We start from the raw sequence: 121,896 nt of genomic DNA on the forward strand, positions 1-121,896 counted from the left end.
AGTTTCCTAATCCATTTAAACAAGCCTGGTTTAAACTCAAGTAAGAGTATCCATCCATTGTTCTGCAGCAGTTTTGACTAATTTGGTTTAAAAAGAAAAAAACCCACACATTTAGTTAAATTGGTGCCACCTTCTCATGTAGACAAGCCCTGGGATAGTTTGAAGATAGGAGACATGGTTAGCACCAAGCTGCTCCCTCTTCCAGTTTTCACTACTTGGTTTTGAACTGATGTAAGTCTCTGAAGGCAGTACAGGAATATACTCAGCCTGGGGATCCATAGTTCCATCACTATTCTGGCTAGTTTTGCTATTTTTCAGCTACATGGTTTCTCCCAGCTATCCCACAATGCTGAAAGATATACATTTTAAATACATGTTAAACATGCAAGATTGTATTACCCTTTGCAGTGTACAGCTACTAGGGGTTAATTTTTAAATGTTCATTCTCCCTTAGTGTTATTTCATCTCTGTTATTTGTCTTTGGAATTTAACTGTCATATCCTCTTACACTGTACTTCAGAGAGGGCTGCAGAAAGATACCTCCAAAAGGATAAACATTAGGGATGAAATCCCCAGCCCAGTGAAGTCATTAACAAAAGTCCAGTGGAGTCAGGATTTCACCCTAGAACTAGAAGCTTAGGTTTTGGTATGAGAGTAGCAAACATGTTATATTGTTTACACTTTGGTAAACTTGCGTATTACTTAAACTCTGTGCGGGTAGCACAGGGAAGGAGATGTAGCAAGAAAAATGACTAACAGGAGAGTGTAAGAAAGTGAGTTACTTTTTCTTGCTGTAATATTGTCCTTTCATGCCCCACAGCATACAAGATACCCCAATTTACTGAGATTTAGTTTACACCACCATATAAATCACCTCTGAATTTGTCCCTATTTGTCAAAATAGACTGTAAGCTCTTTGGGGAATAGACCATGTATTTGAGAATGTTTTTACTACATCTACTACAGTGGGGTACCACTCTTGCCTAGGGTCTATGGCACTACTACAATACAAAAGTTAATAAGCAGAATGGGGATTTTTCAAATCAAAATGTGGCCCAATAACATGGTCAAGTAACACTATTAAAATGGTTATGCATAAATTACATTACCCATTGGTACCACATGCAAGTAGCATATTAGAAAATTGTATATTTATTACAAAATGAATGCAAGGACTTGCAAGAAAAGGTGTCTATTTGTCTGTAGGAGATGTAAAGTAGTGTAGCCAAGAGGCATGCAATATCACATGCTGAGAGGTAAGAGAACACACGCAAATTCACTGCTGCTAAAACTGTTGAAAACAGAAGAGTTACAGCAGAAATGAATCTGAGCCTTTGTGCAGGAGCTAGGATACTGTTTTGTTACAGTCGGCTCAATGGATGAACACTGGTAAATGCACAAAAGGGAATAATCCTGCATTGGCAAAGAGATGGACTAGATGACCTAATCGGTCTTTTTCATCTCTAACTTCTATCATATGATTAGCCTCGGATTTAGTGCCACCCTGGAAGGACACAAAGGAAAATGTTAACTTGCCTTTCAATCACCGAGCACAAAGTGTGCACGATTTAATACAATTCTTTTCAAAAAGTTCCCCCTTTCCCAATGAAACATTAACAGGAATTGAACAGCGTTTCTCTCATGTACAAATCTTGACTGGTTTTATTATTTAGCCCCTATAGCTCTTACTGACCTCAGAGCTGTGGGGAGTCAGTATTTTTGAAGCACTTTGTGATCCCTTTAATATTTCTATACTGACTTGCATAAAGACACACGGTCAATTTGTTACATTTCAGAATGAACTTTTTACCTAATATTTTTGCAAGGAACCTCTGAGATTTCTATAAATGAAAAAGATTTGAGGGGAAAATATTTCTCTTTTTTCTTTGCTTGTGCTGTACATTTGATAGCCCTGTGTGTACAGTTTCCACTGAATTTCCCGTTTGCGTGGGTCTTTCAAACATCAACAAAGGAGAAAAAAACAGTTCAAAGCATAGGAAAGTGTAATGGTAAAGATTTGGCTGGGGGACTCGAGGACTAAAACTATTTAAAAACTGGCTATGCTCTATTAATTTTATTACTGTAGTTTCTCTCCTGGACTCCAGCACCTTTCAAGTCCAGGTGTTCGGTAGCACTTACAACTATGCAATGCATCTTTCTCTCTCCTTCACCACTTCTCATCACCTTTCTCCACTATTGACATTTTATGGACGTTTCTTTGATCCAACTCCCCTCCAGGACTAACGAGCTCTTGAAATAATCTCCAGCAATGACACTTATCGCGTGTTAACCGTCTCTCTCTTTTACCGGCCAAGAGTTGCTGGATTCGTTTGTGCCGGCCCCAGCCCGCCGAGTAAGGTGTGGGGAGCCGGCAGTCAGGCATGCCCGGTTATCAAACACGTGGTATTGCCGAAAGTAAGTGTACGGTTCGGCTCTGTCCCGGAGTAACAGAACCCCGGGGCGATTTATTTTAGGCTGGTGCTTTGACAGGCTAGGCACAGAATAAAAGCAGGGCTGGTGGCTTTCCCGGTTGCTTTAACAAAGCAGATCATGTTGTTCCTTGACCGAAATGCCAAATGCTTTTGCTCACCGCCGGAAAGAGGCTCTTGTCCCAGCAACGTTTTGAAATGCCACCGTGCCTACAGGAGCTTTGCAAAGCATGTGCCCGGGGATTAACCCTGCCTGGCCCAGGCGGCAGCAGCGCCCAGGCGTGCCCCGCACGAGGCAGCGCCAGTGAAAGTGTCAAATGCCAGGGTCAGCTTGTGCCACGGGAAGGCGCCTTTCCCCGGTACCTGCTGGCGGCGGTGGGACACGAGCTCCATCGGCGGCACCACCCCGACTGGAGGCCGTTTAGATCTGTGGAGGGAGGGAGCCCCCGGCCCACGCACAGTCACATCCCCGGGGGAGGCTGTCAGCGGGGGACACCGGGTGCAGCTGTTCGCCCGCGCACCAGCCCCCGGCCATCGCCCACCCCCGGCCGCAGCCCTCCCTCTCGCTCTGCCCGCCCCCCCCCCAGCTGTGGCTGCGCATCCTCCCCGTGGAGGTCGGACTCCAGCGGCATATTGGGGCCGCTCACACGGGCGGGCGCCTGCCAAGCTCACCCGTGCCTGGTGCCCCTCTCCTGTCCCAGCCACAGCCCGACGCGGCTCCTGCCGCCGACAGGCAACCTCCTACCCGCAACTTTCTTCTTCAGCTTAGCTACCGGTGCAGAACAGCGACACCTCCCTCCCGCCCAGGAGATCGGCGCGGGCTGCTGCTTTGTGTGCACGGGAGCTGCCAGCCACCTGGAGACGGCGCGGCTGCGGCAGCGGGGCGCTTAACTGCATCCCTGGTTCCCCGCACCATGAACCTCCCCGTGACTCCCACTGGCCGGAGAGCTGCTCTTCTGCCGCTTTGTCTGCTCGTCCTAAAGACCTGGGTGCCAGTGCACAGCTACCTCTACAACAACCGCTATGCCGGGTAAGTCCGCTTCTAGCTCTCCTTGCACTGCTGTTTGCACTGGGATGGATGAGCTCCTGGACTTGTCCTTAAAGGTTAGGGTGGTCGGTTAAACACCCCTACTTACTAAAACCACCACCGCCACCCACAAAATACTCAGATCGCCTTCTTCTTTCTCCCCTGAGATCCAGCTATGCTAGCGGTAGGAACCTGGCTATTCCCCTCTTCCCTCCTCCCCCCCCCCGCATTAACTTTTTGGCTTACACTGGGTCTTAAATGCATTATGCTCTAGTTCTCTCTTTGGTAATAACACACACACACACACAGTAATACTTAAATATGAAGGATGCTACCTCCAAAGCAGTAGGATTGCACAAATATGACCAGTCTATTTAGAAACAAGAACTTTCCTTTTACACAAAGGATTTAAAAAAGGAGGCTGCATTTTTATTCTAAACCAATGGAAGTTTGCATTTCTTGTAAAAGTGAATATAGATGTTTTCTGAAACTCATTGAAATGGTTAGGAGAAAGTTAAATAATCTTACTGAATGCAAAAAAATATCAAATCCAAAACATCCAGGGAAAATGATTAATTTTTCTATAACAGATTTTGGTGATATTTTTACATTATTTAATATTAGATCTTTGCTCATTTAAGAGTAATCTCTGTGTTAGAAAGGGGACAGTATGGTCTACATATCAGTGAAAGACTGTATAACATCATTGGGCCCTGGGTGTTCTTACTATGCTAGACTTTTCAGTAAGGGGATAGATAGATAGACAGACAGACAGACTTTTTGTAGAATAGATCTTTATTAAGTATTTAACCAAAATAATGTTATCATCAATAGATATGGTAACATCATCCATTTCTATCCAAAGACAGGGTGATTGCTAAACATAGGAACCACTAGAAGCAAAATGGTGTATTTTCAACAGATAGTATAAAATTCATTAAAACTGATCTGCAAATTTCTTAATCAGCACAAGTAACCCTGGAAGTAAGAACTGTATTACCACTTTTATTTTATTAAAACAGTCAGATTAGGCACATTAATTCCACTGCTGAAACCACATTCACTGAAGTTTAAAAGCTGTACCCTAGACTCCAGGGAATGGCTGGCTATGGGAACTGGTAATGTGATATGAAGCCTTTCACCTCTAGGTCACCAGTAGTGACAGAAAGTACTTAACATGTGACAGCTGTTTTGCTGTCTCAGGCCAATTGTCCCTGGGGTACAGGCATCAAAAAACAAGCATTCTTGTTGGCAGTATCGAGAGGGATGGACAGGGAGACGGAATTCCCCTCTGACACCAGGATCCTACAATAAGCTGTGTGTGGGTGCCGGGTTCCACCCACATGGAGCTCACTGAAGGATTTATGGCTCTCTGTGGCCTCAGCCATAGAGGTGATTGTCTTTACATTATGGCTGTACTGCATTTGTTTGAAGATAACTAGAGAGGAGCTCAGTTTCCCAGTGCTGTGAATGTGGCACCTTTCATGAGCACCAGTTGCATATATTATAATATATTGAAAATGTCTGTCTATATCTTCTAGGCTTAAATGAGACAGTCAAGTTGAAACTTAGTCAATTAAAAGAGAAAGTTGTAGTTTCAGGCAAGCAAGTCAATTGATAAGTCAAATAATGTCAATTAGCTTTCTATTATTTCTTTATCATAATCAAATATTGTCAGATATTCCAGCGAGAATGCCCTCATGTAGGCAGTGCGCCTTTCTGAGTATATCATGGCACCATTCTTTCATTTTTTAGAAGTTAAAAAAATGTGAAAAACAAAAAAATGGAGTTAAAATAATTCAGTTAAGTAAGTTGTGTTTTTCAATTAGGCATAAGTATCTCCCTAAGCTAAGCCTATTGAAGACCACAAGTCTTATTGTTATTGTTCAAATAAATTAGTGCTTTAAACTATTTGACCATTTTTACATTACTTGATGAATATTTGACTGGTCAGTTAACCAAATATTTTTGGAATGGTGAGATGCCCAACCCTAGCTCCCTCTGCTAATTGTTGTGGTTTCACAAGCACATTTTCTTAAGTGTTTTTTTTCCCCTTTTTTACTTCTTCTCCTGGTGCTTTCTGAAAGACTCACACAAACAACTATCTGCATCATATGGCCCCTATGCTGCAAACTACTTTACACAGCAAGACCCAGGAATATGGTGCTTCATACAGAAGTCAGCCCAATACTGATAAGCTTGCAGGATCTGGGTGTACGCAACAAACACTGTGAAATTTCCTAGTCACAAAGTGCTGTCAAATGCACAGGCAAAACAAACTAGAAAAATCATTTTCCCCCTCTTTCATTTATACTAGTCATAGGTGTTACTTGTGACAATAGTAAGTTTAAAAAAAAAGTCAGACAAATACGATTTTTCAAATTGAAAAGATCCCTTCAAGATGCCAGGTATCTCTTGCACTTCTGAAGCCTGTCTCAACAGGTCTTGGTCCTGGGCAGAATCGCTTTATTTCACTATAATCTGGAGTTCAGAAAAGATCAAACAGCTATACAGAATTGCAACAATTGAGCAAGTGTGACTATCATTACTGAACTTGTTGGCAGACAGAGAAAACAAGAGGCCAGGGAGTAGTGAAGTGCTCTTAAGAACAACAATCAAGAAAGGGACACAGTTTTTCTCTGATCACTGTAAAAAGAGATGCTGCCACCCCCAGCACCTCACTTTCTTTTAAAGAAATTTATCAATCTAAAGTATTCAGGCACCTATAGTATCCTGTCGTCATTGCAGTATCTAGGTGATAGGCACAGCTTTAAATGTAACAAATCCATAATTGGGGCTTGAGGATAAAAACCCTCTTTTTAAAAATAAAAAGACTTAGTTTGAGGCAGGAGCACTGGTGCTGCTCTGGGGATGGCTGTAACAGAACTCAAAGCAGCACCAAGAGGCAGGAAGGCAATTGCAGATGTTCAAGTGGGACTCTGACCTATAGCTGCTGATATGCTCATGTGCTCCTTTTCCTAACACCTTCAAAGATGTCAGGGGAAACAGGCAGGGAGGGAACAGAATGGAGTTGCAGACAGGTGTAGGAGAGAAGCAGCTGTTGCTGCCAAAGAACAGAAGGACGTTCTAATAGCCACTGCCACTTGGGAAAAGAATCAGCTCCTGTCAGTGGGTAACCCCCCATACACATTTTTTTCCTCTTTCCTTTTCAATTATCCTATAATTTTTCCCTATCAATATTGATTTTCATTCAGAAAGCAATTTTCAGGGAATCCTACATCCTTTTATTTCGCACCAAAGAAGCCTACAGTTGCCAAAGTGAGAGCAGACACCTGTATGAGCACACATCAGAACCTGTCCTGAAATCCTACTGCAGGCAAAACTCCCACTGAAATCAGTGGGAGTTTTCCTGGTCTCAGTTCTGCAGGAGCAGGCCTGTAATGAACAGAATTCTGAAGACAGTTAAGCCTGGTCCTGCAATCCTCATTCTGGCAAATTTATTCTTGACTTCAGTAGGAGTTTTGCCAAAGTAAAGGGTTTCACTCAGCATAACTGAGTGCAAGGGTCTGAGTTTGATCTCACATTGGTGTTACACTAGTGTGACTCCATTGATTTCAATGGAGTTCCTCCTAATTTATCCTGGTGCAAATCAGATCAGAAGCAGGGCTTAAGTATGCAGAGTTCTCAAAGGAAGCATCACCAAAGACGACTCTATAAGTACTTTGTCCCTCACTCCAAAGATCCCAAAGCACCTGAGGAGATGTGAGCTTTAGGACTCAAAATGAAAAGCACCTCAGATCAGGCAGCAGAGCTCACTAAAATGGAGGGGGGATAATATGTTCCATTCATTCTAATATATACACCTTCTGAGTTTGCCAAACAAGGAGGAAGGCAGGCAACCTTGCTGCATTTTGTTAAACTGAAAACCAGACATTTTGCGCCATCTGACAGCAACAAAATTGCCTGAGCAGTTGGGGTGGGGTATGGCCGAGGCTGACATACAGTAGCAGGCATGGTGGAAACACGTGATGCTCGTTTCTGAAGCATAAGTAAGGGGCCACTGCTGAACACATTGCTTTTGCCAGTGTCTTCCCTCAACACATTGAATGATTTGAGGAACCAGGATCCTCTGGAGGGCATAGTGAGAAACTGACCCCAGTAGTACATTTATTTAAAGGAATATTGTATTGTGAAGTTATTCAGCACTACTGCATACTGTTGCACTGCGTTGCACTTCCAAAGAAGAATAGCACATGTGCTGATAATGTCTTCCAGTATTGTTTTTCTAAAGCTTCTAGAACACTTGAAGGACTAATGTCACTTTTAATGGAGGCATGACAAAAATAGAATAATCTGTCACATCAAAACATTTTTCTTCTGTGTACTATATCCTAAAAATGGCTTTACAAAGTGAAATATTGACATAAAAGCTAAGGCTTGCACACTGTACATATGGTTTGTAATAGTAAAGTTATTCTGCAGCAGCAGCGTTTGCAGTTTGCTATACCAAAACTTCGAGACATTACAAACAGCTCACAGCACTTTAATAATACAGTCAGCGGTGCCACACAAATGTCTCAGAAAGAAGGGCAAACTAGTGTGTCTTCGGCTTTGATTTAGAGGAGAATTGGACAGCACTAATGACCAGAGTGGTCCCTGGGTGTTAAACGGCTGAAGTAACAACTAGGTAGCAGGGCACATTTCAGATACAAGACAATACAACAGTTTAGTACAGAGCAGGGGTAGATAACCTATGGCACAGGTGCCAAAGGCGGCACACGAGCTGATTTTCAGTGGCACTCACACTGCCTGGGTCCTGGCCACCAGTCCGGGGGGCTCTGCATTTTAATTTAATTTTAAATAAAGTGTCTTAAACATTTTAAAAACCTTATTTACTTTACATACAACAATAGTTTAGTTATATATTATAGACTTAGAGAAAGAGACCTCCTAAAAATGTTAAAATGTATTACTGGCATGCGGAACCTTAAATTAGAGTGAATAAATGAAGACTTGGCACACCACTTCTGAAAGGTTGCCGACCCCTGGTACAGAGGAAGTCTTTGTGTTGTGCACACATTGTGTGGAGTAGGTAGAGTGCCTACTAAAATTGTGTACCAGAGATGGGATTTCAAATGTATACATCATGGCTACTTCATTTTTCTCCCCCAAAGCATTAAAGACACAAATCTACTTTAAAAACAAAACAAATAAACTATTCCCCTCCCACTTAAGTTAACAGAAGAGTCCCATCTTTTCCATAAGAATAGGATAGAGCCCTAACCTCCGTATACAAGAGGGGAGGAATACTGGAGATGCAGGTGAGAAACATCCACTTTTTAGAAGCCCTGATGACCAAATGTCATTTATTGATTTACTAGAATGGACAAACACCTATGAAACTTGCCACCAGGCACTAGTGTAATACGAGAAGAATGTGCAAGATCATAACCCTAGAAAAGTTACTCCTGTGTAGGAATGGGGGAGTCCAGGACAACACCCAAGCCTGCTTTACACTTAATCCATAGCTCTGAGCACCGTAGGAATGCTAACCCCCTATGTAAACACAGCTAAGTCGATAGGATAATGCTTCCATCAACCTAGCTATCGTCGCTCGAGCAGGCAGTGTTCCTACAGTGATGGAAAAATCCCTTCCATCTGGGTAGGCTGCATCTGTACAATGGGATTATGTCAGCTTTACCACAGCATTGTAGCTATGCCAGGAAAGTCCCCATAGTCTAGACAGGATCACAGTCCAGATGTGTGGGATTCTTGGGTAAGAGGAGGTAGGTAGGGCTTGCAGTAGGAAACAACTGCAGGGGGCACACTGCACAGCTAGTGTCTGCCCTTCTCTTGCCCTTACATTACAGAGACCAAGCGCTCTGACCTTAGAGGAGCAGATTTTTATATAGATTGAGTGCCTTGTCCGAGTTCTCTCTGAGGCTGGGAAAGGCAGAAGTGATTGCCTGTGGACACCATTTTGGATCATGCAAGGAAGAGGGAGAGTGCTCCTAACTATCACCTCACAGAGAACCCCCTGGTGTTTGGAATGCAGCTTTGTAGATTACAATCAATAGAAACCCAGTAATAAGGACATGTTTAAACTACAGGCGCTATAATGGTATAGCTACAGCACCATAGCTATGCCATTGGAACCCCATAGAGTAGACACAGACTACAGCGACAGAAGAGCTTCTTCTGTTTCAGTAGGAATTCCACCTCACCAAGCTATGGTAGCTGGGACAACGGAAGCATTCTTCCATCAATCTAGCTGCTGTATCTACACCAGGGGCTAGGGCAGCAAAGCTTCAGTGCTCAGGGGTGTGGATTTTTCACAGCCCTAAGCACTAAAGCTACATTGACCTAAGTTTTAAAGTGTAAACCAGGCCTAATTAGTACCAGTACTACTACTGCACCTTTACATGCTAGGAGTCTTTCTAGCAGTTTACAGATAGGGACGCAGTGCTGTGAAATAATTCAAGATGGAGGATCATAAAGAATGAGAAACTAACTCTGTGCTCTCTCTAACTCTGTGACACATTTGTTCTTTGACATTTTTCCTAATCTAAAGACAGTTATCTATGCTGAAAGTACGTTAGCTTCTGTGTATGAAAAAATAGTTCTTTGAATCTGACACACATTGCTCACATGAATGGCACCAGTTCAGATGGCCAGAATATGCTCGGGTTTCCAATCAAAAACAAAACATGAGACAAAAACATATTCTTGTAAGCCTGACTAGGTAAGGCCCTGACAACTAGTCCCAGTTTTCAAGGATAAATTGTCACATTATATGTGATCAAGGCAAGCAAGATTCAGCATTTTAAATGGTTCATCCTATTAGTGATAACATCTACCAGCTTTCAGGTTTATCTAAAGTTACTGAAATATTGGTAGATAAATTGCTAAATGATCAGAGTCTGTTAAAAAAGGACAAAGAATTGTACGAACTGGGGGGAGTACAGGCATGTTACCAGGATGACCCACTTTGGCAGCACCACTGCAGAAGAAATAATTATCAAGATATACGCTGTGATTAATAGTTCATCCATCCTGTTTGGAAACATGACTTGTTCAGAGACAAAAAACAGCTCAAGCTTCAGAGAAACAAGGAAAGAATTTTTAAAATTCACTGTTGTAAAAAGGACTTTACTGCTTGCAAAGATACCTAAATAAATGGCCACACTAAAAGAGGGTAGTTTTTAAAACTTATCAAATTGCAAGTATGGTATTTATCTTTAGACTATGTGCAGTAAAGTACCAGATGTTACACAAGGAATGTCAGAGCAAGACAGGTCCATAATGCCCAAGAGGAACAGTCAAATGCTCACTTTTAGTAGAGTTTTCTTGCTTGTAAAAACAAGAAACTTTGCATTAAATACAATAAACACCAGCAGATACATTCAAGACTTGCTTTCCTATAGCCTGTGGGGTTTTTAGTTCTTTGAAGCTTTCTTTTCATTATTGCTAACATTGCATAGAGAAAAAAAATGTCTGAGAAAGAGTTTGTGATGGAACCTTTAAAAATTGTCAGCATTCTTAGCTTTTAATAGCCCCAACTGACAGGAGTGTGGCCCATTGGATAGAGTACTGGACTGGGAGTTAAGAAACCAGAGTTCTCTTCCTAGCTATACCACTAATTTGTGTGAACCTGGTCAAGTCACTTCACTTTCCATTTTGGAAATGGAAGCACAGGGAACAGTACACTTTTCCTTTAACGTGGAAAGCTGAAAAAACATCACTGTATAAAAGCTAATGTTATCACTACATAATTGGGTTGTTTTTATGCATACTGTAGTTTTTTTGACAGTTTATATATCTGATGCATCCAACGAAGTGGGTATTCACCCACGAAAGCTCATGCTCCAATACGTCTGTTAGTCTATAAGGTGCCACAGGACTCTTTGCTGCTTTTACAGATCCAGACTAACACGGCTACCCCTCTGATACTTTATATATCTGGAGTATCTAGAAGGTAAAGTCTGTTTTTCCTTGAAATTTTGAATCAGGGTAATTTGTTTAGGGACATAATAGGGAAGAAGGTCCTTTGACAGAAGACTGGACTAGACCGTTTAATAGATCTCTGCAGCTCTAATTTTTGTACTTCAGTGCAATCCCAGATCATACAACCATTAACAATTTGTACCAATCCTACCAAACGTACACTAGTGTATGCATGTTATCTGGGCCTCTGCACTTTTATGTATTGAAATGATTGCACATGGAAATAAATTCATGGGCCTATGTTAACTGGCCATTCAAATAAATTCATGGAGTTTATTATTAATAGAATTTTGCTTTAGCACCTAACCTAATAATGAAAATAAGCACCACTGCTTTATGCCTGGTTTTGACATTGTGTAATGTATTGCTACATGTTATTCTTTAGTGGAAAGTCATCTACTGCACACTTTCTCCCAAATATTCACTTTATAGTTTTCTAAATCATTCCTTTAGCCATGTGGGAGGCAGCTGTCCTCCGATGGGACAAATTCTGCAGCAACCTTCAAGTTTAATATTAATCACAGCTTTGTGTAATATAAATACTATAAGAGAACCTGAACAATTGTCTTTGTGTGAAATGTCCTCCCCCTCTTAAGGTTTAGACAAGTCAAATATGGCCAAATAAGATTTAACCCAGTTTACCATAAATCCACACACCATATACACACTGCATCATTTCATGTTAGGCAGGGAACAAACACATGGAAGGTGCTATTTGTAAGATCAGCTAGGAAACCGGCAACAGTGGTAGTGAAACTGAACATGCTGCTTGAGGACAGATCTTTTGGCAAATAACATCTCATTGATGGAATGTAGTTTCCCTCATAGTGATTTGCATCAATAATTATTTCACAGAAAGCTTCTGCTCATTTTCTCAGTTGTCATTTTCAAAGGACCTTGCTCTCAGTTTAGTGGCTAGGCAGGTGGTAAGCTGAGATTACAGCCTGCCGTGAAAAAGATGCTCATTTTATTGTTACCCATTCAGTCAGTCACCACCCCATTTGTTTGCCTCATCCATCTCCCATCTTGTTGTAAACTTAAATTGTAAGTCTCTTTGGCATATTTCTGTATTACTACTATGTGTTTGATCAGAGTATTGCACTACTGGGATTCGTTCCTTTATGTCCCCTACAAATAAAAGTAAATCATATTCAACCCTAATGATGGTTATTTTGGACAAAAGAGGTAGGCCGATTAATGACAATGTTTTGCCTAAGACGACAAACTTATTAATACCAATTATTTCAATTTTGGATTTTGTTTTTAAAGTGGGATGGAAGACAACAAATACTATGCAAAAATCTCTTTATAATTGTCTAATCAGTTTGTTTAAAGACCCAGCAGCCATCTCTACAAGGACCTTACTACAAGAGAGGGAGAGAGAGAGAAACCAAACTGTATCTGAAATAAGTTAGTGGTTTCCATCCTGTGGCTAGTAGACTAATATTTGCACTGAGCTTGGTAGTCTTAGCAGAGATACTAAGATGATTTGAATGGACATGGATGGGATTCAAACAGCTGGGATGTGATTACACTTTGTGCTGGCACCTCTCTGAAGCTACAGTATCAGTCTCCAGAATCTCGGCTTTCTTTTGCACAAAAAGTAGGTCTTTAGCTGTTATGGTTGTGAAGAAAATGTGTACCAAGTGTAACCGATGCAGAGGTGAATCAGCAGAGAGCCAGGAACAATAGCGCTGAGAGCAGTAAAATGCCTGTTCATCTCAAGGAAGTGTTAGCTCAGATGCCCAGTGCTGTTAGTTAACAAATGTTGACATTTAACTTATTTCAATACCCATGAGAAAGGGGGTCACTGATCTACACAATCTACTGTGAACAAGGTCTCATTTTGGTGCTACAAATGGATGGTGTTAAGAGGATATTGCCATTTAATTTTGGGGAGGGAAAAGAACCTGGCCCCAGAAAAGTAGTAGAGCCATCGGCTTATTTCAAGCCCCACTGAAGGGGAGCCAAGCCATACACGTGATCATATTTTAAATGACTGTACTTTGAGGGGTATTTTGTTTTGGCACCTCACATGTGCGGGCTTTATTTTGTGGACAGAGCTTAGAAGAGCTCCATCGCCTTCTCTCCCCTCCCCACAAATCTGCCCCTTTAGACATGGAAACTGAATTACTTCTAAACCAAGTCAGGGTTTTGGCATAGTGGCAGAAGTGTGGGAGAAAGTAGTTCTATCGTTGCCTACACTGGACTTGCTCTATGGATCACCGAAGACATCAGGTACGAAGATAATGAATCTAGCACCACCTCAGAGGGTGTGTGTATATGTGGATTTTTGTCATAAGAGGGTATATTTTAAACCTTCCAAATTGTAAGCTAAAACATATCCAAGAGCAACTTGCATACAGAAAGTTAAAATGTATAGCTGTTAGGAACTGGGACATAGGCGGTCTGGCCTAGTGGTCTGAGCAGGAATCAGGTCTAGGGGGCAAAGCATGCATCCAGGTCAGGGAAGGGGTCAGAGCCAGAGTCAACTGCCAAATACTAGAGCCAGGGAGTACAGCCAGAGTCAGGATCAGGAATTGAAGCTGAGGATCAGAGGTGGGGTCAGATACCAAATGCCAGAGCCAAAGGTGGAGCTGGAGTCGGAGGCAGAAATCGGAGGCAGGGATCAGAGCCAGTATTGGTAGACGATGGTCAGGAGCAAGGTGAAAGGGAAGGAACTGGAGGAAGGTGAAGATCAGGAGCAAGGTGGGAGCTAGGAGTGAGGAGCTGGCCAGGAGTGAAGCAGGAACAAGGTTGGATAAGGATTGCAGAAGGCAGGCAAGAACTAGGTCCAATGTGGCAGTAGCAGGAAGTTTGCACAGTTGTTTGAACACCACTTCTGTGTACTCTCCTCACTGTCTGCTGTGCCTGCTGACTGGCTCCAGAAGAGCCAGCCTCTGACATCTATGACTTCCATCCCTCTGAGTTTTTGGAACCCCCTTTCAGTCCTAATCTCAACTTTAATTTTCAAAATACAAATATATTGTTTCACCAGCTGGAATACTAGTAGGACAACCTGGGCACAATGCAGATATGGAAGGGGAGCTTTACCAGTGAAATCAGAATCAGGCCCTACATGTAGAAAATTTCTTAGTAATTTCTTTAAGTAAACTCATGAATATCACATCTGCTTAAACTCAGACTATTATCGCTTGACACTGCAAGTACTTTTGTCTTATGAAAAGGTTTAAAACAAAAAACAACGACCGGCCATTATGATCTGGCTGCTTGTTTGTTTGGTTTGGGTTCTTTTAAAGTGAAAGACTAAGGACATGTATTATGTTGTAACTTTCCAACACCTATTAGATGCAGTCCTACAGTCCTCACTCCAATAAAACACTATTGAATACATGGACTTTTTCTTGTGTAAGACCCACAGAGCTAGTTTGTGCAAGTTCTTTTCATGTAGGATATCCATTGACATAAATGGGAATTCATGCAGAACCCCTACAGAATCAGGGTCAAAGACAACAAAGCTTCCAGAAATGGATTACGGCTAAAAAGAGTAAAGGACATCTAGAACCTAGTGTTTTAGTCTTATTCTCAGAAGAGTTTTTTAAAAGTTATTTTCCCTTCAAGCTTCTAATTTTGCTGTTTATTCAGGTAGAATGAAAAGCTTTATTGACTTATTCTTTGTTTCTTGCCACTTCTGGAAAAAACCACAGAAATATTGTTTTTCTAGTAGAGAAAATGCAGATATGGATTCAAAAATGTGAATTACTTAGAGGCACACTAGCTCAGCAAATTCAGGATCTGTCAGTTGGCCATAATCATGAATGTCCATCCAAAGGCTATAAAATTCTCCAGTCAATGGGACTGGTATGCATTTTAATTTAGCCTGTGACCATGGTTACTCACCCTCACCACATAGCTATATGAATATAAAAAATCTGGCCACAGCGGCAAACTTTATTAGACCAAATCAGAAAATTTCACAGATACCATGCTGCAAATAACTCCCTATAAATTAAGCAATACTGGTAATAGACATCAATCCACTGAAGCCCAGACACCATTTGAAGTAGAATGTGTGTCACTTCAGAGCATTTTTCATTTTACCCAAAAAAAAAAAAATCAAGGATTTTTGCAACCTTAAGTATACACGTTTAAAAAAAATTAGATCAGAAACATTTTGATGAACATGGTAGCACACAAACTGTGGCAAGTTGTTAATGCCTCAGTGTATTACATTCCTTTTCCTCCCTGGGAGAAGAATTAGAGAACTCAGAAGCAAAGATTCAGTACGTGGCAGAGAGTCTTACAGCCGTAAGACATCTGGTTCTTTGGCAGCCTTCACAGGCTTTTGTCTTGTCAGCTCTAAATTAGCCGTTTGAATCTGCCATATGCTTTAATTGCTGATGGGCCCTCTGGACTGCCATGTGCTGCTGGTTGCCATTGCTTTAAACATTTACCTATTAGTCTTATCCAAAATGAGAGAGGTTTTCTGCAAAGGCAGAGTCATATCTTCTGGCCAGAACATTTCCTGCTTCCCCCCGCTCCCCACAAAACATAATAACCAGAGATGGGCAAGTTAAATGGTAAATAATTATGATCCAGAATACTGTATTTCCAAATATCAATGAAAAAGTATTAATCTTGCAGATATTTGAGCAGAGCTTTCAAAACAATGGTTAGAGGGAAATTTCACAAATGCACAAGAGCATTCTAGCCAGTCAGATACTGAATTTAACTTCTCAGTCACATGGCTCACTTAGGCCAAAATTTGTCTCTAATTTTACATGTCCAGCTTGATTTTGAGGAGTACTGAATTATCTGAAGCCATCTGGTGCTCAGCAACTCTGAAAATTAGGCCCTAAGTGTCAAGCTGGGCCACCAAAAACCAGAGACCACTTTTAAATATTTTGACCCAAGTCATTCTGCAGTAGTTCTTTACTTGTTTGGGGGGTAGATAGAAACAAGTTGGTGTGTTTAGAGGGGGGGGGAAATCGCATAATTTCTTCCCTGATATCTTTATATTATCGATTACACACAAACAAAAAATGCATTATCCTGTAGTCTTTTACCTGACTGAATGTTTCCAGCCATCATTAGAATACCAGCTCCTCTGAATACAAATATCCAAACACAGTTATTCACCCATCCACAAGAGCCACTGACCTTGTATTTTCTTTTGTTGCACTTCATCTTCATCTGAAGATGGATCTTCAGAATTAAAGTGCACAGGCTGAGGCACAAATGAGTCTCCAGACCACAGCTGCCAATTTTCACGCAGTAAATAAGCACCCTGACTTTCACATTAAGCCAAAAATCAAGCTAATCCCATTTCAAAACAAGGCAATCCCTAAGAACCCCAACACTCTATGTGACTAGATCCTCCTAGCGCGTACTCTGGGACTGTGGTGGGCCTGCTGTGCACCCCTGACTCTCTCCCCTCTTTGCCCCAGCTTGTCCCTGGCCTCTGCTTCCCCCCACCCCCGTCCCTGCTTGCAGGAGCCGATCAAAATAAAGAAGCAACAAGAGACAACAAGCTACAAGCCAAACAAGCAACAAGCCAAAAACTAGCCAACAAGCAACTCACAAGCCAATTAAGCCAAAAACAAATCCAATTTCTGTGGTTTTTTCCCACAGGTTTGGCATGTCTGCTCCAGACTCTACAAAGTCATTCAGTGCAATCCCAGTCATTTTAGCTCAATCACAACTACATACTAATATAATGCTGACATTTAAAATTAAACGTATGTGTGACTCAGATATAACCAACACAAGTCCCAACAAATGAAAAGAATCATACTAGAAGGGACAGAATCATTGAAAAACTCTTCAGTTTTTTAATTGTTAAATACTTAACTAAAACAAAAAACAAAAAATTAGGGACACAGAAGGTTAAACTAAAAATCTACATCCTTAACTATAGGGAATTTTCTTTTCTCTTAGAGATCCTTATAAGTTATATTCTGTACTAGTCATCTCATTAAAATATTTTGAGATGTTAAAGGAAAATACTCCATCAGATTCATTGGCATTCACTCCGAACTGTAACAATTCACATACGATTTTAATGTAAAGCTGACAACGCATATTTCATTCATTTGAGTATGTTCAGACTTTCTTAGCATTCAGATTTCACCACTTCTATTTGTTAACCCAGTTCTCTATGAACAAAACAGCTGCCAACTAGAACTCATCAAAAACTTGCACTCAAAATTTTAGGAAAAATGTCTTTCCCACAAAATGGAACTTTCTGTGAGGAGATTTTATCAGTTTTCCATTCAGAAAAGAATTCAGTTTTCAAAAGCTGAAGAGATTACAAATATTTAAAAACAAATAAAAAAACCACAAAAGAACAACAAATATTGACAAAACATTTTTTTTGTTTTCACTGAAAATAAAATACATTTCCTGACTAGTTATAAGACAAACCAGAGTGTGCCTCAATTATGAGGTAAAACTGTACTTCCCTGAAAATAGGAAGACTGTTTGTAGGTTGTGCTTGTCAGGAATCAGTGAGAAAATAGCTTTTCACAAACAATTCCAGATAGAGTATCTTTAGATAGAGACTGGCTAACCTAATGAGGCAGGCTTTAAACTAGATTTGACAGGGGCAGGAGACAAAAGCCCATAGGTAAGTAAAAAACAGAGACCCGAAGGGCAGAATCTGGGGGTGCATGGGCAATCATAGCAGAGACAAAGGAGAGACAAGAGAAACTATAGAGGGGAAAGCAAATCATTATCTTAGAGTCTATACTAATGCAAGAAGTATGGGGAATAAACAGGAAGAACTAGAAATACTAGTGAATATACAAAACTGTGACATAGTTGGCTCAGAGATTTGGTGGGATAATACACATAACTGGAATATTGGTATAGAAGGGTACAGCTTGCTTAGGAAGGCCAAGCAGGGAAAAAGGGGAGGAGGTGTTGCCTTGTATATCAAAGATTTATATACTTGGACTGAGGTTGAGATGGAAATAGGAGGCAGACCAGTTGAAAGTTTCTGGGTAAGGATAAAAGGGGTAAAAAGGTAATGTCATGGTAGGGGTCTATTGTAGACCACCAGGAAGAAGAGGTGGATGTGGCTTTTTTTTAAAAGCAACTAATAAAAGCATCAAAAGCACAGTACTAGCTGGTGATGGTGGACTTCCACTACCCAGACATCTGTTGGGAAAATAATACAGCAGAGCACAGATTTTCCAACAATGGAATGTATTGGAGACAAATTTTTATTTCAGAAGGCAGCTAGGAGTGAGGTTGTTCTAGATTTGATTTTGACAAATACGGAGAAACTGGTTGAGAATTTGAAAGTGGAAGGCAGCTTGTGTGAAAGTGATATGAAATGATGAGTTCATGATTCTAAGGAATGGTAGGAGGGAAAACAGCAGAATAATGATAATGGATTTCAAGAAGGCAGACTTTAGCAAACTCAGGGAATTGGTAGGTAAGATCCCATGGAAACAAGTCTAAGGAGAAAAACAGTTTGAGAGAGTTGGCAGTTTTTCACAAAGAGACATTATTAAGGGCACAAGAGCAAAATATCTCACTGCATATGAAAGATAGGAAGTATGGCAAGAGACCACTGTATCTTAACCAGGAGATCTTCAACAACCTGGAACTCAAAAAGTGTCATACAAAAATGGAAAGTAGATCAAATTATGAAGAATGAATATAAAAAACAAACACAAGCACGTAGGGACAAAATTAGAAAGGCCAAGGCACAAAACAAGATTAACTAGCTAAAGACATAAAGGGTAACAAGAAAACATTTTACAAATACATTAGAAGCAAGAGGAAGACTATGGAGAGGATAGGCCCATTACTCAATCGGGGGGAAAGGCAATAACAGAAAATATGGAAATGGCAGAAGTGCTAAATGCCATTTTTGCTTCAGTTTTCACCAAAAAGGTTAGTAGAGCTCAGACATCTAACATAGTGAATGCCAGTGAAAATGAGGTAGGATCAGAGACTAAAATAGGGAAAGAACACATTAAAAATTATTTAGATAAGTTAGCTGCCTTCAAGTCACCATGGCCTGATGAAATGAATCCTAGAATACTCAAGGAACTGACTGAGGAGATATCTGAGTCATTCACGATTATCTTTGAAAACTTATAGAGGATGGGAGAGATTCCAGAGGACTGGAAGAGGGGAAATATAGTGCCAATCTATAAAAAGGAGAGTAAGGACAACCGAGGGAATAATAGACCAGTCAGCTTAACTTCAGTACCAGGAAAGATAATGAAGCATATAATCAAGCAATCAATTTGCAAGCACCTAGGACAGGGATCGGCAACCTTCAGCATGTGGCACACCAGGGTAAGCCCCCTGGTGGGCCGGGCCTGTTTGTTTACCTACTGCATCTGCAAGTTCAGCTGATCGCGGCTCCCACTGGCTGCAGTTCACCACTCCAGGCCAATGGGGGCTGCGGGAAGCGGTGCAGGCCGCGGGATGTGCCGTGGCTTCTCACAGCCCCCATTGGCCTGGAGTGGCAAACCACAGCCAGTAGGAGCTGCAATTGGCCAAACCTGCAGATGCAGCAGGTAAACAAACTGGCCTGGCCCACCAGGGGGTTTACCCTGCCGGGCTGCATGCCAAAGGTTGCCAATCCCTGACCTAGGAGATAAAAAGATAAGTAACAATCAATATGGGTTTGTCAAGAACAAATCATGTCAAACATACCTAATAACTTTCTTTGACAGAGTAACAAGCCTTGTGGATAGCAGGGAAGCGGTAGATGTGGTATATCCTGACTTTAGTAAGGCTTTTGATACTGTCCCACATGACCTTCTCAGAAACAAATTAAGGAAATACAACCTAAATGGAGCTACTATAAGGTGGGTGCATAACTGGTTAGAAAATCGTTCCCAGAAAGTAGTTACCAGTGGTTCACAGTTAAGCTGGAAAGGTGTATCAAGTGGGGTCTGACAGCGATTGGTCATGGGTCTGGTTCTGTTCAATATCTTCATAAGTGATTTAGATAATGGCATAGGAAGTACACTTATAAAGTTTGCAGATGATACCTCAAAGCTGGGAGGTGCTTACAAGTGCTTTGGAGGATAGGATTAAAATTCAAAATCATCTGAACAAACTGGAGAAATTGTCTGTATAGGATGAAATTCAATAAGGACAAATGCAAAGTACTCCACTTAGGAAGGAACAATCAGTTGCACACATACAAAATGGGAACTGACTACCTAGGACGGAGTACTGCAGAAGGGGATCTGGGGGTCATAGTGGATCATAAGCTAAATCTGAGTCAACAGTGTAACACTGTTGAAAAAAAAAAACCCACAAACCACCAAATATCATTCTGGGATGTATTAGCAGGACTGTTGTAAGCAAAACATGAGAAGTAATTCTTCCACTCTACTCTGCACTGATAAGGCCTCAGTTGGAGTATTGTGTCCAGTTCTGGGTGCCACCTTTCAGGAAAGATGTGGCCAAATTGGAGAAAATCCAGAGAAAAGCAACAAAAATGATTAAAGGTTTAGAAAGCATGAGCTATGAGGAAAGATTGAAAAAATTGGATTTGTTTAGTCTGGAGAAGAGAAGACTGAGGAGGGACATGATAACAGTTTTTAAATACATAAAAGGTTGTTACAAAGAGGAGGGTGAAAAATTGTTCTCCTTAACCTTTTAGGCTAGGACAACAAGCAATGGGCTTAAAGTGCAGCATGGGAGGTTTAGGTTGGACATGAGGAAAAACTTCCTAACTGTCAGGGTAGTTAAGCACTGGAACAAATTGCCTAGGGAGGTTGTGGAATCTTTATCATTGGAGGTTTTCAAGAACAGGTTAGACAAACACCTGTCAGGAATGGTCCAGTTCAGGCCTGCACAACTCGTAAAGCGGCAGGGGCCACATTACTCCAAAGAAAACAGCCGAGGGCTGAAATCTCCCGGCCCCACAGAAACACCCCGCCCCAGGGCCGTCCAGCCCTGCAGAAACAAACCCTCCTTCCCCAGCGCCGCCCCACCAAAACAGCTGTGGGCCAAAAAGGAAGGTTGGGGGTGGGGAGGTGATACTTTATTTTAAATCAAGATACCAGCTGAAGAGGTAGCTGGGAGCCCTCAGGGGCAAATTAAAGGGCTCGGGGCTCCGGTGGCTGGGGGAACCCGGCAGGGCCGGCTCTAGGTTTTTTGCTGCCCCAAGCAAAAAAAAATTTGGCTGCCCCCCGTCCCAGCCCTGGGATCCCCCCTGTACCCCCCCTGCTGCCCCAATCCTGGGCTCTCCCCCCACTGACCCACACCCCCTGCCACCCCAGCGCTGGGCTTCCCCCTTTCCTCCCCACCAGTGCCCTCCCCCCACCCTGCTGCTGCCCCAGCCCTGGGCTACCCCCCCACCACCAGTGCCTCCCACACACACACACACCTCCTGCCTCCCCAGCCCTGGGTCACTGGTAACGCTCCCAGGGCAGGTCATTCAGCAGGAATTTTGGATGTGCACAAAACACAGACAGGATTGGTTCCCATATGGTTACAGAGCTGCAGTAAAGTGGAACAATTTTCAGCTTGTGTGATTGGAGGATATCTGGATGCATAAATGAGGAAAAGTTGAGGTGCCTTTATTATTCTTTTGTTCCACTCTTTCTTTCTATGAGGAATTTGCCAATGCAATATCACTGTCTTCCCAAAATTTAAACAAACAAAAAGGCAATGGCTGTTGAAAATAGCAATTCCAGTGCTAATAAGCATTTCTTGCTCAATTTTATCCTGCTTTTTTCTACAGCAAGTTACAGTGGATCAGTATATTAGATTTGGGAGAAATGAAGTAACAGCTGCCCAAACTGAGCTTGAGCACTCCTGAATTTTGAGGTGTTCAAATCTGGAAGGCAGGTGCTGGGGGGCGGGCCTGTGGGCTCCACAGGGGAGCATGGCAGCAATGTGTCTGGAGCTGCATGGAGCCAGACACGCTGGTCTGAGTGGCACGGTAAGGGGGCTGGGGGTGGGAGAAGGGGTAGGGGATTCCAGGGGGCAGTCAAGGGACAGGGAGCAGGGGTGGTTGGATGGGGCAGAGGTTCAGGGGGGCAGTCAGGGGACAGGCAGCAGTAGGACAGGCATGGGAGTCCCAGGGGTTTATCAGGGGACAGGTAAGGGGTGGGATCCTGGGGGAAAGTTGGGGGGGTCTCAGGAGGGGGCAGTTGGGGACAAGAAGAAGGGAGGCTTAGATAGGGGCTGGGGTTCCAAGGGGCAGTTGGGGCAGGGGTCTTGGGAGGGGGCAATCGGGGGATAAGGAGCAGCAGCATTTAGGTAGGGGGTGAGGTTCTGGGGGGGCAGTTAGGGGCAGGAGTCCCAGGAGAGGGGTATCAGGGGACAAGGACCAGCGGTGTTAGATAGGGGGTGGGGATCCTGGGGGGCAGTTGGGGCAGGGGTCCGGGGAGGGGGCAAACAGCGGCCGTGTGCCGGGGTTCAAACGGCTCTGGGCTGCCCGCAGCCGCCAGAAGCCCTGAGCCCTTTAAATCCCAGCCACGGCTGGGAATCTCTGCGGGCACCCCAGAGCCCTTTGTCTCCCGGCCGCGGCTGTGATTTAAAGGGCTCAGGGCTCCCCGCGGCTGCGGGCAACCCAGAGCCTTTTGATTCCCGGCCGCGGCTGGGATTTAAAGGGCTCTGCGCTCCCCGCGGCTGTGGGCAACCCAGAGTCTTTTGATTCCCGGCCGCGGCCGGGATTCAAAGGGCTCTGGGGTGCCTGCAGAGCACCGTGTGCGGGGGATTTAGAATCCCCTCGTGGGCCGCACAGTGAGGGTCCACGGGCCGCATGTGGCCCGCGGGCCGCATGTTGTGCAGGCCTGGTCTAGTTATTACTTAGCTCTGCCTTGAGTGCAGGGAACTGGACTAGATGATCTACTGAGGTCCCTAGGGCCAGATTTAGGGGCAGGTGACCCAGGCAACTGCCTGCAGTACTGGGCTTGGAGGGCAGTGGACTCAGGGTGCTGGTATGAATAAATACAGATTTGCATATCTTAGCATATAAATATACATCTTATATGACAGGGATAAATCATGGATGCAAATCGTGCATCAAAGTCATGAAATGGGCTACAAATGCACTAAAAATAAAGGTATTGAAAAGTTTAACAAATGGAGGTGGTGGGACACCAAAGACGGTCCTCACCTGGATCGCCATTTGGTCTAGGGTTGGCCCTGGAGGGCCCTTCCAGTCCTACACTTCTACAATTCTATCTACACAGCTTTAGAGGTTTGAGAGATTCTCCACAAGGAAACATGTTCTTTGGAATTTGTATTATAACAATTTTAAAACAGTATTAGAAAGAGAAAACGCTTAAGGAACATATGAGATCAGGAATTACAGTGTTGGATCAAATCAGTAGTCCATCTAGTCCAGTATCCTATCTTCCACAGTAGCCAATACCAACTACTTCAGAGTAACATGCATGAAAGCCTGCAGTGATGGAATAATCTGCCCATAGGGAAAGTTTCTTCCTAACTTCCAACAATTAGTGCCTGGTTTCTGCCTTGAATCATGAGAATTGATATACCTACCAGGCTTCTTTGGAGTGGTGTAAAACCCTTTCTATTGTGATAAGGTGTTTTTGTTATCAGTATAAATATTAAATCAATCAGTGATGCCTACTAACCTCTTGGCTTACCTGAGGCCAATCTAACTTGTTGCAGGGACCAAGACAGCTTCTCTGGCAGCTCTGGGCATCAGAGGAGTACAAAGTACTAATAAAGTCTTCAAAAGTGGAGGTTAAGTGGTGCTTAACCCTTACACTGTCCCACTGCACATGGGTAAGTTTCACCCATCGTACGCTTATTTATTTAAACCTGCAACCACTGAAATGAATGGAGAGCTATGTAATTCAGCATGCACATGTGCAGCCATACTCATACTTGGGTGCACATTAAGGGCCTCATCTAGCAAAGATTTACACTTGTGCTTAATTCTGAACATGTGAGTAGTTCTATTAAACTCAGTGGGACTACTCGTGCTTAATTTCAAGCACATGTAAATATTTGCATAATCAAGGCTATAATTTGGAGGACCATACCAATACATTGATTTTAAGCATGCTGATTTCATTAGGAGTAACACAGATTACAGTAGTTTCTAATTGAAATATTTTCAAGTTTAGCAAAGCACACATTCTTCAGTGAGGATTACAGACATGCCATATTTTAAAGCTGAGCTGTTTTCAAGTTACCCACGTGTGTGGAGAAGTGAAGGAAAAGAGAGAGAGAGAGAGAGAGAGAGAGAGAGAGAGAGAGAGAGACACCTTTTCTTTCTTCAATCTGTCCAAAAAGACCCAGACCACTGACGGGAGTAGTTAATTCCAAATGTAAATTTTAAAGAAAGCTATAGGCAACTAGTAAAGAGATTCTAGTGTCATCCTTCAAAAAGTAACCAGGATGGTGGATGCCAGGATAAGGGCATTGTGCTGTGAGCAGACAGCTGGTGTCAGGGCTCTGAGCCAAAGCTGCACAGCACAGAAGTACCCAGGGTTACAGGGCAGGCAGTGACACAAGCCCTTACTGGCCTGGGTGAACCCCCAAAGGGTCACAATGGTCTTCTCCCCTTGTCCCAAGAATCTCTAAGTTCTAAAGTCAGCCGCACAGGAATAAATCCAAACTATATGTCAGAAAGCATCTTTTCCCACTACTCTGTTAAGCAAGATACCAGGCTGGATTGCAAAGGCAAAAGAATGAGGTCATTAGAGAAACAGTTGGATAGGCTGCTGGGGGAATGTCATACCAAAAATAACATAGATATTGATGGGCCTTCAGTGATCTAAGATTTCCCTTTTTGTTGTTCAGACAGTTTCTAACAGCTTTACCCGACTACTGGTCCACCAACTACAAAGGCTGCACCCTCTTCCAAAAGGGGCTTAAGTCACCCCACGTCCCCTACTGAAAGTGACTGTGCAGTGTCTAAAGTGAGGTGGTAGTGTTAAAGGAGCTGTGTGGCCTAATGTGGATGTTTCATGTTAGAGCTCTGTTATGAAGCTCAATTAGGGAATAGCAATGGGACCAGGGATCCCTTCAAACCACATACAGATGGAAATGGATTTAGAGCCCTCCCTTCCTTCACTCAGGATCTCCATACTACCACTTTCTCTTGTGAATAAGGGTGAAGACCCTCTGCACCATAAAAGCCTATCTAGAGTAAGGAATATATTTATACTGGCAAGACTTTTTCCTCTCCCATAACTTGGTGGGAGTAGTAACACTCCGCTTGAGTTGGGGGTGGCGGGGGGGCAGGGGGGGAGTATGTAATCCTGTACAGAGAGCTAGGATGCCAACTATCCAGCAGCATTAAGTTCCTATTTTTATTTTTGGTCTTGGAGAGTCTTTTGGTCTTTGCTCTGGGTAGGTTAGCTTACTGCATAGCCAGCAAACACAGCCTCCTTGAGATTATCTGGCCCAAAGCATAGTGGCCCCTATTTTCCACTGCCTTGCACCTTGTGTAGCCATTTACAGTTGTGTAAAATGTTACCACTGGTGTGAGTGGATAGGTTCATTTGCACAGATGTATATGTCTACACAAGGCAAAGGAGAATCAGGCCCGGTGTATTATTTTAGCTGGGTATGACCACATGCTTCTATGGTACCCATTATTTAAAAAAAAAAATCACACTTAGTATTTAGTGCAATATTGTTTGTCTTGCATTCACTTACACTAGATCTCTTTTTCATCTCTCCCTTTTAAAAAACAAACAAACCCAAACAAGCCTCTAGAAGTTGTATCTGAGTCACAGTTGAGAGCAATGTGGTGGGGGTATTCTTCTCCCCCATAACAAGAGTAGTCTATGCCAGGTTTTAACTTTTGAAGTCACTATAACTGGAATCAAGTTACCACCAATGAGCTAAAGAAATTTAAAGACATGTTCCAGCAGTCCTAAAAAATTATTGAAATTGGGCTGAAGATTTAAGAAAAGAGACAGACTTGCCTGAGCTTGGCAGCTTCACATTTATAAACCGAGCACAACTGTTCACAGCTTCTTGTCTGGGAGTGGAGGGTCAGAAATCCCCAACCACACACTATTCAATGTTCTTATTCAAGCTACTTCAGTTGCCACTTTTACATCGCATGCATTTTTTCTAGGATTTCATAGGCAAAGAGGACAGATTTTAGATTTCCTCTTCACCAGTCTGAAAACTACTAAAAAAACCATCATACTAGTTTATTGTTGGAGTTGTCACAGACGGAGAATTCCCTATCCATGGCACTGGGTTCAGGAGTGACATTGAAACTCTTATGTTCAGCGCCAAGACTAAGCATAATACACTGGCAAAGTGTGGGTGACGTCACTCTTTAGTGACTGGTCCACTAGAGAAAGATGGCCTATTACTGTTAGCAGCCAATGAAGTTTCTTATTTTGCTCAAGGAATAGTGGGCCATGCTTTGGCTCAGTAGGGCCCAACTTCAAACCCTGCATAAGGGGATAGGAAAAGGGAGCAGGGGGACTCATTACATTAGCACATTACTGCAAGGACAAGATTTGTCTCATGCACAAAGCCAGCCTTTGTGCTCCTGCAGTTCCTTTTCAAGTAGGCAAATTCAATTTCTTTACTTTGACTTAATAATTAGCCAACATATATCAAGCATCACATAGGTAAACCTACATTTGAAGAGCATGTGTGTTACAATAGTCTGGCCAGCATCATGGGGGAAGAGGGATAGCTCAGTGGTTTGAGCATTGGCCTGCTAAACCCAGGTTTGTAAATTCAATCCATGAGGGGGCCATTTAGGGAACTGGGGTAAAAATCTGTCTGGGGATTGGGCCTGCTTTGAGCAGGGGGTTGGACTAGATGACTTTCAGAGGTCCCTTCCAACCCTAATCTTCTATGATCACATGGGAAGATCTATTTCATAGCCAATTACAGAGTCCTACTCTCATGGGTTTCAGTCCAGTGCTGTGGTCACAAGAGGACTTCCTTGTTCTTTTTACAACCCTCTGCCTTGTTCACTGTCCACCCTGTGCACGGTTTGAGGGAAATCCCATAATGATGGGCAACACATGTTATTTAGTAAGACTTGGCAATCTAATCATAGGTCTCTTATGACCCTTTCTTAGATGGGGGTACGCAGCAGACTACATTATTTGGAAAAGGGTACCCAACTAAGAAGTTTGAAAACCACTGCTCTAGAACAAACAGTATGGGATTATGTAATAAATGATGGTGTCATAATGCATGGATCCATTATAACTCCTTCAGGGGTCACAGTTGCTACTACATTCCTCAGGCTATAGTAGTGGCTGTGCAGATGTTACATACATTGTCACCGTGTGTATGTCTGTATTCTGTTATCCCAACTGCGCTGTAGGTCCCAGATGCAAGCCCCCCCCCCCCATCATTGTGGTTTCATGCAGGCAACCTTGGCCCATAGCACCTTTCATCTGAGGGTCTCAAAGTAATTTTTACATACACTATAAATTAAGTCTTGTAACTCTCTTGCGAGGAAGGCAAGTATTTATTGCACTGACTTTCCAGATGAGTGTGCTTGCTCACACAGCAAGGCCATGGCCTGAGTTAGGAACAGAACATAGGCCTTTGACTTGCAGTCCCAATAAGTAGGGATATCATAAAACTGATGCTTTACTAGTGCAACCGTTAATATATAGATGTTTCAGCATTTGATGGTAGATTTACAGCATTTTATCTCTCCATTTAAAAACACTTAGCTTTCACTATTTTTTCTGAATGTTCAGCATTATTAGCATTTTTTCCCAAAAAAGTACTGTAAAGTGTAAATTTATAAAAAACAGAGCTAAAAACCTTCAGGAGTTCTCTTTTGCAAAATCACCTTAATCTTTCTCTTTTTATGCTCTTGTTCCTTCCCATTTATTTGAAGTTTCTTCTTCTTTTACTGAGGCTGGATTCATTTTACATTTAACAAACTCAACTTGCGTTTGCCATCCTTTGGAGTGGCCACTTTAATTTCCATCACTGACTGCATCATTCCCTCTCACTATCAGCTATTTCTCCCAATTTAGTGACATCTGCAAACATGGAGATCTGACTTTTAATACTCTCAGCTTTTATGGACGTGAGCTAGCTAACAAGAAGTGTGGGATCTAACATTTCTTTATGCAATACCTTTCCAGTAATTCCTTTATAGCTTGAAAAGGGTTGTGTTATTGTTTTTTAAATCAAAGACTAGATAGGCTTTTTACCATTTTTACAAGGACAAAAGAGGCATAAAAGGATTAGACTTTTAAATTTTTGTACATGGGATACTGCTGATCAGCTTCACTATAGCATTCCTCTCAAACAGTTCTTCACAGTATTAACATACAATGTAAAGGTGACATTCATAACTGCCATATAAAGCCCAAACAACTGGACGTTGTGTGGCTCTATAAGGGACAAGGGCACAAAATCTTTTAAGCCAACCCAGCATAGGGTGAGCAGACAGCAAGTGTGAAAAATCAGGACGGGGGGTGGGGAGTAATAGGAGCCTATATAAGAAAAAGACCCAAAAATTGGGACTGTACCTATAAAATCGGGACATCTGGTCACCCTAACCCAACAGCTACAGGGCAACCCCTCCATGTTTACTATTCCTGCTGCAGCCTCTGTGTGCCTACCCCCTGGATTCACATAATCACTAATACAGTCCCCTCTCTAATTATTTATATTGTAGCACCAAGGAACTTCACACTCAGACCATTGTGTGAGGCACTGTACAATCTAGAGCTGTCCAGAGGAGGACAATTTCATTTTGTGGTAACCTTTGAGGTTTCAACGTTTGTTTTCATTCTGCATTGGAACAAACCCAAAATCTTTCAAATGTCTATGAAAACCAAATTGTACCCAAAAGTCCATTTTAAAATCAAATCCTGAGCGTTTCCATTACCAAAGGTGTTTGGGTCCAGGGCTTTCTGATCACTTCTGATCAGAAAGAGAGAGAGATTAGGTCACTGGTCTGCAACACAGGAGACCCAGCTTCAAGTCCCTGCTTTGCTTCATTCAGAGCAAAATTTTTCATCCCAGATCCCTTCAAGTCAGGCAGAGCAGCCAGCAGGGACTAGAACCTGGTCTCCCACATCCCAGATCAGTGGCCTAAACATCAGATGTCAATCAGTCCATCACACACATTCCCACTCCCTCTGCTTCTCCCCAGAGAGCCCTGGACCCAAAAAGCCTTTGATGAAAACTTTGTTGAAACTGACCTGTTACCACAAAATACATCAGCTTCAATTAAACATATTTCAACACCATGAAATTCAACTGAAAATGTTCTAACCAACTCTAACATACACATCATAAAGGAAGACATGGCCCCTGCCTGAAAGTGCTTTTACAAACTAAACCACCAATCCTGCAAATGCCTCCAAAGGTAATTAACTGTAGTTAAATAAGTAAAGTTAAATATGCATATATGTTTGCAGGATTGGGCCTAATTTAAGCAAAGGCACAAGTGTAACAAACAAAAGGAGGGAAGAGTGAGGAAAGATCCCTACTTTGAATAAACATTTTTTGTTTAGGGGAACTGATCTTGCGTTTTAAAGGATGGTTTTGTTCCATTTATTTGATTGAGGAGTAGCTGAGTATTAGCGTCACTAAGGATGGGTACCAGTGCTGAAGCCCCACACCACACAGTAACAGAGGTCAGCAATATTGTCATAACACTGTTCTGCACATACACCATCATTCCTGTATCCCTTCATCCAATGATCCTAACATTCACTTCTACTATCACAGTAAGCACCAAACTTGTAGTCACTTCCTAATCCTCTATGTCCAATATTTACCCCAAATCAGGATTTTAGAACAGAAAAAGCCAACAGTCATGCATCATGGTTAGTAATGCTACCGCTACTGCTGTACTCCAGAGAGATTTATTTTCCTATGAATGGTTGAGTAAATGTTAAATACATACCAGTAAGAGACTACAGGGCAATAAACATTCAGCATTAACATCTGCACATCAGTTGTCGGCAGGCATAAAAACCTAAAGGCCAGATTCTCACTTTCTGTAACAGAAATAACTCAGTTGACTTGAAGGAAGCCAGGGGAATTTACACCAGCTAAGAATCTAGTTCTAAATCCATATAGAACATAAAAGTTTAAAAACAAATTATGATGTCAATATGCAACATGAATCTTTTACCATTAACTAACAACAATGGATTGTGATTACCAAAAGGTAAGTCAGCCTTATAGTTGTGCTGTTAGTAGAAACTATGTTTCTTTCATATCTGTGGCAAGAGATATCATTCAGACTGGCCAATTAATTTATTACCTGGTAATCTTATCTCTGTTCATCATCATTATATATTTTTAAAATATAAACTATATAAAATATAATCTAATGATGGATAGGAATAAAAATCATTCTCAACTAATTCAGAGAAACATACTAAAATGCACAACATTAGTGCAAAGCCCAACAGCAAGTAGCTCTGGACTCATAAAACCGGAAGTTTGGTTCTCATAACAGGCAAAAAAGCCAATAAAACAAATATCCCAGAAGTAAAGCTGACAGACAACAGGAATATGTAACAGCCTATGCACAGTTTGTGGTACAATGAATTTGTCTTCCTGAGAACAAGCTTTCAGCAGACCCTCTGGTGAGTATATAGTGATCACAGTAGCTCTGAAAATCCCTTTCCACAGAAATATCCTTGGGAGGAGAAGAAATGCAACATCTCCTCAGTTAAACAAGGACAGCCACCTCACAGCAGGAAACAGGGCCACTTTCCCCATGTAGCCACAGCAAGTTTGGGCCCAAGCTAGTTATGGCATTCCCTCTCTGCCCTCCAGCATGGCTGGCTCCTGTGCTGCCATTGCCCCTAGCACACCCTCGTGGCTGCCCATTCCAGACCCCTGCTGCAACAGGAGTCAATACTATTCGGAGGATGGGGAGTTTTACTAGTTCTACCACCATTAAAGTCCACAGCAAATTGTCAGACTTTTTTTGGCTGTCTTCTCAGCAGAGTGGACCATGTACTGCCTGGCCTTTACCCCCTAAAACTAGCCAGCTATATACTCCCCACAAGCATCTTACACCTGTAAAGCCCCCAGGACATATTGCTAAAGAGGCTCTGCCCAGGGCTAAGCCACCAGGTTCCAACACATGTAAGTACTGCTCCCATTCATGAAGGCTGCACTTCTCTGCACTTTAAGAGTTAAAATATAAAAGGTGCATGCAAAATTATTCCAGTCTTTCCTGTTCTAAAACACCATCCCCCTAAATTGAAGGTGAAGAGCTGGAGGTAAATTGCTACTTAGGCCGCATCCTTCAAAGACTCATGCACATGCCACCAGTTCTACCAACTATTCACGTGCATAAAAACTTTGGAAGTCGGAGCCTAAGCCTGCCCCAGTGTGGGGAGAATTAAACATTATGACACTGGTCCTGCTAACAGTTAAATGGGTGTAACTTTATTCATGTGAGTCATCCCATTTTAAAATAATAATAATAATAAATAATAATAATAATAATTCTTGTATACAGTGCTTTTCATCTGTAGGTCTCAAAGCACTTTACAGAGACATCAGTATTATTTTCCCTTTTTATAACTCAGGTACAGACAGGAGAAGTGAGCTGCCCACTGAAATCAGCGAGAGTACTCCAGGCAACTGCTCCTGAGAGTGAAGTTATGTACATGCTTAAGTATTTGCATGACCAGGGCCCACCTTCATAAAGAAAAATTCTGGCATGCAGAATAATACACAACACATTCCAATGCCAATTGTTTTCCATCAGATTAAGTCAGTCATTTATAAATCCAATACTGAAAATATAAGTCAAATATTATTTAACAAGTGAAAGAGAATCTGTATAACCAATTAAAAATCCACATACCATAAAACAGCAGTATCAGAGAGGAACAATTAATTACTTTTACATAGCAAATGAAGTCTACATTCAGAACTAGTGGTAGAGAGGATGCCAACAAATGGAACACCCAAGCATTCAGAAACAGTTCTCAGGGAAGGAAGAAGGTGGCTGGTGGCCAATAAAAATCTGCTGAGGTTGTTTTACACACACACACACACACACACACACACACACACACACACACACAAAAAAGCCTTGTAAAAACAAACTGCACACACTAACTGATTCACACATGTAGTGAAAAGGAGTGTCAAATCTGACAATATATTTTCAAATATGAAAATTGTTTTGGTCTGTTTTTCTGACTTTATGATGCATTCCCATAGATCTCTGATAAAGTCAATGGGAATGCCACATGCTGGATAGCTGTAGCATTCGGCTGTTTTTAGGCAATCAAGCTATATTTAAGACATACATCATTGTAAGGGAGTGGACTCACCCCTGCAGCGCCTCCTGCTGATCGTCCATGGGAATTAGCTCTTCCAGCATCCTGGAGCGCCCCCTGCAGGTTGGTGATCTGCCTTACTGCTGGCCCCCGCATCCCTCCCGGACCCAGTGCCCTGTTATCTGGGGCACTGCCCCCTGGCAGTAACCCCTCAGTCTTAGGGTCTCCCCTCCTCAGCGAACCCCCACCCACTATCCCCACCTTGCCTCAGTATACAGCTACTGCCAGTCATTATCTAGCCTCACTCCCTGTGGCAGACTGCAGTATACGCCACTCATCACAGGCAAGGTTGGGTTGGACCTGCTGCCTCTCTCTATAGCTGGGTTGCCCCTCTGCTGCCCCGGTACTGGTCTTCGGCCCTCAGCCTGGGGCCTTCCCAGGCCAGAGCTCCCCAGCTCCTCTCTCCTTCTCCCAGCCCTGCTCCATTCCCAGTACCCTACTCAGCTCCCTGGCAGCCAGGCCCTTCTCTCTCTACAAGCAGAGAGAAAGTCTCAAGCTCCTGGCTCCCAGCATTTTTATACAGGCCAGTTGTGGCCTGATTGGGGCGTGGCCCAGCTGCGGCTGCTTCCCCAATCAGCCCAGCTTTTAGAGCTGCAGCCCTCTCCAGGGCTGCTTTCCAGCCCTCCTAGGCAGGAGTGGGTATCCACCCTGCTACAATCATAAATTCAGAAAAACAGACCAAAACACTCTCACCTGGAAGAGCTTTTGTTTATAACGCCATTTATTGTCAGGACATCTGACAAAACCAAGACGCTTACGAGTGACCCCACTAATATCACCCAAATTACGGTTGACAACAAAAGAGTAAAACCCAAGCCCCAGCCTTGCTAAGTGCACTCCCCATAGATACAGTTATTACCCTAGGCCAGATAATGATTTTTAACAAATCAGATATATACAGAGGTGAACCTAGATGACCCAACAGGTCATCCCCATCTCTAAATTGTGCAATCTACCATCTACTCATGACCCACTTTTGCCATTATACCTGGCAACATCAGCCAGACTAATGAGGTCTAGACACACACACACACACACACACACACACACACCCCTATAAATTCAAAGAATCCGGGCCCATCAAGTTATGCTCAGCAAGTTATGCTCAGTGTAACTTTGTGATCTTATTACTGTTACTGTCTTTTTCCCTCCCACTTCCTTTCCTAGCTATCGTTTTATACACTCATTTGTGGCACCTTGTTTGAAGCTAGTCCTCAAGCTTACAAACCCTTACAGTTTAGCTTTTAGCATGTATGTAGCCCCATTGATGTCAGTTTGATTCACACGTGCTTAAGAGTTTGCAAGGTCGATGCTTTAGACTGTATGCTCTTTTGAATTGGGATCCTGTCTTGTTGTGTGTCTGTTCAACACCTAGGTACTACCACAATATGAATAATAGTAATAAAAATATATTTCCCTGCTAAGTAACAGCAAGACAGCAACACCACAAGACCAGAACTCCCTTGGCTCACCTTTTCATTTAACATGGAGCCTCCACCGCTAGCCCTTCCACTGGAAGACTTCCATTTCACCTCCCTATAGCAAGCTGTCCAATTCCTTACTTTTAGCACAGAAAAACAAAACAAGTGTGGATCCAGTTGACTGAAGGGCAGATTACGGCCCTAAAACTGCAAAGGAATTGGCCTGCACAAACTTCCATGTCAGTCACCAGGATTCGGTATGAACAGAAGGTTCTGCACATGGGGATCCTTTTGCAGGATCAAAAAAACCTGAATCTGCTGCTCTAAACATATAAGGGCTTGACAACATGAAGTATCCTGCTGGGCAAGATAAACGCAAAAGCTACTCAGGCCCTGCTGGAGCCAATGTTAATGAACTCCATCTGCAGCAAAATAAGCAATGTTTCTTCCACACTCCTACTGTTAAATACAGCTGACCTTACAAGTTCCATCTAGGGTGCAATCCTCAACCTCATCTTTGGGCAATACTAAAAGGCTTAAAAAGGAACAGCATGTTCAAAATGGAGCGCTATCAAAGCAAATACTTGGTTGGAGTAACTATTGTACTGACTTTCAGACCCTATTAAAAATATAATGAAGAAAATATTTAAAGGGACACAACTTAAAAGTCACTCTTCTGTGTGAATTTTTTTAAACCTATTATTATTACAATTAACATCTAATGCCCAGATACTGCAAGTGCTTATGCTTAACTTTAATCATATGGATGAAGTTACATGTGTGTATATTTACAGCACTGGGGCCTAAGCTTGCTCTACCTGAAAGTTTAAAACATATGATCTATATTTATTCAGTACTTTGTGCATCTGAGAGCACACTGGCCCTACAAACACTCACACAAATAACTACGTACAAGTGAGCAGTCCCGCTGAACTCAATAGAGAGGGTTACTTACACACAGAAGTGTTTGTAGGATCAGGTCCTTTGTGACTAGTCAGTTCCTCTCTTTATGTGGGATTTCACACAGCATTGGTAAAGATATTTACACGCACAACTGTAAAGCCACAAAAACTGGCAGGAAAACTAAGGGTATTTCTCAGCTCAAGGAGGCACACCCATGATAGCTTGTATAAAATATAGAGTGTGGCCTGGCAATCATGCCTAGCATCTTAGGCAGGTACTGACCAGGGCAACTAGCCCCCTCCTGCCACTCGCACTGCATCAGCTACCCTAGGGTGCTATCCTTAGCACACTAACTTGATCAGAACTAACCTGAGTATGTCTCCTCAAGCTGCAAGTTACATGTCCAGCTTGAAGGGTAGACATACCCTAAGTGAAAGTTATAGTACCTGAAACTAGTTTAAACTTATCGGTAGTCAATGGGACTATTCTTATGCTGAAAGTTAAGTACCTGTATAAGTGTTTGCTAGATCAGGGGCTTCAAGTTTAAAAAATCCCATTCCTGGAAGGACTTTAAAATGTATGTCCATAAATTCAGCACATGAAACAGCTCTTAAAAGGGTAGACATTTCATTAGTCATGAAGGGTTTCTCTTTGAAATACATCAGACCCCAATAAAATTGTTTTGAATTAGATACTTTAAGAAAAAGTATCTTCCAATCCTATCTGTATAACTTGAAAAATTTCAATATTAAAAACATGCTATAATTAGTATCTTAGGCCCTGATCCTGGAAACACTTACACATGTGCTTAATCCTATCACCATGAGTAGTTTCATTGATTTCCATGGGACTACTCATGGCAGAAGAGTTAAGCACAGAGTATTAGAATTAAGCATATGAGTAAGCGTTTGCAGGATTGGAGTCATACTTTACGCTTCTAGTGACCTCCATCTCAGGCTTTCTGCAACATAGTTGGTCACCATTTTTTTTTAACAAAATGTTATCACACATCAAAAGATGTCCTTTTTCACAAAAATATTAAATTCTCATTAAAAATTGTTTATCATTTTCCATACAAAATTTCTGATTTTGAAAAAAATATATTTTAAATATTGAAGAGGGTTTTTTTTAAGTCCCACCATGTAACTAAACTGGCCACAAAAAAAGTTTAAATATTTCATTTTGCAAAAAAACCTAAAACACTAAATGAAAAATTTTGATTGCGATAGCCATAACAAAAACTGGACAATAAACTGAAATTGACAATGTTTTTTATTTTGTTTTTCACCATCTCTACATTGCAAATATTAAAGCCCTAATCCTGAAAGATTTATGCATGTGGTTAACTTTCACACTGTAAGTAGGGTTGCCAACCCTCCCGGATAGGCCAGGAGTCTCCCAGAATCGGACCCAATCTCCTGGTGACTATTAAAGACAATCCGGGAGATTTTAATAGGCCAAAGTCCAGTTAGCGGTGCAGTGGGGCTCTGGCAGGCTCCCTATCTGCCCTGGCTCCACACCGGAAGCGCCCCCCCCCCACACACACACACACCCCAACTGCCTGCCCCAGCCTGGTGAAAGTGAGTGAGGATGGGGGAGAGCAAGTGACAGAGGGAGGGGGGGATGGAGTGAGGGGGCAGGGCCTCAGAGAAGGCAGGGGCAGGGCCTCAGGGCAGGGGTGGGGCAAGGGTGTTTAGGTTTGTGCAATTAGACAATTGGCAACCCTAACTGTAAGTAATCCCACTGAAGTCAATGACTGATAAGTTGAAGTCATAGAATCACAGAAGATTAGGGTTGGAAGGGACCTCAGAAGGTCATAAGTCAATGACTTCAACTTGACTACTCACAGTGCATAAAGTTAAGCATGCTTGTAAGTCTTTGCAGGATCAAGGCCTCACAAAACCCATGTGAAATACACCTTATTTCCAGTCTACAGATGAAGAAACTGAGGTACAGAGAATTAAAGGCCCAGTCTTGCAAACACTATCGAGCATAGGCCCCTGTGCTGCAAGCTGATCTGCATGGGCAGAACTGCGTGTCTGTGCAGAAGAGCCCACTGCAGTCAGCGTGGATCCACTTGGGTGCAGAGGTCTCCCCACCCATATCAGCTTACAGAAGTGAGGGCCAAATAACAAAAGTGACTGCTGTGCCCACGTGGAGCCTCACTGAAATCAGTGGGGCACTGCATAGGTGTGGCAATGCACTGATCAGTCACTGGACTGGGACCTTAGTGATTCCTATCATGAGTGGTCCATTCAGGAGTAAGTCCTTGCAGGGAGACCTACAGTTTCTTCCTCAAGATCACATCATTAGTAGACAAGTCACTTAACCCACTTGTGTCTCAGTTTGCCCCATCTGTAACAGGGGGTAATTCCTCCCTATCTCATTCTCCTGTCATGCAACTAAAATAAAGGGGCCTCATGTGTTTCCTTAACATTAACAAGATTGAGGAGTAACGTCTGAAATCAATGGCATCACACCAGGGTGTTAAATTCACATGTCAGAGTATAATTGGGCTCTAGGTTTTCCATACTCAAGTCTTAAACTAGGTTTGCTGTATAAAGTGCTGTGATGCAATTCACCTGCTTTGAAACTCATGATTCCTGTCCTCTGGCAAAACTGAAAAGGCAAATGTCTTGTTTTTCCTTTATCCATAGAATGTATCATGCTTTGTAGTGAGTCACTGAGATAAAAGCCACAAAATCATCCTGACGAAGCAGACAGTAAATTGGACATGACAGGATAGTTTGCTTAGCTTAGCACATCTCACAGAGCTTGATACAAATGATGTTTCATAACATTTTGCTTTATTCCACTGCAAAGTCTCAACTACCGTGCTGAAATTTGTGATTTTTTTTCCAACTGACATTAACGATCACTCTTAGGTTCAAACTAAAGTGAAACCAATGACATTTACTTTCTTTTAATGTGTCTGACACAATTCCTTCCACACCTTCCCCCTCCCCCCACATTCACACATACTTGCCAGTGATTTATATTTCTGTGCCAAGTACTGTGACTAATACAGACTCTTTGGTCCCAGTCCTGCACGTGAGTATTCACTTTCTCAGCTGAACTACTCACATGCATAAGAGCTTGCAAGACTGGGGCCTTAAGTTGGAGCTCAATGACCTGTCAGGCAGAAGCAACTAGTTACCTCTAAGATTTGTCACATTTGCCCTAAGAATTTCCCAGCTGTTTCACTCTCCAACCTCTCTGCCTTGAATTGGGCAGACATCATCCTCAAGGACTATAGTGAAAACATTGAAAGAGGCTTTATTTTACCAAGCAGATCAAATCATTCAGAGTAAAAATTTACTAACTGTACAAACTAGTAATACAGAAACAGAAGGGGACAATTTCAAGTGACTATCCTGTGACTGCTCTTCCTGGAAAACATACAGTACAATATGGTATTGAAGGGTTTAGGGGATGCCATGTCCAATCTTCCACAGAGGGTGGGAGATTAAGACTTTTTAAATACACTATTGCTGCATTTATTGACTCTAAAAATAGAACCCAACTTGGCAATCTCTGCCAAAGAAGAAGCTGTCTGGGCTTTAAAGGGATATCACATGTTGGGCTGCCCCAGACCCTGAATGACCTGGAGTCTCCAAATAGGGAGCCCAGGCTCCAAGTAGGCAGGAAACCAGGCATGTGTGTGCTGGAATTTCATCGAAATCGGACTGTCTCAGCAAAAAAAAAAATGATTTTTAAGACTTGGCAAATCCAAAAAAAAAAAAAAAAGGTTTAATTTGAATTTTTCCAACCAGCTTTTCTCCTTATTTTTTCCTTTATGTATTTATCTCAACTTGGACAATGAAAAAGATTAATCAAGGCATTTTCACTTTCAGATTTTCAGAGCTGCAGGTTGGGGAGCAAGCCCTGTAATGGAATACATGTAACTGTTTCCAATGGAATTTTTAAAAAATGAAAAAAGAAAAGAAAAAGTTGTAAATGCAGTAGGCAGAATGTGCAACTGTTCCCTCTTTGTTTTCTGGTTCTGACCCTGACCAACCTCACTTTCCCCCTCTGAGAAAATAGGTTAAGATTTTCAAAGACACCTAGGGGATTTAGACACCCAATTCACATTCACTTTAATAGCAAGTAAGCTTCTAAATCCTTTCAGTAGTTTTGAAAACTTCTGCCTATGGGACAGTTTTACAGACCAGTACTGCAGCTTTAAAAGCATTATGTACTCCAAAAATAGTTTTAAAAAATCAAGCAGACAAATAATTAGTTAAATTAGAGAAGATGGGGATTAGTACAAGAATTGTAAGGAGGATAAGGAACTGGCTAAAGAGGAGAAGGCAATGGATTGGACTGAAAGGTGAACTATTGGACTTGAGGGAGATCCTGATGGAGTTCCTCAAGGATCAGTCTTCGGATAATCTTATTCTATATTTTTGTTAATGAGCTTAGCACAAAAAGTAGGAGTGCGCTAAAGAAATTTGCTGGTGATTCAAAGTTGGGAGGCATCGCCAGCATATGATCCAGAATATGATACAAGAAGATCTGGATGACCTTGAAGACTGGAGTGACAGAAATGGAATAAAATTCAATAGTACAAAGTGCAAGTCATGCACTTAGTGTTTAATAATAAGAATTTCTGCTACAAACTAGGGAAGCAGCAGTTGGCAGCAACAGAGGCAGAGAGACACATAGGTATGTTGGTTGATCACAGGATGACTATGAGCCACTAACGTGATGAAGCAATGAAAAAGGCAAATGCGACCCTAGGATGTATCAAGGCAAGGCATTTTGAGTAGAGATAGAGAAGTAATAATGCCATTGTACAAGGCACTGGTAAGACCCTCATCTGGAATACTGTGTATAATTCTGGTGACCCATGTTCAAGAAAGATGAATTCAAACTGGAACAGGTACAGAGAAGAGCTACTAGGATGATCAGGGGAATGGAGGGCCTACCTTATAAGAGGAGACTGGAAGAGCTTGGCTTCTTTAGCCTAGCAAAAAGAAGGCTGAGAGAGGATATGATTGCTCTCCATAAATGCATCAAGAGATAAACACCAGGGAGTGTGAAGAGCTATTTCAGCTAAAGGACAAATGATGGCACAAGAACAAATGGGTATAAACTGACCATGAACAAATTCAGACTGGAAATTAGAAGAAGGTTTCTAACCATCAGAGGAGTGACATTCTGGACCAGCACTCCAATACGATTGTGGGGGCAAACAACTTAATTAGTTTTAAGAGCGAGCTGAACAAATTTACTAATATGATTTTATGGTGGGGTTGCTTGTGATGGTAGAAGGAAGGGCTCAGCAACCCTAGGGCTTACTTCTAGTTTATATCTTATGTTCCTAAAAGCTCATGGCTCAAGGCTTCAGTCGGCCACATGCAGGGGCCAGGAGGGATTTCTTCCTCTCTCTCCCCAAGTATCTGGTTTGTGGGTTTGTGTGTGTGTGTGTGTCTTTCCTATGAATATCAGAGATGGCCATGGCGGGAGATGGGACAGTGGATAGGATGAGCCAGTGCTCTGAGGTGGCACCGAGCATGCTCTCTGATATTTGGCTGGCTAGTGTTTGCTCACATGCTCAGGGTCTAGCTGATTCTCATATGTGGCATCAGGAAAGAATTTTCCCCCAGGTCACAGTCACAGAGCCCTTGGGCCTTTGGCCTTCCTCTGCAGTGTGTCACATTCCAGGATTATCTGGGTATATCTCACTTAATCATTTCCCTGCCATTGCAGGGCCCTCAAGCATTGGTGCACCTCAGTCTCTCCTATGGCACATAACACTAGTCTCCTGCGGGCTGTAATACTTTGGTTTAATTTTAGCTGGATTTAGTGTGAGGGTGCCGGGTGGTACCTGTATCCTGTGATACACAAGAGGTCAGATTAGATCATCTGGTAGTCCCTTCTGTCCTTAAACCCTATGACGCTAATCCAGCAAATTAGTATTGATCATGCACCTGTGATAGACTGTATTCCTATATTCATCCCTTGCAAACTCTTGTAATAATCTGTACAAAGTATGCTTTGTGAGGTATCATTTGAAAACTCATTATTTGTTGGTCATTATTGTCCTGTGTGGCAACATTGTAAAAGTTATAAATATTCCAAGATTTCAAGACATATGTTCCAAGTGTGCGGAGTGGGCCAAACCAGTTCCTCAGAGACAAAGGGCAAACTTACTCCTCAGCCAGTTGTAAACAAGGCCAATGGCCATTCTTTGGCAGGAAAGGGGGCATAGGTGAAAAATCTACATTTTAGCAAATAAACAGCATGGAGTTCCCGTCCACACTTTCACAATAAGCCAAAAATCAAGCTAATCCCATTTCAAAACAAGGCCAAAACAAGCCAATCCCTAAGAATCCCAACACTCTATCTGACTAAATCCCCCCGGTGTGCAGTCTGGGACTATGGTGGGCCCGCTGTGTGCCCCTGAATCTCTCCCCCCTTTGCCCCTGCTTGCCGGGAGCCGATCAAAAAAAAAGAAGCAACAAGCAAGCCAAAAACTAACCAACAAACAACTCACAAGCCAATTAAGCCAAAACTAAGCCCAATTTCTGCGTTTTTTGGCATGTCTGCTCTAGGGCCTCTTGCTTTGCCTTACAGACAAGATTCATTTCATGGGCAAAATTCCACTCAGGAGCCTCCCAGGGATTATTTCTGATCAACGGACCCCATCACCATCAGATCAAGAAATTAGCAATTGCATATTTTGTAAAGAAGCCTCTAAACCGGTAGAGTAGCTCATCAGGGAAAATTCTTTATACATAAAGTCACATTAGTGGTTTACTTGGGCCACTCCATATCACAGACATCCACCTAAAGGGAAGGGATGTTTACTTAGGAAAACAACTTCCTGAAGGAAAATTAGTAACTCCAATACATGGTCCCCCCCGCCCCCCAGCAAATCTATATTCAGCTCCCAGATCTCTCATGCTGAATGAAGTATACTATTGCAAGGAAATGAAAGACAATCCCAGATATTAGTAGTTTTGGTGGTAGCAGGTGTAGGAAACAGCTGGTATGGAACAAATGATCATCTTTTTCCATGAAAGGACCAGTCACTTAGGTCTAATTTGGGGCCAATGTTTTGGTTATTGTTGCTAGCCTGACCTTCCAGCAGGGACAAGGTTGTGTCTGATTAGATACACTTGGCTCAGCTGTGGTTATCGCTAGACCAGATATTTCATTCAGATGGGAAGTCAGTGTAAGTTGAGCCAAATTGATTAGGCATTTAAAATGAGCTCTGGCCATTTGTCCTATTTTTTCCTTCTCATTTTGCCTTGTATTTAAAGTTGTACCTTGTCATAATATCATCTGGTAATAAACATTTTAGTATTACAGTGTAAAAGTTTCACTGATACACAAGAACTGACATGTCAGTTCTTGGAGGTTTGAGCTGCCTGCCTGGCTTTATGTCCTTCAAACAACTAGTGACATGATGCTAACCTTTAGTTGTCAGACAACTCATATGTAGTTTAGACACACAAGGCATCCCACAGAACCAAGTTCTATGGGAACTGATGCTGCAACATTGCTGGATAGCAGAAACAACCCAGAGCTGCCAATAGTGTGGGGGGGGGGGAGTGAGGGCAGCAGCTTCAACAGATGTTACTGAGCATGGTCTGTCCGTGTGAGAATGTTCAATACAAGCCAAACTGCAACTCGGGGGGGGGGGGGAGGGCAAGTGATTCACGCGCCCCCTCCCCACACATCACTTCAGCTGGCTGGAGACCAGGGCCAGCTCTACCATTTTTGCCGCTCCTTAGCATGTGCCACCCCAGGCACGTGCTTCCTCCGCTGGTGCCTGGAGCTGGCCCTGCTGGAGACACATCTTGCCCAAATTAGGGTATGAAAAGTTCTGCCCCAGTTTATGTCTCTAAGGCAGTGGTTCCCAAAATTGTTCCACCACTTGTGCAGGGAAAGCCCCTGGCGGGCCGGGCCGGTTTGTGTACCCGCCGCATCCGCAGGTTCGGCCAAGCGCGGCTCCCACTGGCCGCAGTTCGCTGCTCCGGGCCAATGGGAACTGCTGGAAGTGGCGCGGGCAGGTACACAAACCGGCCCAGCCCGCCACGGGCTTTCTCTGCACAAGGGGCAGAACAAGTTTGGGAATCACTGCTCTAAGGACACCGCTATCTGCAGAGACAGTCAGCTATTTTGGGTTGAGTTTAATACAACCCCTTCTGAGTTAACAGGGACCCTTTATGTTCTTATGGAGATTTTATTTTTGCTCTAAAAGAAAAGTAATTAAGATTTAAGGGTGTATGCGCTCTGTGTATGCAAAAACAACACAAATTAAGCTATTGTCCAGTGTGAGAAAGGGTATCAGAATCTGACCAATGGTGTTTTTGAAAGACACAGATGTTGGGAGCCAACTGGTCCTTGAGGAAAAGTGAGCAAGGCAGATACATTTTATACTATAGTAGGGTAGTGGCACATAATTTACAAATTTTCAGACTAAAAAGGTCCCATCTTCAGATGTTTGCAGTTCATACAAAAACCTTGCATCATATAAATTGAAGGCAACATAGCTCATCCTCTATAAACCAAGATTTTTGTACAAACCGCCAATACTTAAAAAAACATTTTGGCCCCAGAACTCATGTATTATACAGCTTGGTCTCATAGAACATATCATAAGTACCTTACCTGATTAGAATTTAAGATACTTTTTAATGTAGGCACCTTTTAAAGAAACATACTACGGTAAATCAATTACATGGGTAATTGGCAATGGCAACTCTTTCAATTTTATCATGTTTAGCAATATTTTATGTTTTTCTTGAAGCCCCAACTCCTAGAGTGATGGGATTACAGGAGAATTTCAATTTCCATTTAGAAAAGAATGCTTTTAAATTTTATCTTACGGGAGCAATGAAGGAACCAAACAACAGAACTCTGTACCTGAAATGTTGTAAGGCAGGAGACACCTATCTCCTTTTTAATACTTTCAAAACTACTGGCAACCCATGATACCTGGAAAATATCAATTTCCAGGCTGTACGCATCTAGAACACCCAGTAGAAAAGAAGCACAGCATTCAAAAGTTTTCTAATGAGCTGTCAAAACTGTAGGCCCTCTTCCACCTCTTGAGATCACTTTGCGTACATGAAGCTTCAGAGGATGTATAACATTACATGGATTCAGAGTAGCAGCCATGTTAGTCTGTATCCATAAAAAGAACAGGAGTACTTGTGGCACCTTAGAGACTAACAAATTTATTTGAGCATAAGCTTTCGTGGGCTACAGCCCACTTCATCAGATGCATAGACTGGAACATATAGTAAGGAGATATATATACAAATATATGTATATGCTGTAGCCCACGAAAGCTTATGCTCAAATAAATTTGTTAGTCTCTAAGGTGCCACGAGTACTCCTATTCATTATATGGATTATGCTTCAGGAAAACAATCCAAAGTAATTTTGTGCAACTTCTTTATAACCTCTGAAGATTCGTTTATGAGAACTGAGCTCAAGAGGTGGACAATCTTAAAGTGTTTGGAATAAGTGATTATAAATCTTTGCAAAAAATATAATTAATCCCTTAATATAAACTCTCCTTACATCATTATATATTTGTCAGATAAATATAAATGTGATTGTTTTATACAATATTAAGTGTACTAAGTTATATTCTGTCAACAGATTTGGCTTGATTTTAGGTCCCAAGGAAATATACTAAGAAAGCCAAGATGGCCGTAGGGCAGGGTGGTAACTTCATTTTACTACAGGCAAAATTGACAAGAAAGTTAAGGCTCCAAAGTAGTCATATTTTTTAGGTGGCCAGTTTGAAACACTAATCCAGCAGAGCCTCATTTTCCCTACATACAGTATAGGAGCCCTGATATTTGCCTTCTTCTTAAAGGCATTGTGGGGCCTAACTGAGCAATGGCTGTGAATCACCACTGCCCAAGTCCACTTTTACACCAGTGTAATACTACTGAAAACTGTAGAAGGAGAGATTATGTTACAGCAAAAAACGCTCCTCTGCCTCTTTTTTTGTGGCGACAGCAAAAGCAGGTAACATTTACATTTCTATAGCATTTTACCAAGAGGCAGTGGCAAACCTGGCCCTGATGTTTCAAACCAAGGTGAACTGCACTGGTACAAGCCACAATTTGCCCTGGTGCGGTTACATCAATGTAGCTCTTTCAGCAACAAATAACCCCACTGTAGACATGACCTAAGTCTTGCCAGAAAGTCTGAAGTCCTTACAAGCTTAAAGAATGAGCTAAAGTCCTCCACAGCACCCCACCAATATTTGTAGCACCTTTGAAGTGAACAGCAAGGTCTACTGTGCACACGCACACAGCATTCCAAGGATTAGTCAAGAAAAGAAACATAATAGAAAATCCTACCATGCATGCTGTGATGGTACCTCCCATAAGGCTTTATGGAAATATGCTTAGAATGTGTTTTAAGCTACATATGCCATGTAACATATTTCCATAAAGGTTATGATCTACTGAATGTATTAATCCTATTTGTATGCATGTATCATTATTCAAAGTTATGAATGTTATGAATGTTGGCTGTGTACTGGCTTGATTTCTAAATAACCTTAGCAGAGCATTTGGTCAGTTCCTAAATTGAGTACCTAATCAAGAAACACTTAAAGGACAATGGATCTTGGAATGCTCCACTCCACAGAAGAAGTCTACTTGAGGACATTCAAGGTAGCATGTAAACAGTGGATGCTACCTGTAAAAACTTTGAGTCATGCATGGACATGTGACTTGCCCAGGTGACTCCTAAACTCTATCTTGGAGCTGGACCCCCTCCTCCTTCCTATGCAAAGTCCTGAAGCACTGGTTCTGCAGCTCCCATTGGCCGGGAACTGTGGCCTATGAGAGCTGCAGGGGCGGCGCCTGCAGATAGGGCAGCACGCACAGCCACCTGGCCTCACCTCTGTGTAGGAGCCAGAGGGGGGACATGCTGCTGCTTCTGGGAGCTGCTTGAGGTAAGCGCCACCCAGAGTGTGCACCCCAACCCCCTCCTGTGCTCCAACTCCCTGCCCCCAGCCCTGATCCCCCTCCCACCCTCCAAACCCCACATCTCTACCACTACCCCCAGTCTGGAGCACCGTCCTACACCTCAAACCCCTCTTCCCCAGCCCCACCCCAGAGTCAGCACCCCCAGCCAGACCCTCACCCCCCTCCCGCATCCCAACCACCTGCCTCAGTCCAGAGCCCTCTCCCACACTCTGAACCCCTTATTTCTGGCCCCACTCTGGAGCCCGCACCCCCAGCTGGAGTCCTCACCCCTTCCCTCACCCCAACTCCCTGAGCCAGCCCAGTGAAAATAAGCAAGTGAGTGAGGGTGGAGAGAGCGAGCGACAGAGGGAGGGGGAATGGAGTGAACAGGGGCAGGGATGGGGTAGGGGCATGGCCTCAGAGGAGAGGTGGGGTAGGGGCGGGGCAAGAGTGTTCGGTTTTGTGCAAGTAGAAAGTTGGCAACCCAACACAAGGTTGGTCTGAATGCCACAAAAAGAGAGTAGGTTGGGCTGGCAGGCTGAACCCCTCACCACCACATACATGTAAGCAGCTCCTGTGACTAGCTTTATTGGGACAACCTAATGCAGGAGAAGGGAGAGTTGGCCTTTAAGGGACTGCTTGCTGCTTTACACACAGCCACAGACACATGTTCAAAGAGGAAGGCAGGGCATATCTGGGCCCTGATGTTTCCAACTCCTCTGTCCTGTTTCCAGCTGCACTAATCTGGCACGCTCCTCCATGCACACATAGCAACTGGGAAATGCTGGGCAACTGGCATACACATTCACGTTGCAGAGAAGTCATCTCTGCTACGTTAATAAACATCACGCAATCACATCTTTGCCTCCTCAGCATTCCTCCCACATGCCAGCCAAGCAAATAATTTTCATTCAAAATTATGGATGAGTGAGGTCTTTGTAGCAAGATAAAAATAAGTTTTGCTCCCTTTATAAATAACTTACATCACAAACAGAGAGTATACACGCTGTTACCAAGACAACACCGCTCACTGTCTCATCTTTATTTGGGACAGCATCTGCCCCTATTGGGAAACTACCCAAAAAGGGTCAGAAAGGGTTAGTCCTCCTGCCCTACCAACATTATAAGTCATTGCTCATGCCACTTAACAAGGGCACTACACTGACCTTATTAAGTGGAGTACAGAAAATACTGAATTAGAAGTGGGGGAAGTTAAAGGCCAATATCTGCTCCACTTAACTGGAGTAGTGTTGCATCGCAAGAGTAGGAACGAAGTCCAAGCAGAGAGAGAGTGTGTGTGTATGCAGCCATCTTTATTCATTCCCAGCATGCTCTTATATACAACATGATAAGCAATCACAATTGCTAATTAGTTAATTAAACCCACACAGCCGCAGCTGTAACTCATAGGGTAATTATCATTCTACACACCTGTCTACCTATTCACAATTAGCTGGCCAATGAGAACAAGCCCAAAGCCAGCCCTTCACACACAATTCTCAATCCAGAAGCCTTCAGCATCTCACATTCAATCCCACATCTCCCCCCTTTATTTACAATCAAAAGAAAAGGGAAAAGGAAAACAAGATAAAAACATTCACCAAACATTTTCAACTTATAACAGCATAACACCACAATCTATCTTAATCAAATATTATGTTATTAAACATTTGCAACTCATAACAGCATAACATTATAACCTATCATAAACAAAACTTTATAAGATCAACCTATATGACCATTCAATCCTTAACATATAATTTCAAAAACATCAAACGAACAAAACAAAACACAATAAACAAATGATGTAACCTCTGCAGGCCCCCCCCCCTTTTTTTTTTTTTTTTTTTTTTTTTTGACTCATCCCTCAGCTGTCAGGTGATCAAACTGACACTGAGGGTGGTGGGGGGTCTTAAGGAAAAAACATCAAACCACATGACAATACAACAACAATTCTGGCCAGAAAACAGACAACACAAAACATAACAAGGAACATAAAACATAAATCTTAGTTCTAAATAATAATTGCATGGTACCACACAGATTTTCTTTCAAACACAAAAAATCATCTCAAGTGAGTAATTCATTCATGGAGGATCAGACAGAAAAAGTCCTGGCAGAGCTAACAAACAGCTCTCCTCCGGGGGCTCTGGTTTCGCGACATCTGAGCGCGTCTCGTGAGGCTCCTCCGCATCTGCCTGTCGTCACTCCGGAGGACGCAACCAAGGCCGGACCCACCTCGCTGGCATCCACCTGGGACCCGCATCAGTGGCAACACACACATAACCCCTGCCCCACGTTAGCAAGTCAACTGGTCCTTTCCATATTTGCTGCTGATAATCAAACCATTTGACCGAGGGTCGGGGGGCCGCACCCTGCTCTTCCCCAGTCATCCCGCTGACATGTTTAATCGCGGGGGGCACCTGGCTGTTTTTACCAAGATGTAACCAATTAAGAGCTTGCAGCAACCGAGCGGCAGGCGTCTTATCCAAGGCGTCTGCCCGCTCACTGCAAATCCCCCCTTTTTGTCTTAAAAGGAGCGCCTTAAAAGAGGCATGAGCACATTCAATAATAGCGTGTAGTTTGTCTACTTCAGCCTGAAGGGTTTGGACAAGTAGTTCTTTGGCTTGTAGCTCCTTCTTAATTTCACTCAGCTCAAGAACCGCAGCTCTATAATGACGACGGTTATGTGCTGCATCTACTTTGGCTGCCGCAACCTGCTTTTGAAGGTTATTAACGTTTGACTTTTCTCTTTCGAAGGCAGTCTGTAAAGCTTGAATATTTAAGACTGCTTGAACCCGGAGATTCAGCTGCACCAGGTCTGCCTCTCTCTCTGCTAGTACTGTTTCGAGGATGGTGCTGTGCTCTCGCAAAGCAATGTTAGACTGACCAAAACCAGTGAGCTTCCCCCGTTCATGTTCCAGTTCGAGGGCCAACTTCTTTCCAAAAGTTTTATCTTTCTCCTAGATTCTCGAAGCTCCTGGCTGGTAAGTGAAATTACTTCTTGCAGCTCTTTCTCTGACATCATCTTACTGTGGCTAACAGCCTGCAGCTCTATCTCCAAAGCTTGAATCCGTTCATGGGAAACCTGGTTATTTCCTCCATCAGCGATTTGTGCATCCCGTTCTTTTTGCACTGACTGGAGGTGGCTTTCTAACTCCACTATCTGCTGGTGAACCTGGGATACTTCCTTCTGAAGTCTTGAGCATTCAACATCAATGGACTGCTTTTCACTTCGAAGTTTCAGTAACTCCCGTTTTAATTCTTTCACTTCCAAATCCAGCCGTTTCTTTGTAGATTTTAATTCACTAATCAGCTGGTCCTGTGAACTTGCATCTCTTTGATAAGCTTCCACCATTACCTTTTGCTGTAAGAACTGCTCCTTCAATCGTCTCTGCGCGGTGAGCCATACTGGACTCAGGGAGAAAACCTTCTTATCGCCCTGAGCCACTGATTTCCAGAGCTCACAGCCCAACCGCTCCCAAACAGTATTACTACTTGATTGAACGGAAAGTCCCCCTCTTCGTCCCCACCGCAACAGGCGGGATAACGCATCAGAGGGGAACTTTTCTCCCCACCGCTCCGTAATGCGTATCAAATCTGCTGACGCAGCAGTTCCCATATTAGCTGTTCACTTCTTGGTTCGAGTGTGCCTCCCTTGTCAGATGCCCTGCGGCTCCCAGCCGCTTACTCGAACACCCTGCGGCTCCCAGCCACTTGTCAGGTACGCCTCCTTTCTTCGGACGCCCCGCGGCTTCCCAGCCGCTCACTTGGACACCCTGCGGCTCCCAGCCGTTTGTCAGGTACGTCTCCCTGATTCGAACGTCCCGCGGCTTCCCAGCCGCTCGTTCGGATTCCCTGCGGCTCCCAGCTGCTTGTCAGGCACGCCTCCTCTCTCGGACGCCCTGCAGCTCTCAGCTGCTCGCTCGGACGCCGTGCGTTTTTTTTTTTTTCTCTCTCTCTCTCTCTCTCTCTCTCTCTCCTCCGGCCGCTCAACGCTGGGACTTCAGGCACGTCCTTCTTTTTCTTTTTATCAATTCAGGCCACCAACACTATCTTCATTCAAGATTGGCAACAGTGGTACTAGTACTTATCTTGTTTTAGTTCTGTTTGCCTTCTTGATAGTTCACGATTTGTCTTCTAGTGACTTCAGTTATGGGTTTAGTTCTTTTTGCATTTCATTCATTTCCTTTGCCTCAGCCTTCTCATACTTTCCTCTCCTTCTCCTAGTGATAACCAGTACAATAATTCCAGCAACAATTGCTAGTACCACCACTACAATGACTGCAATAATACCAGCAGTCAGACGTTTCATGGAAAACTCTGGGGGCTTTTCATCAACATAGTAGATTAGAGCTTGATCAAATTTTAGAGGTTCTTCACTGATGTTTATCTGTAGTGTGAGTCACCTTTGACATCTTTTTCAAAGTAGTAAGCCACGTCAGATATATCCACACTCTTGGCAGACTTCTGGGAAACATTTTGTTTCAGTTCAATAGTGATATAAGGTTTTTCATACACAACATCAGTTATATACTCTGGATTCAGCGAGTAACGCTCCTTAAATTCATTTTTGATGATTACCTTCAAAAGAGAAGCATCCACAGCTGTACTTCTCTCACTGTGTTTTATTTCAATGATGATCCAGCTTGTTCTGACTAGTTCACTGCACTGTAAGTCTGTATCACATCGGGGTCACCATTTGTTGCATCGCAAGAGTAGGAACGAAGTCCAAGCAGAGAGAGAGTGTGTGTGTATGCAGCCATCTTTATTCATTCCCAGCATGCTCTTATATACAACATGATAAGCAATCACAATTGCTAATTAGTTAATTAAACCCACACAGCCGCAGCTGTAACTCATAGGGTAATTATCATTCTACACACCTGTCTACCTATTCACAATTAGCTGGCCAATGAGAACAAGCCCAAAGCCAGCCCTTCACACACAATTCTCAATCCAGAAGCCTTCAGCATCTCACATTCAATCCCACAGAGTAGCTTGGCATAACTTGAACACAGATACAGTAACTCCTCGTAATGTCAGACTGGTCCTTAGCTGTAAGAAGTAACCACAGTGGAGGTATAAATATTGTCCCAAAGCTTTAGCTGTGCTGCAGCCACTTTGTCTCACACTGTAGGGATAAAGCTGCCCAAGTGCCAAGATAGATTGTCATGGAAGGTTTCAGAGTAGCAGCCATGTTAGTCTGTATCTGCAAAAAGAACAGGAGTACTTGTGGCACCTTAGAGACTAACCAATTTATTTGAGCATGAGCTTTTGTGGGCTTCTGCCCACTTCATCAGATGCACAGAATGGAGCATATAGTCATTACACATATTGAAGCTATTTCCCCATGTTAAGTATCCTCACACCTTCTTGTCAACTGTCTAAAATAGGCCATCTTGATTATCACTACAAAAGTTTTTTTTCTCCTGCTGATAATAGCTCATCATAATAATTAGCCTCTTACAGTTGGTATGGCTACTTCCACTTTTTCATGTTCTCTGTATGTATATATATCTTCTTACTATATGTTCCATTCTATGCATCCGATGAAGTGGGCTGTAGCCCACAAAAGCTTATGATCAAATAAATTGGTTAGTCTCTAAGGTGCCACAAGTACTCCTGTTCTTATTGTCATGGAAGAATCACCTCATGGGGAAATCTCCAATGATATAGAGACGCTGCTATGAAACACACTTTTCCCTGCAAGGAGCATAAAGGGACCTACCCAGGAGAAAAAGGGTAGGCTAGAGCAGCCAGGCACCCTTGCAATACCTGGCTCCCATAACTGTTCCTTGGGGACATTGTCAATCAGCATAATATAGAGCAGTCTACAAGCTTTTCTAACTCATGCCGGGGGGCTGAACTAGTGTATGGCTGACCCAGGATTTGGGAAACAAAGGTATAGAAGACAGTACTACTCTAACACTTCTGAATCTTTATACAGTTGATAATACATAGCTGAGCAAAAATACTGCATGAATTGTGTTAAATTAGATGATACGCACACTTTAAAGGCCCTATTTCATAACCTGCTGGGGCTAGAAAAAACTTTGGTGAACCAGTACCAATAATTTTAGTACCAGTAACCTTTTCCAAGCACTGGCCTTGGGCTAAAATTAAATTAAGATTAAAAAAAAGAGTACTCCTACAGTGTTATATAGAGTACTTAATTTTAATACCTAATCTATTTCTGAAACTCTTTGTGCCAATAACTGAAAGATACAAAGTAATTCCATAGCAGACAATTTTTCTTAGGATTTTGTCAAGCAAAAGTGTTTAGTACAGGGAGAAAAGGAATGAAGCAACTGGTCATTTTATCACAGCTGAATCCTGTATATTCCCTTAGAGACTCCCATAGTGTAAATATTTTTTCATATGCATCTTTCAATCTTGCACCTCCTGTCTTGCACAACCAGTTGTGTGTAGTAGTTTTGTAAGAACCAAATAATTTCAAAGCTATCATTCTTCATTCTCCAATTAGGAACAAATACTTTTAAGTAGGATTTTATTTTCATTTAGAATATCTCCTTAGGCTTTTGATTCATAACATGCTGTCCCTCAAACCAGATCTAAAGAACTGTACTGGTAATGCTGTGTAAATATGTTTTGCAGGGGGCTCTGATCAGAGTTGGCACTAGACAGAAAAAACAACAAAAAGATTTTTCCTCCAGGAAATGTGGAAATGACATAAATGAAGTTAATGTCCTGTCTCTCCAGCAGAAAAGCTTCACATGTGTGTATATTATGCAGTATTATTTCACTGAATCTGCCTGGTCTGTTCAAAGAAGAGCAACCAGTGGTCAACATAACTCTACTCTCACTCAGGGGCGGCTCTAGGGATTTTGCCGCCCCAAGCACGGCAGGCAGGCTGCCTCCAGCAGTTTGCCTGCGGAGGGTCTGCTGGTCCCGTGGCTTCGGCAGACCTCCCGCAAGCACGCCTGCAGGAGGTCCACCGAACCCGTGGGACCAGGAGCCCCTCCGCAGGGAAACCGCTGGAGGCAGCCTGCCTGCCGCCCTCACGGCGCCAGCAGAGCTCCCCCCGTGGCTTGCCACCCCAAGCACGCGCTTGGCGTGCTGGGGCCTGGAGCCGCCACTGCTCTCACTTCATGGGGAAAGAAAATATCTGCCTTTGCAGACATTTGCTATACAGAGCACATCCCACATAGTCCAAAAGCAGAGCATCGTTTTCTATACTGTTCTTAGAGAGGGGGGGGGAAAAAAAAAGGTGTTTAGAGCTGGCATCAGCTAACAGCTATTCATTTTGCTCAGTAGCAGAGCACTCTCCAGGGAAGCCAAAGGCCTGGATTCTGCTCCTCATCCACCAGTCTCTTCTAGTCAGTTCATTTAATGTATTGCTGTTTGCTTAGAAGGGTATGCAAATGCCTTCAGTTGTGTTTACACAAGTTCAATTCAGCCCATTAAATCATAGTTTGAAAATTCCACTCGCCTGTTCCCCACTGGTAAATGGACAACTTGTCCTGGTAAGTGTAAGGTCCTAAACCATCAATTTCTGCAAAATATAAGTTTGTTTGTTTGTTTGTTTGTTTAAAAAAAGACGTTTCTAGCCCTTATGCTTGCAGAGTTAACCTTAAAAACAACAAGGAGTCCGGTGGCATGTTACAGACTAACAGATTTATTTGGGCATAAGCTTTCGTGGGTAAAAAACCTCACTTCTTCAGATGCTGAGGTTTTTTACCCACAAAAGCTTATGCCCAAATAAATCCGGTCTTTAAGGTGCCACCGGACTCCTTGTTGTTTTTGTGGATAAAGACTAACACGGCTACCTCCGAGAGATAACCTTGCAGCATAAATCAATGGATTGCCAACTTCCTGAATCGGCAGACAGTTCCAGCATCTCTTTTGTTCATAGACTTTTCAAATATGTAATGAACACCACTCTGTTCAGTTTCACTCATCTGAAGCTCTTGTGCAGCCGTGAAACTGACCAGAATCGTATCAATTTCTGTCTATTGTTGCTTGGGAAATCTAAGGTCAACACTGGAACTATTCATAGGGGAGAGGAGCTTCCTTTCCCCCCCCCCCCCCCCCCCCAGAAAGGCAGGGGATTGAGAGCAGCCAGGAGGGCAAAGAAGTAAAAAACAGATGTTTCTCTCTTCCAACAGCCAGACTAGGGAAAGGATTTTCATATTATCAGACATCCTCTCTCCAGAGGTCAATATGAAAGATGGAGCTCTGTAGTAGAGTCCAGAGATCACACTCAGATTATCATCCCTGAACACCTCCCTCTTCTCAGCAACTAGAGGTACGTGCTGGGAATCTCACCATGGCATTGACTATGAAGCTTATTGATAGATCCACCATATATCTCCCACATCAACCTATGGCTGATAGATTTAGTGTCTGGCTGGTATACATGGTAGACTTTTGAATCCCCACATTAAATGCATTATGTTATAGTAAGGGTGATTGCATAGAAAGTATTTAATAGAACATTTTGATTTGTTGATCCTACAAAGGATCTGGAGCCAAAAATCAACCTCAGGACTGCTTTCTTTGATGGTGTAGAGGGGTGATCACCCTGCTCCTGCCTGAAGGGGATAAAGCAGCGCTGGAGAGGGTGGCAGCAGGGAAAGCTATGTTAATTGGGAAAGCAGCCACAGCTGTGGTCAGCTTAATCCGGGCCCACCTGGCCCTTATAAGAGGGCTGTGGACCAGAAGCAGCAGAAAACACCCTCTCTAGCTTCCTTGAGAGAGAAGGACCTGGCTGCCTGGGAAGCTGAGGAGGGTACCTAGGGTGGAGCAGTGCTGGAGAAGGGAAGAGACAGCTGGGGAGCTCCAGCCTGGCAAAGCCCCAGGCTGCAGGCCGAGTTAAGGGCCCACAGAAAGGTACTAGGGCTGCAGAGGGGCAGCCCAGATATAGGCAGAGGCAGCTGGTCCAACCTTCCTTGCTGATGATGAGTGGTTTATAGACTGCAGTCTGCCCCAGGAAGCAGGGGCTAGATGGTGACTGGCAGTAGCCACTGAGGCAAGGTGGGGATAGAGGGTTGGGGGTTCCCTTGGATGGGGGGACCCAGAGGGCAGAATCCTGAGAGAGGGGCACTGTGGTCTGGGAGGGACATGGGAGCCAGCGGCAGGCAAGACACTGGCCTGTAGAGGGTGCTCTGGGCTAAAAGAGCTAATTCCCAGGATGACCAGCAGGAGGCGCTGTGCTGGTGAGTCGTTACCCCACTACAGACGGGTAGGTATTAGGTGCACTGCAGAGTCTGATACCTGTGCTCTTTTGCAGAAGGACAATGCTGGAATGCTTCTTGAGAATTACTGAGCCTTTTGAATTGGCTATAAAAGCTGGTATTAAAATACTGTTTTCAGGAATTCATTGTCACTTTGCATCTTACATTCACAAAAATGAAACTGGATTGCTAGGTTGAATTATCCATCATTTCATAAAAACCTGACAGTATGAAGTACGCCAAAGTGCTTTCTTTGCACACTCTAGGAGAAGCCCTGGTCACAGCAATTTTCCAGCAATGTATCAAACAATTAATCTGTCACAACCAGCCATGTTACCATTGACATTTTCCCTTCTCTGGCAGGTCTTTAATCAAGTCGGGCATGACATAGCAACTGAGCCAGATCCAAAAGACAGATTAGACTACATGTTAGTCCGTTAAAAGAAAAAGAAAACCACACCTAAATAATATCAGTTCACTCTGAGTTGTAACGACTACTGAATCCAGGTTTAACTATTTTACATTTGAAATTGTTGTTCCATATGTTCTGCCTCTCCCCAGTACTTGCAGAAACTAGCGATAAATGTTTATTATTTAATTTACATTCAGCCAGTGGAGATTTTAGTTAGTCTCTGCACATAACCTTTAAGCAGCTCAGTCCTACAGTATCTGTCCTGTGTACACAGTAGGCCTGTCTGTCCAGTACTCTTTTAAATAGCTATTTGATATTTAGAAAGAAGTGAGTGATACCAAAGAGAATTAGTGCAATACAATAAGTGAAGCTGGGAAAGATATTTCCCTTAATACAGTGCAGCCTTCCTAGTACTCTGAGGTTCATATCCCTTTGTAAAATATCCTTCTCTCTTATCTGTCTGGACAGTTAAACTTTGGGTAATTTTCCCAAATCCCTGCCACCTCTTCCTCCCAATTTTTAGCACTGTCAAGCAGGAGAACCCCTAAATAAGATTATCCCTTTGCTATTCCAGCACACAGCACTGAGCCAGTGGTGTCAAGAGAAGCAGAGTGAAACTGAGCCAGGTTCATTTTTTTAAATAGTACTGGCACTAGTGGAACTATGGGCCAAACCCTTTGAAGTCACTGGGGTTTTGCCTGAATAAGGATGTCAGGGCTTGGGTCCGCAGTACAAGGAATGCTCAGCAGGGATGTTGCCAAAATGAAAGGGTGGAAAGAGAAACAAGGAGATAGAGACAAACTGAAAGGACCAGATGGTGAAGGGAGAGAAGAGACAAAAGGAGGAAGAGTCATTCGCAAAGGAAGAGGGGTCTGGTAAGAGATGGTGTAAAGAGCAGCTAGAGAAAGCCATTTGCACTGCACACCACCACCACTTATTGGTCCTATGGAACCCAGGCACTCTCCACATATTTGACTGGCACCTTTTCTGTTAAATAACTATTTGCACAGATACAGATAAAGCAGTCCTGTAGCAGGGACAAGCCTGCCCAGTATTCTAGGGACAGTACATCACATTTAGAAATCTAAGTTGGTCCCCGACAATTGAGCTGGGCAGAAGTTGGGAGCATGCTCGGAAGGCAGCACTCGCTATCTGGTGACCCATCTAAGACCAACTGAATACGCTATTCTGGGAGGCTCCAGAGACTTCAGTTAGGCATCTGGGTTCACATCTACTTTGGAACCACAATGCCCCTCAGCAAAGGCTACTCTGATGCGTAATCTTCCTGGACAATAAGGAAGCAGACATGATCCTGGAACGCCTCAGGAAAAAAACAAGGTGAGGGGATAAATGCAGAAGTAATAGAAAAAAAACCCATAAGAACAGCCATACTGAGTCATACCAGTGGTCCATCTAGCCCACTGTCCTGCCTTACAACAGTGGCCAATGCCAGGTACTTCAAAGGGAATGAACAGAACATGACAATTTTCAAAAAAGCGACAGAGTCCTGTGGAACCTTATAGACTAACAGAAGTATTGGAGCATAAGCTTTCGTGGGTGAATACCCACTTCGTCAGACGCATGTGGTGGAAATTTCGAGAGGCAAGTATAAATATGCGGGCAAGAATCAGTCTAGAGATAACGAGGTTAGTTCAATCAGGGAGGATGATGCCCTCTTCTAGCAGTTGAGGTGTGAACACCAAGGGAGGAGAAACTGCTTTTGTAGTTGGCTAGCCATTCACAGTCTTTGTTTAATCCTGAGCTGATGGTGTCAAATTTGCAAATGAACTGAAGTTCAGCAGTTTCTCTTTGGAGTCTGGTCCTGAAGTTTTTTTGCTGCAGGATTGCTACCTTTAAATCTGCTATTGTGTGTCCAGGGAGGTTGAAGTGTTCTCCTACAGGTTTTTATATATTGCCATTCCTAATATCTGACTTGTGTCCATTTATCCTTTTACGTAGGGATTGTCCAGTTTGGCCAATGTACATAGCAGAGGGGCATTGCTGAGACATGATGGCATATATTACATTGATGGACGTGCAAGTGAATGAACCGGTGATGTTGTGGCTGATCTGGTTAGCTCCTGTGATGGTGTCGCTGGTGTAAATATGTGGGCAGGGTTGGCATCGAGGTTTGTTGCATGGATTGGTTCCTGAGTTAGAGTTACTATGGTGCAGTGTGTGGTTGCTGGTGATCCAATTTTCAAGTGATCCATCCCCTGTCGTCCAGTCCCAGCATCTGGCAGTCAGAGATCCTCTCGTGAATCAGTTACCGGTTATAAGACAGAAAACAAAGAGTAGGAATAAATTATCAATTTTCAGAATGGAGATGGGTAAATAGTGGTGTCTCCCAGAGATCTGCACTAGGAACAGTGCTGTTCAATATATTCGTAAATGATCTAGAAAAAGGAGAAAACAGTGAAGTGCCAAAGTTTGCAGATGATACAAAATTACTCAAGATAGTTAAGTCCAAAGCAGATTTCAAAGAGTTACAAAGGGATCTCACAAAACTGGGCGACTGGACAACAAAATGGCAAATGAAATTCAGTGTTGATAAGTGAAAAGTAATCCACACTGGAAAAAATAATCACATAAGAGGGCCTTCCCTCTTATCTCATGACTGCTTACTTTGCTTAGGAACCTTTGGTGAGGGACCTTATCAAAGGCTTTATGAAAGTCCAAGTACACTATATCCACTGTATCACCCCTGTCCATATGTTTGTTGACTCCATCAAAGAATTCTAATAGATTGGCGAGGCATGATTTCCCTTTGCAAATGCCGTGTCGATTCTTCCCCCCCCCCCCAAATTGTGTTCATCTATGTTTCTGATAATTCTGTTCTTTCCTATAGTTTCAATCAATTTGCTTGGTACTGAAGTTAGGCTTACCAGCCTGTAATTGCCAAGATCACATCTACAGCCTTTTTTAAAAGTTGGAGTCACATTTGCTATCTGCCAGTCATCTGGTACAGAAGCTGATTTAAGAGAGAGGTTACATATCACTGTTAGTACTGCAATTTCATACTTGCGTTCCTTCAGAACCATTGGGTGAATACCATCTGGTCCTGGTGACTTATTACTGTTTAATTTATCAGTTTGTTCAAAAATCTCCTCTACTGACACCTCAATCTGGGACAGTTCCTCAGATTCATCACCTAAAAAGAATGGCTCAGGTTTGGGAATCTCCTTCACATCCTCTGCAGTGAAGACCATGAAAATAATTCATTTAGCTTCTCCGCAATGGCCTTGTCTTCCTTGAGTGCTCCTTTACCACCTTGATCATCCAGTGGCCCCACTGATTGTTTGGCTGGCTACCTGCTTCTGATGAACGTCAAAAATCTTTTGCTGTTAGTTTTTGTGTCTTTTGCTAGTTGCTCTTCAAATTCTTTTTTGGACAGCCTAATTATACTTTTACACTTGACTTGCCACCCAATTTTATGCTCCTTTCTATTTTCCTCAGTAGGATTTGACTTCCAATTTTTAAGGGATGCCTTTTTCCCCTCTAACTGCCTCTTTTATTCTGATGTTTAGCTATGGTGGCATTTTTTTGATCCTCTTACTTTTTTATTTGGGGTATACATATAATTTGAGCCTCTTGTATGGTGTTTTTAAACAGTTTTCATGCAGCTTGCAGGCATTTCACCCTTGTGACGGTTCCTCTTAATTTCCATTTAACTAGCTTCCTCATTTTTGTGTAGTTCACCTTTCTGAAATTAAATACTACTGTAATGGGCTTCTTTGGTACTTCCCCTCCTCCCCCAAGGATTTCAGATTTAATTACGATAACTATTACCGTGCAGTTCAGCTATATTCACCTCTTGGACCAGATCCTGTGCTACACTTAGGACTAAATCAAGACTTGCCTCTCCCCTTGTAGGTTCAAGGAATAACTGCTCCAACAATCAGTCATCAATGGTGTCTAGAAACGTAATCTCTGCATCCCGTCCTGAGGTGACATGTACCCAGTCAATATGGGGATAGTTCAAATCCCCTATTATTATTGAGTTTTCTATTTTTAAAGCTTCGCTAATCTCCTTGAGCATTTCACAGTCACTATCATAGGTGCCGACTCCATGGGTGCTCTGTGACTGGAGCACCCATGGGGAAAAATTAGTGGGTGCTCTGCACCCACTGGCAGCCAAGCTCCCCTCCCCATCTCACCATCACCTCCTCCTCTGCCACCTCCTCCCCTGAGTGCGCCACGTCCCCGCTCCTCCACCTACCTCCCAGAGCTTGCTACAAGCTCTTGGAGGGAGGAGGGAAAAGCGGGAATGTGGCACGCTCAGGGGAGGAGGCGGGGAAGAAGCAGGGCCAGGGAAGAGATTTGGGGAAGGAGTCGGAATAGGGGCAGGGAGGGGGCAGAGACTTTGGGGAAGGGGTTGGAATGAAGGCGGGGCGGGGGCAGAGTTGGGGCAGGTGGAGTCGGGGCAGGGCCGGGGCAGAGGGGGGCCGAGCACCTACCAGCACGAGCAGAAGTCAGCGCCTATGGTCACTATCACCATTCTGCTCAGGTGGTCAGTAGTATATTCTTACTGCTATACTCAACCAGGGAATTTCTATCCATAGAGATTCTATGGTACACTTTGATTCATTTAAGGTTTTTACTATGTTTGACTCTGTTTTCTTTCACATATTGTGCCATTCCTCCCAGTGACCAATTCTGTCATTCCTATTTATTTTGTATCCTGGTATTACTGTGTCCCATTGATGATCATCATTCCACCAAATTTCTATGATGCCTAATATATCAATATCCTCATTCAATACTATGCACTCAGGTTCACCTCTCATAGTATTTGACATAGAATTTGTATACAAGCACTTACAAAATTTTTCACTTTTTAGTTGCCTGACTTCATGTGATGCAACTGAATGGGACTGGTTTTCCTTTGACTGTTTCTCTTCAGTTCTTACCTGTATTTTATCAATTTCTATCCTCTCCTCTTCACTAGGACATAGAGAATCCCCATTCATAGATCCTCCCCTATGGGCAGGGGTGAAAGTAACTCCAAAGACTTACTGGTACGGGGCCAGCTCCAGCCCCCAGAAGGGGCGGGGCCTCCGGCACAAGAGGCGGAGCTGGGGGGGGGTCAGCGTCCAACAGCCAGCCCATCCACGCTGCCTGACCCTCACCACTCCAGGGCTCCAGTGGCGATTTAAAGGGCCCAGGGCTCCAGCTGCTTCCACAGTGGCAGCAGTGGCAGCCGGAGCCCCAGGCCTTTTTAAATCGCTGTCCCTGAGGCAGCTGCTCCCTTTGCCCTCCCGTCCCATCGGCGGCTGGGGGGGGCAAAAGGGGCAATGATGGCAGCGCTTTGACATTGCTGCCCCTTTCCCCCCATTGGAGGCCCTGCTGGAATGGACCCTGCCGGTAGGGCCGCCGATGGGGGAGGCAAAAGGGACAGGGACAGCTAAAGCTTGTAGGCCGGTACAGGCTTCTTACCGGTACACCGTACTGGCCTGTACCAGCTCACTTTCACCCCTGCCTATGGGGTGTCTCTGTCCAAACCATGTGCTACTCTGGACCTGTCACCTTTCCCACACGTCTTAGTTTAAAAACTCCTCTATGATCTTTTTAATTTTTCATGACAGCAATCTGGTTCCATTTTGGTTTAGGTGGAGCCCATCCTTCCATTCCCAATAGGGAGGGGGTGTTTATTGACCTTAGTTTATAGAATGTTGGGTGTAACCTGGCTCTCACACTCCCTCTCTAAACTCCCTCACAAAACTTCCCTCTTCACTAGCTCTTCCGGTTGCTTAGGTGCTGGCTTTTTAAACTCCTGTTCTACCTGAGTAACCCTGCCCCTGATTAAGGGTAAGTGCAGGGGTGGGCAAACTATGGCCTGGGGCTGCATGTGAGGAGTTTGCCCTGCTCCAGTGCTCGAGCTGGGGAGCGGGGTTGGGAGCTTGCCCCGCTCCTCGTGGCTCTGGGAAGCAGTGGCATGTCCCTCCTCTGGCTCCTACGCGTGGGGGCAGCCAGGAGACTCCACATGCTATCCCCACCCTAAGCGCCACCCCTGCAGCTCCCATAGGCCAGGAACTACAGCCAATGGGAGCTGCAGGGGCGGTGCCTGTGGACTGGGCAGTGCGCAGAGCCACCTAGCCGTGCCACCACATAAGAGTCGGATGGGGGACATGCTGCTGCTTCTGGGAGCTGCTTGAGGTAAGCACTGCCCGGAGCCTGCACCCCGACCTTCTCTCATGCCCCTACCCCTGCCCCGGCCCTGATCCCCCTCCTGCCCTCCAAACTCCCTCAGTCCCAGTCCGGAGTACCCTCTTGCACCCCCAACCGCTCATCCCCAGCCCCACTCTAGAGTCCGCATCCCCAGCCGGAGCACTCACACACACACCCCCTGCAATCCAATCCCCTGCCCCAGCCCGGAGCCCCCTCCCGCACTCTGAACTCCTCATTTCTGGCCCCACCCCAGAGCCCGCACCCACAGCAGGGGCCCTCACCCCTGCCCACACCCCGACCCCCCAATTTTGTGGGCATTCATGGCCTACCATACAATTTCCACACCAAGATGTGGCCCTTGGGCCAAAAAGTTTGCCCACTCCTGGCTTAGTGGATCATGAAGGGATTAGGGCTCAAAGTCTCATTAAGAAGCTCTCAGCCTTGCTCAGGAGACTGCTAGGCTCATCACACACTTCCCCCAAACAGACCACACCATATATTACAGCAAAGGCTTTTAGGATTCAAAGAATAGCCCCATTCTCCTCACCCCTCTCATCTCAGTCTCAGTCTCCTCACACAGTAAGTCCTAATCTCACTTGTGTAGACTCTGCCTCTGTGCCTCCTTGCACCAACTCCTATTCCAGTTTCTCTTGCCCCTTTCCCCCGGCTACTCCTTTTCCCCAAGAATTCACCCCTGCAGGACCAGATCTTGTCCCCTGTGCACCTTAATCAGGCTGCTTCCTTCATGCACCTGGGCTGAACAGGATTGTTGTTAGAACACAAGAGAGACAGTCTCCCTGCTCTCAATTCAGGTACGCAGATCCAGACCCAGCCTGGTCTGCAGTAGCCAAGGGCAACAACTGCAAGAAAAGTCATGCTCAGTCCCAGCTAAAATCTAAGACATCTGTACTGAGCATCTGTGAACTGCAATCTTTCAACTGGGCCACATTTGAGCAGATTTTTATGGGGCTGGCACAAGGCACATTCGTAACACAAAGGCCAAATGTCAAGTCCCTGTTGTGCAGAAAGGAGGCTCTAGAGCTTTGCAAAGAAAAGGCTGACAGAATGTTGCTAAGACTAGCAAAACAGTGTGTTATTCCCTATCTTCGTTCTCAGAAATGTCTGTATCATTTTGGCTAAAGTTTTCCAGAAAAATTCAGCCTGAAGCAGACACATATTATGGAAAATTTCAGCCCATATGGTTTAAGTTTGGCAAAGATATAAGCAACTGAAAACAGGGTCTTATAATGAGAAGTGTTGGGAAACCTTAATAACAGATGCTGCTATCCCCACCTATAATCAGCGTACTTCTTGGACTTGGGAAGTGCACAGTTAAGTAGCGTCAAGTTTGAAAGCAGATTTCTGATGCACCTGTTATTTTAACAGTATTTAGAAAGAGACAAAATGAATATGGACTGTAAATGATAGATTTATTTCTGGGTCCTGTTTTTGAAACAAGTCCTTAAAGTTTCAATTCAATGTTCTCTTACCAACAGTGATCAAGTAATACGGCTTGTTCCGGAGAGTGAGAGAGAAGCACAAGCACTGAATGCCATATTTCACCAGCTTACGGTGAGTTCGCGCTTTGTGGTTTCAATACAAGTGCTCTTCTTGAGGGCTGCCTTTAATGGGTTAATTCACGTGCCTTTCACCCAGGGTGACTGTTTCAAATCCTGTTACATTCAACTGAAAATAGTGTGGAGAAAGGAGTGGAAGCACAAGAAAGAGTGAAGGCCTCAGCCTAAAATAGAGTGGCAAGAATCCCCATTTCAGCCAAGCTCAAACTCTTTACAACTATTACAAATAAAAGATTCTCCCACTTTAAAAGCAGGGAAATCAAAGTTTCCACCTGTTTGTACCTAGTGCCATTGCATCAGGTTATCACAAGAGCACTGTCCAGAATGCTGCCTCTCTGGCAGAGCTTAACAACGGGTAGGAACTGCTCTGCCAGCAGCAATGACCATGGTCACAGAGAAGGATGAAGGTATGCACAGAACCTTCCTCCTACCCATACTCACAGCCCTCTGTGACACAAGATAATGTGAGAAGAGGACCACCATGCACATGCACTGAACTCTGGCATTATAGGTACCTGGAGGTGGATTCTTGTGAATAGTCTCAGACATAAGCTTTTCAGGGCACGGAAAAGTCTATTTATGTTTCTACAGTAGCTACCAGTCTCACAGTGGAGCTTTGGTCCTAATTAGCAATTTTGGATGTTACTGTAATACAAATAAATAATAACTTTAATAGCCAGTGGCAATAAATAAATAAAGCAAACGCCAACCTCCACAACTCCCTTGGACTAATGGTGTTTCTGGTGACATTTTTATTTTGTTCCCCTCTGTGTTTTTCTCTCTTCTACTACAGCAATCCCCACAAAGCACCTCTCCCAACTCTCTCATTACATGCTCCCTTAGGCTCACAGAAAGTGATTCCTTCTCCCATCTCCATCAAAGTGGGAGCATTAGAAACTTGAATAACCACATGTTGTAACTCTTTCAACAGGGTAATACAATTTTGGCAAGGTGCACTGGAATCTGACGGGTTAATTAGAAAGTGATTGATTAGGTCGATGTAATAAACTAAAAAGGTTGAAAGGAAGATTTTTTTAATAAATGAAAATGTACCTGCATACAGTAATATTCACCCGCAGGGTCAAATCCTGGTCCCTGTGCCCAGCTTGTGGAAACAAGCTAAGCTTGGCTGCTTCCAAAGTCTCAGGGCTGCAGTTCCCTCTGCAGCTACCTCACTTCCCATCTATATGAGGGGCAAACTAGGGATGTCAGTGGGTTTACACAGTCCTGGATATACTTGTCACTAATCCAGTTTTGTCTTTTTCCAAACCCCTCCACAACTGATGGCCAATTTTCATAAGTGCACAAATCCAGCAGAAGTCAGTTGGAGCTGCAGGTAGTCAGCCCCTCTGAAAATCAGGCCATGGGAGTTCTGCAATCCTTCTTGGTCTTCCCATCCCAACTTATGATTCAGAGAGAGCGTGCACGAGTTTTCAGAGCAGGAACAAATCCTGCCCTAGAAAGAAAGAACTTTCATTCCTGAGCACTGCATCTAAACATGACCAGATTGTTAATAGCACACTGAAAAAGTAAAAATAGAAACCAGTGTATGAACAAACATTTATGTACAATAAAAGAAAAAACAAGACACTGACATATTTCTGTTTCTACAAATCCATCAACACAGTGACAGACACAGAAAAGAAAACCTGTAGGCTATAGCAGTAATGTACAAATTACTTTAATTATGTATTCTCTTATATTGGCCTTCAGGGAGTTTCAGATTACTACATTTTTAACACAAGAACTCAGAAGTGTTTTAAGAGGCATTTACTTTGAATATTTTTTGGTTTGAGTTGTAAATTTATATCACCTGAGTATCATGTTACTCGCATCCTCTATGCCTCGAGGGGAAAAAAAAGTGTAATAAAACTCAGAATCATTTCAAGATTTAACACACTTTTAATTAAATAACTACAAACACCAATAACTTTACATTTTTGCCCAGCACTATTTCAATATTGGATACAATAACCTGGTTTACTGAGGTATATTAGCGCCAGATTTTTTTAAGGTATTTAAGCATCTAACTCCTAGTGAAATCAAAGGGAGTTAGGCACTATCACAGGATGACTGGCCCCTTTAAGAGGGAGCAGAGTCCAGTGCACCTGAACTGATAACCTGTTGCCCAGTTGGGCTGAAGGGATGGGATGGGATCTGGGCCTTATAAAGGGAGGAGACAACTACTAGGGAAATACCTACACAGAATAAGAAGGTGTCTTCAGCAGGAAAAGATCATTGGGGAAGGCCTGTGATGAAGACTAAACTTCAGGCAAGTAGTACTGGAAAAGCAGGAAGACAGACTCCCAAGTAGGAGGCACTGTGTCCACCTTGGAAGTGGAGGAAAAGAAATGAACTTTAAAGCAATAATAGACCTTCAGGGAGGAGGGTCCAGGACCAACTGGAACTGGGATGAAGACTGTAGGTTTGAGGTCCATTTTGAAAGACTTTGTACAGGACCTAATAAATTGGACTGTAGAAAGAGAGTGTTTTGAATGTCTGGATTTCTTAAGGGGCCCTCAGTGAAGGAGAAAGTGAGGCAGACCTCAGCAGAGACAGGCTTGGTCAGCAGGGGACACTACAGGGCAGCCATGCCTGTGTACAGGACCTAAATACCTTTTCAAATCTGGTCCTTAGCAAATAATTTTAAGCTATTTCAGGAACACAAGTGCTTTTTTAAAAAAAGAGTTAAAGAAATCCAGTGTTTACTTACTGTTTTGCCCCACCACAACCAGGAGAGAAATAGGCCAGAAAGTTATGAAACAAAAAGTGTAGCCACTTAGCCCCTGAGTCAACAAGCTATTTAAGTATATATTTAAAGTTAGCAGTGTGCTTATGGATGCTGTTGAATCAGGGCCACAGGTTGGCCTCTGTTATGTGATGGTTTAGGAATTAGACACATGAGTGGGCTTTTCAAAGGTTTCCAATGTTTGTCTAACTGTGCTCCCACTAAAGTCAATGCTAAAGCTCCCCTTGCCTTTAAAAGGAGTGGAGCTGGGTTTTTGAAAATCCCATCTGAGGGCCCAAGTCTACCCTGAGTGGTGTATGCACAACTTAAAAGCCCTCCCTCAGTCCTAAATGCAGTGCAGGCTCAGGGTAATCAAGGCCTCATTCTGGCCAGAGGTCTGGCACAAATGGGCTGTAAAGCTGCCCAAAAGGGTTAGCCCAGGACTGGCTGCATGAGGGAGCCTTTGGCTGGTACAGAGCCAGCTCTATCTACACTAAGTACTTGTAGGACCCCCATCACTGTAGTATTTGAGTTCCTCACCATGTTTAATGTATCTATCCTCACAACACCCCACCACTATCCCTGTTTTACAGATAGTGAACTGAGGCATAGAAAGGCAAAGGGGCTCGCCCAGTATGATACAGAAAACCTATGGTGGAGTATAGAATTGAACCCAGGTCTCTCTGGCTTGTCGGCTAGGGCTTTAACCAATGCACCATCCTTCCCCTAAGTGCTACAGAACCCATCCTGGGGCTCATAGTGATGGGGGCACACTGAGCCAGGAGAGGCAAGCCTAAAGCACACTGTGCTCCAGTGAACCCTAGCCACCAGGTTGCTCTAGCTAACGTCAGGGACCAAATCAGCCCCTAGTTAACTTGGGTCCTGGTTGAGAGAAGGTGGCTTAAAGCCACATTTGTACCATTCCTGGCTGGTGTCCCTGAGGATTTTGGCTTCTGAATTTGGGCCCTTGATGTTCTTTGTTCATCCTGACCAACCCCCTCTAAGCCTTTGGGACAGATACCTGTTATCACTTGGCTCAGACCTACTTGTACAGCCTGCAGAATTAAAGGTAGACTCATCTCCATCCAGCTCAAGCAGGTGTACTCTTTTGTAGAGACAAGGTGGAGTAACTTCCATTAGTGACAGACAAGCTTTTAAGCTACACAGAGCTCTTCTTCAGGTCTGGGAAATGTACTCAGTGTCACAGCTAAATACAAGGTAGAACAGATTGTTTAGCAGAGGGGTTTTCAACTGTGGTCTGCAGACCCCTGGAGTCTGCAGACTACATCTAAGAGGTCCACGAAAGGTTGTTGTTACCAGAGAACAGTGGTTTTCAACCTGTGGTCCATGGTACTACATCTGATATTTAAAAAAAATGCAACTGGGGGAGAGAAAGAGGTTGGCACTGACACAGCCTATACTTTCCTAGGAAGAAGCCAGCTAGTTGCAATTCAGAGCAGGTTTTGAAAGGGTATTCTGGATCTAGGATTAATAGGATAGATTGGTGGCAAGAGTAGCCCAACAAGAAGGAAATCCTTTCTTACATGTCTGCTTACAGAAGCCTGGACTAAGAATTCCAAGCAGGGTACTCTTGGAGTTTGCTGTGTTTTTTATTTTCTTTAGTGTATCTTTTTAATGTTTTGGTTTCAACCAGAGCATCTGAAGCTGATTGGGGCAGGGACTGCCTTTTTTATCAGTGTTTGTACAGGGCCTAGCACAATTGGACCAATACGTGACTAGGACCTGTAGTCCCTATCACAATTCAAATGTCACTGTCTTTACTGAGTGAATAATACATACCGATTAATTAATTCCACACATTTTAACTTTCTGACTATGAATTGCCCTTGGGCAAATCACAACTTCCTCCAATTTATTATTCATTTTAGTTTGGCCTGTGGCTTCTTTGTCAGCAGTTCATTTTGAGTCTCCAGTATTGGAAACTGAGCTGGATAGCTTTGACTGGACACACAGACTACAGAGTGTTGACTGGATGACCATAACTGTTAACCAGGTTTCTAGTGAGAATGCTCACCCTTACAATTCAAAACTTGCTTGCTTGCTACAGATTCTCCAATACTTGCTTAAAATTCCCTGTTTTTGCCAATATTCCCACTAGTAAACTTATTCAGAAAGTGAGCACAAGGGAGGCTTAAATAAACTGCCCCCAATTCACCATTACCTCAGAACTGCAGTAGGACATAGTTAAAGGTGTTTGCACTAGGGAGATGGCTTCAGTTCCCTGATCCTTGGCCACCCAGCCCCACTAGAGCAGAAGGGGACCCACTCTAACTTCTGCCACTGGTATAAGCTCCTTGGACAATATGCCAGTGAAGGATTGGGGGTGGAGGGTTCTGCTCCATCACATCCCTGCCTTGTGCACACCTACTGCCTAGAACACACCTGACCAGTTTGTTCCCTCCCTCCCGTATGCCAGAGGTGCAGAGAGACGTGGCTGGTGGTGGTGGAGTTGCCTCCTTTAGTTTTCCATCCCAGCTGAGTTCCCCTATACCAGGGGAACTTTCCACTGGGTATTTCCAGCACTTTTAAGTCCACTCTGCACCACTAAGAGACCTTAGTAGACTAGAGAATCCAGCATGTTGAAAGCAAATTCTTTAACAATTCAAATGAAAACTCACAATTTTTTTTGCAGTATATATCTAGCTTATTGACAGCCATTCTTGTCATCCTTCCAGTATTCCTCTGCGTCACATACCTCAGTTGATTGTCCACGGCCATCTGCTTTCCATTGCCCAGGATAAATTGAGAGTTCTATTGTTGATTTATAAACTCCTTCATGGTTTTAATCCAGTTGACTGATTGGAACAAATGCCACATTCCAAAGTGTTTTCCAGATAATTGAAGTTTAATTTACTTTCATCAGCTATTTATCTGCTTTGGGACCCTTTTGGTCAATATAATTATTGAAGAACTACTTCATTTCAACCTTTATGGCCAGTTGCTGCTCTCCCCAAAGCCAACGACTTTCTAGCCATTTCTTTCTCAGATATTCTGAGTTGCATTTGTAAACTACAGCTGCTGTTCCATGGTAATTCTGGTGTAACAGATGGAGTTACACCACCCTGATTCTCCAACCGCTTTTACAAAAATATACAAGCGCACACAGGCCCTCCCTGGGGTAACAGAAGGGGCCGAAGTAACAGACCTAGCAGCCACATCCCCATTCCCTTCTGTTTGTCTTGCCTCTACAGCAGCTGCTGACATTGTAATCCCTGAACTGATCCTGGCTCTGCTGCTCAGGAAATTTAGACCGTACCTTGTAGGGGGAAAGGATCAGTTGGTACCTTGCAGTTCCTAAGGCAAATTCTGAATGAGTTTTCAGAGGATAAATGCCTGTTTGAAAATGTACTTACTAACAAAGCCACTCAGTATAAATGCTGCTTTGCCTTCTTTGCCCAAGGAGACATTCACGCCAGAGGCATAGAGTGGATGCAGCTCCCTAGCAGAGTTCCAGACAAAGTAAGCATCTTATACATGTGTAGCTAGATGCTGTAGATGTCAAACCTGATTCTGATCTAACTTACACAAGGGTAAATCAGAAATCCACACAATGTTTCAAATTCAGAGGGGACATGATGGTGCTGGAATAAATTAAATCCTGATAAATCAGCATAAATGAGTGCAAGAGAGCATAAATGAATGTAACTTAAATACTGAGGGGGTAGAAGGGAAGGATTGTTGCAGGAAAAGCAACAAACAGGAAGATGTAAGATAAAGAAGGAAAGGCTTAGTCCACAAAGTACATACATTGCATTCATAAAACACAGCAACTAGAAATACCTGGTTCAGGTGAAAGTATTCACCTGGCTCCCAAATGCGGAGGGGGGCTGGTTCCACTCTGTTATGTCAATGGCAAAACTCTTACTAGCTTCAGTGGTTTAATATTCCATGTTTTGGTGCTGTGCAGAGGTAACTCTGAAATAAGAATCAAGTCTGAATTGTAATGTTTAGTAAGAAACTTTTTTTTCTTTCAAGACCCTATATGGTACCTGTTTCAAATCTTTCATATACATTTAGGTTTGTGATACTTATACACGTCTGTAAAAACAGATATTTTTTTAGGATACAATTGAGTTAAATTTTTATTCAGTAACTCTCAAAAGAAATATCTTTATTACAGGGTAAAACCTTGTGTAAAATGATACCAGTTGCAATAAAGCAGCAAGATCATTAACATGTTACAATTTCCCAGAGATTTGTGCAACTTGAACCTGCAAGTTATGTATTGTTAGTATTCTATTACAATTGGTACGGTGGTCACTGCAACTGGTTGAGTCACTAACTATGTAACACTTCTCTTTACCAGCCTCACTGAAAAGCAAACAAAGGAGAGAGTCTATTGAGCAGTTATTGTCTAATATATTAAATAAAGTTTTAATTACTTTTTGCCTCTTCCTGGTTGCCATGCAAGTCCTTACAGAAGCCCTAGAGACTCTCACACACCTCTTATCCTTTAATTGGCCCATTATCATTGCAACTAAGGACAGCTGGACAGGACTGCATTCAGAACCTATTGAATTCATAGGCCTCCTATGTGCTCACTCTCTAACTATGCTGGCCCTGATTCACCACTACCTTCAAACTCCACTTCTACATAGTAGAGAGTGGTGGCAGTAAAAAGATAGTTTTGGCTCCCTCATTTTTGGCCACCCAGACATAATAGAAGTTAGAAAGCCTTACCTGACAGGAGGAGTTGATCAGTTCATCAGTCTACTGTCCTGATCCTACAAACACATTTGCAGGTGAATAATGTCACAAACAAGTAGTTCTACTGACTTCAGTGGGACAATTCATATGTTGAGAGGAAACTCAACTGTGAAAGTTTTGGCAGGATGGAGGCCTAAATCATTTCTTCTGTCCTCTATCCTATAATTTTAACATGCTGCTACTGCAGCTTGGCCTTCCATTGTTTTATTAATTATTATTATTTTCAATCAGAGTATTAGCACATAGGTTGGTGTCCATCGTTCAGTGTTTTTCATCTGCAAGAAGGGAGAAATCAGATTGCTACCTACTGACAGCCAGTCTCCCAGCACTGACCAAGTATAATACCCCACCGTTCGCTAAGGTGTTAATGCAAATCCAAAATGTCCTGTTTAGTCAGTGTATCTCTTGGGAGTTAAGTAATCAAAACATTTGGTGATTAAAATTCCAGTGGAAGTGACTTGACTAAGTGACTGTGGAAATGGTCTATTTGAAAGTGTATTAAACAAATTAAATGTTGGTTAGAGTATGTGTGTGGGCATGAGCATGCACACTGATAGAGCACATAAATAAAGCGAGAAGAAAGAAACTCTATTGTTTTTGTTACTGGCAATAAATTACATAATATCAGAGGCATAAAAGCTCTTCACTAGGCCATTTTAACAGCTGTCATCACAACAATAGTTGTATTATGAACCTGACATTCCTCAGAGGCAGGGGAAACCAGATCCCATAATGATCTTATGGACAAGGAAAGGTTTGGTACCTGCAGTGCCACACCTAATTCAATCAATTTAAAAAGTTAAACTATTAGTTAAAAAACTAGTATAGCAAACCATTACCTGTATATACTACAGAATGTATAAATAGACACAACTTAATCTGGAAATTAAGAGTAAATTATAATATTATTGGGCACAATTAACACCTTTCAGCACAACAAATGGCTCTTTGATCTAAAAACAAATCACAGACCTGGTTAAAGCCGATTGGTGTGTTAAGCATGTTTCTTTCAGGTTAACTGGAAGGAGCAATTCAATGCCCCTTCATGTAGTATTAACGGGAAACAAAAGGAGATTCCTGTCCAGGCCATGGGTCACATGGCAAAGCCAGAGCAGGGCTAAACCAGGTGGTCTGAGGGATTTCCCTGGGATTGTGCCAAATGCAGGAACAAAGAGGTTCTTTGGAAAGAGGGTTGGGTGGGTGAGTGTGTTAGAGGCAGAAAGCCAGCAGGGAGGGAAATGGTCATGAACATGACCCCGAGAGGGAGCAGAGAGACAGAACTTCTTGGGCACAGAACTGACTGGAGGGGCAGACTCGAAAATAGTGAGCAAGGAAACAGCTTGCTGTTGTTTCTACCTACTGTGTTCAGCAGAAAAGGACTTTGTTTATATTCTTTGTAAATAAACAGAATTGCGCCAAAGAATATACCTGACTCATTGATTTCTCCTCCTAGAGGAAACAATCCCACAAGGCCCCAAATATTGGCTAACCACTTGGGACAAAAGGGGCAACAGTGCTAAAGTGCCCAGAAATAAAATATACCACGTTTCTTTTATACTTAGAAAAAAAATTACACATTAATTTGGAGGTGCAGACACTTACACTTAGGTATATGTTATCTTTCTTTGATTTTGTAACCTTTCTATTTACATTTTTTTTGGCAATGTAGGACTCTTCCTATCTACCACAGCACCATCTAGATATTGTCATTCAGCACTGAGCTAGGACTGCATCCTGACCATACACTCAAACCACAGATAACCCTTGAGTATGAACACAATCTTACCTATTTTACAGCCCCATGCTAACCTAATCTGCACTGAAACTTGTGTTGTACTTCTGGCATATTTATTACCAAGTGTCATTGCAGAACTTTATCATACACTTAATACCACATTCATATATTTTTGAACACTTTCCATTTCTCCTCAGTTTTCTTTCCTTGCATTGACCTATTGAAAAAAATGAAAACAAAAGTTGCTGACCATAGGGAAGCTGATACAGAGGGAATGTGCAAGATTTTAAGGGATTTTGACAAGAAATGTACTATATAATGTATAGAAAACTGATACAGAAAAGTGCTGGATATTTAAACATCTCTTGGATTATGATGCCAGGTAATTCAGACCAAGAAAAGGTCAAAAAAAATTGTTAAACTGAAAGTGAAACATTTTTGTTTCAAAAATAAAAGTTTGAGTCATTCTCTAACTACTGTAAGTAGGTAGTGTTTGACCAGTGCACTAAGCAGTAGTACTCCAGCAATGCTAAATAAACAACAACATGCCATATTAGATACAGAGAAGAAAATTACAATCACGCTAACTCCTGGATTTCCCCACCTACACTGAATAAATATGAATTACAGGTTGGTTCCTGCACTACAGGTGGACCTATGGCAGCCCAGCAGCATCTTCCACATCTCAGAGGGTACAGTCACAGACGTACATATTCCAGGGAACAGTTCACAAATTCTGCTACCCTACCTGCAACAAGCAAACATCAACTACACGTAAGCTTCCATTTCCATTTCTGCGAGTTATCCTGGTGGAATGTGGGATCTGACCTCTAATGAAGGTTTATGTCTATAATACCAAGCGTGTTTTCAAAAATACTGTTACAGCACAGCATATTTTCAATTTGTCTGACAGGTAGCTAGATATTCACAAGAAGACAGTCATTTTATGGAATAACAGAGTCTCTCACAGGCAAACAGTTTAATTAAATGGCCGCCTTCAGAGTGCAGACTAGTGTCTCTGGAATGCATTAAAATTGTATCTGTTGTGAGAAATATGGTAATTACTGTTCCCATTCTATAGTCTGCTTTGCTTGTACATACACTTCACAGGAGTTGGGTTTGCTTATAAGTATACTATAAATGAGAGAGCTCACATGCTTCATTAATTATATAAAGGAATACACTGATTTGTTTTATAGCTCTGTTCTAGTCACAAAATATAGGTCACATAGAACAAAGACTGAATAAGGATCACATCCCACAAAAAGGTTTTTAAGTATTCAGGAATGTTTCAAATTGTATTGATCACACTCTTCATGTAGAGAGAAAGGGTGATCTTATGGTTATGGCCTTGATTCAGCCAGGCACCTACATTACATATATGTAACTTTAAGCACGAGTAGCCCTCCTGAAGCCAATAGACTACTCACATTCTTAAGCGTGTGCTTAAGTAATTTGTTGAATCAGGTCCTATATGGCGGTAATTGTATTTATCTCAGTGTGGATAAAATATTAATGTTTGTAAAGCATACAAACAAAGTAGTATGCTTTGACTGGAAGTCACTGTCAGTATGATTATTTCTTATAGATTACAATGATCTCAAATTACTACATTTGTAGTCCTCAAAATAAACGCAAATTTAAAACAATTAAGTATGCAGGTCTAGTAGCCTGAGATCAGAGCTGTTTTGCTATGGGCCCTACACTATGGCAGTTTTGCTTGCATTTAAAAATGAGATGATTATGTGATTTTTATAATTATGTTTAACTTTTATGTTACATTTTTATACAGGAATTGACATGTCCAGTTTCTTGCATTCATATGCCTGCTGCTGTTCCTTGTCTCAGCAAAAGTCTATAAAAAAGTTCCACAAGTGTTGTCATTGTCATCAAAAAACTACTTTAAAAAACATTATTAATGTTGCAAAATCAAGTACTCAAAAGTTAGGAAATGCCGAACTCATCCCTTCTGCCTATGCATTATGATACAGTCTTTAATTATATAGAAATATAGGGCTGGAAAGGACCACAAAAGATTATCTAGGCCAGCCTCCTATGCTGAGGCAGGACCAAGTAGACCTAGTCCATGCCTGACAGGTGTTTGTCCAACCTGTCTTTTAAAATCTCCTATGACAGGAATGCCACAATATCCCTTGGGAGCCTTTTCCAGTGCTTACCTATTCTTATAGTTAGAAAGATTTTCCTAATATCTAACCTAAATCTCCCTTGCTGAAAATTAACCCACTACTTGTCCTACCTTCAGTGGACATGGAGGACAATTGATCACTGTAAAGAGCCCTTAACATATTGGAAGACTCTCAGGTATTCTTTTCTCTAAATTAAACATACCCAGTTCTTTTACCCTTTCCCTGTAGGTCAGGTTGTCTAAATCTTTTATTATTATTTTTGTTGCTCTGCATTCTGGACTTCCTCCAGTTCGCTCACATTTCTCAAAATGTGGCTCTCAGAACTGGACACAGTATTCCATCAGTGCCCAGTAGAGTGGGACAATTACCTCCCATGTCTTACATATTATACTCCTTTAATACACCCAGAACTATATGAGTCTTTTTTGCAACTACATCCCATTGTTAGCTCATATTCAATTTGTGATCCACTATAACCTCCAGATCCTTTTCAGCAGTACTACCACCTCGCCAGTTTTTCCCAATTTTGTAGTGATTACATAATATTTTTCCACAGGACCTCTGCCTCATTCAGTGTAGAGAATGGATAGTGTTCACTTAATGAGCAGCTGTTCAATATTTTGTTCCCCTTCCCAATTCTCAATCCCAATTTCCTTGTGCAACTAGTCCTAACCTCCCCCATTCCCCACAGGCCCCCATTCCTAGTGTCCTCACCCCATCAGTCCCAGTCTATCTACATCCACCAGCCCTCAGTCTCAATTTCCTTGCCCAACCAGTCCCGGTCTACCCACAGCCCTCAGTTCCAATCTCCTTGCCCAACCAGTCTTTGGACCATTCATCAGCAAAGCTCTATGAAATCTCTACTTAGCATGTGTGAAATGATACTTTTTCAAAAGGTTTATAACTTGACCTAAATTGGGCAGATTTTCATGGAAGCCTCAAAAGGCATATCCCTGATATGGCACAGGTCACCCAAGTGCCAGATTTCAAGTCTCTGCTCCAAAGCAGGCAGGCAGGCCAGATTTTTTTTAACGTGGTATAAAAAACATGGTATAACAATGTATTTGACACTAGTCTGATTCTAAGCCCTGGTTTACACTGGGGGGGGGAATCGATCTAAGTTACGCAACTTCAGCTATGTGAATAACGTAGCTGAAGTCGACGTACTTAGATCGACTTACCATGGTGTCTTCACCGCGGTGAGTCGACTGCTGCCACTCTCCCATCGACCCTGCCTGCGCCTCTCGTGGCTCTGGAGTACAGGAGTCGACGGGAGAGCACTCAGGGGTCCATAATCATGTCTAGATTGGACACGATAAATCAATCCCTGCTGGATTGATCGCTGCCTGCCGATCCGGCGGGTAGTGTAGACATACCCTAAGAAGCAACTTAACTGCTGGCTAAAACTTTCTAAAAATATTCAGCCTGAGGCAGACACCTGACATAAAATTTCAACCAGAACAGTTAAAATTTGGCAAAAATATAAGCAAGTGAAAACAAAGTCTCATAATGGGACATGTCAGGCGACTTTAATAGGCAGTGAGCAAGAGTGCTGATCGATCACTTGGCTGTCGATAAACCCTCAATGTTTAGTAGTAAGACTCAGATTGCTCATTCTTAGGATAACTGGAGTTGGCAATACCAGGATTCTTCAAGCTTGCAGAATTCGGCTTGCTAGGAGGATCATTAGCTTTCCTGGACTGTGCCAGGTACTGACAGGTGGCACAGCAAGAACGTGCATCCATTGCCGCCCAGTGGTTCAGTTCTTAACTGATTCTGAACTGGGCAAGGCTTCTGTGCAGTCAGCCAGCACTGTTGGGGTCTTCAAGACCAGGGCCGACTCCAGGGTTTTTGCCACCCCAAGCAGCGGGGAAAAACAAAAAACAAAAAAACAGCCACAATCGCGATCGGCGGCATTTCGCCGCTTTCTTCTTTGGCAGCATTTCAGAGGCAGGTCCTTCCCTCCAAGAGGGACTGAGGGACCCACCGCCAAAATGCCGCCGAAAAGCCCGAGCTGCTGCCTCTTCCCCTTGACTGCCCCAAGCACCTGCTTGCTGAGCTGGTGCCTGGAGCCAGCTCTGTTCAAGACAACCCAAGCTGCAGCTGCTGCGCAGATCAAACAATGATAAACGTTGTTGAGGAGTGCCCCTTAGCCAGATTCAAAAGGGGTTCCGAGAGCTCCACTTGGCCACTAAGAATGCTATTGTTTGGCTCAGCAAATGTGCAAATAAATAGGCAGTATTACCAGCCCCATATATAATACATAGTTTTATCTGACCCTTGAGTTTATGAAACTCTTATTTAGCTAGCAATAAGATGGCCATGAAAACAGACTATGCACCAGATCAACTTTTATTGAAGAGTCTCTGTCCCAGGGCCCACCACACCAGGGCACCATCAAGCAGCTAACTTCTGCAATACAGGCAAGTCCTGCTTCAATTTCTCCTTCTTCAGTCCCTGTAGTCACTCAAGGTGCCTATCCTTTCTGCCACAGATTAAAGGCTATATCACTGCCAGGAAAGGAATGAGATCTTTCTCGGAGTCTAATAAAAGCTCTGTTTCCAAGCATCATTTATTAATATAAGTGCATCCATTCAAAGGACTCTCAATGTGAAACAGTTCACAGACCCCCAAATAGCTCCTGCGAGTGGGCTCCTCATTGCGTTCCATACTCCAGGTCTCCTTTGCCCAGGAATCCTATCTCTGCTGAGCTTCTTCAGAATCACTCTCTTCTATGTTCAGCCTGGCCCTAGCTGAGTCGGCTCTTCCCTTTTAACTAGGGGCTGCTACACAAGCCTTTCAGTCACTAGGATTCCCTAGTTCCAGCCAGCCCTGTCCCACCAATGCTCTCCAGTTCTTTCTCTGACCCAGCTCTTCCCCACAGCAGCTCCCAACTCCTGCTCTGTAAGGGGTTCATGCAGCTTGCTCCAGAGAACCTTCTTCATCTCTTCCACTCCATCTTCCTCCTCCCACCACTACCACTTCCTGTCTCTTCTTCCTCCTGGTCCTAACCAGTGCCTGAAGTGTTATAGATACCAAGTGCCTTCTATGAGATCCCACTTGCAAGCAGCTAATTAGTCACAGGGAAACTGGATCTGTTGCTTATGAAAGGGACCGGTCACCTTGTGACATGCTCTTGTATCTGCCGTGTATAGGTTGACTATTCAGTCCCTGACATCTGATTGCAATTGAAGTTAGAGCCCTGGGCCACAATAAGTAAACATAGTATGTGCTCACTGAAAGTAAATAAGAGACCCTATAGTGTATTCTCATTCTGAGACACAGAAATCTATACATGGGGAGTTCTGTTTAAATCCACACACTTCAAGATGAACAAATAGGACTTGATCCTGAAAGGTGCTGAACATTCTACCCAGGATTCAACAGAGCAGATGACTTCAGCTGGATCACTCATATGCTTAAAGTTAAGCACATGCTTAAGTGCTTTGTTGGCCTGGGCTCAGAGTGCTCAGAAAATCAAGGCTATAACCCTGGAATTTATTTAAAAATATATTACTGTAAAAAAGCCTTCAATCATAATTATATATATTACTTCCCTGAGGTATTTATTTGAAGAACATAAGTAACCATTACTTCGGTACACATATTGATATGCTGATTACATATTAAAGGATATAGTTAGTAGTTTATAAAATTAGTAAATAGAGCATTTCTTTCTTCTGCATTAATCATTGCTACTTTAAGAATTAAAAAGATTGCGCATCATCCTCATTTTATAAAAATGACACCTGGGGGCATTAGTTGCAATGCTAGAGCAACTCAGTTCGAGAGAGTAGCACCACGATTCTCAAAACCTGATTCTGTTCTTAATTTTACACTGACATAGCATATCGCCACTGAATTCAGTGAAGGTACTCCTGATTTAAGCTATTGTATGATCAGAATCTGGCCCTGAATGTTTGAGATCACAGCACTGCACCATGTTGGATAGACTTCTTTCCATGAGTTAGTGACCTTTCTATGCTATTCTTTGGTCTTGGCAGAAAAATAGAAAAGCTTTTTTCTGCATTTCTCTTTCAATACCAGCCCCCTCTTGCTGTCTATGTCTAAGTGTGTGACCGTATATTTAGGTTACATTACGCAATTTTTGTTTCTCATTTTTTGCTAGAAACTTTTAAAAGGACTGACTGCAAGATGAATATTTCTTAGAAGAACTGTAGTATAACTATACATGATAAACTAAGGACAAATTTACACATTCATTTTTGCTTTAGATGGAATATTTCCAATGCCCAAGTCTGATGTTTCCTTGTTGTTTTGTGTCTGACCCCCGTATCTATATGTATGGTTCAGCACTTCTACACGGAGAAAAAACATAGGCATGCATATTTTGCACATATTTTTTCCAAGTATAAAAGTAAGCTGCAAATGCTGCCATACAAGCATAACTTGAATAGGCTAAGTTGTTTACATCATTCTGTTTCATTCACTGAAAAACAAGCTGCCTCCATTTTTTAAAGCACTGTTGTGTTTCAAAGCAATTGGACTACTTATTTGGCAGCATGTATTCTAATAAGCCTGCAAACTTTTATTGTTAAAATAAAAAAGGATGATGTAACATCAGCACAATTTTACTGTGGCTCTATTTCTCTTTAAATCTGATATTTATTTTGCACTGCACTCTATTTTATTCATGCCGTTTAATAATGCTGCTTTTTTTTTAATCTAGGATCATCATATCTGATCTACAGAAAGCGATAGAAAAACAAAGTCATTTGCGATCATGTAGGAATCGTAGATCAGTACCAGGATACAACTATGAAGTGTATCACTCACTGGAAGAAGTATGTCAAAAATGAAGATGGTGTCTGTTATCTAAACTCCTATCTATCTATTTAGAAGTGTGTTCTGATCCTAATGAATAGAAATGCTATTAAAAATTAAACATACATATTCATTTTCAGCAAGTTTTCTAAATGTTTTATATAAAATACAAATATAGCCCCTTTAAAGTTTGTTTTTAAATCCATTATTATTTGCAATATTTTCTTTCAAGGTTTGGCATCTCAAAAAAGATATATTGGAATTGGAAAAGGTACAAAGAAGGGGAACAAAAATGACCAGGAGTATGGAACAGCTTCCATACAAGGAGAGAATAAAAAAGACTGGGACTGTTCAGGTTAGAAAAGAGACAACTAAAGGGGGATATAATGGAGGTCTATAAAATTATGAATGGCGTGGAGAAAGTGAATAAAGAAGTGTTGTTTACCCCTTCACATAACACAAGAGCTGGGGTAACCTGATGAAATTAATAGGCAGCAGGTTTAAAACAAGTAAGTACTACTTCACACAATGTAGAGTCAACCTGTGAAACTTGTTGCCAGGGGATCTAGTGAAGGCCCAAAGTATAACTGGGCTCAAAAAAGAAGTAGGCAAATTCATGGAGGATAGGTCCATGAATGGTTTATTAGCCAAGATGGTCAGGGATGCCAATCCATGTTCTGGGTATCCCTAAACCTCTGACTGCCAGAAGCTGAGACTGGATGGGTCACTCAATAATTTCCCTGTTCTATTCATTCCCTTTGAAGCATCTGTGCTGTTGGAAGATAGGATACTGAGCTAGATGAACCAATTGTCTGACCCAGCATGACTATTCTTACGTTCTTATGTTCCTTTTCCTTTTTAAAAATGTAACTAATTTCCCTTAGAAATTTCTTTGTTTTAAACCGGTCACTGTTAATATGACTTTGGTTTAAATTCTTTTGGCTTCAGAGTCTGGGGCATGGTTACCTTATTCACATTAGAAGTCTCATTGAAGTCCACAGGTCTACTTGTGATTAAAATTTTCTCACATGCTTAAGTGTCTGCAGGATGGGGCCCAAAGAGATAAAAGTACTCAGATAATAGTTCATCTACTAAGGGCCCAAGCCTGCAAACTTTCCATGTGAAGAACTCCCATGGATTTCAGTGGACCAATAGAGAAATAAAGATAGACACTGGTTGTATTAATTAAATTATTATTAGGAGCCAAATTCACTCTTATTCAGATGAATTATATCTTGATATCAGTAAGGTTTGTGACAGAGTCCCACATGACATTCTCATAAGCAAACTAGAGAGATGTGATCTAGATGAAATTACTATAAGGTGGATGCACAACTGGTTGAAAGACTGTACTCAAAAGTAGTTATCAATGATTTGCTGTCAAACTGGGAGGGCGTTTCCAATAGGTCCTACACGAGTCAGTCCTCGGTCCAGTACTAGTCAATATTTTCATTAATGACTTCAATAATGGAGTGGAGAGTATGCTTATAAAATTTTTGGATGACATCAAGATCTGGGAGGGGTTGCAAGCACTTTGGAAGATACAATTAGAATTCAAATGACCTTGACAAATTAGAGAATTGGTCTGAAATCAACAAGATAAAATTCAGTTAAGGCAAGTGCAAAATACTTCACTTAGGAAGGAAAAATTAAATGCACAACTGCAAAATGGGTAATAACTGACTAGGCAGTAGTACTGTAGAATGGGATCTATGGGTTATAATGGATCACAAATTGAATATGAGTCACAATGTGATGCAGTTGCAAAAATAGCTAATCATTTTGGAGTGTATTAACAGGAGTGTCATATGTAAGACACAGGATGTAATTGTCCCACACTATTCGGCACTGGTGAGGCCTCAGCTGGAATATGTGTCCACTTCTGGGTGCCATGTTTTAGAAAAGATGTGGACAAATTGGAAAGAATCTAGAGAACAACAAAAATGATAAAAAATATTTAGAAAACCTTGTATAGAAAACCTATGAGGAAAGGTTTACAAAACTGGGCATGTTTAGTCAGGAGAAAAGAAGACTGTGTGGGGAGCTGATAAGAGGACAGTGGTCAATTGTTCTGTACGTCCACTGAAGGCAGGACAAGAAATAATGGGCTTAATCTGCAGCAAGGGAGATTTAGGTTAGATATTAGGAAAAACTTTCTAATTATAAAGGGTAGTTAAGGTCTGGAATAATTGTCCAAGGAAGATTGTGGAATCCCCATCACCGGATGTTTTTAGGAACAGGTTGGACAAACACCTGTCAAGGATGGTCTTCTAAGTTTACTTGGTCCTGCCTCAGTGCAGGTGGCTGGATTAGATGACCTCTCTAGGTCCCTTCTAGCACTACATTTCTATGATTCTGTGATTCTATGAATCTCTCACTGAAGGCAAAGGGAATGTTCTCTGAGTAATAACTTAAGAATAGGCTCCAAGGTTTTAAAATTTCTGCATATTTTCTTGTTACAATTGGTTTTTTTTAACTATGATATGGCCTGTTGCTGTTGCTTCTCCTCCTCTGAAGCTATGCGTGCAGAGCCTCTTCTGCATCTGGCCCTGAGACATTGAGTAGGGAGAGGAAGAAGGAAAAATCAATCCTCCCATTTGACAATGTGCATGCAAGTACAGAACCTAGTGCTGCCGGTGCAGAGGGTGTTAGCTAGAGCTCTGTGAAATCCACCTATGTCAGTTTGCACTAGAATCAAAACCACTGAGTTCAGTTTGTGGGGATCTGCAGCCCCTGCGGTTTAGTTGCAGTATCCTATCCACTCACAGCAAAAAATGAAACTGTTGACACTAGTGTCTTCTACCACTCCCCTCCCTTCTCCCAACAAGCCCGTTTCCCATCTTTACCTGATGCCATCTTCCAGAGGGGAGATTTCTTTCTCCATTCAGCTCCTAATGTCTTTAGGGAATGTCAGTTGGCCTCACAGGGGGAAGCTACCTAGATTGCTTCCTCCATACCACTTCTTGGTGGGAGGGGTCTTCAAAGTAGACAAACTCCCTTCCAAATTCTTTGTGATTTCCAAGGGCGAGGCTAGCGGTCACTTTGTTGTAGTGAGCTGCCATCAAGGAGGAATTAGAGGGAGGGAAGACTGGACATGAAGTTTCTGAAGAAGCAAGGGGGGGACAAAAAGGTCTAGAGCATTTATTAGAGCACAGAGATAGTACAAATGAAAGACCAAATCAAAAACCACACTGAGGGCCTAGTCATAGTAGTAAAAGTAGTAGTAAAATAGCACCTGTGAACCCTATTAAAGGCTCCGGGCCCCAGTGTGCTAGGCACTGTGCAGACATGGAACAAAACAGACTGTTCCACTCCCTTCCCCACATTGCTCACAATCTAAGTGACAGACAGGACACAGCTGGAAAACAAAACATATTCCTGACAGGTCTCACTAGCCTTTTTTTCTTCCTTCACTTTAATATCTCTTTCCCAGAAATGTTAATGACTGAGGCAGCAATTTTATGTCTCTGTTTTCAGATTCAAAGTTGGATGTATCGTCTGAACAAAACCCATTCAGATCTCGTTCATATGTTCTCTGTTGGAAAATCATATGAAGGGAGACCTCTGTTTGTACTAAAGGTAAAAATTAAATAGTTAAAGCAGTTATATCTAACACCTGAAACCAAACTCAAATACCTATTCCACACAGCATATTTATATGAGCGGTTCTAAGCACCTACATCTCCTAATGAAGTCAGCAGGATTTGTGGGAACTCAGCACCACTCTGGATCAGACCCTTAACAATGCAATAACCTGTGAGAAAATAGTTCACACATTAGAAAGTTAAGAGTCAAATCCTGCTGTCTTTACCTCTGCATGTATTCTCTTTGCAATCTACTGGAATATTTGTGTGAGTAAGGCAAGCAGGATTTGGCTTTAAGAGAGTTGGAAAGTGCTGTGTTTATAGCTGACTTCTAGAATGAGTACCCTCAAGGATGGATGGACCACAAGAAACCCTGGACCTCTTCTGAACATTGTGCCACACATAATTCTTGTTGAGCTATTGATGATGAAATGCTGGGATTCAATGCTTAAAATTAACCAAAGCCTACAAAGGAAAAGTTAGTACTTCTATATGTTTTCCTTGCATCCTTTCCCACTTATTTCTTAAAATTTGGTTTCACATCACATGCTTATTTCTGGAAAAATCTTTAAATTATTCCCCAAAATACATTATTCTAGCCCTACTCCAAGTGGCATATAAGGACTTATTTCTTCAATATAAAGAGGAGTTGATAGCTCTGACTTTTCCTGTTATTTTTTCAGTTCTCCAGTTTGTAACCTTGAAATGATCTGCATGGATGATACCTAGAATTCCCATTCCAAAATAACAGATCTGTATCTCTTTTGTAACTCTTTACAAGAAAAGTTCAAAATGTCTATTGTAGCTAATTAACTGTGTTCATTTCTACTATTGTTGCTCACTAAATGTCAATAAGCACTAAGACTTGCTGTGGTAACAATGAATATTTACTTTTTTAGTTGGGTAAAAGATCACGGCCTTACAAGAGAGCTGTCTGGATAGACTGTGGCATTCATGCAAGAGAATGGATTGGTCCTGCCTTCTGCCAATGGTTTGTAAAAGAAGTAAGTTTTCAATGCCTTACAGTATTTTTACCTTAGAGCAGTGTTTACCAAACAATGGGTCATGACCCACAAGTGCATTGCAGGAAGATTGTAGATGGGTTGCGGGCTCAGTGCACAGGGGAGACCCTTGTGCGGGAGGAGTATTAGAGAGTTTGCTCACCCTGCATTCAGCCCACAACACAAAGCTGGGTGCAGTTCCCTGCTCTGGGCATTGCAACCTGGCATGTGGGGTCACAGCACCACTCAGATTTAGTCTGGCCACCATTCTGTCATAATGGAGGGACAGCCAAGCCAAACCTGAGTGGGGCCGTGACCCCTGCATGCAACCTTAGACAAAGCTAGGTACACATGATAAAAACATGCCCTACATGTATTAGCAGAGATTTGGAATGGGAGTCTATTGAGAATGCCCACACTATGGAGACTGATATGTTGTCAATGGTCCAGATAAGTCAATGCCAGGCCCAGCACTAACCTTTGTTAGTAGTGTATTGCAATCTGGCAATATCCTTGTCCTTGAAACTTAGCCTGAAAAAGACAAATTCATCCCATGTGTAATTCAATTGCAGTGAGTGGAGTAACACCAGGGATGAATTTGGTCCAAAATGATGAATTCTGGATTGTCTGAACACACGTCTCATTAATTTCCCTTTGCCCCCACCCCACTCGATGTTTTGTTCCCTTAAACCTTGATTTATCTGGAGTCTAAACATCACATACATACTCACAAATAAACTCCCATTCCCTTAGTCATTCTTCAAACAATGAAGCAGGGAAATTAAACCAATTAAAATTCAGCATTTCATTTGCCTGCTCCAGTACACCAGTATTCTTTTTCATGTCGCCACTTACTCTCATTTTCACTCTGGGCTCAGTTCAGACACATGACAATTTTGCAAGATTTTTATTTAATGCCTAGAGTCTTACCTGCCAAATGGTAGTCACTTTAGATCAGCACGATTTATGGAATCAAACAATGCTCAAAATCCTTCATACACAAACTATCCTAAACTACTGCTGTAACTTTGAGTGCAAGTGTCTTCCTATCACACACATTTTCCTCTTTCCTTGATTCTCCTCTAAGCCCACATTGTAGCAACACTGTCTCTTACTCAGGAAAGCTGCCTCTGGTTTTCCAACCTATCAGCATTGTGGTAACTCCTGATCCATGCCCTGTAGACTTCAAGAGTGTATTCACTGCAGTGCTAACTTGGGATCTTTCAGTTCTTGCTCCCATCCACACACAATATACTCTAAAGCCAAGTTTAATGATACTTTTAACCTACACCAGGTAGTTCAGTGGGGCTGTAGGCTAGCGCCCAAGAGAGGCTTTCAGTCAGGCTGGTCACCCACGCACTTTGCAGTGAGAAAGCAGGTTAAACCACTCTAGCGATGCTAATCCTCCAGTGCCTTCCCATAATTCCGCCACATGCCCAGAAGGACAGACAAGTTCTCCCACAATTCACTGGGAAAGAATTATAGGAAATCTCAGCTTACTGCAGTGCAAAAAAACGTGATATGGCTCGAGAAGTCCTAGCCAGGGGCGGCTCCAGGCCCCAGCACGCCAAGCGCATGCTTGGGGCGGCATGCCACAGGGGGCGCTCTGCCGGTCGCCGGGAGGGCGGCAGGCGGCTCCGGTGGACCTCCCACAGGCGTGCCTACAGAGGGTCCGCTGGTCCCGCGGCTTCGGTGGAGCATCCACAGGCACGTCTGCGGGAGGTCCACCGGAGCTGCGGGACCGGCGACCAGCAGAGTGCCCCCCCGCAGCATGCCGCCATGCTTGGGGCGACGAAATGGCTAGAGCCGCCCCTGGTCCTAGCGATATATATGAGGAAGCGCAGCACCAGTGAGGACATGGTAACATGCATATGGCTTTGCAGTGTTGCTACTCATAAGTAGGCGCCAATCACCTGAGTTTACTGTGCAGGGAAGGCATACTTTAATAGGACTCTATGCTAGTATAATAGTTTGCAAGTACAGAGCAGCCTGCAGGATTGGGATCCAAGTCCCAGTCTTGAAATGAGGGAGAAGAGGGTGTAGCAAATAAGCAGTGTGAGGCACTCCCTCAAGTGCCTGTCTTTTTCATTTAGCGCTTTAAATTCATTTTGCGGTTAGGAAACTAGGACAAGGTTTCTTTTAAAGTCCACAGCAGGAAGTAAAATACATAATTTTCTGCCTGTTATTTGAGACCATTGAAGACTAGACTGCTTGCATCATTGTTTCACTAAATATTTAACATATGCTTTCTGTGCTTAATTAAAATGTGCACAGATCAGAATTTACTTAGAGTAAATGAATGTATGAATTTGTCTGTCACTCTTTCTCATGCATCATATTTGTTCACATACTGCATTTCTTCTATCCCCCTTCTTCAGTGCAATGTGTAATCCCAATTTTTAGAAAAGCACAACAGGAAAGGACTCCATTATAGTCACAGTTTCTGGCCAGAGTAAACAAAAACAAAAAAATTATGAACTTGAGATATTTGGATTGGGATGTCATTTTCCCAATAAATGATTAGCCATTTTAACGAGAGCTCCAGAAACATTCCAAGTTTCAAGATGCTCTCAGCTCTTTGCAATTCTCTTGTGTTAGCAAGTCCTCTCTGTAAGTGTGTATGCAGCCCAGAAGCAGGCAGTCCATCCCTTCCAAAGTTCAATCTGAGTTTCGGAAAACGCAGTCCATTAGGAGGCAAGTTTTCTGGACATCCATACACTCTGTCTCAATACTGACCCCAAGCAGGAAGGGCCAGGAGAGCTCTTCCAACTAATGCAAGGATAGTGGGGCTGTGCCCATCTCCCCTTAGAGGGCCAGTCACCCTGTAATAATTTGCTTTTCAGAAAACGGAGAAGTTACTCTCCATTCTTGCAAGAGCTGAGAACACTGGAGGCAGCAAATTCAAGCCATAGTGAGAGGAGGGCTCCATAGCAACCCATGTGTCCAAACTGAGAAAAACATTGATTGGTACTGAAGGCATCTCAGTCAAGCTTTCTCGGCTATGAAAAGTCAGCTTGTGGAATGGAGGGTCTCTAGGACCAGTTAAGGATTTATCTTCACTAGAAAATTACATTGAGCTAGAACACAACCTTGAAGAGTCCTGTTAACTAAAGTTATGCTGACTACAACTTTGCTGTCATGGCACACAGGGACAAGTTGTGTTTAACATCATGCAGCTGGTTGTGGGTAAATCCCACTGGAACCAAGTTTTACTCATGACCCATTAACATAATATTAAATACAGCTTGTGGCTGCCTAGTGTGACAGCAAAGTTGTAATCAATGTTGTGTTAGTTTAAGGTCATGTTCTAACTCTCTAAAGTTCTAGTGAACACAAGTCCTTATTGAAAATAAAAAAGGTGAAAATCATGAATAAAAAGTCTAACCAGTGTAGATATACCAGAGTCATAATTTATGCTCCCTTTTCTAAAGCAGAAAAAATGATGACTCCTCAGAGTGTGAGGAAAAGGGGGAGAGGTGTCATGTTCTGATAATGCAGAGAGAGAATTATACCACTCTATCAAGCTGCCTGCTGTTCTGTAGATAGCAGAAAGACAGATTGTCGTCATCTGCCATTTTTTGCCTTCCCCTCTCCCTTGCATTTTATCTGGAAAGAAAACAAATATTAAACTTGTGTTCATGAAAGATGAAGTATTTATTTCTTATCTTAGTATTAAAGTGCTGTCATAAAACGTTATTGTGAGGTACCCTTTCAGTACGTTTCAGTGTGTATCTTTAAATTCTGGGTAAAGTGGCTGTTGCAGTCAATGCATGTTAGGGCTCGGCCCTGTGCCAATTAGGCATATATCTGCACTGGGCAGATGTTGGAGGAATTCTGCCTAAAGGAGGTAGAATTTCTCCTGGAGCTCTACAGTAGACTGGGAAAGTGTGACTGCTGCTACGCCTCTTCAGAGGTTGCAGCATAGTCCACCCTGCCCACCTGGTCAGGGGCGGCTCTAGCCATTTCGCTGCCCCAAGCACGGCGGCACGCCACGGGGGGCGCTCTGCCGGTCGCTGGTCACGTGGCTCCGGTGGACCTCCCGCAGGCGTGCCTGCGGATGCTCCACCGGAGCCGCGGGACCAGCGGACCCTCCGCAGGGACGCCTGCGGGAGGTCCGCAGGAGCCGCCCTCCCGGCGACCGGTAGAGCGCCCCCCGCGGCATGCCACCCCAAGCACGCGCTTGACGTGCTGGGGCCTGGAGCCGCCCCTGCACCTGGTCATGGCCCTGCCTCCTCCCCAACTCTCTCCCTTTGGGGTGTCTTGTGCCCTATGGAGCACACCGACAGCATGTGGATTGCAGCTGAACCTGGCTCCATAAGATGGTGGATTTTTGCACTCTTCCTGCCTGCCCTGCTTACACTAGGCAGCCAGACGCAATCTGGTCCTTAACAATACTAGGGAATAAGCAACACTGTCCTATGTATTTAAGATGCTAAATATTCAGATATTTATTTATATTAACATGCACTAGAAACCACAGGCAGCTGCTGTTTGCTGTTGATCAGAGAATGCCTCTCTTTGTCTGAGTCGGTCTCCTTTGTGTAAAGCTGGTCCCACATTACGCAGTTTAGGATGTTTTCCTCTAAAAATTTGGTGCAGGCCCACGCCTACCTTTTTTAAATAAATACTGTTCTTTTTTTCCATTTGGAAAGGCTGTTCTAAATGTAATGTGTGTTTGTGTGCACATGCACACATGTTTGTGGCCTTTGTTATACAGATGAGAGTAGATAATCATAAATGATCTCTCTTCTGGCTTTACTCTGAATATATTTTTCTATTTCAAAATTTGTACTTATAACACAAAACCTCAGCCAAATCTAATACTCAAAAGTCCCCTGGATGTGTATCCCTGCCTGATCCTGCAAATACTTGCTACTAGCCACTAGTGCAAGTGGATTTCCATGGAGCTAAGCTCTGTACACGGTAGCATGGGTTTGCAAGATCATCCCCTAATTATGAGTGTAATTTTAATGGATAAACTCTTAAGCAAATGATAAAAACGTTGAGTGTAGTACTTCACTGTCACCACAATGAGGCATGTGATGATTGAGGCACTGTTTTATAAGTAGCTTTGGAAAGCAAATTTTTTTTCTCTTTTGGTCCATAGTGAGTCCAGTTCTGCTCACCAAGAAAAATGTGTAAAGTATTTTTTCCTTTGCTCTGCAGCAAAAAAAGAGATAAAATTATCTGCAGCTTCTTAATGTAGGGAGATATGTTATTTTTGTTGTGTGCTTTAAACCTGTCAACTGCATCTTCATGACAACCCACAATAATCTTGTAAAGGTAAAAATTACTTTCATTCAGATTGCAGCTATTCATTTTTTACCACATGAATGCATTTTGATAAAATAAAAGTATCACTGCAGCTGTGTTGTGCCTATAGGAGGAGTTTCCCAGTGATAATCACTATTTGTTATCAATCACTAGGATATTCAAACACCAATACACACAGGGGCTTTTAAACTAGTGAATATGGGATTGTCTACACTGGCAATTTATAGCGCTGCAACTTTCTCACTCAAGGGTGTGAAAAAACACATCCCTGAGTGCAGCAAGTTTCAGCACTGTAAAGCACCAGTGTAGACAGTCCACCAGCGCTGGTAGCTACGCCCCTTGTGGAGGTGGGTTTTTTAGAGCGCTGGGAGAGCTCTCTCTGCGTTGCCAGTGTAGACTAGCCCTATGTTTCTCTTCAACGCATGTATCGACCTGCATGAAGGGAGGGAGGACCACAGATTACAGGAGCAAAGAGTTTAGAGGAGGGACTAGGAAGCCAGTCTGTGTGCACATGACTGCAATGCTAGCTGCAGGCACAGCACCCCTGTAAATACCTTTCTTAATAAGGAGACAGATTAGTTTTAGAAATATAGGCGAACACCCATTATTGCTCAGCAGTGTCATCTGCACAGCAGAAGAATACACTCCTATATTCCATGAGAGCTAGGGTGACCATATGTCCCGTTTTGGCTGCTTTTACGCACTAGACCTCGGACTACACCTGTCTCAGGCACCTAGGTTAGGGGGTCCTTCTCCTTTCCTGAGTTTTCCCATAGGGTCCCTGCTAAGCTTTCCCAGGAGGACATAATATTTTGTCATTTTTCCAGCTGCTGTTTCTGATCTAGTGCCAGTAGAAGATGCTTCTTGTACAACCCCAAAATGGCACGGAAGGTTTGTTTGCAAACATTTTTCAGGCACAGTTGAAGCTCCAACTTTTGAAAGTTTGATCCTGTGTTTTAAGATCTCTATCTGAGTCATGAAGTTGCACTTTATTACCTAATGTGGAATCATAGATCTAGCACCAGGCTTATGACTTGTAGGGCTCCAAGCAAAAGCAGATCCCTAAGATGTAAGAGAGGAGAGCAGATTAAGTTATGAGTTGTCTCCAGAGATGAGGATAGGCTAACCCATGACTTACCAAATCAGTGCAGAATTATGTGGGAGCAAACAAGCAGCTGCTTTGCTTGGTGCCTAAGGCCAGACCTGATTATAATTTAAAATATACAGAAAAAAAATCTTAAATTACTTTCAATAAGGATGCTATAACTGATGTTTGAACACAGAGAGAGGAGCTAAAAGCCTCTATCATTAGAAATAATATTATGGTATGATTGCTGAGGAAACAACAACAGAGTCAGTTTTCAGTGCTAAAATAGTAACTGGCTAACTCGGTGTTAATAATTATTAATCCAAAATTAGAAATAGCAAATCTTGACCTTAACGTAAATGTAAAGACAATGAATTGTGGGACAGGATATGGTTATTAGGCCCAACTAGCATGTCTACAATTTAAAAGTTTCTCTGAACCCTGTCTCCTTGCCTTGTCATTTTCCATCAATTCCCTTCCTTTTTAAAATGCATAGATTCATTCATTCAATACTCCTTGATTTGCAGCCTTGGTGACTTCTAGCATTTCTGTGGCACAGTGTGTTTATATATAGAATAGATCCTCAGCTGGGGTAAACCAGCAATAGCTCTATTAATCATTAGGTAGGTGTGCTGGTTTTACCAGCTTAAGATGTGGCCCTCTCTTATCAGTAACTGTTTATTTTTTCTCCATCCGATTTTTGGCAACATTCCTATATCATCGTCTCTTTTTGGTATTAATACTATTCAGCATTTATGGGTCTAGGCTGGCTCTCAATGAATTCAGTGGCAAAACTTCCATTTATTTCCTTGGGGGATACAGGATTAAGCCATATAAAATATAATGATTTTATATTCTGAAAGCATTGTACAAACATTAATGGAGAAAAATGATTAGTGCTTGACATACAAGCTGTATTTGTCATGGTGATGAGAATATATGTTTTAATACTTAGTATTTTTTCACTTTAATCATTATTTTGAGGATTTGATACACATTACAAAAGGCAGGGTGCATAGTATGATACTGATATAATATAGTATAGTAATATAGCATAGTATAATAGTAATAGGGATGGTGTCCCTAACCTCTGTTTGCCAGAAGCTGGGAATGGGTGACAGGAGATGGATCACTTTATGATTACCTGTTCTGTTCATTCCTGCTGGGGCACCTGCCATTGGCCACTGTCAGAGGACAGGATACTGGGATAGATGGACTTTTGGTCTGACCCAGTATGGCTGTTCTTATGATACACCTTAGTGATTGTTAGACAAAATGGCAAAGGCCTCGTGGATGTTATCAAGACATTTGACAGTAATACACAGCCTGTCTTGTCTTGTTACAGATATAAAGCATTAAGTTTGTAAAAAGAAAAACAGTATATGAGAGAAATATTTTTCAAGATAAAGAAATTATTTTGATGTCACACCAGTTTTACACATGGGTAACTATTTATTTCAGAGGAGTTACTTTTGATTTACACCGGTCAGAAAGCTATACCAGGTCCATTATGTTTTAAATCAGATGATAGTTACAAACTTTTAAGATAAATGTTTAAAATGTTTTAAAGAGAAACACATCAATCATTCAAGTCAATTCTAAGACTCAACTTGAGATTTCTAAAAGTACAGCTTTGGGACTATATTGACTTCCAAAACCTCTCACAGTATCATTTCACAAGATAGCAAGCATCAAAACAAAACAGAGAAGCATTAAAAAGTAAAGGAGACTCAATATTGTACAATCAATACAGCTGGGAGCGGCAGCTCCAATCGTGTTTTTTTTTTTTAATTTATTTACCCCTGTGTCTATCAACTGTTTGAAATTGGATGTTGCCTAAGGCGCAGAGGAAGATGTGGGATCATTTTTAAGTCGTTGCATTATTTCTCTTTTATAGTCACGGTATGACTTTTATTTACAAGAATAAAAACCCTGTAAAATTCTGGCTTGTCCCCAGCCCACAAAGGACCCACTGCCAGACCCAAAATCTTTTTACAGGCACTTTTCTTTTCCGGATATAAGCAAAAACTACAAAACAGTTCCTCAGAACGTCCTGGGCTATAGCTCCCAGGAGATTTTTCTCTTTTGTCTCTTTCATTCTCTCCCGCTTCAGGGCCTCCTGCAGGATTCTTCCTTGTTCTTTTGACAGAGCCCCACTTCCCAGGGCTTTCTCCCTGGAGACCGTTTTTCCCTACCAGGTTCCCATTGTCTCCCCTGACAGCCTCTCCCGAGGAACTCCCTGATGCTCCTGCTCCCTGTTTCTCTTCTGGAATACCAGCCCCAGGACTGCCTCCCTGGAGCCTGTCCCCTTGTTTCATGAGCCTACTCTACTCTCCAGCTGTTATATCCTTGGGGCAGCCGGTGTAGGAAACAATCACTTGAGGCCAGAGAGCAGGCAGCTAACCAAAACCTCCATTTTATTTACATATCTACAGAGAGCTCCTCAGCCGGTTGAAACCGGTTGAGCTAACCCATAATAATCTAACTCAGTTGCCATAGCAACAAAACCATGACAACCAAATACACAACATATTCCTCCCCCCCTAATAAGAACATCCCCTAAATAAAACACACACTAGACTAGAGAAGGAGGGTAGACTGCCTCCATTCCCGGCTAAACCCTGGGGATTATTTTGCCCCATAACCGTGGGTTTGCCCTAGCTAAAGATCCAGCCGATGAGGAGGCCTTCTGTCTCTAGGTGGATTACGGCGAACTACTGGTGTTATTGCACCCGAAAGCACTAGGGGCTCAGGGTCCGCAGCACGAACAGGTGAGGAGGTGGTATCAGCTCGTGCTGGGCAAAGGGGTATCTCAGCCGCCGGCAGTAATGGAGGAGAACAGTCAGAAACAGGTGACTCGTGATTCGATCCCTCACCAGAAGAGGTGAAGTCAGACCCCTCAACTGCAGATGGGTCCTGAGGACTGGCATGACCTGGCAACAGCTGATCTACATGTTGCCGCCAGGTAAGATTCTCTGCAGTCCGGACTGCATTATAGAGACTTCTGGCCATTTAGAATGGGCATCTATTGCCACCAAGAACATGCTTCCTTCAAGGGGGCCAGCAAAGTCAACGTGAATACGTTGCCACGGGTTTTCAGGCCAGTCCCATGGGTGTAGGGGTGCCCACTGGGGTGCATTCCTCACACCCTGACATGACATACAAGCTTTTGCCTTCTCTTCAATAGCGCTGTCCAGTCCAGGCCACCAAAAATAGCTTCGTGCAATTTCCTTCATGCGCACTATTCCACAGTGACCGGAATGTAGCTGTTCTAACATCTGTGATCTCAGTGGTGGTGGAATAATGACACGTCTCCCCCACAACAAACAACCAGATTGGACCGATAACTCCGTCCACTTGGACATGTAGGGAACAAGGTCGGATGAGACCGGAGAGGTTTGTCGAGATGTTCCATGCATCACCAGGTCCATAACGTGGGACAATACTGGGTCAACGCGAGTTGCCTTCTTTATCTGAGTAGCAGTGATGGGTGTATTCTCTACCTGTTCAAAGTAGAAGATTTCCTTGTGGGCGCTATCTTGGTGTTTGACCGGCAAAGGCAACCTTGAGAGGCCATCTGCATTGCCATGTAGAGTGGATTTCCGATATTTGATTTCATATGTGTGTGCTGAAAGTAACAATGCCCAACGTTGCATACGACTAGCAGCTAATGGGGGAATGCCTGTGTAAGGTCCAAAAATTGATGTCAGAGGTCGATGGTCTGTGAGAAGAGTAAATTTTCGCCCAAACAGGTACTGATGAAACTTCCGAATTCCAAAAACAATTCCTTGTACCTCACGTTCGATTTGGGCATAGTTAGTTTCTGCTTTGCTTAGAGTGCGTGAAGCAAAAGCAATAGGTCTCTCTTCTCCTGAAGGCATAATATGTGACACGACTGCTCCCACTCCATAAGGGGAGGCATCGCAGGCCAATTGCAGTGGTAAGGATGGATCAAAGTGCGTTAGAACTTCAGAATTTAGCAATGCATCCTTAGCTTTGTTAAACGCAACATCACAGGCTTCAGTCCACTTCCAGGCCTTGTTCTGCCCAAGGAGCTCATGAAGTGGTTTTAGCAGTGTGGCTAACTGTGAGATGAACTTTCCATAATAGTTCAGGAGTCCTAGAAACGAGCGCAGCTGGCTTACATTTCGATGTGGGGGAGCCTCCACAATAGCTTTAACTTTTGCAGGGGCCTTATGAAGACCTGCAGAATCAATGATGTGTCCCAAATATTCAACAGAGGGCTTGAAGAATTCACACTTGTCTTTGCGAACTCGTAGGCCATACTCTTCCAGTCTTTGTAGGGTAGCCTCTAAATTCTTTAAGTGATCCTCTTCATTTCTTCCAGTGACCAGGATATCATCCAGATAGCACTGAACTCCTGACAAGCCACACAAGATCTGGTCCATAGCCCTCTGGAACAGGGCGCGAGCAGATGTTATTCCGAAGGGTAGACGACAGTATCGATAAAGCCCCTTATGAGTCACAATAGTCAACAGCTCTTGGGACTTTTCATCGACGTGCATCTGTAAATATGCTTGACTCAGATCAATCTTACTGAACTTTTGTCCCCCAGCCAGGCCTGCGAAGAGGTCATCGATGCGGGGAAGCGGGTATTGCTCTGCACACAACACTGGGTTGACAGTGACTTTAAAATCACCGCAAATCCGGAGAGAGCCATCTTTCTTCACGATTGGAACGATAGGAGTGGCCCATGAGCTATGGGTAACTGGTATTAGGACTCCATTGGTGACCAGGCGCTCCAGGTCTGCTTCAACTTTTGGCCTGATGGCATATGGCACAGTTCGGGCTTTCAGATATTTTGGTGGACTGCCAGGTTTAATGTTCAATGTCACAGTGATTCCCTTCATACTTCCCAAATCATCTCCAAAAACAGCAGCATGTTTCCTTAGTATAGGGGTTAGACTGGTTTCTTCTTTAGTCATCCGGTGCACTTCTGCCCAGTTTAGTTGAATCTTCCCAAGCCAAGACCTACCCATTAAGGCTGGGTAGTTACCTCTCACCACAAACAGTGGCAATTTAGCCACCTGTCCATTGAGCTCCACCTTAACATCAATAGTGCCCAGCATAGGCACAGCTTCTCCCGTATACGTCTTCAGAACAGTTTTTGTTGCCTTAAGCGGAAGATGCTGTAGCTTTTCTTTATACACAGTCTCGGAGATCAGTGAGACGGCTGCACCGGTGTCCAGTTCCATGCGTATACGTTTGCCATCCAATAACGGGGTTACCCAGTATTCATGTGAGCCCATTGCCAAAGACAAAACATGCAGTGGCACTTCCTCTTGCGATGAGGTGTCACCTTGATCATCCTGGGTCTGCTCTAGGGTATGCAGGGTTCCTCTTTTTGTCGGCCAGACCACAGGCCTCTTTTTCTTTTGTTTACAGGCACACTCAATATGTCCCTTTTTGCCACAGTGTCGACACACCAGGTCCTTACACCAGCATTCTGATGCCTGGTGACCCGGCTTACCACAGCGGTAACATTCTTGACTCTGCACAGTTTTGTGGGTCGGTTCTTGTGACACTTTTTGCACCCTAGGGGGTGCACCGATGTATTGTGCCTCCCTTGTAGCCAGTTCCATGGAGACAGCAATATCAACAGCCTTCTGTAAGGTAAGCTGAGCCTCTGTCAGTAGGCGCTTCCGTATAGCTTCACTGTACAGGCCACACACTAACCTGTCACGCAGGGCATCATGTAACATTTCTTTAAATTCACAGTGTTCTGCTAGCTTTTTTAAAATGGCTACAAATTGTACAACTGTTTCATCTTCCTTTTGGTCTCTTTTGTGGAACCTATATCTTTCAGCAATTACCAGTGGTTTTGGGGAGAAATGAGACCCCAGGATTTCCACAATGTCACTGTAAGATTTAGTCTCAGGCTTAACAGGGTGTAGTAAGCTGCGTAGCAGAGAGTAGGTTTTAGCCCCTACAACAGTTAAGAATATTGGCACCTTCTTCGCTTCTGTAATGTCATTTGCAATACCAAAAAGCTCAAAACGCTCAGTATACACATGCCACTGCTCTGTATTCTCATCAAAAGGCTCCAGGGGCCTGGTCAGAGTAGCCATGATTTTTAGTTTCACTTTCACAGTCAGTGCAAACAAGCAGCTTTTTTTCTTTGTTTGGTCTTTACCTTGACTTCTACTTCCTTCTGTTACTGGAGCAGCACCGGAGTCTCACCCTCGTCGCCAGTGTTATATCCTTGGGGCAGCCGGTGTAGGAAACAATCACTTGAGGCCAGAGAGCAGGCAGCTAACCAAAACCTCCATTTTATTTACATATCTACAGAGAGCTCCTCAGCCGGTTGAAACCGGTTGAGCTAACCCATAATAATCTAACTCAGTTGCCATAGCAACAAAACCATGACAACCAAATACACAACACCAGCCACAACCCAGCTTGACTACTCTCCTCCGCAGCCAGCCTTGCCTTTCTCCCCTTCCCCCTGTGTCAAAGCAGAGTTGACTGGATAGTCTATAGCCGCCACCAGCTATACTCCCCTAAATAGCTAGCAGTTCATGTTCTGTCCTGTGTCTTTCAGGTAACGTAACACCACCTTTCTAATACAATCGCATTTCCCCCGTTGTTTTTTTTTACTAAATAACATAATGTAACTTTTCCCTTCCTTTATCAAAGCCCTTATGAACACATAAAAGGCGATCAGTTACAGCGCGCACATAACCCAGCTTTGTGGCTGTTTATTCAAAAACAAAATTGTTTAAGCCATAATGGCCAGTCAGTACTCTGAACAAAATCACTCAATTTGTCCAATCAGGGCCATGAAGTATGTCCTTATCTTCTATTATAGAACATAATTCAAAAATTCCTCTTCCTCTTTTTTCATTGATCCAAATTTTTGGCCATTCTTCTTTTAAATTTTTCTTCACTAGGCTTTTGAATTGCTGTTTACTCAAGGGTATTTCTGTGTCAGTCCTTCCATTTCTTACAGCACTTTTAGCTGCCTTGTCCACCATTTCATTCCCTGTTATCCCAATATGTGCTGAGATCCAGACTAATGCTACCTGTATCCCCATCTGTACTAACTCTATTTAGAGTTGTCAATTAATTGCAGTTAACTCACGCTATTAACTCAAAAAAATTAATCAATCACGATTAATCACATTTTTAATCGCACTGTTAAACAATAGAATACCAATTGAAATTTATTAAATATTTGAGGTTTTTCTACATTTTCAAATATATTGATTTCAATTACAACACAGAATACGAAGTGTTCAGTGCTCACTTTATATTATTATTTTTTATTATAAATATTTGCATTGTAAAAATGATAAAATAAACAGTATTTTTCAATTCACCTCATACAAGTACTGTAGTGCAATCTCTTTATTGTGAAAGTGCAATTCACAAATGTAGATTTTTTTTTTGTTACATAACTGCACTCAAAAACAAAACAATGCAAAACTTTAGAGCTTACAGGTCTTCTCAGTCCTACTTCTCATTCAACCAATCACTAAGAGAAACAAGTTTGTTTACATTTACGGGAGATAATTCTTATTTACAATGTCACCAGAAAGTGAGAACAGGAGTTTACATGGCTCTTTTGTAGCTAGCATTGCAAGGTATTTACATGCCAGATATGCTAAACATTCATATGCCACTTCATGCTTCGGCCACCATTCCATAGGACATGAATCCATGCTGATGATTCTCATTTGAAAAATAATAGGTTAATTAAATTTGTGCCTGAACTCCTTGGGGGAGAATTGTATGTCTCCGGCTCTATTTTACCCGCATTCTGCTATATATTTCATGTTAAATCAGTCTCAGATGACTCAGCACATGTTGTTCATTTTAAGAACACTTTCCCTGCAGATTTCACAAAACGCAAAGAAGGTACCAATGTGAGATTTCTAAAGATAGCTACAGCACTCAACCCAAGATTTAAGATTCTGAAGTGCCTTCCAAACAGTGGCAGCTCTATGTTTTTTGGCGTCCCAAGCACAGCAGTCAGGTGCCTTCGGTGGCACGCCTGCAGGCAGTCCACTGGTCATGCAGATTAGGTGGCATTTCTGCGGGTGATCTGCCAGTCCCACGCCTTTCGCATACCCACCGCCGAATTGACGCCGAAGCCGTGGGACTGGTGGGCCTCCCGCAGGCATGCCGCCAAAGGCTGCCTGACTGCCTCCCTCACAGCGACTGGCAGGCCACCCCCCGTGGCTTGCCGCCCCAGGCACGTACTTGCTGCACTGGTGCCTGGAGCCACCCCTGCTTCCAAAATCTGAGTGGGATGAGGTGTGGAGCTTGCTTTCAGAAGTCTTTAAGGAGCAACACTCCAATGCAGAAACTACAGAACCCAAAGCACCAAAAAAGAAAATCAACCTTCTGCTGGTGGCATCTGACTCAGATGACGAAAATGAAAATGCGTCGGTCCACACTTCTTTGGATTGTTATCAAGCAGAACCCATCATCAGCATGGACACATGTCCTCTGGAATGGTGGTTGAAGCATGAAGAGACATATGAATCTTTAGTGCATCTGGCATGTAAATATCTTGCAATGCCTGCTACAATAGTACCATGTGAAAACCTGTTCTCACTTTTGGTAACATTGTGAACAAGAAGCGAGCAGTATTATCTCCCCCAAATGTAAACAAACTTGTTTGTCTGAGCGATTGGCTGAACAAGAAGTAGGACTGAATGGACTTGTAGGCTCTAAAGTTTTACATTGTTTTATTTTTAATGCAGTTTTTTTGTACATAATTCTACATCTGTAAGTTTAACTTTCATGATAAAGAGATTGCACTACAGTACTTGTATTAGGTGAATTGACAAATACTATTTCTTTTGGGTTTTTTTACAGTGCAAATATTTGTAATAAAAAATAAATATAAAGTGAGCACTGTACACTTTGTATTCTACGTTGTAATTTAAATCAATATATTTGAAAATGTAGAAAACATCCAAAAATATTTAAATAAATGGTGTTCTATTATTGTTTAAGAGTGCGATTAATCATGCGATTAATTTTTTAATCGCGTGACAGCCCTAACTCTATTATTAGCAATATAATTTTGTTGATTCAATTATTTGTACATATGGAGACAGCCTTTTTTATTGCCATAAGGCCTGATAACTGAGTCCAAAAAAATGAACTAGAAAAATTCATGGAGGATAGGTCCATCGATGGCTATTAGCGAGGATGGGCAGGGATGGTGTCCCTAGCCTCTGTTTGCCAGAAGCTGGGAATGGGCAATAGGGAATGGATCACTTGATGATTACTTGTTCTGTTCATTCCCTCTGAAGCACCTGGCATTGCCCACTAGACAGGATACTGGGCTAGATGGACCTTTGGTCTGACCCAGTATGGCTATTCTTATGTTCTTGTGACTGCCACTGCTGGGTGTACATTCCAGATCCAGTTTCAGCCCCTAACTCCTTGGCTTCCCCCCTTTTTAATTCCTGTACCCAACCCAGGTTTGGCAGGGTGAAGCTAATTAAACAGGACGGGCTACCCCCTGACTTCCTGGTCCTGCAAAGGTGGCTGGCCACCCTTTTACAACTATTCATATAATTTAAAGCATATAACCCTTTTCAGTTTACTTTTTATTTTTTTCTCTGAGTTTTCATGACAATTTTGTTATGTACTGTACTTATATTTTATAAATACTATTTGGGTGCCCTGCTGAGGAAGAATTTGACATCCAAAAGCTCTTCAGTGTGATTTTTAAGTATGTATCATATTATGTCAGCCTGGTAATACAATATACGTCACAACACTGAAGGTAAAAAACAGTTCCTATAAAAGAGCACAATTACAGTATGTGACTTGAAGCCGAAGAACACTATACAGAAAACAAAAACTAGAGACTATTTCAAACTCAATATCTTTGACATGGAAATCCTCCTTATAGGGACATGATCTCCACCATACTTGATAGCATTTGGTAATGAGAAGAAAACATAAGACGGCAAAAAAGTCTATCCTTTCCCCAACTAAATCCTTTCTCCCTACAAAAAAGCCTGGAAGAGATGCTCAGTTGCTCTAACCCACATTTTGAGTTTATTTAATTGAATACAGAACTTTTACAGAATCTATAATTTCCCTTATCCTACAAAGACTTAAGCATATCTTTACGTGTATGAGTAGCCTCATTTACTTCAATTTGCATAAATACGCAAATGCTGAAGTCTAAAGGATCAGGGTTTTGGTTTTCTAAGTCATCATTGCGGGAGTAACCATAGCCTTCCATTCTGAAAAAATTATCTTTTGCTAGGCCAGCAGAGCAGTGTCACTAATACGAAGATTTGTAACCATGTTGATGGGTAGCCTTGAAGTGGCTTTCTAATATTAACAAAGTTAGTATAGGCAAATGGTTCATAGAAATAATAACACGGTTGCTATAAAGAAAGAAAACAGGAGTACTTGTGGCACCTTAAAGACTAACAAATTTATTTTAGCATGAGCTTTCGTGAGCTACAGCTCACTTCTTCGGATGCATCCGAAGAAGTGAGCTGTAGCTCACGAAAGCTCATGCTAAAATAAATTTGTTAGTCTTTAAGGTGCCACAAGTACTCCTGTTTTTTTTGCGGATACAGACTAACACGGCTGCTACTCTGAAACCTATAAAGAAAGAGTTGTCTCCAGTACCTCTGTCCCCAGACAAGTCCAATGATAGAACATAGAAATGAAGAGGCTGGATGGGCCCTCCAGAGATCATCTAGTCCATGTCCCTCCCCATGCTGCAGCAGGATTAAGCATACATAGACTATCTATGACAGGCACTTGACAAACTTGTTCTGAAAAACCTCCAGTGACAGGGATTCCACAACCTTTTTTGGTAATCTGTCACACTGCATACTTATCCTTACAGTTAGAAAGTTTTTCCTAATATCTAACCTAAATATCCCTTGCTGTGAATTTATGGGAGCATTCTTGTAGCTACATCACACAGAATAACATCCTTTGACTTCAATGGGAGCTTCACACTTGGAGCATCTGCAGGACCAAGCTGCACAGGTATTAAATTCCCTGACCTGATACTGTAGCCCTAGCATTTGTGAGTAACAATAATTTTAGCTCTGATCGGTTTTAAGTAAACCCCACCACAACTCCTGTGTGGACCTTGAGGACCTTCATTAGAATGGAACTGTTGTGGTTACATTGCACAGGGTGGCCAGATGCTGGGAGCATGCCTATGTAGCCTATGTTCAATGTGTTACATTTTCTTCCCTCAAAGTTAAGCACATGATTAAACATTTTACTGCATTGGAGCCTTAACAGTGGAGTTAATGCCCAGTGATGGTGGTAGTTACACAAGGATTGCACACTTCTGCATACAATGGAGGAGAGTCTGTGGGGCTGGTGGAATTGCAAATACATAGACCAACCAGAACTCACTTCAGAAGTGCAGCATGTGCATGGGCTACTGCATTCCTGCATCTGGCAGAGGTGAAGAATTACTTCCTCCACCTTCAGTTACTGGTCCAACCTATGGTACACAGGCTTGGTGCAGGCTACAGGATTTGACCAATTGTAAGTGGACAAGTAATTTGGGTTGATGATTTTGAATTTAAGAGATCTTTGTCTCACATATGATGTGACCATTGTCATTTGCCTTTTCATATGTCATGACCTCACCAATATTAGGTGCAATCATCAGCTGGTGCAAATTGGCATAGCTCCATTGACTTAGTGTGAGCTAAACTGATTCATGCCAGCTGAGGCTCTAGTCCACTGACTTTTAGCTCCTTTGCCCAGCCATCTCACCAATGCTCAGTGCACTTGTTTCTGTTTAGAGCAAGTAGTTTCCAGCATTCTCCTGTATGTTTGAAATTAACTAACAATAGGATGATCTCCTTTTGAAAGTCTTTTCTGAATATAGTCTTATTACCATGTTGCTATTAGTCTCATTTATGGACAGACAATACTTCATTCAAGCACAGTTGTTGGAATAGCAGTAATGCAATAAGGTCAAGCCCCTGTTACAGAAGGAAACCATGAAGTAGTACTAACTGCCCACAGTCAGTTTATTATAGAAACTACTTCTATTTTACTTCCTCCTTTAGGCTCTTCAGACATACCAGAGTGATCCTGCCATGAGAAGGATGCTAAATCAGCTGTATTTCTACATCATGCCAGTATTTAATGTGGATGGATACCACTTTAGCTGGACCCATGTAAGTAGTTTGGGCAATGTTTCTGAAAACATATTAAGATCGAAAAGATGAAATGACTATAGACAGAAGTCTCATTTGAATGCTGTAATGATTTGATCCACCACTTTATTATATGTGGCCTAAGGATATAATTGACTTGTAAGAAAGTTAAAATATTGCACTGAGCATCTTCAACATAGATGATTTGTTACATGTACATAGTTGTTTTAGCAACATGTATTCCATTATTTTCATTATTTTAAAAATTATGACTAGGATCGATTTTGGAGAAAAACGAGGTCAAAGAACTCACAGTTTCGTTGCCATGGTGTAGATGCTAATCGTAACTGGAAAGTGAAATGGTGTGGTAAGTCTGGAAATAACCTGAATGTGGATAACAATGTCATTCTGCATTTAACTGTCCAGAGCACTGAATAGATCAGAAAATTCTACAGCAGCAGTAGCCTCTCCATAGTTAAGATTGAAGCTAGTGTCCCATTGGCCAAACCATGGCTCACGAGCCACATGCGTTAAAGTACAGCTCACAGTGCACCCCCTGCCCATTCTCCATTTCCAGACTGGCAGAGGGGGAGTTCAGGGTTTCTGCCCTGCAGCAGGGTGGTGGGGCTAGCGGCTTCTGCCGGAGATGACTGGTGCCTGCTGAGCGTGGCAGACACAATTTATAAGTTTGCTTCCCCCAACAGCTTAAGTCACACACACCCCTTACCCTCAGTAGCCCCTCGCTGCAGCTCCCAGGTGTTAGCTCCGCTGGGAGAGGCAGCAGCAAAAGCAGCAGCTCTCCCTGATGCTCCCAGCTGTTTGCCACTGTCTCTCCCCATGGTCGCAGCTCCCAGTTTGCCAGCTCCAGCAGCTGCCATGCAGGGAGGGGGTCCTGTGGCACCATGCAACTGAGTGGGGCCAGCAAACCCTAGCCAAACTTACTGATTCTCCAAGCCACAAAAGACAATCTTCTGCCTAGCGGGAGGCGGGGCTTGGGGCTTCAGCCCTGCAGGGCATGCCTGCCAGGGCTTGGGCCTTCAGCAGCAGTGGGGCTGAAGCCCCAGCAGGCACACCCCAGCTCGAACTTCTGAAGATTGTCTTTTGTGGCTTGGAGAATCAGTAAGTTTGGCCACCCCTGCATTATACCGTAGACTTGATTGTGAATGTTCCTCCTAACTTCTCAAAACAGACACCACGTTTTCTGAAATATCAGGTGCCACAAGGTAGAGTTTATCTGGGAAATTTGGTAAAAGTGGAGAAAGAAGTTGTAATGTTAGGAGTATGCACTAACTGCTTTGCACTGCTCCAGTGATGCCAAGCAGCTGTAAACCCAGTTTAAGAAGCCAATTAAGCCAGCTTTACAGCTTGCTTTGTGTTGCTGGAATGAGCTGATGCACAATGGTGAATATGGCTCATGGTGTTAACTGATCTGTTTGTTTGTTTTTAATTCCTAATTTTTTTTTTATTTATGTTTCTAAAATGTTTTGACTTAGAGACTTCAGATGTTTTGCTGGCCTTGCTGAGAAAAGTGCCTTTTAGTATTTCAAGGTGGCTATTAGTGGAGGTTTATAAAAGAAACAAAGAGCTACTTTTAATTGTATAGAGATTAATTTATAACTCTATTATATAAATATTTATAACAGAAACTGACCTAAATTTTGCTTAAATATAGATTAAGTTCAAAATAATGAATTATAGCAGATTATTAGAAATGGATCCCTTGAACTAGAAATGACATTTTATAATCTAGATTGTAGAGTCTTTAATACATGTAAATGGGTATATACCTATATATTCAAGTAGTGGTGCAGTAGGTAACACATTAGACTGGGACCTACAAAACCAGGGTTCTATTCGTGTCTGTCGTGTGGCCTTGGGTAAGTCTTTTCACCTGAGTTTCCCCTCCCTCTGAATTGTCTATTTAGACTGTAAATTCTTACGAGCAGGAATTGTTTCTCATTATGTATTTATACAGTGCTTAGCACAACATAGGAACTTAAGAATGGCCATACTGGGTCAGACCAAAGGTCCATCTAGCCCAGTATCCTGTCTTCCGACAGTGGCCAATGCCAGGTGCCCCAGAGGGAATGAACAGAACAGGTAATCATCAAGTGATCCATCCCCTGTCACCCATTCCCAGCTTCTAGCAAACGGAGGCCATTGATGGACCTATCCTCCATGAACTTAGCTAGCTCTTTTTTGAAAAAATGCCCTAAATCTGGGGGTCTGATCCAGCTTGGAGCCTGCAGATGCTACTGTAATACAAATAATAAAAATAGTCTCATTACTTTCAGTGAGACTAGTTGCATGAGGAAATGCTCAGTCACTGCTAGGAGGAAAGGCTCCACAGTCTGCCATCTAGTGATTTGTTATTTTTATCTCTACATAAGTTAGCAAATTTTATGGAGAAAAGTAAATTAGGCAAGCAGTATTAATCATAGTGATGGCAAGTCAAGGAAGGACAGAACAGAAATATTAGAAAATCCAGTAAAATACACTTACAGTTTTGACACCATCTTTTGCATCTATTATGAGCCCTTAAATCTACTTGTTTAAATTTTATACTGTTGCTTCCATTCCTCTTCTCCCATATTGCCTATCTTGTTAATATTTCTGCTTTTACCATCTCACTCCCTCCAACCCAATTCCAGTCCGTTACTTCCCACTTTTTTCCTAGGCTAGTGCCTAAACACATGGGCCCATGTCCTGAGCTGTGATAAAGAGGTGCTCAGGAGGGACGAGGCAAAGGCCATCTTTGTGCTTCCCTGATTTGGGACAAATCTGTGCTGTTCCCTGGAGCAATTTAGAGCAACTTTAAGGCTCCCCTAAGACTCGTTTACACAGAGACATTCAGGAAAATTAATCCAAATTAACTAAATGTGTGAATTTCAAGTAGATTAGTTAAACAGCATTAAACCATGGTGTGGATGCTCTTATTCAAAATTAAAGTGGCCTTAATTTGGTTTAGCTTTCTCCATTTTGGAAGTGAATTAAGGTAAACTTAATTAACTTACTTTAATTCTGAGTAAGGGCATCCACACATGGGATGAATGTGGTTTAATTTTCCTGACTGTCCTTGTGTAGACAAGCCCTGAATTGCTACCTGTGGCCCTAAAGGGCTTTTCTTCCACTCTGGGATCACTAAGGGCTTGTCTACATTTGAAACACTTCACCAGCACAGTTGTAGCACTGCAGCTGTGCCACTGTAGCATTTCATTGGAGACAGGAAGGGTTCCCCCATTGGCACAGGTAATACACCTCCCGAAGAGGCAGTAACTTGATCAATGGAAGAATTCTTCCATCAACCTAGCACAGTCTACATGGAGACTTAGGTCAGCTTAACTATGTCCGTCAGGAGTGTGGATTTTTCACACCCTTGAGTGATGTAACTGGGTTAATCTAATGGTCTAGAGTAGAACACTCCTAAGTTGGACCACTCACTCCACTGGCTACAGGGAGGGGGTTGGTATAGGAGCAGCTATAACAAGTCAATGCAACCTGAGAATCCCCCATGTAGGGGAGAGAGAGATTCCCAGAACTGACCCCCCGATTTAGGGCAACTTTAAGGTATAGATGCAAAGCCAAACTAACCCAAAGATACAGCCCATGCTGTTGCACCATTCTTTGCTTAAATTTATGACCACCAGCCATAGATATTTTTAAAAACAAAATGTATGTGCACAAAAGAAACGATTGCTTTCACGTTGTAGTGGGCAGTTCTCGTGTCATGTCCTTGGAGGAATATTTTATTGTATCTTATCATATTATTAATGCCCACACACATTTTTTCAGCCCCCAATTGATCTATCTCAGTTTCCCTTAACTCCCTTGCCCCTCTCCCCTGCATTGAAATACAAATTCCTGTTCCTTGGTTCTGGAAGATATTTGTCTTTTCTGAATGAGTGAAATCTGTCTTTTCTATGCAGAATGGATTTGTTGCCCTATAACAATACTATCTGGACTGCTTTGTGTATTAGGACTGTTACATCCTTGGGGGCAACAGATTTAGGAAGAAATCACTGGATACGCAGAACTGTAAATCTTGAGGCAGCCATTTATTGCCACACACAGAACTAACCAATGGCCAGCCAAAGCTGGCTGGGCTATCCCCTAATAATCTAACTCAGTTGCCATAGCAACACAAGATTCTATTACCATGACAACCAAATACACAACGACTATTATTTATTTAGTTCCTGCAATGTCCTTTGCCCTATACAGAACAAAACCAACATATCCCTGCCCTGATGGATTTATAGTTTAAGAAGTCAGAATTCATTCCCCATGTTCATTCAAAAAAAGAACAGGAGTACTTGTGGCACCTTAGAGACTAACTAATTTATTTGAGCATAAGCTTTCGTGGGCTACAGCCCACTTCATCGGACGCATAGAATGGAACATATAGTGAGGAGATATATATACACACATACAGAGAACATGAAAAGGTGGGAGTCGCCCAACCAACTCTAAGAGGCTAATTAATTAAGATGAACTGTTGTCAGCAGGAGAAAAAAAAACGTTTGTAGTGATAATCAAGATAGCCCATTTAAGACAGTTTGACAAGAAGCTGTGAGGATACTTAACATGAGGGAAATAGATTCAATGTGTGTAATGGCTCAGCCATTCCCAGTCTCTATTTAAGCCTAAATTGATAGTATCTAGTTTGCATATCAATTCAAGTTCAGCAGTTTCTCATTGGAGTCTGTTTTTGAAGCTTTTCTGTTGCAAAATTGCCACCTTTAAATCTGTTACTGAATGGCCAGAGAGGTTGAAGTGTTCTCCTACTCGTTTTTGAATGTTATGATTCCTGATGTCAGATTTGTGTCCATTTATTCTTTTGAGTAGAGACTGTCTGGTTTGGCCAATGTACATGGCAGAGGGGCATTGCTGGCACATGATGGCATATATCACATTGGTAGATGTGCAGGTGAATGAGCCCCTGATGGTGTGGCTGATGTGATTAGGTCCTATGATGGTTGGTGTCCCTTGAATAGATGTGGACAGAGTTGGCAACAGGCTTTGTTGCAAGGATAGGTTCCTGGGTTAGTGTTTTTGTTCTGTGGTGTGTGGTTACCGGTGAGTATTTGCTTCAGGTTGGGGGGCTGTCTGTAAGCAAGGACAGGTCTGTCTCCCAAGATCTGGGAGAGTGAGGGATCATCTTTCAGGATGGGTTGTAGATCTTTGATGATGCGTTGGAGAGGTTTTAGTTGGGGGCTGAAGGTAACGGGTAGTGGCATTCTGTTATTTTCTTTGTTAAGCCTGTCTTGTAGTAGGTGACTTCTGGGTACTCTTCTGGCTCTGTCAGTCTGTTTTTCACTTCAGCAAGTGGGTATTGTAGTTTTAAGAATGCTTGATAGAGATCTTGTAGGTGTTTGTCTCTGTCTGAGGGATTGGAGCAAATGTGGTTGTATCTTAGAGCTTAGCTGTAGACAATGGATCGTGTGGTGTGTCCTGGATGGAAGCTGGAGGCATGTAGGTAAGCAGTCAGTAGGTTTCCAGTATAGGGTGGTGTTTATGTGACCATCGCTTATTAGCACAGTAGTGTCAAGGAAAGGACCGCTGTGTGGATTGGTCTAGGCTGAGGTTGATGGTGAGATGGAAATTCTTGAAATCATGGTGGAATTCCTCAAGGGCTTCTTTTCCATGGGTCCAGATGAGGAAGATGTCATCAATGTAGTGCAAGTAGAGTAGTGGCATGTTCATTCAGTCCTGCTCCTCGCTCCACCAAATACATAGACTGCTCCCTAATGAGACCCCAGTCCATCCTTAAAGGGACTTCTATACAAATAGCAATTTACTGATCTTCAGAACATCCCTTTGAAGAAAATATTTTTTTCAGAAACAAAAAATGAGACTGATTAGAAGGTCAGTATTTTGCCCAAGGATAAACAAATCAGTCAGTGAAAGAGACAAGATTAGAACTCTGAAGTTCCTTACTCCAAGTCGCATGCTCAGTCATCTCACTACCCTGACTGAAGTGGAGATGATGGAGGATTATCATATTTCCATGCTTACATTGTCCTGATCTGTTTAAAGTTCTGCACTGTGAATTCTCATAAGGTAGATTCTAAAAACTTCTTAATTGGGTCAGTTGTGTTTACAGTTTGCAGGCAGGATTTGAAATGCATATGGGTGCTTCTGGGCACGTACATTGTGAGCACAAATCCTGTTTTTGTGTAGTACCTGCCCAAGTGTGACACCCAAATGGCTGGGTACCAGGAGTTTCTTCTTTGAATTAAGTGACACTGCTGTGCCACCTTCTTTTCTCTTCTCTTCTAGCGTACCTCCTTGATGCTATATTTTACTCCATTGCTTTGTATTCTGTGAAGACTGAAAAAGGAAATTTATCAGTGATCTTAGTAAATTTCACTTTGCAGCCCCTGGCTCAAGGGAAACACAATTATTCCTTTAAGTTAAAGTGTGGAGTGGGCAACCAAAGTCAACACTAGAAGCGACAACAGTTTTAAAGTATAGAGTGTACAGATTGCAAGCTCTTTAGGACAGGGACTGTCTTATTACATGTGTGCATATAACACCTAACATAATCCTCATGCAGATCCATTAGACACTATTTATAGTATAAATAATATTTTAGGCAAATACTTAGGGACAAATCCTCATCTCATAAACCAAACACAATTTAAAGAGCTTCACTGACACTTAGCATAGGAAATTGGGAGTTGGGGGGAGAATTTCCACCTAAGGCCTGCCACATAGTTGGGCTGTGGAGAAGATTACCTCATACTGGCAGAAGTAGGAGATGCAAGCAAGTCTGGGGCTTGTACTGTTCCTTATCTCACCCTTAATCCAACCTCAATGCTTCTGTATGAAAATGAGCTCTATTCATTTCAACACTTCTACACAGTGTGAACACAGCATTTCCAGTTTATTTTGGGCCTTGCACATCTGCAGTGTGTTCTGAAGGATTTGACTGTCTCAATAAAACACTGCAGGATACAAAAATCAGGCAGATGGTTGACATTTACTGTATTTCTATTTTCTCCTTGTGACTGTAGCTTTGATACTTGATAGTAGTTGATGTTTACCGTCTTTCTCCCCCTCCCCAATTCTGTTTGTAACTTTAAAGAACTTTCAGTATGGAAACTCGTAGTGAGCTCATTGCATTATCCAAAGTCATTCATTCACAGGACAACTTCATTATAAGAAGAGAGTTTAGAAAAATCTATTCTTATACAGAGAGAGAAACTAGAGCCTGCTCTTCATCTTGTTTTCTGCACTGGTTCTGTGTGAGGGAGGAGTCTTCTTCAGGGTTGTTCAGTCAGCATGTAGGCATTATTAAAACTAATTTATGGTATAAATATGGGTTTATCTGGAAGCAAGGGGTTACACCTTGTTTTTATTTATTATGGACAAGATTTCTGTCTGGCAATGAAAGTATAGTCATGTCAAGGCAGTATTGAAATGCATTTTTAAGTTCTCTCTTTAATATACATTACCTTAAAAGTAGATCTGTTCTTCAAAACAATTTTCTGAATAAGAAAATTTTCATACCATTGCCTATTTTGGCAAAAGTTGTGCAAAAAATTTGATGGGTTTCACAGAGAGATTGTTTGGTATTTTTATTTTTAAAAAAACCCAACAATCTCAGTAGTTTCACAGGGTTTGGGGTTTTTTTAAATTGGGACACAGATTTTGCCTAAAACTAACCCGCCAGGTTAGACATTTGAGGATTTTCCCCAACATACTAGAATGTTGAGGGTGGCAATAAGCTGTCAGTGGCACCTACACCAGCCACCCCACCTGACTGTGAGGACACAAGGCTAGGAAAAAGGGCCATGTCCTTGGATCCCTTATGCTAGTGAGTCCAGACTTCTGGAAATGCTCCTTGGGATTATAGAGACCAGCCTTCAGGCTGCTATAATTTATGCCAGGAACCCAGGAGGCTGCAGGATCAGGAAATGCGAAAGTCACCTCTGTACCCTCCCTCCTGAGCTGTGCTGAGCACTTCTTAGCCTCAGCTCAGGTTCTGGGCTTAGCCTGAGGTAAATGAAGTCTGTTTTCACATGACAACTACAGATTTTAACAGAGAGCTGCAGAGCAATAACACTATGACTACCATATTCCTTGCTACTGCCAGGGTCTTAAGTACTTTTTTCATAAATTTCTTTTATATGATAAGTGTCTTTCACTTTAAGTGGAAGGAAACCAGGGCTTTGCAGGAATCCTTAATAACATGAAATATAATAGCAATAGCTACCAGGGGCGGCTCTAGCTTTTTTGCCACCCCAAGCACGGCAGACAGGGCACCCCCCCCTTGCCTCCCCAGGCACGCGCTTGGAGCACTGGTGCCTGCAGCCACCGCTGAGAGCTACTCAGCTTGATACCTAAAATGGGATGGCACTTACAGAAGTGATGAAAAAAAAACTACCAGCCCCAACTGCAGATTCAAAAATGAATATAGCTCTAAGATCATGAGCTGGGATTTGAAAAGATAGCTATACTTAAGCAAATGTGGGTATGCAGTGGTTATGGTGAGGGCAGATGGTTTGCTCCCTGCAGAGCAGATGGCCACCAAGTCATCTAAGTCTCAAGAGCATCCTGTCTAAACGTCTTTTCAAATATTACAGCTACAAGAAATAGCTATTTTCCAGAGTCCCAAAGAGTTTGCACTTTCTTGATATTTCATCTCCAGTTACAGCATTAAATGAATCATGAAAATAAACATATCTCCAATAGTAAACAGGGTAATCTCATAAGATCCTAGATCCTTATAATCCTACTGTAAACAGTGAAATTCAGTTTGCCGTGAAGAATGGAAGTTCTGAATTGTTCAATGTATTGCTATGTGCCAGTTGCAATTCCAGTTTCCTGGGGGAGGCCTGTGTCATCTTTGTGGCAAGGATATATGCCTAGTGGATAAAAATTCATTCTATTCCACTGATTTCTTGGCTGTTTGCTTCCATTCATTCTTTTCAGGTAGCAGGTTCTCTGTGTTTCCAGAAGTAGGATGTCAATTTGTGTGCTGTTTTTTAGGCGTCTCCATAAGCACAAAGTAAGCCAGAATTGGACAGTTACATGCGGTTTGTGAACATTCATTGCTATTTTTCTTTTTCAATGTGTAGATGAGGGGGCTTCCTTTCACCCATGTGATGATACGTACTGTGGTCCCTTTCCCGAGTCTGAGCCTGAAGTAAAAGCTGTAGCTCACTTTCTTCGCAAACGCCGGAAACAAATAAAAGCCTATCTGTCTTTTCATGCATATGCTCAGATGTTGCTGTATCCATACTCTTACAAGTATGCAACAATTCCAAATTTCAGCTGTGTGGTAAGTGCAATAGTTCTTGGAGATTACACACCCTTCTATGCTATTTCTGTTATTGTTTATAAAGCAGACATGGTTCTCTAATACGTCATATTTAGCAATATTTATTTCAGCTCTATTTACAGTCTTATACTGGTTATGTAACCTTTATTCTAATTGAATTAATGGTGACTCACTTAGAATGGGATAGTTTCTTCCATCAATCTCTATAAAGTAATTTATAAGCTAATCAGTGGAGTTTTAATTAGTGTTATCGTAAACTATTAAATATTAATGGAAGCTGTTACTAAATCCCCATGCACTTAGCTGAAAGTCTATCTCTATATGTTTGAAAGAACTGAAGAGGTATAAATACTTGACATAAAAAAGATTTGATATTTTAAAGTTTGAACTTATTAACAATATAGAAACCTATTAACTATTACATTTTCATCCAGAAATAAAGCTTCTAACCCCTAATATTGCAGCTCACTGAGCTAATACTGTTACCCCCTTTGATCTGAGCAATCAGCCAATATTTAAGGTCTTGTGGGTTGTTTCCTTTAGGAGAAATTGATGATGGAGTCAGGGGTTTTTCATGCAATCCTGTTTATTTACAAAGCTTTTCTAAAAAGTCCAGTTTCCCAGACTTTGTATAAAATTAAACAGGGGACAGTTTCTTTGCTTACAGTACCAAGCATCTTTAAAGCCAGCACTGCCCAAAGATCTCTCCCTCTTGACTTTCTCTCAAGGCCACATTACTGGTGCTTCTCTTGAGGTCTGCTTCTGTCCACAGACACAAACCCCTCCACCAAATAATACCCACTTGCTGCATTTGCATTTAGTACCCCACAAAACACCCTCCACCCACATAGCTCAGCTTCTGACCAGCCTTTCACTATGCCTCTTTTTTGGATTGTGGCTCCTATTATTTCAGCTATCTTACTCCAAAAAGGAGCTTAACAGCTCCTAACTTTAATCCTGAATGTAAGGCAGTATCATACTCACCAGCTTCACTTAGGTTTTACCCCTCCTCCATCATAATACAGTACAAACTGAATTCTCTTAGTTGCATGGATCTGGAGTATGGATTGAGGGGCTCAGCAGCATTTTTTTGGGGGGGAGGGAGGCATTAGGACAATTAAAAGATCTTTCCTGACACTATTTCTATTAAGACTTAATTGCTCCAACTCTTGAAAATTTCCTGTGTCTGATGTCATGCTTGGGAAGTGGAGCAAACTATGAGTGATTCAAGAAGCCAGAACAGCTAAAAATGAGGATTATAAGGAGTTGCAGCATGACCAAACATTTAATTTGCAATGCATCAGTAAGTAATTCCTGATAGTGAATGAATCATCTGTTGATTCCATGAAGGGAGAGTAGGGTCTAGAGGGAGTTCCACCCAAGTGAAGTAGTCACTATCATTAGATCAAGAACATGAAACTCTAATATTTCATCTGGAGAATAGAGAAAGCAAACCTACCTTCAAGAACTGGCAAGACAGCAGAAAGAGAAGATATGGCATTAGGAAGAACTGGTCTTCCAATGCCAAGAAGAAAATTGCAGAATATCCTGATGGACACATCTGGAATGAAATGAGAAAGTAGCAGGCAAAGACAGAAGCAGGCAGTGGGTCAACAAATTAATTCTTGAGAAAGAATCTTAAAGTGAAGGCTTTTACACATCAGTAAATCTTAATGCATCTTGCTCTAATCATCTGGATTCTTCTTCCAGTCTATGTTGGGGAACCCTGGCCCACTCTCTACCCTTCCCATCTGTAGCATTTAAATTAGAGGAATTCGGTTTAACAGTTATGGGTTTATTCATTGGATCAGTGGAAGCCTTTCCATTGACTTCACTGGACCTGGGATCAGGCCCTTTAAGAGCCAGTGACAGGTTAAGTGGAGCAGATACCTGAAAAAGCAGCCAAAGACACTTTTAGCAATAACCTCCAATTAGAAGCCAACATCTCTGGACAATTATGGCTTTTAAATATAAAGCAATCAAAATAAACTTTATTAATGTTCCACTGACATCCTGGCCTTTACATCTGCTTGCATTTCAATCTCACTAGCTCCCTGAACGTTTTTTTGGAAGAGGAAACAAACAAAAAGTACTTTTGTATTGATGGGCTAGTTCAACACAAGCAGTAAACATAGGAGAGAAGCATAGTGAAATGGAAGAGTCAAGCTGTTGGTAACAGATTTCAGAGTGGTAGCCATGTTAGTCTGTATCAGCAAAAAGAATGAGGAGTACTTGTGGCACCTTAGAGACTAACAAATTTATCTGAGCATAAGCTTTTGTGGGCTAAAATCCACTTCATCAGATGCATGCAGTGGAAAATACAGTAGGAAGATATATATACACACAGAGAACATGAAAAAATGGGTGTTGCCATACCAACTGTAATGAGAGTAATCAATTAAGGTGGGTTATTATCAGAAGGAGAACAAAAAAGCTTTTGTAGTGATAATCAGGATGGCCCATTTCCAACAGTTGACAAACCCCATGCTAATTTTCCTCCTACTGTTACTCACACCTTCTTGTCAACTGTTGGAAATGGCCATCCATTGCTAGTTTAGCTTCAAGATGTATTGATTTTCAATATTTAAAATATCTACCATAATCAAATATGGTAAGATTTCAGCTCACTTGAACTTTTGTGAAGAGCTGTACTGAGGTGGAAAGCAGAATTATAATGAAGCTTCCCTCCCATTTATCTCTCTCCTGTGGTTGTCTGAAAACGCTTTATTCGTCCAGATGGATTTCATGTGTTGAGGTTGGCCAGCAAGTGAAAGCTGTTCCAGGGGCCTCCACATGCATGAGGGGTTAGGAACATTTAGTGTTAATTATTCCTGAGCAGACAGCAAAGATGCTTCTGTCCAGTTCACTACACACTAGTGTGCTGTTGTTTCAGTTAAAGTGGTAAATTATTCAGTGATGCTTTGAAACTGGAGTGCAGTATATTGGTAACAACGTGCATAGATATTTGGCTCTAATTTAGACAACTCCCTTATTAAGTTTCAGTTGAAACCTGTTATGTTAAGATCTTTAAAGGGAAGTTGGACTTCAGTTATTGCTTGGTAAATGTCTGCACCAGTTATTTCAATCTGAAGGGTTTTTTATTTAAAGTTTAATTTACTAGTCATATTTTTTTCTATATAATCCTTTGTTTCAGTATTCGCAGCTCCCTTTGCTGAAATCTGCTAATATTGCAAGTTCTCAGGGCCTGCTCTTGAAACACGCTTGGAATTTTGATTGCTCAGCATCATTCAGGATCAGACCTATATAGCATATGAAGCATTTCAAAATTGTTCCCTTCCTTCTCTATATGTGGCACAAACAGATGGAGAGAACACATTGCTGGTAGCCTGAGAACTGTGCACTCACTACATCCAGGTGTTTGTTTCCTTTATATTGGAAGCATATTATGGTCATTTACCATGGACCTTCACTCAGTTGCCACATCTGAACAGGAATCAGTACAATATTATCCTACTTTTAAAATAATATTGCAATAGAATTTCTCCAAAATGTTTTCAACAGGGTTTTTTTTTGTTTGACCATTATTTGATATACGGGTCCTTGGAACCTTGAAATTGAATATCAATTATCAATATTTTCTCCCTTCCATGACATACATCCTGGTGTGATGTTGTAAGATTATTCCTCAGTGATAGGTCACCCATATGAAACCATAGCATTTTTCCACTCCCCTACATGTATTTCAGATGGTGGATTGCAAGCAATATCAGAGGAGAAATAGGCCCAAGTGGAAGCCCCACCCCTTTTCACAGATCTCAAAGAATGGCATGTAGCTGGGGGTCTCTATTTTGGGGTAAGTGGATGGGCAGGAGCGGAGCTGGGAAATGGCCAGTCTACACAGGATCACTCCCACCTCCAAACCTGTTGAATTTCCCACAGGAGCTCATTATAGCATTAGCTTCATTTCCTAGTTCCATGCATTCCCTCCCCCTTATGGGGCTGGGAGAGAAACAAGCACAGGCTGGGAACCTCTTGCAGCACAGTTCTTCCACTACAAACCAACAGAGGCAACTATAAACCAAAAAAGACCACTTGCGGGATTCTATGTTAGTGTACTGGAATTTCTTCTAGGATAAAAAGTAGTTTCTGCTCCAGTGAAAAGCTACATATAGGCTGAGCTCCATGCCCAGTCCAAAACAAATTTTCTATAATCCTACTTGTTGGACAAAAAAAATGTAACACTGGAACCCATATGGGGTATTAATAAACAATTACAACCCATGGTCTGTGGAGAACACATCCTGAAAAATGTCTTCCCATTTTCTGGCCTTCAAACAACTCCCCACAGTCCAGGATCCACAAAAACAAAGCAGTACCAGACCCTGCTATTACATGTTTTTGCATCTGTTGACATCTCCACTGATACAATAATCAACACACCCTTCAAGATCCATGGGTCCTATACATGCCTATTACAACATGTGGCATCTCTCATCCAGTGCACTAAATACCCCAATAATAAATATGTGGGTGAAACCAGACAATCACTATACCCTCAAAAATGAACTCACAAACATGATAGACAAAAACAACCTATCATCCATGGGTAAACACTTTTCACAAAACTATCACTCCATATCTGACCTCTCAGTCCTCATCCTCAAATGAAACCTGCACAACACCTTCAAAAGATGAGCCCCAAAGCTTCAGTTCGTAACTTTGGTAGACATTAAAAATCATGCAACTAATAAAGACACTGGATTTATGGTTTATTACAACAATTCATAACCCACTAACCCCACTTTTTTGTCCTCTGACTGCAGAGGTGTTACCTGGCCACATTACCTTGAATGGTCTTCTAATGTGTGTTAACTACTCATGCAAAACAATCTGTTCCACCGTGCATTTAGCTGTGAGACTCTGAATACCTTTCCCACACCTGAAAAGCAGTTCAAAAGCTTGCTTCTTTCACCAACAGAAGTTGGTCTAATAAAATATATTACCTCACTCACCTTGTCTCCTTGATATTTTGGGACCAACATGGCTACAACAACACTGCTGAAAACAAAAATCATTTTGCTGTCAAAAATGTGTTTATCCATTAAATTGTAGAATCATAAAAATGTAGGGCTGGAAGGGCCCCCCACAGGTCATCTAGTGAACCCCCCTTTGCAGAGGCAGGACCAAGTTAGCCTTGACCATCCTTGACAGGTGTTTATCTAACCTGTAACCACCTCGTAGCCACCTGTAACCACCTTGTAGTTTTATGCCTGCTTGTCATTTAGAGCCACATAGGCCACTTGGGGGCTTCCCCAATCAAAGTGGAGGGAGGTTAGCCACAGTGTCCAACTTTCTGTCCCAGCCTGCACCCATAGCCACCCTCTCAAAGGTGCCCAGGAGTGCATTTGGGCTGTTCATAGGACCCATTTTATACAGACCCAGTCCCTGTGCCTGATTGCTCTCATATAAAGTCCTGCAGACTCTTTTCCAGCTCTTCCTGCCAGATAAGCAACACCTGCCTGTCCAGATGGTGTGACTGCTGGAAACTTTACAGAGTCTTCTGCATCTTCTATTGCTGTCTTGTCACCGTTGCCAGCAGGGATGCTGAAACAATTTATATAGTGGGGGATGCTGTGAGCCATTGAACCAAACTGTAAACCATGTATAGAATGGAAACTACTTTGAGTCAGGGGGTGCTGCACCACCCCCCACACTCCTAGTTTCAGCACCTATGAGTGCCAGGTCTCCTACATTGTCTAAGCCATCTAACCCTTGCACCAGTTCAGATCCCGGACAAGTCTGCAGTGTAACAGCATGTTATCCTACTCCGGTCTGTTTTCTAGCCACAGCCTGCTCAGAGACCTTCTGGACAAATGCCTTGTGCAATTTATTTACAGTGTTCCCCGTTACAAACTTGCACAGCTCAGTATTTACAAGTACATAATTCTTAGCTCCCTCTGCCAAGGAGTGGAGAGACAGAAGGGCACTCCCCCTGAGGCTCTTTCCTGTCTCTGCTTCTCAAAAGCTTTCCAGTGTCTCTCTTCCCCACAAGCACTACTTTCCTGTGCCTTTTATACTTTATGGGCTCATGGGTTAATTAGTTTTATAGCCCTTTATAGTCCACCTCGAATCTATCAATTAGGTGCAGCTTTTCCCCTCCCATTTACTCCAGGACAATTTAATTGATGATCCAGTGATCAGAGTTATAGTACAGCTGTTGTTGCCCAGCGCTCTGTTACACATACCATCCCCTCCATCATCCAAGTCATTAATGAAACTATTGAGTAGGCACCAGACCCAGGAGAGACCCTCTGGTACCCCTCCTCCCCACATGACCCTGAACCACTGATAACTATTCTTTCAGTGCACATTTTCCACCAATCATGCACCCACTTTATAGCAATTTCATCTAGACACCATTCCCTAGTTTGCTTATGAGGGACTGTGTCTAAAGCTTTACTAAAATCAAGATGATCACATCTACAGCTTCCCCTCCCGCCCCCCATCCATTAGGCCAGAAATCCCAACAAAGAAGGAAAGGAGGTTGGTTTGGCATGATATTGACAAAACTATGTAGGCAATTTCTTATCACCTTATTATCCTCTAGATACTTATAAATTGACTGTTTAACAATTTGTCCAAGTATCTTTCCAAGTATCGAAGTTAGGCTGCCTGGTCTATAATTCCCTGGATCCTCTTTGTTCCCCTTTTTAAAGATAGGCAAATACAGCACCTTTCTCCAGTCCTCTGGGACTTCATGAGTCCTTCATAAGTTCTTGAATATAATGGTTCTGAGATTGCTTCAGCTAATTCCTTAAATACCCTAGGATGAATTTCAGCAGGCCCTGTCAATGTGAATACATCTAACTTATCTAAATATTCATTATCAAGTTCTTTCCCTATTCAAGCTTGTGTTCCTTCCCCCTTGTTGTTAATATCAATTGTGTTAAGCATCTGCTCACACTTAATTTTTGTATAGAAGACTAATGCCTATTTTGCTTCAAACACCTCAGCCTTCTTGGTGTCATCTATTATTAGCTCTCCTTCCCTGGAAAGTAGTGGACCTACACTTTCCTTCATCTTTCTATTGCTCTCAATATATTTATAGGACCTTTTCTTACTGCCTTTTGTGTCCCTTGCTAGGTGTAACTTACAGTACTGGTGCCAAAGCCTTTCTGATTTGCTTCTGTTAATGAGTATTGTTTTATCCTTATCCTTAGCAATTTGTCCACCTATCCACTTTTTGCAAGGTTCCATTTTGATTTTTAGGTCATCCAAAAGTTTCTGATGCAGTCATATTGGCCTCTTGTTATATTTCCTTCACAGTGAGATAGCAAGCTGTTGTGTCTTTAATATTGTCTCTTTGAAAAACTGCCAGCTCTCCTGAAAATATGGTAACTTAGGCTCCACAGGATCATAAAACCTAGTATTGCATTAGGAGGATCATCCAAACTAGTATTGCATTAGGAGTAAGCGTTCTGTAGTTGAAGTTCCAATCCTATTACAGAAATTAATGTGAAGTCTAAAGTATTTATTCTTTCCTCCCATACACAGGAATCTGCAGCTTATAATGCTGTTAATGCTCTTCAGTCTGCTTATGGTATAAGATACAGATATGGCCCTGCTTCTAGCACTTTGTGTAAGTTTCTCTCAAACTGGTTTGTTACTTTGACCTAAATGTGGTATATAGGGCGGCCTGTACTATAACAAAGAAAGCAAATCTTGTCTAAAGTGAACTTTGATCAAATTGTGGCAGGTGAGGAAGGCAGGGGGGAAGGTGTAACTGATTAAATCCATCTGCAATGGCAGAGATAAATGCAACAGTTTCTAGAGAGAAAAGAAGAGACACAAGGAACATGTCCAAGGAGCTGCAGTAAATTTTAGCATACACAAAGATCAATAGAAAACTTCAAAACAGGATATTTAACAGTTAAATCTTGAGATTGAGAGAAAAAAATTAATAATAAACATTTCCATGCTCTCGCTCTCTCCCCTTGTAATTGAGATATCACTGCACATGATGTTCATTCAGAAACTGAGGTGGTCTTTTTAAAAGCTGGATTTAGAATATCCCAGTTTCTCATTGAGAATAAATAATAGCAAGTGCACCTGTATTTGGAAATCATCTTTTAAAAAAAAATTGAATTCAAATGCTTATTCTTCCCCCAAGGGCAAAGGATCTTTAAAGCTTGGGTTTTAGCTAACAATGTTTGTCAGTTGAGCTCTCTCAGGAGGTTAGTAAGGAAAAAGTTCAATAGTTTTCTATAACACCCCATTAACTTTTCACTAGGACCCTGTGATTTGATAACCATTTTAAGACTGAATTTGCTCAGTTAGGACAGGCTTAAAACGGCATTTTATAAACATAGCAAGATAGTTTTCTGTATTTCCTCTGTTACTGATACAAATGTGCTCAGTAAAGCATTTTTCACCTTTACTCACAACTCACTTTCTCTTTGTGCTTAGTCCTTCAGCAAAGTGATACGTTTGTTTTATAACCATACAGTCTTTTGCCATGTCACAAGTATAGCATTGGGACTTAATGGTTAGGATCATGTTGAAGAAAATAGGCTTTAAAAGATAATCTTTATCTAAGTATATATGATAATTAAAATATAGAGGCAAGGAAAAAGTATGAGGAACACAGTTCTCCTGTGAGGTTTATCAGTGTTAACCACCATCCCTGCAAATGTTATTATGCACTAAGCAAACCATGGAAAATAGAGAAGGGATGGAAATTATTTTTGAAAAAACAAATTAAAGGAAAAGTTTAGTCTACTTTGTCTTCTTAGGCCCTGATCCTGCAACGTGTTCTTACATACATGAAGAGTCCAATTGAAGTCAATTGGATCATGCAAAGAAAGGGTCTGCATGGATGAGCACTTTTGCAGGGCTGAGACCTTAGATTGTAATCACCTGGAGACAGGGACAGCAGTGTCCTTGAAGCTCTGTACAGCAGTGAGCACACGATAGGGGTTCAGTAAATGAGGTAGGAGAAAGAGAATGGAGAGAAAAACTTTCCTGGTGTGAAAGTCTTTTTACATAAAAGATAATTATTAGATTTTTCCCATGTTAACTATGGACCTAATCATATATGATGCTAAGTCCCTTCCATGAGATATTGGATGCCCATGAACTTCTCTGGGAGATGAGGGTGTTCAGCACCTTGGAGAATAAGGCCCTGAGTTGTAAGTACTCACTAAGAGTCTGACGTACAATATTATGATAACAGTATATTTCTTTCAACAGGACAAACAAATCATGATCCTTTTTTTTCCTTCCCCAGATGTGAGCTCTGGTAGTTCTATGGACTGGGCCTACAAAAATGGCATCCCCTATGCATTTGCATTTGAGCTGCGTGACACTGGCCATTTTGGATTTTTACTTCCTGAGACTCTGATCAAACCCACTTGTACAGAGACCATGCTAGCAGTTAAAAATATAACTATGCATTTGCTAAAGAAGTGTCATTGAGAGTTATATTTGGGATCCAGAACTTAGCTAATGTTTACTTCAGGTGTTTATTAAATAGACACTGTCAAGTCATTGCAATTCTAAATCTGACATTTTAAAACTGTAACTCACAGTAGAAAATGTGGTAATTATTCTACCTTGGAGGGTTGGGAGGTGAAAATCTTTTCAACTTCTGCACTGCAAAAGTCCTGCTAAGTTAATATATCACATCAGTGGTTTGTTCACAGCTAAATACTCTGTCCTTATTAGGGATGTATACTAAGGTCTTGATTCTAGATCATTGAAATAGTGGAATTTTTGCCAATGACTTCAGTTGGAGAAAGATCCAGTCCCAAATACAGTTTTGGAGCCAAATTCTGGCAGGTTCCACGCACTGCAGACTGCAAGGAAACGCACACCCAGAACTACGGAGCACAATTGGCTACCCAATTCCTTCCATTCTCCCATAAATCACAGCATCAGCAGGAACCACAAAGGAACATTCCAGAGAGGGGTCTATAGATCAGTATAGTTCACATGTTCATGCACTTATGTCCCCTAAACCAGCATTGGCCCTTCTACATAATGCCCTGTATCCCTGGTAGGAATAATTTATATGTGCTCCATGGTTGCTGCTGGCCAGACTACAAGCAGGAAACAGTGTGATTTCTTCACCATATGTGTCTGCACTTTAGAGGCCATTTCTTTCACATAGTGCCAGAATTTGACT

At 42.4% G+C, this 121,896-nt stretch overlaps 1 protein-coding gene across 1 annotated transcript; it reads left to right on the forward strand.

Moving 5' to 3' along the window:
• Positions 1-3,343: 3,343 nt before the first annotated feature.
• On the forward strand, positions 3,344-121,189 carry CPA6 (carboxypeptidase A6). Its single transcript, XM_045003053.1, has 11 exons — positions 3,344-3,459; positions 63,177-63,252; positions 73,098-73,222; positions 79,286-79,400; positions 82,858-82,959; positions 83,864-83,968; positions 102,377-102,487; positions 102,743-102,833; positions 111,550-111,752; positions 119,268-119,352; positions 121,000-121,189. The coding sequence occupies exons 1-11, from the start codon at positions 3,344-3,346 to the stop codon at positions 121,185-121,187; spliced, it is 1,317 nt and encodes a 438-aa protein (XP_044858988.1). The 3' UTR covers positions 121,188-121,189.
• The last annotated feature ends 707 nt before the right edge of the window (positions 121,190-121,896 follow it).

The sequence above is a fragment of the Mauremys mutica genome, chromosome 2 (assembly GCF_020497125.1).
Source record: "Mauremys mutica isolate MM-2020 ecotype Southern chromosome 2, ASM2049712v1, whole genome shotgun sequence".
NCBI classification, from domain to species: domain Eukaryota; kingdom Metazoa; phylum Chordata; order Testudines; family Geoemydidae; genus Mauremys; species Mauremys mutica.

Coding starts and splice junctions, on each gene's coding strand:
- CPA6 (XM_045003053.1), top strand. CDS start 3,344: ATGAACCTCCCCGTGACTCCCACTGGCCGGAGAGCTGCTCTTCTGCCG. Junction 63,253..73,097: donor CCATATTTCACCAGCTTACG/GTGAGTTCGCGC, acceptor CCTGCACTACAG/GTGGACCTATGGCAGCCCAG. Junction 82,960..83,863: donor GACCTCTGTTTGTACTAAAG/GTAAAAATTAAA, acceptor TTACTTTTTTAG/TTGGGTAAAAGATCACGGCC.